The 144,179-nt window shown below is 44.3% G+C and overlaps 5 protein-coding genes, 1 long non-coding RNA gene and 2 pseudogenes across 6 annotated transcripts; 4 read left to right on the forward strand and 4 right to left on the reverse strand.

Annotated features, from left to right (window-relative positions):
* Positions 1 to 905: 905 nt before the first annotated feature.
* Positions 906 to 1,700, reverse strand: LOC127336162 (auxin-responsive protein SAUR71). Its single transcript, XM_051362945.2, has one exon. It carries the CDS (start codon positions 1,607 to 1,609, stop codon positions 1,262 to 1,264), a length of 348 nt encoding a protein of 115 aa, XP_051218905.1. The 5' UTR covers positions 1,610 to 1,700; the 3' UTR covers positions 906 to 1,261.
* A 16,367-nt stretch (positions 1,701 to 18,067) lies between these two features.
* LOC127329433 (BTB/POZ and MATH domain-containing protein 2-like) lies at positions 18,068 to 19,219 on the forward strand. The gene has a single exon (XM_051355951.1). It carries the CDS (start codon positions 18,068 to 18,070, stop codon positions 19,217 to 19,219), a length of 1,152 nt encoding a protein of 383 aa, XP_051211911.1.
* A 3,855-nt stretch (positions 19,220 to 23,074) lies between these two features.
* On the forward strand, positions 23,075 to 24,228 carry LOC127329432 (uncharacterized; annotated as a pseudogene).
* A 311-nt stretch (positions 24,229 to 24,539) lies between these two features.
* On the forward strand, positions 24,540 to 26,000 carry LOC127330675 (uncharacterized). Its single transcript, XM_051356809.2, has 3 exons — positions 24,540 to 24,555; positions 24,756 to 25,662; positions 25,729 to 26,000. The coding sequence occupies exons 1-3, from the start codon at positions 24,540 to 24,542 to the stop codon at positions 25,913 to 25,915; spliced, it is 1,110 nt and encodes a 369-aa protein (XP_051212769.2). The 3' UTR covers positions 25,916 to 26,000.
* Positions 26,001 to 28,041: 2,041 nt separating this feature from the next.
* On the forward strand, positions 28,042 to 38,833 carry LOC127336160 (4-hydroxyphenylacetaldehyde oxime monooxygenase-like; annotated as a pseudogene).
* A 13,191-nt stretch (positions 38,834 to 52,024) lies between these two features.
* On the reverse strand, positions 52,025 to 52,628 carry LOC127329431 (uncharacterized). The gene is made up of 4 exons (XR_011751141.1): positions 52,533 to 52,628; positions 52,412 to 52,437; positions 52,258 to 52,299; positions 52,025 to 52,096 (listed from the first exon to the last, which is right to left on the reverse strand). It is a non-coding gene; the product is annotated as an uncharacterized lncRNA (long non-coding RNA).
* A 690-nt stretch (positions 52,629 to 53,318) lies between these two features.
* Positions 53,319 to 54,306, reverse strand: LOC139830030 (uncharacterized). Its single transcript, XM_071825722.1, has 3 exons — positions 54,003 to 54,306; positions 53,582 to 53,896; positions 53,319 to 53,499 (listed from the first exon to the last, which is right to left on the reverse strand). Exons 1-3 carry the CDS (start codon positions 54,146 to 54,148, stop codon positions 53,319 to 53,321), a joined length of 642 nt encoding a protein of 213 aa, XP_071681823.1. The 5' UTR covers positions 54,149 to 54,306.
* A 6,333-nt stretch (positions 54,307 to 60,639) lies between these two features.
* Positions 60,640 to 61,768, reverse strand: LOC127329430 (BTB/POZ and MATH domain-containing protein 2-like). Its single transcript, XM_051355949.1, has one exon. The coding sequence runs from the start codon at positions 61,741 to 61,743 to the stop codon at positions 60,640 to 60,642; it is 1,104 nt and encodes a 367-aa protein (XP_051211909.1). The 5' UTR covers positions 61,744 to 61,768.
* Positions 61,769 to 144,179: the final 82,411 nt, after the last annotated feature.

Here is a 144,179-nt window from a genome sequence, read left to right on the forward strand (position 1 = left end):
TCCATTCCATTCCTATACTATCCAACCGTTAGTGAATTCCAATCTTATCACCTCCACTCGCACGCTGTTCCTTTTTATTTGGGTGTTCCCCCGCACACTTTTGGATTTTTTTGTGTGGACAGATCAGCTATGTTCTTCAGATAATGTCTACACTTTTCTCTTGCTTAAGGCCTTTAAATTATCTGGGTGAGCATCGAATTTTCTCGTACGAGGAAAAAGCAGAGGTTTTGATTTCTATGTTTGACTAGAAAAATGGAGTACGTGCATAATAAACAAAACAATTTCCTCTTTCCTTTGTCCTTGGGTCTTGGGGAGTAGCTGAGACTTGAGATAGGCAGCAGGTGATTCAGATAGACTGACGGGACAGAAAATATCTCGCAAATGGCCAAGAGGAAACCAACTATCATCAGAAAAAGTCTTCATTTTTCGACATATTCTTTTTTACAGATTTAATTTGAAAAAAAGCACACCACAGACACATGTGTCAAGGTTGAAGGCAAATAAATACCTAGAGTTGGCAAGTAAGACCAACCTACAGATTGATGACAAGCTTGTTTCGGCCATACATATCATCTGGACTGCATCTGATCTAAGTGTATGGCAGAATAAATGGCAGCAACTACTTGCATGACCAAATTTCCTACATAGTATATTAGTGTGAGGCTATTAAGGAGTAAGCGGAAATTACGAGTCCTATATCCGTTCGCTTGGCTTCAGAAAAGAAGAGTGAACTAATCAGTTAACTGAAAACAGCAGTCTCATACCGGAAGAACACAATGGGCAAGTTGTGCGCACTATTAATATAGTGGGGCGAAATACCGTTTCGAAGAAGATGTTCGCACTGGCTTCTTCACAGAGTTCTTAAGCATCTCATAGATCTGGATGTACAAATTTATACATACGCGTTACTGGGAAAAAAGAAAGAACCGTATGTATTATTACATCCACTCCAAGAAAGAACACGAGCGCAAAGATGTGCAACTCCGCAGAGTTCATAAGCATCATCTCATAGATCTGGATGAACAAATTTATACATGAATATTATGAAGAACAAAAAAGAAGAGAGGGAAAGGAAAAAAGAAGGAGAAGCAAAATGAAATCTAGCTAGAAAGCCTCTCGATGGGGTCCTCGACCACAAACGCGTGTACGTACACAGCCCTGCACAGCCACCCCTCAAAGAAACGAACGGACCGACGGAGACGCTGGAATTAAGCTCTACGAGACGAGACAAGCTCATCGATTGACGATTGACCATTAGAATCTAAACGACGACGGCGTAGTAGGGCAGCGCGAGCGCCCTGCAGTCCCTCCCGGCGAGCGCGCTGAGGAGGCGCCTGAAGGCGGCGGCGGGGCAGGGGATGCGGAGCGGGCCGCGGCGCGCGTAGCCGTACTCCTGCGCGGCGGTGCGTAGCAGCTCGGCGATGGCGGGGCGGCCGAGCAGCTCGGCCGGCACGAGGAAGCGCTCCGTCTCCTCGCCCTCCGCGCCGACCACGACGGGGACGTGGCCCGCCGGCACCTTCCCTGTCGGCGAGGACGGGGAGGCGACGGCCCCCGGCGCCACCCTGCAGGCGCCCGTGGACACGCACCCCAGCAGGCCCCCCTTCTTCATCGCCTGCTCGGTAGGACGAAGGGGCGGAGGTTGGTTGGAGATGAGGTACTAGCGCCGGTCGAGTGAATGGGCTCGCAGTGGAGGCAGACATCGCTATATAGCCGGGCGGGTAGCGCGGGCGGTCGCTTGGCCGACGCGGACAGGCGGGCCAGGGCGGGCCAGGGCCCGCGTGGAGGTGAGAGGGACGGGGGAGGCGTACGGCTAGGACCACGGAGAAGTACCACTCGCCGTGCGAGGTGGGAGAGAGGGAGAGTGGGTCTTGCACTGGAGCTGCGAGTGGGACGGGAATCCGGATCGGGATCGGGTGCGCGCTCGCGTGTACGGCGGCGGTGCGGCCGGCCGTGGCGAGCACGGCTCGACACGTCGACCTGACATGCTGGGGCCGGCAGTTATCATACTACCGGAAGATCGATGGGTAGAATTCATTCATGGCGGAACAGGAAGCTCAGGTGGCGTCAGCGGCGTCGCGCGCCAGTTGTGGGCAGGCGAAGGATCGAGCGGGCCGGAGGTTGGCGTCGCCGGGTCGCCGGAATGGGATCGGAAAGGGCGACGGCACGTGAAGCGCGGGCCCCGCCTTTGTCGCCCCTTCCGTACCTGCCCCTGTACGGTTCCGTAACCGAGGGATGGGGAGGGCGACGCGGCACGTGGTGGGCCGCCATGCCGTACGGTACCCGTCGCTGTCGATGTGTCTGCTACGATACACGAGCAAACCGATCGCCGGGAAAACCGCGCGCTGCCTTGGCTGCGAGTTCTTCTTCATCTTCTTCCGGGTGGAGCACGGCAGGGTACAGTACCGTACGGAGCCCAGACATGGCGCGCGCACAAACCTTGCCGACACCGCACCAAGCTCTGCTTCCAGCCTTCCAACCTCTCCGTATTCTAGATGGAAAAACCTGAGAATTTGTTCCGCCTAACCTCTGTCCGACAATGGCGACCGAGGCTCCCTGATTTATCGGTGATGCCGCGGAAGAAATAAATTACTATCTCGATTTTAAAAAATTAATTAAAATGAAGGTATCGAGTTTTTTTTTTTTTTTTTTTTGCATATAGATACGTTTAGATTTGGGCAACTCTTTTTTCTGAGTGTCCACCAAGAGAAGCACAAAGGCTCAGGTTGGACCGACATTGGATGTGGCTATTCATAAGGAGCCAACATAAGAATTTGACCTTGGACGGAGCAAAATTGCGCCAGACAAAAGCATGACCCTCAAGAGCACTCTACCAAAGGTGCAGAGCTTGTAGAGAGCGGATGTTTGAGCCGACTGTTGTCCCTGGAGCAGAGAGGGAGGGAGCATTCGTCCATGGAGATTGCGAGGCGCATAAAGGACAACGATTGCAGGAGCTTGTATCGTTGACGCGAGGCCACCGAGGATGGAAGCTAGGCCGTGGTTGAAAACTTGGTGGACCGATGTGCTCTGGAGCATGCTATGATAGAACAACTCCGGCAGGGTAACAACGAGAGGCCATGTGGCCATCCACCAGTCGCGAAGGTAGCACACCTCCCGTCCCCGAGGTTCACGCGTGAGATGCTTTTGTAGAGCGGGAGGAGGCACTGGAGGAAGGACCAGGGAGTGCCGCACAGCGCCGATCATGTCTAGCGGCATGCCGGCTTGTGACTCCCAAACCCAACGGGGCCAGGACTCACCCGAGGCGCAATGGAGGCAGTGTAGGAGCTTTACAAGGAGAGAAGTGTTCTTCTCGGTGATGGAGGGAACGTCGAGGCCACCTTCTTCTTTGGGGCGACACACGCGGTCCCAGGCCATGAGGCACCTCGCGCGCGATAATTTGTCCATGGTGGCTGAGAGAAAGGCGTGGCACAACCTGTCTAGAGCGGCGAGCACCCCAGGTGGGAGCTCAATGGCTCCCGTTTGGGCAATTATTTTGAATTGTAAGAAGTACGAAGTTCGCTATAGATGAGCTCTAAAAATCCCTTAAAAAGTCTTGAAATTACATGGGTTAGATAAGTCAAACACTAAACTTCACGTCCCGATAATCGGCACTCTCAGTTATGCCATCGGAGTCTACTTTCAACCCTGAACTAAGTCTCTATTTTTTTCCAAATAATCTAAGTCTTAGCTCTCATTGACCAACTTGTCTCACACATCAGGCATGTCTTCAACCTCCATTCTCTCCCTTCCCAATCTCTTTCGTCCACCACATTTCAATTTTTCCCACAACATGTATGATTGGGCCGTCTTGGAGCGGTGCTAGGGCTAGTCCCTTCCTTAATCAATGTAACTCGTGATGCCATTGGCCCTACTTTGTTCGCATGACCTCGTCGCCAAACCTAACGACCTATGCGGCTACCGCACACCCTATAGCTAGAGTTGGAGGTTGCGGCCGCGTGTAGGGTGGGAGGAGTAGCAGGGTACGTCCAAGCGACGACTCATGTTGCAGACCTCTGAGCGACGGGGCAACAACATCCCACCATACCGGCTCGGGATGGATATGATAGGTGGGCCCGTATTGTCAATGTGAGTAACATATTATCTTTGGATTATTGCTTTGTTGGTGCGCCAAATCGACCTTAGTTTCACCGGCGGGTGTGTGTGTGTGTGTGTGGGGGGGGGGGGGGGGGGGGCAATTACCGCGATTGAAAGTTTGAGGTTTGATTTACCCCTACAAGTTCAAGTGTTCTTTTGTAATTCTTCCCACACGAAAGGGAGTGCGTGACACCTTACTTTTTTTCGATAAAGAAAATATATTAATATCAAAAGATACCAATTACACCCAGCCTCTGCAACAACGCATCACCATAATAGCACTACAGATGCACACAACCAAAAAATAGAAAAAAAAACTAAGAACCAAAAGTCCCACTACAGCGTGACACCTTACTAGGCAATACTCCCAAACCAAAACCGGATCATGACTCGAACAACGTCTACACACCTGGCACGCCCCGGCGTCGTGGTACATTTTTTTCGATAAAGGGAATATATTAATATAAAAAAGATACCAATTACACCCAGCCTCTGCAACAACGCACCACCCTAATGGCACTACGGATGCACATAGCCAAAAGAAGGAAAAGAAAACTAAGAAACAAAAGTCCCGCTACAGTATCTCGGGCCTAACAACAACAATACATCCACCGCCAAGACAACACCTGAAATACAGACTCTCCAAAAACGACGCCTCCAAGAAGGGAACAATGCTCTAACACCGTCGTCGCCCGATCAACGATCTTAGGTTTTCACCCTGAAGATAGTCCCCACTCTCAAAACAATGCCTCCAACAAGGTCATTGCCAGGCACAACCAGTTAAGGCCAGACCTTGGGTTTTCACCCTGAAAGGTAGGACTCTGAACTTCACCTGTGTTGTCACCCCCACTATCATACCGCTGTTGTGAAGCCCGGAACACCAAGCAAGTCCCTCAACAGCGCGGAGACTTGAACCTCCCTTAGCTAGTCCTCCCCTCCGGCCTTCATGAACTTCTCTTCTTCCGACTTTCATCATGGATCCATAGTCACTTGATGTCAACACAGAAAAAGAGCTTCGCGCCGCTCCCTCCAGAACCAATCGGTTGGAATAAAAGCATGGGTGCGCACGACCAAACACCACCGATCCAGCAAACTCCAGGCACAAAGCACTGTTACATTCGCCGGCGGCGCCTTCCGGAACTCAACACTCCGGCTAGATCACGAGTTCAGGCCTCCGGTAGGTCTTCCTCTTCACGCAAGAGAGACCCTAGGACCACATCCTTTATTCAGGTCGGACCCCCACGTCGGCGACCATCCCGGGATGGCCACTCCAACCCTCCACCGGCGACTCCGTCGCCGGCTTCCAAGCATCCCCATCTCGCCGCCGGAACGCGGTGATAGATCGATAGATCCACCACCACCAACCGCAGGATGACCCTCTCCGGCGAAGAAGAGGGCCACCTCCACCGTCGTACCCAAGGCTGCTGCCCCGGGCGACCTCGTGTCGCGGGTGAAGCCCAAGATCGCCTCCACTCACCGGCGAGAGGCGGGGGGAAATTGGCGCAGGCCATGGGCCTGGCCGCTGCCCACCACCAGCCCCTGCCGGAGTGCTACGGAGAGCCGACGGGAGGAGGGAGCGCAGCGCAGGCCGCCGCCGCCCATCCCAACCGCACCGGCCGATCCACCATGGGAGAGCCAACGGGAGAAGGCGGCGTAGCGCATGCCGCCGCCACCCATCCCATCTGCGCGTCCGCCATGCTCGAGGAGGGGAGATCCGGCCGCCGTCCACCATGCGTCGACGAGGAAGGGCCCCCGCCGCCGCCACGCCCCGTGGGTCTTTGCCCCGGAGGCGCTACCGGCGGCGGCGGCGGCGGCGGTTAGGGCTGGGAGGCTGGGCGGCTGGGCGTCGTGGTACATTCCGTACAGGAAAAACGTACCCGATCGTGGCACGGCACCCTTTTCCCTTGGAGCCCGACGGACCGGGACAGCATACGGGGACGAAAGCATGCGACTGGAGCCTGACGTGCACCCGGCCGGCTGTCCGATCGAAACGCAAAGGCGGTGTGGCCCAGCAGACAGGGACGGGGCCAAGTTGCGTGCGACCCGCGAACAGCACGCGTTTTTGGATCTGAGGTTAAAAAGGGTGTTAGGTCAGCTTCTTAATCCGTGCACCGTACAACGCCCAGCTATGCGCACCTGCTGCCGTACGGTACGGCGATTCAGGTTAGTTAAGGTTCCTACATCCTCGATGTATGCCTCTCTGTTTGGACGTTGTTGCTAGGTTGGACACTGCAGCGGTATGTCGGGCCAACCAGCTAATTAAGACGATCCAACTGTCATGCTCGTGGGTCGACCGTACGTATGGGTCGTGCCTAATGTTTAGTGTTTTTTTTGCTTCTTATTATGAAGAGTCCGTACACATTTCTTTTGTTGAGGAAACAAATAGGCAGGTGAAATGTTGCTTGGTGTAGTGGGTGGCTAGCTGATAAGACCAACGTGCTACCCAACTCGAGATAATAAGGTGAGCGTGCGCAAAACGGGGAACTTTGGTGGTACTAGATGGGGCCGAACCCGTAGTGGCTATTGCCAGCTTTGGAGACCACATGTTAAAACCATCTCTAGAAGGTTCCATAAAAATGGTTAAATTCTTAAAATAATTGTTCTAAGGTTTTGGTAAAAAAAAAAAAGTTCAACGTAGATCCTGTGAAACCAGTCAACTTTACCAGAGAGGGGAGCCTCGGCTCGGAATAGTGCTCTTCCACCGCCAGACCTATGGCTAGTCCGTGGGAATCTGGCCAAAATTCAGCTCGACCTCTCCTGCTGCGCATCGCGCGCCGCAGCCGCCTCCCTTGCCACCTCTCGCGCCGGTGGGGAACGAAATCCCACGCGTCGTGGCTGGCCACCGTCGCGAGCGGCGGGCGGCGCACAACAAGCTAGGGGTGGAGTCATTCGAGGCAGTATTGGGTTCGGGTCATGTCTTCCCATACCTATTCATAAGCGCGGGCACGATCTTAATTTCAGTGTAGGTCCACCGTCCGTACAGCCCTGTATAGGCCCGTATGGCCCGCGTTGTGTTGTACCTCGGTTTGTACGTATCTATGGTCAAGTGCATGTGCCGAAATAGAAAGGTTTTATAAATATCTTGCTCACGTGATCTCTTTTTTTTTTCTTACGTGACGTATACATACCATATCAATATAGACAGGTATACATGGGCTAGATATCGATTTCGGCGGACCCAACACACGAAAAAGAAACCAACTATAACCCTTCAACTTTGTTTAGGGGGGGAGCACCGGAGCAGCCCTCTATCTCACGAGGAAGATGGATGGAACGGAGTGAGAAAATAAAAAAAATACTAATATAAAACAAGAAAAATGTAGGAGATAGGTGGGCCCTGCAGTGGAATTTGTGTCTATATATTGCAATTTAGAGTGTGCATGTTCTGTCCGGATCCATTTCATACCGTGTAAACTATTTTAGGTGCCTTTTACACCAAAAAGTGATTTTGACTCTCAAGATCCAGTGCTCTCACTATTTAAAAAATATTAAAAGCATTTTTACAAGTAATTAAAAAAACTGAAAATAATTTAGGAGATGTGAGCGATACATGTCACAATCATCCAAAATGTCAACCCGAATTTTATTTTTATTTTGTCGTAGACAAAAATGATAATGTATGATATGTTTTGATGATTTGAAAATAACTACTCACATCTACACTTTTGTTATTTTTGTGTATCTCAGAATATAAAGTATTCGAAATTGATATTTCACACGATAAGAGCGCTTGAGCTCGAGATGAGTGGGATGTGAATCGGGATCGCGTGTGTGTCGCGCAGTCACTCATGTATGTGGCCAGCTCGGTCGACACGTCCACGCCCACCGAGTGCCCATGAGCCCTTAATTGTACTACTTGCCGTGGCAGACGGGACCCTCACGAAGTAAAAGCAATGGCAATGCTCGTTTCTTGTCACTCCATGTGACGCTGCTGCTTGCACTATGGCTAGCTCGATCAACTACGGTGAATGTCCGTTTGTAATTTGCAAATGGCAAGACAGGAGGACGGGCACGCACGCACGCGGCCAGGCAACAGCAGTGCGAGCTGACGGGCGAAGGGTACCCGTCGCCGGAATGGGAGCGGCGACGGCGACGGCACGTGAATGGGCGGGACCTCGCACTGTCGCCCTTCCGTACAGGCCCTTGTACGGTTCCGTAAACCACGGAGGAATGGAGGAGGTGGAGGAGCACATGGCGTAGCGTAGGGTACCCGTCGCTGTCCATCCGTCCGCTCCGCTGCGCTAGTCTGCCGGCGGGTCCAGAGGTTGCGGCATCGTCCCGGCGGGTACAGTGTGCATCGCAGACAACAATCTAGAACACATACTCTACTATTTATGGCCTCCAATATTGCTCAAAATCACTTTATATTGTGAAGTTTTAACCAATCTAGTACTAAAAATAGAGATGCCGAAAATAATAGTAATTACAGATAGGTCTTTCTACCACCTAGCAACGACGACTACAAACAGTAGCGCGAGCCAAAGGCGCGCCACCGCCCTCGCCCCTCCATCACCAGAGCCGGCAAACCTTGTCGTAATATTGCTTGTCGTAACAAACAGACGGGATGTCGTCGAGCTAAGGCCATGAAGGACTAGCGCACGAGAGGAGCAACCATCACCATTGATGAGAATGGTAGATTGGAAGAGCCTGACCTGAAAACACACCAACGAGCACGAAAATCGACCAGATCCCGTAGGATCTACCGGACACACGACTCCACTTGCCCTTAGACGGCATTAGATGCATCACCGGAGCGAGGATTGAAGCGGGGAGGACCTTATTCCTACTTCATGACATAGTCGTCGCCTCAACACCCCAAAGAAGACACTAAAAAATAGGCTAAACAAAGAACAGAAAACATCTCGCCGGCGAGAGACCGTGGTCCGCCAAACCAACAAGGCCCAAGGCCACCGGAGGCAGAGCGGACCTCCGGTGTTGCCAGCGAGAGGCACTAAACCCTAGATGAGTTTTGGTTGTCGCCTCTTCTCCTTACCTTTTGTGCAAAATCATTTTTGTTTGATTATAACATATGAGTAGGAAAACATTTGTTATCACCCGGGAAACGCGTCCGCTCCCTCCCTGTCAATGGGTCGCACGCTTGGTCTGTCTGTGGTGGAGGAAGACGGGCACGTCGGCTCATACTTGGCCCCGCGAACATTCCGGTAGAATGTTTGAACTTCCCAAGATAAGCATGTATAATTCAAGTCCATATGATTTATGAAGCAAACTTGAGCTATTATGACCCAACTGTCTAACATTTATTCATATACATGCAGTCACTTCAACCCTTGCATTTCTAAACTTCTATTAAGAAAAAAAGTTATAAGTTTGCAAAAAAGAAGCGTATATTGACTAGATTTTTCTAAAAAAATCATTATATATCCTTCATGGGTATTTTTTTCAAGTTGAGATTAATTGGTTATGAGCTTGTTTTGCTTGCAGGAAAAGAACTTGCGCACATATCATCTTTGGTACTCTAGGGGACCGACCAGCACAATTGGAAGGCACACGCCAAGAGGAGGCCATGTTGCCTGGACTATAGGTAATTCAGCTCTCTATGGTGCCAAAAGAGTTTTTTTTTTATAGCAAGTGCCTAGAGACTTGATGGAGCGTATAATCCCTCGATTCTAAAATAAGTGCTACAACTTTACAACTTTATATATGGATGTATCTAAACACCTATCTAGGTAAGTTGCAACGCTTATCCTAAAATATAGGGATTACAAAGAGCATCTCCAATGAAGGAGAGCAAACAAATGAGTGGTGTTCAGGTAAGTTGCAACGCTTATCCTAAAATATAGGGATTACAAAGAGCATCTCCAATGAAGGAGAGCAAACAAATGAGTGGTGTTCGTTGCTATCCGTGCGGCCTAACAACGAGACCTAACAGCGAACCGCAAACGGATAATTGTCCTTTCTAGTCCGCACCACCGTATTTTTGGATATATTAGGTCTGAATTTGTGGGTCGACAGACAACACGGATGTGCCCTTTTGTTTGCCTGTCACACGCATGTAGACCAATAATTAACCATGAGAGAGAAGTAGTCTCTGCTCACTAATTGATCCGCGGAAGGTGGCCCATCAAATTGATTCTAAACATTTTTTTTTACATATTTTTATTTTGTTGCGTTAAAAAAATAAGTTATTCTGCGTTGTAAATTTGCACGGGATCCAAAATGGGGGACCCTGCTTGAGATACCTTAGTAGAGGTTTCACGTGCGGCACGCCTACACACCGAGCATAGCATGGCAAGGCAACTACTAAATTGTTTGGTGAAGGTAAACAAAATATAAAGTGGACACAGTAGGTGAGCTAGCACACATAAGCTGTCGCGAGCAACTATGCACGAACTACCCGCAAAAAAAATGGACGAACTGTACGGCGGAATCTGCCTGCCAAAACCACAAGGATCATCCTGACGGCGGTTCCGCACACGTACACGCCGTCAGTCCTCCTAGTATCAGCCGTACGTTCCGTACACGGGAAATGTACCTGGCCGTGGCACGTACGGCTCCTTTCCTTCCAGCTACTCACGCGAAGATCAGGATGGAGACAGCACGCAGGAGGGCTGACGCGCACCTTCGCTGCCCGATCCAATTGCTCGAAACGCAAAGGCTGTGTGTGTGGCCAGCACACCATATCGACCTGATAGCTTCGTTTTCTGCTAGCTTCGAGAGTGCTGGTGATAAAAAAAATAAACAAGGTTAGGGCATCTCCAGCGGCGCGACGCAAACGGACGACCGTTTTCGTCCGCCGTGACCGGAAATGCGTCTGGGGCCTGTTCCAGCGGTGCGACGCAAAGTGATCGGGTCGTCCGCGGAGACGCAAACCTGGCCCAAATATGAGCCTCGGATGCGTCTCCGCGGACGTCCGAAAACGTCCGCTCGTGTCTGGCGGACGTTTCGGCTGGCCCGCCTGGCAGCGACCCTGCGTCGATGCGTCTTCTCAAACGCGCCAGCGACTGCAAAGCTGCGTCGCTTCGACACTCTGTGCCACGTTAATGGCGACGATGCCTCGGCTGCCGAGCGGCCGCCCACCTCCGCCAACCACATTAATGGCGACGCCACGCGTCCCGCGGCCACCGCATGCCGCCGGCCTATATAAAGGGGGCGCGCCTTCTTCTTCCGCATCCAGACCTCCAAAGAAACCCTAGCCGCCACAAAGCTCGAGCGTAGCGCCGCCTAGGTGTTCCTGCGACGCAGCCAAGCCCGCGAGGAAGTCCATGGCCGGTCCTGGTGGCCGGCGAGGCGGTCGAGGCCGCGGCCCTGGGCGCCCCCGTGGCCGGGGCAGGGGCCGCCGTGGTGGAGCAGCTACGGCCCGACGCTCGCCGTCGCTGCGCCCTCCTCGTCCTCGCGGAGGAGCGGCGCTCGAGTTCCTCCTCCGCATCGACGACGACCCACTCGCCATCAAGCGGCTACCGGACAAGTTCGCCGAGTTCGTGGACGGCGTCGAGCCGGCGCACTTGCGGCTACGGGAGGCCGCTGCAACACGCGCCGCCGGACCGTGGAGGTCTGTTCGACGGGCAGGGCAAGATGTACCTGCACACGGGGTGGGACAAGTTCGCCCGCGACCTCGCGCTCGAGCCCGGCTGCCAGCTCACCTTCCTCTACGAGGGGGACGGCGAGATGATCGTCAAGGTGTTCGACGACACAGCCTGCCGCAGGCACTACCACAACGACGACTCCGGCTCCGACACCGATAGTTAGAACGTCGAGTGTTCTTTCTTTGCAGTGAATCTGGCTACGGGCTAGACGAAGCCAGTAGTCGAGGTTTCTGTCTGTTCGCCTCATCGGTAGAACCAACAAGGGCACCATCTCCTCCCGCTGGATTTTCCAGTTTGGGTGATTGGGTGCCCTTGAATGTTCTTTCTTGGCAGCGAACATACGGAAATCAACACAACTGGCTTCTATTTTTAAATTTTTTATATTTGTGTCGACCATGGTTCAAACTATGTGTTAGTTTGTGTAAACCATGTTCCTAACTATGTGTTAGTTTGTGTAAAATCATGTTTCAAAATGTAATAATATTTTGAAATTATGTTTAATTGAGAAAAGGGAAAAAAAGAAAAAAAAAATGCGTCGCCCCGCTGGAGCAGACCCCAGACGCAAACGGACGCGTGGACAAAAACGGTCATTTTAGCGTCCGCAGCGCGACGCAAACGGACGCTCGCGGACATTAAAATGCGTCGCGCCGCTGGAGATGCCCTTAGGTTGGTTTCTTAATCCGCTGGAACGTACGGCACGTGCGCCCTCTGCTGCCGTCCGTACGGTACGGCGCTGCCTGGTGGTTAGTTACGCCTCGCCGATCGATCGGACAGTGTGGTGGGTGCGTGTCGGGACCCAGACAAGCCGTCACGTTCGTCCATCGACCCTAAGGAGGGGTCATCGTACCGAATGTAATGCTGCTTGTTTGCTCACGTTGAAACTTGTCTAGTAAGTACTGTTGTTTGGTTGAGGAAGCAAACGCAGGTGGTGGAACGTTGCCGGAGTTTGTGGTTCCTACATTGTCCTCGTTTCCTAGAAATACATTGATGTGCAATGACCAACATAAATGTCGGAAACCATACTCACATATACAAAGTAATGGCACACCAAATGGCATGTGATGTTTGGTGCTGCATTGATGTCTAGATCACACACTGTTCAGCCATGACCTTCCATAAATAACAGGCTACATACCCCATGTTGTAGAATCAGCCTTATGACAAATTGCGGAGGAAGAGAAACAATTACAAGCACACTGAATAACACTGGGTTCGCGTAGAGTTATCTAACCAAGGAATGTGCTGCATTGGGAATTTGAGTAGGAGTCCACGAAAAAGATTATGTAGGTAATATTGCAGATTTGGCACAATTCAGGATTTCAGGTCTATTCTATCAAGTCGGCTTAGTCTGCTCAATAGACTATCGAAACAATATTTACATCGCGTGAGTGGAAATACAAATTGTCCTTGTGAGGGTGGGATGTAGATCAACATGACCAACTCTTGTCTCTGCTGCATCTATAAGCTTGGCTGAATGTAGGAGTTGGGACACATCAAGCAAGCTATATTTCAGTTGGGACACATGTGTCAAAAAGAACATTGGAAGTGGAACTTTTCTTGCATTCTATGATAACTATAAGCCTTCTAGGTATGGTGAAAATCTCAATTTTCCTACTCACATCCCTCGGATAAAAATTTAGTAGAAAGCTGAAACAAAAACAAGACATATATATTGCGCCTCCTCACGGTATAACCAAACGGTTAGGGCTGTAAAAAAATGGCCTCATCAAACTTGTCGAGTTTGATACATTTTAGACTCGAATCGAGATGAGCTAATCTAGCAAAGCGCAAGGCTAGGCGACTGGCATCAAGCTCCCAAGCCTCACATTTCAACTTCGAAAAGTTCAATAATGCTTGATTGAATATTTATTTGCATGTCCATCTAGGGTTCCGCCCCTTTGCCAGCAAAACCCATCTAGGGTTCCGCCCCTTTGCCAGCGACGCCGCTGGTCCGTTCTACCTTGTGGGCCGGCCCAAGTTACCCTCTTCTCGAGATTGTGTTTTTCTTTTTTATTTGAAAAAAATTATTTTTAGCAAAAAAAATGTTCAGACTTGAAAAATGTTTAAACAAAAAAATTTCAAAAAAAATTGCTCAAAGACTTTTTTTTTCAAAAAAACTTGTGCTTAAAAGTTTTTTTGCAATTTTTTCTTCAAAAGAAAATTTTGTTAAGAAACAAAAATGTTCAAAATATATTTGTTCAAAAAAAATCCACATACAAATGCGAAGATGTAGTGGTTTGCAGGAATTTAATCTTCTCTGTCCGAAATGTATGTTTGAACTTTGTAGTTTGTTATGTTATTACCCATTATATTTGCATCATATTAGTAGATATTACAAAAGTTCTTCATGATTTATAGGTTGTTCTTACTCATTTATAAACACTAATAGTTTGTAAACTGATACAAAGATGTCCATTATGATACAATAAAAATGTATTTGCATGGAAAACGAAAAGTTTCAGCGATCAACTTTACACTTCCATCAGCCATCCGTGCAGGGCATGTACATTCTCTCCAGCAATGATATTTTATGTTCACTTATGTAGGAATCCTTCCTCTCCCTCCCCCTCCCCCTCCCCCCTCTCTCTCTCTTTGTGTGAACAATCGTACGAATAAAGATATGGCCTGCTCCCGTGGATTTCATAGATACCTGCCTCTATTACTATGATTTGGCTTCTAGGGATGGAGAAAAGTTAATTTTTTTCTAGTCACGTCCCTCAGACAAAAAGTTGGTTGAGAATAAGACATACATAGTGAGCCTTCTCACAGTATAGCACTGGTAGAAAAATGGCCTTTAGTCGCGGTTCGCAACTGCCATTAGTCGCAATTACCTCCTCATTTCCATAGCCCTTGGCGATGCTTCCTTCTGGCCTAGCACGGTTACGAACATATTTCTTTAATATTCCCATGAACCTCTCGAATGGGAATATATTGTGTAGAAATACAGGACCGAGAATGGAAATCTCATCGACTAGGTGAACCAGGAGGTGCGTCATAATATTGAAGAAGGATGGCGGGAACACCAACTCGAAACTGACAAGACATTGGATCACATCGTTCTGTAACCGTGGTAGAACTTCTGGATTGATTACCTTCTGAGAGATTGCATTGAGGAATGCACATAGCTTCACAATGGAGGAGCCCCCTCAAAGCAATCGGAAGCAATTGCGTCATAATCACGTGGCAGTCGTGAGACTTCAGGTTTTGGAACTTTTTCTCCGCCATGTTTATTATTCCCTTTATATTGGACGAGAATCCAGACGGGACCTTCATACTGCTCAGGCATTCAAAAAAGATGACCTTCTCTTCTTTGGTCAGAGCGTAGCTGGCACGACCTTGAAACCGTTCCGGATGCCGGTCATCAGGGTCTTTCAAACTTTGTTGGTCCTGCCGTGCTTCCTTTGTATCATTTGACTTCCCATACACGCCCAAGAAGCTTAGGAGGTTCACGCAAATATTCTTCGTAACGTGCATCACGTCGATTGCAGAGCGGACTTCTAGGACTTTCCAATATTCTAGCTCCCAGAATATAGATTTCTTCTTCCACATGGCTGCATGCCCGTCAGCTCCCTTCGGAACTGATTGTCCGCCAGGACCCTTTCCAAAGATGACTTTCAAATCCTTGACCATATCAAATACCTCAGCACCAGTGTGTTCCACAGGCTTCGGCCGGTGATCTGCCTTGCCGTTGTAATGCTTGCCTTTCTTTCTTACTGGATGACCTTTCGGAAGAAATCGACGATGCCCAAGGTACACGTTCTTCTTTCAATTTGGCAAATGTACACTTTCAGTCTCATGTAAGCAGTGCGTGCATGCATTGTATCCCTTATTTGACAGTCCCGAAAGGTTACTAAGAGCAGGCCAATCGTTGATGGTTACGAAAAGCAACGCTCGTAGGTCAAATTCCTCTTCTTTGTGCTCATCCCACACACGGACACCAGGTCTGCCCCACAGCTGTAAAAGTTCATCAACTAATGGCCTTAGGTACACATCGATGTCGTTGCCGGGTTGCTTCGGACCTTGGATGAGCACTGGCATCATAATGAACTTCCGCTTCATGCACAACCAAGGAGGAAGGTTGTAGATGCATAGAGTCACGGGCCAGGTGCTATGGCTGGAGCTCTGCTCGCCAAAAGGATTCATGCCATCCGTACTTAGACCAAATCTTATGTTCCTTGCGTCAGCTGCAAAATCTTTGAACTCTCTGTCGATCTTTCTCCATTGCGTTCCATCTGCGGGTGTCTCAACTCCCGTCCGACTTACGGTCCTCTTTGTGCCATCGCAACAACATGGCATGCTCTTTGTTCTGAACAGACGTTTCAACCGTGGTATTATAGGAGCATACCACATCACCTTGGCGGGAACCCTCTTCTGGGTTTACGGCCCTCAACATCGTCACCGGGGTCATCGCCTCGATCTTATAACGCAATGCGGTGCATACCGGGCATTCATTCAAATTCTCGTATTCACCGCGGTAGAGGATGCGATCGTTGATGCATGCATGTATCTTCGAACCTCTAAACCTAGAGGGCAGACAACCTTCTTTGCTTCGTACGCATCAAGGGCAACTCGTTATTCTTTGGAAACATATTCTTCAACATTTTCAGCAAGTTTTCAAATGCCGAGTCAGCTACACCTGCCTGTGCCTTCCATTTCAGCAAATCCAGTGTGCAGCCCAGCTTTTTCAGACCATCATCGCATCCGGGGTACAGCGCCTTTCTGTGATCCTCTAACATGCGATCCAAATTCTCCCTCTCCTTTTCAGTTTCGCAGCGTCTTCGTGCATCAGCAATGGTCCGACCAAGATCATCAACGGGCTCATCACGTGCCTCTTCTTCACCTTCCCCTTCACCTTCCCCTTCACCTTCAGCATCCTCCATGAAAGTATCACCGAAATGAGCAAGATAGCTTTCATCGATGAAATCATCCCCTTCTTCATCTTCTTCCATTATAACCCCTCTTTCTCCATGCTTGGTCCAACAATTATAGCTTGGCATGAAACCGTGCCGAAGCAGGTGCATGTGAACATCTCTTGAGGAAGAGTAACCCTTCTGATTCTTACAGTTAACACATGGACAGATAACAAAACCCCCCTGCTTGTTCGCATTAGCCACTACAAGGAAATCTTTCAAACCCGTAGTGAACTCGCCGGAGAGTCGGTTACCGTACATCCATTGCCGATTCATCTGCATTATTATAATATAAAATATATAATTAACCATCATGCATTTGTTAAACTAACTAGCAACAAACAATATAAATTAAACAATGAACTACACACATGCATATTTTATCAATGACACATCAAAGGTTCAAGTTGCTAACCGCGATCGAGGAGGAAAAAATAAATGAGAAAGCTCAAGTGTGGCTCCAACACTTCATATCATGTTTGTTTCATGCTCTTAGGGCATTTCATCAAACACCTTATGTGCATAAGAGGAACCAAAAGCAAACCTAACACCCACTTGTGAAGTTTGTGAAGGGAATGGCTCCAAATGGCTAAGTGTTGGCTGCTGGATGGGTATATATAGGGGAGGGGCTTTAGTCCCGGTTGGCCTGGCCAACCGCGACTAAAGGCCTTCGGGCACCTTTAGTCGCGGTTGGCCTGGCCAACCGCGACTAAAGCCCCCCACGTGCACCAGCTGGCCACCGAGCGCCCTGGGACCAGGCCTTTGGTCGCGGTTCGCCTCCCGAACCGCGACTAAAGGTCCCATTAGTCGCGGTTCCTATAGTTTCGCGACTTATGGGGCTGGACGGAAGCCTGTTTTTCTACCAGTGTAGCCAAACAGTTAGGGTTGTCAAAAAAATTCAGCCTCAACAAACTCTTCATTTTAAGTTTAATAAGTTGAATAATAATTTGATTGAATATGTATTTATACCAAAAAAAAAGCAGAAACCTTAAATTTTAAGTGTGTTTTTTAAACTCTTCTGATGTTCCGACACATCATTTTTCTAACTTGAACAAACAAATCTAATGGATGCTCTAAGGAAAATTCTCAAACAATTAACGTTTCAAAAGATGAAATCTGGCTATGCATATTTGGAAGACAAGAGTCTGAAGTTGATTTCCTTTCGTTGTTTCTCATGAGATACATGACTATGCAAATCTCTGTCTCGTTTTCTATCAGTCATTCAATTTCCCTTTTCCACTTCTAAAAAAAACTATTTTTCAGTGGTAACGTGGGTTGTTGGGCTGATGATACATTAATGGGCCTGAATTGTTTGATGGAGAACGGACTGAACCGAGTTCGGCTGTTTATTTCCTGTTGGGCTAGGAAAAACAAGAACAATTTGGAATTCTGATCTTTCCGATCGCACCGGCCGTCCTACAAAGACCCTCAATCTCGCCCCCTCTTCCGCTTCACCCAAAGAAACCCTAGCGAGACAGGTCATGGCGTCGGCATCGGTCAGAAAAGCCTAAGGGATTGGCAATGAGAGGCAAGAGGTCCAGGCCCGGTGCCGCGAATACGGCGAAGAGCTCCGGCATGATCCCAAAGACGGCGCAGCGGTCACACTTTGGAGCAAATACAGTGCGTACTGGCTCGCACGTGTTCGAGATCTCAGGGTACAGCATGCACAGAGATCACGAAGTACGCGGCCTACTATCTGCGGCCTTCAACATCGGCGGCCACGACTGGATGATTCAATTCTTCCCTGGAGGAGTCAACGAGCCTTTCAAGGACTACGTGTCCGTGTATGTCCATCTACATAGCAAGAACAATACCGAAACCAGGGTGAGGGCATCCTTTCAGCTGAGTCTCGTGGACGTCACCGGATCCACACCGCCGTATACGAAGGCAACCACAAAGGAGTTCGGTCCCGGCAGTAACAAGTGTGTCGGCCTTGCCGAGTTCAAGAAAAGGAGCGAGCTGGAGGAGTCGCCTTACCTTCGCGATGACCGCCTTACCATCAAGTGCAACGCCTTCATCACTCTTGTCAATCACGTGACATTGCTTGATGAGGTGCCCCCTTCCGACATCGCGGAGCATCTCGGAAAGCTGCTGCAAGAGAAAGAGGGCACCGACGTGGTTTTCGTGGTTGAAGGAAAGGAGTTTCCCGCCCACAAGATGGTGCTCGCGATGCGGTCTCTGGTCTTCAAAGCGGAGCTGTATGGCGGGATGAGAGAGACGGGCATGGGTCGTATCACCATAGGTGACATGCAACCCGCCGTATTTGAGGCGCTGCTACATTTTATATACACCGATTCGCTGCCCGTAATGGATGATCTTGACCGTGAGAACTACAAAGAAATCATCAGGCATTTGCTCGTCGCCGCTGACCGGTATGCCATGGAAAGGCTCAAGATAATGTGTGAAAGCATCCTTTGTAACAACATTGATGTGAAGACCATGGTAACTACGCTGGTTTTGGCTGAGCAACATGACTGCGCTAGGCTACATGATGCTTGCGTTTGGTTTATTACCTCTTTGAGTAGAATGGAAATGGATGGTGTAATGGCAAGCCAAGGGTACGCCGAGCTCAAAGCAACATCTCCCCTCGCTTTGGTTGCAATGTGGGAGAAAACATGTAAGGTGGGAAGAGCATCAAAGTCTTCAGTTCACGCTGGTAGTTTAGGCGTATAAATACTTCGATCGTTACTATACTGTTGACGAACGATCGCTAAGAGAAAAATATATGATGATTTAGGAAGATACATGATTTTCTCCAATGTACCAACGATTTTATTTTGTCAATGTTTTTGATTACTAATTAGCCTAATGACTAGGAGTTATCCTCCCGGAGGATCTCCTACGATTTGGTTGGTGTTTATTGTGAGATGCTCTATTCTACCGGCGATGAGCGGCAGTGTGGGCGACGAGAGTGTTCTGGAACTTGCGTTTTTCCTTTTTCTTCTTTCCCCATATACATATGGTTTTCCGTACAGTTTAGCAACTTTACATACATATATATTCTAACCAAGTTCCTACAATACTCCCCCTCAAGATGGGGTAAAAATATTTAAGAGCCCCATCTTGCTACATATTCGCAAAAAGGATACAACAGCAACACCTTTAGTTAATATATCTGCGCGTTGCTCTCCAGTTTTCACAAAGTCCACCTGTAGCGCACCTTCATCGATTTTCTCCTTGATGAAATGCCTATCGATCTCTACGTGTTTCGTCCTCTCATGTTGAACATGATTTCTCACAATATTGATTGTTGCTTGATTATCACAGTAGAGCCTCAATGGCTCATCCTTAAGCAATCGTACTTCAGTTAATAATAGTCGAAGCCATAAGATCTCACATAACCCTGAAGCCATGGATCTTAATAGCCTCTGCTGTTGACCTGGCAACTACGCTTTGCTTCTTACTCCTCCAGCTAACAATATTTCCTCCAACAAGGATGCAATAACCGGAAATCGATCTCCTGTCATCTAAACTCCAAGCCCAATCAGCATCTGTGAATCCATCCACTTTCAAATGCCCATAGTTCGAAAAAAGAATACCTTTCCCTGGATAGCCTTTTAAATACCTTAGTATTCAATTTACTACATCGAGATGGCCTATCCGAGGATCATGCATGTATCCTCTTACCAGACTCACTGCATATGCAATATCTGGTCGAGTGTGAGAGAGGTAGATTGCGTCCCACTGACCTTTGATATCTCCCCCTATCAACGGGTTCTCCTAAACTAGCAGCAATCTTAAGGTTCGGTTCAACCGGTGTGGTGGCCAGTTTAGTTTCTTGCATCCTAGTTTCCTCAAGGAGATCAAGCACATATTTTCGTTGGGATAGGTAAATACCTTGAGCTCCATATGCTACCTCAATTCCCAGGAGTTAGTGGAGGAAGCCAAGGTCCTTGACTTCTAAAGACTTCGCCAACATCTTCTTCAAGCTCCTTATTTCTTCATCGTCATTCCCTGTCACAACAATATCATCAACATATACAACTAATATGACAATTTTAGTTTGGTGATGCCTAAAGAAGAGGGTGTGGTCAGCATTGCTTTGTTGGAATTCCAGTGAACAAACTTCTTTCCGGAATCTTCCAAACCAGGCTCTTGGTGACTGCTTGAGTCCATAGAGTGCTTTGTTTAGTCTACACACTTTGCCTTCGGTTTCAGATCCGCTAAATCCTGGTGGAATCTCCATATACACTTCCTCTTGTAAGTTCGCATGGAGAAATGCATTCTTTACATCGGGTGTATTCTCCACACTTAGGGCCCTAGAAGAATTTTCAACCACTGATGTAGTATTTGCCCTCCATGGTGGCCTCGTACCCCTTGCTTGACCACCTCCACGACCATCCATCATGCTTCCCCGGCCTCTTCCTCGCCAATCTTGGCCTCTACCACGTCCTCCACCAAACAACTCTGGACATGAGGCTCTCGAGTGTCCTGGCTGTCCACACTCGAAACAATTTTTGTCGTGTGGATTTAATCCAACCTTTTGATAATTACTACTTTCAAAGCAGCGCTCATTTGAGAGGCGGTCTGACCCGCTAATCCTGTTGTTTCAAGCCTCTAGTGAGTTTCTTCGCTGATAGTTGCAGATATAGCCTGTTTTAGATTTGGCAGCTTCCCACTTCCATAGAGTGTGGCTCTCCTGTTCTCAAATTTTGGGTGAAGACCATTTAGGAAGTCTCTCACACGCTTCCTTTCTGAAAGCTGATTGTATTTCTCTAAACACTTCCCACACTCCATCTCCACAGGGTCATAGTAGTCAAGGTCACTCCACATCCTTTTAAGTTCCGATACATATTCTACCACGGACTTTTCCCCTTGACTAAGCTCCTGAAGTTCCTTCTGGATTCTACATGCCAACATTTCATTCCCAACACCTGAGTATGTACCTTTCAACAACCTCCAAATTTCAGATGCCTCTTTAATTCTTTCTACTTGTTTAACAATCTCAGGCGAGATTGAACTAAGAAGCCATACCCTGACCACTGCATTGGTAACCTTCCACCTATGCCCATCCTTGGAGTCTTCATCCGATGACTTCTCAATTGTCCATATTACATATCCTTCTAGCTTCATGGAGAAAAGTATGGTCTCAGCATGCTCTGCCCAGCTAGTATAGGTCTCTGAACATTCTAGTTTGACATGAGGCATATGGAGAGGATGAACATCCTCCTTCCCTTCAGCTTCAGATCTAGAATTTCCAAATTGTTTGTTGATTGCATCAAATAGACTCATGTACTTTTCATCTATCACTTGTAAAACTGAAACCAGCTCTCATGCGCTGCTGCACCCTCCTTGTCTCCCATCTCACAGATCACACCTCTTCTAATCCTCCTTACAACATGACCTGGACTTCACCCCCAATCAGGCGACCACATGCCCCCTCCACTCGCCGCACCTGCAGTCCCCTTGCTTGTCTCGAGAGGAAACCTTCTCTCAAGACCACCAAAACAGCAACTAACTGGATCTAGGAGCAGAAGACCTCGTCGCCGACCACAGGGCTCGATCTGGCCGCCACCACCACTAGCAGCCCCCAACTCCTCCTCCTCTGCCCGAAGAGACTTCGTGCCGCTAGCACACGCGCCGATGCAGCGATTCGTCGTCGTGCTCTGATACCATGTTGTGAGATGCTCTATTCTACCGGCGATGAGCGGCAATGTGGGCGACGAGAGTGTTCTGGAACTTGAGTTTTTCCTCTATCTTCTTTCCCCATATACATATGGTTTTCCATACACTTTAGCCCCTTTACATACATATATATTCTAACCAAGTCCCTACAATAGTGTTTGTGTTAGTGTGTGGGGTTGCAAGCTTACCTCTTTCGATCTATGGTTGCCATATTTGGTGATGGGTTGCTGCTCTATTGTGCTTGTTCTTTATGGACTTAGTACGATAACTTTCTGCAACTAGCTGAAGCTCAGCCTCAATTTGAAGTTTCAATATCCCCGTGTATGTTTTTGCTATATTTATGCTCAATTTCTTTGTTCTCTTTCCTTACGCCGCCAGTTACAGTATGATGACATGCAGTTGTTACTTGCTTCTTGCAAAAATAATCACACTTGCAACTTGCAGTTGGTCATGTACACACATCTCAAATTGGATCCATACCATTAAAAGATCCAATCTTTAGAAAAATACCACTCAAAGTTTGTGAGCTAGAAAAATAACAGTGAAAGTTTGCTCCATTATTGCCTTTTGCCAACTCTGTTAACTGCACGTGAAAGACACGAATCGATCAGTAGACCTGAATAAACGCACACACAGGCATCAGCCAGACCACACGAACAGGCACCCACCCAGGCCGAACGAAGAACACCAGGCGACACGTCTCCCTCGCGGTCGTGGCCACTTGCCGGTGGCGTGCCTCCCGGCAGCGGCGGCGGCTCCTCCTCCGAGCGCTCCTCCATGGTACATGTTGTATCCATCCCTTTTCCCTCTCAATCCCTCTGCTTCACGTGCTCTTGAGTAGGGTCTGAACCCTAGATTTTGGGACTCTGCAGTGTTGAGACAAGGGCGTGAAATTGAGCGAGGATGGACGTTGCTAAAGTCCCAGATGGGTAATCTTTTCTGAATCTCTCTATATTCCTCCAATCTGTGTATATTTTGCTTGTATTTGGGTGTGGCACATGCTTCGTGAGAATAGGAGGTCCTCATGTTTTTTTCTCTCCTCGTGTCTCTGTATTGCATATTGCAGGATTGATCCCAAATTTGCTTGTAGAATAGAGATGATTGTCAACTCCTACTTCAGTATTATAGATGGCAAAAAGGTGTACAATAAGGGCAGGACTGTAACCTGGGTTGTTGATTCTGAAGAGTATACTGTCAATGATTTACAGAACGATATTGCTCCGTACTTCACATGGGCCAGCAACCAAAAGCCAAATTTTTGGGTTGTTGATTCAAGGTTGAATATGACATGCAGGTTAGCTACTGATAGTCAACTTCTTGATTTGCTAAGGGAATCTCGAGTGGTCAAATAGTTCATGACAATTGGTACACATGAGGAGGGGCATGTGATGCATGTTGCATCTAATGTGGTTGGAGAGGGCACAAACGTTGAACCAAACGTGGTTGAAGGGGGAGCAACTGTTGCACCAAACATGGTTGACGAGGCAACATATGCTGCAGCGAACGGGGTTGAGAAGGAGATCAAAATTGAGGGATTTGCATGGGCAGATGTACCTGAAATTGGATTAACAACTGCAGGGCCACCAATGGCTGAAGAGGAAGAGAAGGAACACTTCATGACTTTTGGGTGTGATCCTCATGGAGATGAGCCAGCTGGAGCAAATGAAGAGTGGAGGTACTTCAAAAAGGTTGATGATCCAGTCCATGATGAAAGGCCGGTGACAAATAGTGAAATAAAGGTGCAGAAACGAAAGAGGACAAGGCCTACTGTAGAGTTTGATCCTGAATGTGTTCCCGATGATGAGGCTAGTATGATAGGAGATTATTTTGGGCCTCACACAACACATGATCCAGAGAATCCAATCATAAAGGAAAATGACACATTTGGGGACAAGGAAGAGTTTATGCAGATTATGAGAACATATGCCATTAAAAATGAGTATGAGACTAAGGTTGAACACAGTGACACAGAGAGGTACATGGCAAGGTGCGCGGCTGAAAATTGCGAGTGGAAAGTTTATGCAAAGAAACTTCTTGGTGGCAACACATTTATGTAACTATTCTTCTATGTTATTTGCAGCAAATTTTTTGATTATGCTATTTGCACATATTTGTCAAAGAAATACCTAACCTTTTCAATAATATTTTTTTGTAGGTGGTCAAGATATCTTCATTGGATGATCACACTTGTGCTGGTTCAGCCACATTGAAGGGACATCAGGCTTCCACGTCTTGGATATCTCGAAGAGCCAAAGATATCATTAAAGAGGATCCCACTCTTAGTGCAAAAAAGTTACAGAAAAGATTGGAGAAACAATTCAACATTGAGTTGTCTTATTTTAAAGTGTGGGCAGGGAAGAAGTCCGCAATGAATGAGCTTCATGGTATATGGGAAGAGAGCTTCTCAATGTTATGGAGATTCAAAGCAGCCCTAGAAGAAACTTGCCCAGGAAGCATTGTTGAGATTGATTGCAAAAAGATCAATGGACAAATGAATTTTTCAAGGATGTTTGTGTGCATCAAAGCATGTGCTGATGGCTTCTTGGCTGGGTGTAGACCGTATGTTGGTTTTGAGCACCGTGAGTGGCTTTCGGAGCTGATGTAGAGCACCGTGAGTGTTTTAGACACCTAATGGCCAATTTTCGGAAGAAGTTCAAGGGTGAGGTGCTGAAGTATATGTGGCCTTGTGCATGGGAATGTACATCCCGCAGGCATGATGCATTGATGGAGAAAATTGCAAGTGATTGTCCTAAAGCAATTCCCTTTTTAGATAAGCATCACAATCTGATATGGAGTAGATCCCAATTCTCCAAAGTCCGCAAAGTTGATTATGTGAACAACAACATATTAGAATGCTTCAACAATTGGATTAAGGATTACAAGGACCTTCCCGTTGATTATTTGATGGACAAGATTAGGATCATGATCTTGGAGAATATGTACACAAGGGGAGAGATAGCCAATAGACTTGAAGGCCTCATTCTCCCAAGTGTGTTGCACGAGTTGAACATGAAGAGCCGAGGGCTGCACTATGATATCCAGAAAAGTGGTCCCATGGCAGCCGAAATATCAGGAACAACAAAAGAAGGGAAGACTTGGCGATATGCAGTTGACCTTGAGAAAAGAGAATGTGGTTGTGGACAATGGGAGGTTTCCGGAAAACCATGCCCTCATGCTATATACCTAATTGGCAAAGTTAGACAACTAAAGACCGAGGACTTTGTGCATGACTACTATTCGGTTGAGAGGTTCAAGATGGCTTATCAAATTCAGATCAATCCAATGAATGATAGGTCTGAATGGCCAAAGGTTGATGTTGGTAGGCCAAGGAAACAAAGAATTAAGGCTAGTGGAGAGCTTGGAAAAAGAGGACCAAATCAATGCAAAAGGTGCTATCAGTTTGTACATATAGAGAAGGGGTGCAATGCTACTCAACCTGAATTAGAACAAGAGCTTCCACCTCCTCGTCCAAAGAAAGCGAAAAAGTCAAGGTACTGTACTATTGTTTTTTCTTATTTGTGTTGTAGTTTTCCTTCCCCTAACCCAATGCCTCATAGGAAAACTAAATCGGAAGATGTTGAAGCCTCCACAACAGTTGTTGAACCCTCTCCAATGCCTCATTCAAGCCCAGCTGTAACAACTAGAAGGATGGCTTCTCTTTCTCCAACTAGCCCAGGTGTAACTACTAGAAGGATGGTTGCAATCTCACCAGGAGGAATCAGTCGTAGGATCATCATTGAGTAGATAAATTAGGTGCCTTAGTCTCTTATTAGTATGAACAAGGTGTAGTACAAAAGATGGATTATGTTATGGCTTTTGCTGTGAACTCCGCTTTGTATTGGTACATCTGCAGGTGTGCTAGCTTGTTATGAATACTAATATGTACTGAAGTTGTGTTCTCTGTTGTTGAAAGTGTCCACTTATATGATGAAATTTTTGGCTGAAAGAAGTGCTATATACCACCTTATACTGTTGAGTTCATGATGAAAATTCGTTTCAGATTTTATGTTATATGCTGCCATAATATTACTTGAGAAGCCAATGAGTTGTAGCTTGAATGCTGCTGGAGATGCCGTTGAGGTGCAGCCTGGAGAGGGAGTTGAGGTGGAGCCTAATTGTTGCTTGATGGGCATACAAGTACTGGTTTTTTCTTTTAAATCCCCAGATCTGTTAGAGATAACGGTGATGGTACAAAGTAGACAACGGAGCAAGATTTGAGTGGCATTTTTCTATCTCAAAAACTTTCAGTGGTATTTTTCTAAAGTTTGGATCTTTTAGTGGTATGGATCAAATTTTCCCTCTCAAATTACACAATGAATATGTGAATTCAAAGCACAACACGCTCACTTGCATAAGGTTTGGTGATCTATATCAGGAGAATATTCAATTTCTGGTTCCTGGGTGTGGCGCGACGGAACATGCATCGTACAATTTCAGAAACCATGGGTTGAATGAAAACTTTCACTTTTTCAAATTGATATTTCTCTGCCACATATCAAAACTTTATTGCTCTAAATTACCGTGCCATATTAGGTTTCTAAGGTTTTGGACCATAGTATGGCGCTGACAATTCTGGACGCGATCCAGCGGTAAGCCGGTAACTCACCACCTGGCAAGTTGAATATTTGAAATTGCCATCCGCAATAGTAGTACGGAAAGCTTTCCAAATCCTTCTCTTTTCAAATTGAAGGCCTTCCAAATCCTAATCCAGATATTCTAGGTGTGGCAGGGATCAAGGAAGATCATACCAAATCAATCTCCACAATTTGCCTTTTCAGTTCGTGATCAGTATACCATAGCCCACAGGGCCCTCCACGGAGGGTGACACGCCTTCGCTGCAGATCAATCCGTAGTACTTTCTTCCATAAAGTTCTTGTGACTGAAATGTTGGAACAATGGAACGTGGCAGTGGTCGAAAGATACACGCGCATGATCAGCGGCGTAATGGAAAGAAGTCTACATCACCCCCACAAGTATTAGAGTTGGGACGGAACACCCCCTCATGTTTAAAGTAGCACACTTAACCCCCCTATGTTTACGAAACCGGGCAATTAACCCCTGTCTTCTGAAAAGCTGTTTTGCGGGCTGGTTTTACCACGTGTTACCATGTGATTCGTCCAACATGAAGTGGTTTGCAAAGAATAAAATTCAACGACGCGGCATGCCCAAACACCCTGCTCCATCCGCAAATCAGCCATGCCACTCCCTGCCAATCCCCACCGGCCTCGGAGCTCGAAGAGGTCCCGTGTTTGAGCACCTCGACTACTCCTTCCCAACGCTGCATCCATGGCCACAACTCTGGTACGACCTCATCACCTTGGGCTAAGCCTCCTCCTCGCCCCAGCCCTGGCCCCTGGACCGGACCGTGCACACTCCAAGCTCCAGGCGCCGCCAACCACGTTGAGATCCAGGCACCGCCGACCGCATCAAGCTCCAGGCGCCGCTGATCGCGCGCGAGCTGCAAGATCTAGGCACAGACGACCGTGTCGAGCTCCAGGTGGGACGACCACGCGCGCGTGCCGAGCTCATGCTCACGCGCCGACTCGTTCGTCCACGGCCTGCACCTTGAGTTCCAAGATGTGTTCCGCCGCCGCGGCTCCTTAGACGATCAGCATGCCGTTGCAGTCTAACGAGTTCCACAACGACCTGTCGGGTCCCCTGCAGCAACATTCTCCGTCGATCGCGTGGGATGGACTACGTGAGCCGCTCAGACCAATGCCTGGTTTTGGCTAGTGTCACGTCCCCAAAATAACTATGCAAAACAGCTTTTCAGAAGACAGGGGGTTAATTGCCCGGTTTGGTAAACATGGGGGTTAAGTGTGCAACTTTAAACATGAGAGGTGTTCTGTCCCAACTCTAATACTTGTGGGGGTGATGTAGACTTCTTTCCGGCGTAACGAAGCACGCTTCCCCTTCAGTAGTTCCCCCCTGTTAGCTGTCGTCCGCGCAGCGCATATCACCTCCATGGCTGCTCCTGCTCTTCCCAACCCGTGGCCATGGCCTCTCATCACACTCATATCTTCAATCTTTATCTTTCCTCTTCTCTACCTGTTCTTCAGGAGCGGCAGGCAGAGAGCGAGAAACGCTCCTGGCCCTCCGAAGCAGCTCCCCGTGCTGGGCAACCTCCTGCAGCTCGGCAGCCGGCCGCACCGCTACTTCCAGGCGGTCGCCAGGAAGTACGGGCCGGTGGTGCAGGTCCAGCTCGGCCGCGTGCGGATGGTGGTGGTCGCCTCGCCGGAGGCGGCCAAGGAGGTTCTCCGGACCAACGACCTGCACTGCTGCAGCCGGCCAAATTCACCAGGCAAGTGCGTCTTAGTTTCTCTGAAACGCTACAATCTTACTTTGATTTATTTTTCAATGATCCGAACGTAGTGATGATTATATTATTTGATCTCATTTTTAGAGAAGATTGTATGACGTATTGATCTTGGGTTTCTTTGAAAGGAATGAATCAAAATTCTTATTCGCTTCCGGCTATTATGATGATGTGACAACCTGCCAAAACTTGTAATGATAGCCTACTACCACCACCCGAAAATGCTAGAGTAGAACAGATAAGATAAGAAAAACTATTCAAGAAAACAACGTATGCAATGGGGGCGACAGCTTGTGCAGCATGGTAGTCAGAAAATGTCATTTTCCATACAAATTTGCATGTGCACATACAACACGGTTCGTGTAGCTGACTGAGTTGCCGGGTACCGGTTTGCCCAATTCTTTTTTTTTTTTCAAAATGTGGGTGTAGCCCGTCTTCTACTTCATGATGATGCATACGGCCATTTATTAAAAAGCGATCAGATCGAGTATGTGTTACAACTCAAGCATCGCCAAGAATTGATACAAAAATTAACCGGCGAAAAGAGCAAAACATATTATAACTACACATTAACATAGTCTCCTAGTATGTCGCCAGCCAGTCTGGCACAAGATATCCTGAGCGATCATTGGAGCCGTGTGCATCCATAAACCATGGCATTTCGCTGTCCCTCCAGCGAAAGGAGATCCCAATGCTGAACCCAATGTGCCACCATATGAATAACCTGCAAGAAGTGAATTTTTTTTTTGTTAAAGATAATGTCGTTTTGAACCCTCCATATAGACCAACATAAGGAGGAAATCCCAATCCGAACAAAAGCCTTAGATTATCTATCTACTCCATTCAACCAATTACCAAACATATTAGTAATATTGGTTTTAGGTGGAAGATCATAAGTGAAATTAACTGTACGATTTTTTTTACCTAAATGACTTTTCAATAAAAAGGTGTTGAATAGTCTCCTCCCCGCATAACACACATTTCGAACACCCATTCCAGTAACGTTTAGCTAATTTGTCTTTAGTAAACATAATTTTGTTACTCAAGAACCACATGAAAATCTTTATTTTAAGGGAAATTTTCACCTTTCAGATATATTTTCGCAAAAAAGGTATATGGTCATTCATAATACCTCATACATAGATTTAACCGTAAACAGACAATGGGATGTCAGATCCCAGACAAAACGATCACTCTTCATTCAAGTTTACCAACATCAGCTTTCGACATAATTGTAATCATGAAATCCATTTGTTACCGCTCAACACCCATCAGAAAGTAATATGGGGTTTGGAATAAAACATGTGCTACTATTACATTTTTGTGATGTACAATATTATATAAGGACGGATACTGTTGAGCTAACAAAGTATTTTCTAGCCAAGTATCTTCCCAGAAACAGGTACTCATCCCATTACCCACTTTGAAGTAGCCTCTAGAAAAAAACTCCTCCTTGATTCCCATTAACCCCTTCCAGAAAGGGGAATCAGTAGCTTTAGCATGCATCTCAGATAATTTCTTATGTCTTAGGTACTTATTGTGTAGCAATTATTGCCATACCCTTCTTCATTAATAAGTTTAAACAGTCATTTACTCAATAGATATTTGTTTTTTATTTCGAGAACCTCAATCCTCAAACCCCCTTGATCTTTAGGACGACAAATGATATTCCACTTTGTGAGCCGATATTTTTTTATTTTCATCAGACTGCCAAAAGAACCCAGATCTATAGAAGTCCAGTATTTTCCTTACCCCAACGGGTATCTGCAGGAAGGACAACATAAACATAGATAGGCTAGTCAAGAATGAATTGATAAGGACTTTCCAGCAACTCAATTTACTCTCAAATCGGGTCTCCACCGGATACCAATCAGAATTCCTGAGCTTTCTGTAATGGATAGGAATACCCAAGTATCTAAATGGAAGTGAACCAGCATCACATCCAATGATCTGTTTGTACTGGTCCTCCTCCTCTTTGGCTTTTCCAAAACAAAAAATCTCACTTTTGTGGAAATTAATCTAAAGTCCTGATAGCTCTTCAAAAAGACATCGAATTAATTTCATATTAACCGCTTTCTGGAGGTCATGTTCTAAAAAAAGAATTGTATCATCTGCATATTGTAATATAGAGAGACCACCCTCAACAAGATGGGGGATAAGTCCTCTGATTTGGCCATCCTGTTTTGCACGTTCAAGTAAGATGACAAGCATGTCAACTACAATATTAAAAAGCATTGGGGAAAGAGGGTCCCCTTGGCACAATCCTTTTTTTGTCTGGAAATAATGATCAATATCATCATTAACCTTGACCCCCACACTCCCCCCCTGAACAAACTGTTGAACTTATCTACCCTATTCTGGAGCGAAGCCCTTCATTCGCAAAGTCTGTTGCAAAAAATGCCACTTCACTTTATCATAAGCCTTTTTAAAATTGATTTTAAACAACACCCCATCCATTTTCTTGGTATGGAGCTCATGAATTGTTTCATGAAGAATGACCACTCCTTCTAAAATGTTTTTACTGGCATAAATCATATTGAGTTGGTTTTATAACCTTTGGGTCAATCACGGATATGCGATTTGTACCAACTTTAGTAAATATTTTAAAACATACATTTAACAAACAAATAAATCTATATTGTTGCATCTGGGTCGCATCTTCTTTCTTGGGTAGTAATGTAATGACTCCAAAATTCAGTTTCTAGAGGGGCAATTCCCCTTGACTAAATTGAAAGAATGGCACCACCAAATCATCTTTTATTACTTCCCAATTTTTTTGATAGAACTCCGCCGGAAAACCATCTGGTCAAGACGCTTTATTAAGTTCCATCTAGGAGATTGCCTCAAAGACCTCTTCTTCTATAAAAGGCGTCGTCAAAGTCTCATTTTCAACCGAAGAAATTTGCGGGATATATCATGTACCGCCTCTTCTATTAGAGAAATATTACTTGGTGTCGGTGCCCCAAACAATTTCTTATAAAATTTAGTGATATAGACCTTCAAATTATCTTCCCCAACAATAGTGCATTCTCGTTGCTCTAATTGTAAGATTTTCTTTTTCCTATGTTTACCATTTGCAATCAAATCAAAGTATCTCGTATTATTCCCACCCTCTTGAATATGTTTAACTTTCGCTCTTTGAGCGCATTTAGATTCTTCATCCCTTCTTAATTTATTTAAACTATCATTTGTCTTTTTTATTTCTTCCCTTTCACTCCCACTCAAATATTCGTTTCCGCTTTCAAATCCAATTGATCAATGATATACAACAGTCTCTCTTTTTCTTTTTATACTTTCCACTTTGATTCTTCGCCCATGCTTTGAGAAATCTCCTTCTTTGTCGTAGCTTATTAAGCCAAACCTCCATGGGGTTCGCTCCTACCGAAACTGATTTCCACTCCTTTACTATCATGTCAAAAAAGCCTTATTGTCGCAACCAATGTAGCTCAAAATTGAATTTTCACTTGGTACCCAGATGTGCTTTCACATCTGAATCAATAAGTATCGGAGTACGATCAGAATCAAATCTAGTCAATGCTTGTACAGTTACTAATGGAATTTCTGTTCCCAAGAGATGGATGCTAGTGCTCTATCTAGTTTCTCGTATGTAGGTTCGTCTCGATGACTTTCCCACGTATATTGTCTACCAGTTAGTGCAATTTCACGTAGATTCAAACGCTCAATGATTGCATTAAAAACAAAAGGCCAACGTGTTTTGAAATTATCATTATTTTTCTTCCCTCTTCCGTATAATATTGAAATCACACCCTACCAACATAGGTAGTGCTTTAGATTCACAAGTTCTTACTAATTCTGCTAAAAATTCTGCTTTATGCGAGTCGTGGGCAGCCCCATAGACCGGCACAAGAATCCATTCGAAACCATCTCTCTTGCATTTAATATGAAGCTTTACACAAAAATATAACACCTGGAGTGTATCTGAGTTTATTCCCACTAGAATACTCCCAGACCGACCATGTGGTGGTAAACAAAACCAAGAGAAGTTATAACCCGGAGCAAGTTGGTTTAAAAAGGGTATAGAGAAGTTAGATCTTCCAGTCTCCGACAAGGCTATGACATCTACTTTATGCTCTCTAATTGCCTCCTTGACAAACAAATGCTTAGGTATATCACCAAAACCTCCCGGATTCCAATTTATTCCTTTTATGTTCTGCATTAAGAAAATTGCTTTTTAATTCGTTTTCTAGAGCTGTTGTGAACATTGTTAGTATCATATACTTTCCTCTGCCTAGTTTTCTTTCCCCTAACAACCGGCTTTAGAAGCTCCACATGCTCATCCACCCCAATGTGATATCATACACCTCTACCAAATCCTCATATAAGGTAGAAACTTTCGACATCACAAGATTGGACAAACCCTCATCTTCATTCAAATTCTCACTCAATGTTTTTTGCAAAATTGTTAGAATACGTCCCTCTTCTAACAATTTGATTCCCTTAATTGATTTTGCCACATCCTCCTCCGATACACCTAAACGATCCGCTCTATGACATATTTCATTATTCGGGATATTAACAATTGAAAATTCTGGAACTAAAGAAATACCTGAACTGCAAGAAGTATCACGCATCTGTGCATTTCTCATTGCCTTCTCCATCTGAGGCATATCCACATCGGGCCGATTTTCCAATCTTGCATCGGATCTCACTCCATTTGATGCCTTTGGTATTCCCCCAAAAGCAATGATCTCATCCCAAGTAGGTTGAGCTGGTATATTTGGTGAACTCTCCATTAGGGAAATTGAGAATGTGGGCATAGCAGTGTTAGATGAATCCAAAAAAGATAAAAATGACTCAGCAATAGTCTTCATAGACGAGGCATTCCCCATTATACCTTGAAGACCAACTGTAGCCTTCTCCCCTTCCTTGGCCAAAAAATAATTTCTCGTAGCATCATTCTTAGGTTGTTTCAACGAGCCAACCAAATTGGAGTGCAAAAACGAACCTGCATCATATGTATCGCTCCCATGAGATACTGAATTAGAGATAGTATTTGACATACACGACTCACAATCAACATAAACATTATTAAAAATTGAAATATCATAATTCATACCCTTTCCCCTAACAAACTTGTGCACAGAAGATCCCAAACCATCTGAAGATTCTGCCCCCATCATGAGCTCATGATTGGCAATCATTGCCAAATGATTACTGCCGTCCTCCCTGGCAGACCCACGAGCAACAGCATTGCCAGGCTGGATCTTGTGCGGCCATCGGACCACGCCCATCGCCGTTGGTTCGGCGTGCACAGCCACACCAGATCCTGCCTTGGAACCTGCCCCTACGCGGCTGCACATGTCGCCAGGCACACGGTCCCCTCTCTGCTGGCAGCCTCCCCGATGATCTGCCCTCTGCACGCCACTGATTGGCCGAGGTTGTAGCTGTCGGCCACTAGGGACGCTGCGATAGGTGGCACACGCTGCACCATGCATTCACCCGTCCTGCTCCCTTCCACGCGCCCGACCAGGTGGTCAGACCTCTGCACGCCAATGATTGGCCTTGGCATAAGGCTATCGGCCACTGGGTGCAACGCAGCTTTCGGCGCATGCAGCAGCACCCTGCCAGCCGCACCACTCCCCGCCACGCGTCCGATCAAGGGTGATCCCGAGGTGGATACGCTGAGCTGGCCATCTACATCAGAATTAGTGCAAAAACTGTCATTTGGTACCAGATTTTTAACATGTGATATAGGCTTGAAAAATAGGCTTTTTTTATCAAAATTTTGGGCAACATGGGGGATACCTGTAGGGCTAATTTGCACATTGGTCACAATCTGAATCTCATCATTGTGATTAACTTGCACTTGCATTCCATCCACCCCATTATTCTCAAATGAACCATCTTGTCCATTATTAGATGTATTTCCTTCATCTAAACCTTTGGGATCCATATCCCTATACCACCACCATTTTTTCCTTCTCCTTGGTGTGCATCATCACTCCCATCATTACCATTATTTGCTTCTGCCATGTTCACCTCTTGTGATCCTAGTGTTGTCTCCACTTCAAAATGTAACTTAAAAAAACCCCTTCTAATGAAAACATCACTATCTGTCGGAATAAGATTACGATCTAAACATCCAATCTTGGTCCTCAGCACTTTATTATTACGAGTATATGTCATGTCAACATCTAGAGTCTTTCCAAAAAGAGTTCCTACTCCCCATAAGGATAGGTAATCTGATCTGATATCTGATGGCAAACTTGAACACGAACCCAAACTTCTAGAGTCAAATGTCAAGCAGGATTCCCTATTTGTGCATATATAAGTGCCAAAATTCTTCAACCTCTGAACTTCCTGTTTGCTTGGGAGTTTAACTCTAAGTAGATTATCTCTGAAATGGAACACTTCCCAATTAAACTTCTCAGATGGTACAATCTTCTTGAGTTGTTTAATTATTTCTGGTATAGTCATAGCATCTCCATCTACAGTAACTTTGGCCAACTTTGGATTTTTAGTTTTGGCCTTAAATGCACCACATGGAAGTTCAAAAAGCATAAGTGCCTCATTTGCATAACCATGGATAGTTGTTGTGGGCTTTGGAGCATTCAAAAGGTAACAAGCTGGGATTGCATGGTGGATGGACTCACAAATATCACAGAAAGGCGTAGGACAATCATCAATATAGTGTCCATGTTTCTTACAACGGAAACATCCCGCTTTATCCTCCTTCTTCTTCGGAGGAGAACCCTGGCCCTCATTATCCTTTCCTTTCGCACCAGCTTCCTGAATATCCTGAGCCCCCTGACCTGTCACAGTTTGCTGTTGGAGAATAGCATTTGGTGCCGCAACTAACATGCCCACCTGCTGATCCGTAGCCATACCCAAATTATCATCAACTTGAGGTACCCTTACTGCCGGCGGTTCATTAGCTTTTGTAACAGCTGTCACCGCCGCCACCACCACCTGCACCGTCTGCTGCAATAGATCGGCGTCAATGCCATTCCATGCAGCTGCATCCGCCCCATTAACACGAGGGCGATTCAGATAACCACCACCACGCCCCGTGTTCCATCTCTGCTGATTACCACCATGTACAAACCTATTGTTATTGCTGTAATTGGTACCTCTCTGGAAGTTGTTATTCGGACCACCCCAATTGTCATCGTGGTGACCAGCACCCGTGCCTGCCGCGCTGCTAGACTCGCCATGGAAGAAATTTCGGCCCCCTCCAAAACCCGTATTAGCACTGTTACCTTGGTAGCCGCGGCCTGGTCCGTATACATAGCCGCTACGAGCGCCCCCTGGTTGTGGTGTCCCCGTGCAACAAAGGCTCCCCGGGCATTGCCGTATCCACCTCGACCTTGGCCAATGCTGCCGCGACTCGGGTTGAAACCCCCCTGGCCACCATCGCCATTCATCGAGACGTCGGAGCACCGTCGCAGAACAGCAGGAGCACCAGTCTCGCACCGCTTCCAGGCTAACCCTAACAGGTTCCAAAACGCATGTGCAGCGATAGCGCTCCCGATCTTTACGAGTTGTGGACCCTGATTGCCGTTCGATCGAGAGAAACAGGAGCCTCTCTGTCGCTCAAGATTTGGGCTAGAACACTTCGTACTGCCTCGCAACCTGACAAGTCCCACAACAGGTTTTTTCGAATTCTCCTTCTTTCTCGGATCTCGAGTTTTCGCACTGAACGCCGGTGACCAACGCCTCCGGCGAACGACGGTCCAATCCTCATCGTTATCATCGAAGAGCACAATAGGTTCTAGGACTGGCATTGCCTTGAAATTAGTTGAACCATGGTTTTTCCCCAACGGCAGAGAAAGCGACGAGTTCATACCTTCCGTCGTAGAGAACAGCATCGCCGCTCTGGTGGCCATCCATTGATCATCGCGCCGTTTGATCCTCTCGAGATGCCTCCGCGTCAGCTCCGCTGAGTCCTCAAGGAGATCAACATCACTTACCGGCGACGGTGATCGAAAGAAACACCTTGCCGATATGGCACTGTCCTCTTCCCCGTCTTCTTCCCCGTCGCCTTCGTCATCAGAGAGCTGCAACATCCAAAAGCAGCTCCCGCCGAGCCACTCCGGTGAGCAGACTCCCTCACTGGCCGTCAGAGCCCTCGCCAGCGTTGGGGCGGCGAGATCGCCACCCGTATCGCCAGGTGAAGTCCCAACGGTCATATCACCATTGTGGCACATTTGTTAACATATCGCATGGCTAAAAACAAAAGAACTGATACAGTCTTTTGAACATCGGTCATAGCATTAGCATGGTTATATTTCAGGCAAAAGTGACAAATTTTCCGGCCAACAAATGTGCACGAAATTTTAATGGTATCTGAAAAGACAAAATCAAAGTGCATTTCGGCAAACGTCGTTGAACTGTAGCAATTTTTCACAAGGTCACGAAAAACAGCATATTTCATAGATTTTTTAAAAAAGGGTGTGCCTATGTCTCAGTTGACTGAGATTTTTTTAAATCTCAGTCAACTCAGAAAAGTGCAACTGCAGTTCAAAGAAAAGTGCAACTGGGTTCAGTTGCACATTTGTATCAGAAAAGTGCAATTGCACTTTTTAACAGAAATGTGCAACTCAAAGCACATTTTTGTAATTGACTTGGACTTAAGAAAATCTCAGTTGACTGAGACATAGCAAAACCGTTTAAAAAAACAGGTTAGCCCTTTTTCATTACTGCATAGCGGAAATACAAAGGCCAAATGTGCAACACACAGAGAGACACGGGGACAATCACCAGGATATCCGCTGACAAATGTTCGATGTCATACAAATTTGGGTGTGCACATACAACACTGTTCATGTATGATGTTTTTTTCCAGATTTTTTGACATTTCTGATGTCATTTTTTCCGCATAGATGCAGTTGGGCTCCTCTATGAATTTTCCACCTATAGCAAAACTTTGTTGCGATTTTCAGTTCAAACTTTCGCTTTCTCAACGCGCAGGTGCACGGATGCTGAGCTACAACTTCCTGGACGTGGCATTCGGCCCCTACAGTGACTACTGGCGCGAGATGCGGAAGCTCCTGGTGGTGGAGCTGCTGAGCACGAGGCGCGTCCAGTCCTTCGCCTACGCTCGAGCAGCCGAGGTCGACCGGCTCGTGGACTCCCTCGCAGCCACCCCTCCGGCCATCCCCGTCAACCTCAGCGAGAAGCTGTACGCGCTGTCGGACGGCATCATCGGCACGGTGGCGTTCGGGAAGATGTACGGGTCGGCGTCGTTCGAGCGGAGCAGCTTCCAGCAGATGATGGACGAGACGCTGCGGGTGCTCGGCAGCTTCACCTTCGAGGACTTCTTCCCGTCGTCGGCGCTCGCGCGGTGGGCGGACGTCCTGACCGGCGCGGCGCCACGGATCGGAGGCGGAGGGTGTTCCGAAAGATCGACGCCTTCTTCGATGCGGTCATCGACAAACACCTCGAACCTGAGAGGCTGGCGGCGGGGGTGCAGGAGGACATGGTCGACGCGCTGGTGAAGATGTGGAGAGATGGTGATGGTCAAGAGGGGCCTCTGGCATTGACGCGTGAGAACATCAAGGGGATCCTCATGGTACACGTCGTTGTTTCTACATTTATTTTCGAATAATATATTCGACACTTATGGGTGTGTTTGGAAGAGCTCCACTTTACTCCACTCAACTCTAAAATGGATGTCACAAAATTCACAATGTTGACAGGATACGTTCACCGGTGGAATTGACACCTGTGCCGTCACTACAATCTGGATCATGTCTGAGCTCATGAGGAACCCAAGGGTGATGCAGAAAGCACAATCCGAGGTGCGGGCCGCGGTGACAAACAAGCCTAGAGTGGGGGAAGAAGACGTGCATCACCTCAAGTACCTGAAGATGATACTCAAGGAGAACTTCAGGCTGCACCCGCCGGGGACTCTACTGATTCCGAGAGAAACTATGCAGAGCTGCAAGATCGCTGGTTACAGCGTGCCTGCGGGCACCAGGATACACGTGAACGTTTGGGCGATGGGGAGAGACCCGGACATATGGGACACACCAGAGGACTTCTACCCTGAGCGGTTCCAGGACACGGACGTCGATTTCAGGGGATCTCACTTCGAGCTCCTGCCGTTTGGGTCCGGGCGAAGGGCTTGCCCTGCCATCGCCATGGGCGTGGCTAATGTCGAGCTTGTGCTCGCAAATCTGCTGTATTGCTTCGACTGGGAACTCCCCGAAGGGATGAAGGAGCAGGACATCGATATGGAGGAAACAGGGCAACTTGTTTTTCGCAAGAAGGTGCCTCTATCGCTCGTGCCAGTTAAGCATTAGCTGACACAAATAAACTAACGTTCAATTGTAATAACTATGTACTTACTTATTATTGTACATGCCTGTTCCTCCATCTTAGAACTGGGGCACAATCGTAGCCAATCTCTACTATTAAGAGCAAACTGGTGAATGCCTGGTGTCACATTTTCAGGATGGACAATAATACCCCCCCACGTCCAAAAATTACAAACGACATGCCACCCCGCACTCCCTCCAATCCTCTCCTAAAAACGCTCTCACCTCGTTGTAATCCCAACCGCATACCATAATCCTAAAAACGCTCTAACCTTGCACGCCCTTTGTTTTAGCTCATATACAACAAACGATCTAACCATACGCGCCCTTTCCTCCCTGACCAACGAATTGGCTAACAAACTTGGCATATCCAACAGAGTCGGCACTTCTTCCCATCGACCTCCGAGTATATCAACATGATCAATCTTAGGGAGTGACTATACACCAGCTGACTGTTTTTCAATTGGGAAACAGACACTTTTTTTGACCAACCAAATAATGACATTTGTACTACTCCAGTGAAACAGACACATTTATACAGCCCATGTTTTTTTTTTGCGGGGAATACAGCCCATGTTGAATTCAGTGTTTTCATTTCTTCAGTACGTACTGACCTTTTTAGCCCTGTCCAGAAAAGAATACAAAACACCTGTTCAACCTTATCGACCAAAGCAATAACATGCATCCGTGTAAGATCCAAAACACCTGTTCAACCTTATCCACCAAAGCAAAACAGCTGACGTCCTACTCCAACCACTCCTTCCTCCATGCGAAAATCCCTAGCGTAGCCGTGGCGACATTTAAACAAACTTTGCGCATGTAGACGAGAAGCGCTCTTAGTAAATTATCGGAGTCTTGGGATGAGGTGTTTCTGATCCCGAGCACAAATGAGCTCTTTTTGTGGACCTTTCATTGCTTGTTGGGATGTGTGCAGCCAGACCAGTTAAGAATAGATACAATGTTCACAAAAAGGGTGAAACAGGATAATACGGGTAGCGTACGACTGGCTACAGTCGCGGCCGTGAGAAGGGCGCAATAGGGAGCGGCGCTTCCGCCTCCGCCGGTCCATCCCGAAGCTCGTCGGTACTCACCGCGTAGATCTAAAGCTGGCCACTGCCGCTTTCCAGGACTACCTTGCAGATCAGCTGGCATGCCATGGGAAGCTCGCGGCCATATAGGCGCGCACGTACTGCCGGACGCGATGAAGAAGAAACACACAGGAGATGAAGACCTGAGCGCACTTGTTTAAGCTTCATGAGGCGATCCTGCAGGAAAAAAAAACCCTCTGGATGCTCGCGCCATCGGGAGCGGAGGCGGACTCGCGGCAGATTCCCACTGACCGCCCGACCAAGGAGCAGGACAGTTTCCTTCCCAGCGCCCTGTCATGGCCGCCGCTGTTGTTGCTTTCTTCTTTTCTCTTGAGCTTGGAGGGAGCTCCATTGATGCACTGGAGACGCTCCTGAGCGCATTAATGATCTGCAGTGTGCTGGGGCCATACACTGTCCAAAATAAGAGAATACACGAGGGAATACACTGACAAGCCAGGAAGGTGGCGACGGTGATTGGTCTAGAAACAGAGAGCATCTGAGCTCGAGATCAGATATGAGTTTTCGGGAGTCTTGTAGGTACTCTGATCTTGTTTCCGAGGCAGAAAGACAACCTTCTTTATTCATATTTTCTTTTTTGATATCTCGGAGATTTTGTGCGCAGAGACTGCCAGGCTGAAGTTGGATGAAAGATTGGCTGATGAAGCGGAATAAAGAGAGTGCCAAAGCATAAGCAAAAAAGATAAGAAACTGAAGAATGCATAGCTGAAATAATGTTAGAATGCATTACTTAGATACTAAAAGTATGAGATGACCCTCTTACATTATTCAGCATTTTCTACATGTCGATCTGCGAAGCAACTTGGGAATTTTCAGCATTGAGAAGACAGAAAAGTGCTATAAGACACACACCGGTTCGCTCCCTCGCGTCGCCCCCTCCAGGCGACCGAGGGGCGAAACCCTAGCCCGCCGCCGCCGCTCCCTCCCCCTCATCCTCCCTTCCTCGCCGCCTCTGGAGGCGCCGCCGGTCAAAGACCACGACGCCGGTGAAGGGGGCGGTGGGGATCTGGGCCCCTGGCTCCCCGGTGCGGCGATCGGTGGAGGAACACCGCTCGGGGCTTGCCGGTGCTGGTTCGGGCGCGCGGTAGGCGACCTTGGCTCCGATCTGCTCCTGCCGGAGTGGCGTCGGGCCTGGGCTGTGTCGACCGGCGCTCTCCCCGGTGGGGGCCGGAGATCTGAGGCGGCGGCCTCTGCAAGGTGAGGGCGGCGCGGTCCCGGACGGCGGGGGCGTTGGCCGGTGCTGATGACCGCCTCCTCGGTCGCGGGGGCGGCGTGGAGGCGGTGGAGGTTGCTCGCGTCGCGGTGGTCGCCCCGTCGACCTCCGAGTCTGTTCTGAAGACGGCGGCCTGCTCCACGTAGTACCCATCCCAAGGGCATCTTGACGTTCTCGTCTGGGTGATGTGTTGGGGTGGCAGGGTCCAGGGCTCTGGCCGGGAGAGATCTTTGGCCGGCGGTGGCGGCCACGGCGTCGGCGACATTTCGGACGCCGTCTTCCTCCTTGGAGGCGACGCTGAGGTACATCCCCTTCCCTCCTTCCTCTGCGCCCGGGTGAAAACCCAAAATCTCTTGATTGGGCGGCGACGGCGTTCGAGCGTCGTGTTCTCCTTGGAGGCGCTGCCTTGGGACGGCGGAAGGTGGTTGTGCTGCGTGTGTTTCCAGGCCCGCAGGTGGCGGCGTTTCCGGTGGCGAAGTGTGGTGGTGCTCGGCTGGTGCGGTGGCTTGTCGGCGGGTCGGCGCCCTCGGCCTGGGCGAAAGGGGAAAGATGTCCCCTTTCCGGCAGCTATGGGTGCACCGGACGTTCACGGCGACACGGATGCCCTTTTCTTGCCGTGTCTTCTTCGGCGAGCGATGTCCTGAAGCTGAAGTCTTTTGGGTGGTCGGTGCGTTGGCCGGCGGTGATGCCCGTGGTGTCTCGCGTGCGGTGCTTGTGCTTGGGGATGGTCCTTGGAACGTCGCGGGGTGTATATGCGCTCTGGGGAGAGCTGCTCTGCCTTTCGATGGTTCGGCGCCCTACGAACCAGGGTGAGAAGGTTGGGGCCTTCTTCGAAGGCGGAGGCGGATGGCATGCTGGTGGCGACGCGCCAGGTCTTGATCATGGCATGAGTCCGGTGGTGAGCTTCACGGCGTATCCGCTCCTCCGCTCTGTCCATTCCGTTGGATGATGGCTTTGAAGACCAAGCTGTTCTATGTTTGCTTGTTCCTTGATGCTTGTAAGCTGTTCGTTCAGCACCTTGTAACTCTGCCGTTTGTGGCTTTATTAATTTAAAGCTGGGCCTCTGGGCCTTACCTCTAAAAAGAAAAGTGCTATAAATTGAAGGAACTCAGGTAAAACAAGAAAATACAACAAAATGAAAAAAATGCAAACGAAAAGGTCGTTTACCATTAAACATAGTTGTATGTTGGTACGAACGAACCGATTCAAGAGGGGCCCGATGCACTTGTCAGTTGTCATCATACAAGAAGTGGACACACTGATTGCTAGACGACACTACACTAGATGTCTAATCAACACATGATAGTAGTTCTACAAGATCGACCCGGCCCTACATACCCAAGTGATGGTTATAACTTATTTGGTGTAGATGGGTAAGGGCCATGAGAAGTACTCTTATACGCAATTTTGGAAAAAAAAACGATGGTGTGCTCTGCTTTCATATAATGATATAATGAAGGTTATGCTCCACCAGGATGTGGAAAGATATATGATAGGTAGATGACCTAGGGATGGTGCAACAAAGATAAGGAAATGCATAAATCTCCCCTTGCACCAAGAAGTGCAGGGGACAGTACATAGATTCCGCGTGTTTATGTAGACTTCAAGAAGCAAAAGAAAGAAAATGAAGAAAACTCCTAAAACAGAAGAAAAGGAAGATAGAGCATCTGAACTCTGAATTAAACTAAAGAATAAAATGTGAAAAGTAAGGATTGAGGTCCCTATAGAATGAAAACTAAAGACTAAATGCAAAGAAGGGATGTTATTGGGAAAGAAATGAAAAGAGGGGGATGAAGAGTGACAAAAATATGCTCATGATTAAGAATAACAAAGAAACTTGATGACTAAATCAAAAAGAGGTGAATGATGAACTGAATACTCAACTCAAGACATTCAAAGCAAAGAAATAAGAAGTGAATTTTGAAATGTCGAGAAATGAGTGAATGAAAAAGTGCAAGACTAATCTATATTTTAAAGCACCGAGAAATCACTGAAAAAGAACTCAGAGACATAAGAAACAAACTGAGCAAAAAAACCAACTAAATTACTAAGATACTGAGTGAAATTCCAAGAAAATATGTGACTGGTACAATGGGAGACATAGGAAAATTAAATGAGAAAATGAATAAATAGAATAAACATAGAGGAACTGAGAACTAATAAACAGAGGCTAACCGAGAAACTAATTGAGGACTGAACAATAACATATACACACTGAGATGACTAACTGAGAAAGAATTAACTGAAGGGCACCACTAAAATAAATGAAGAATAACATGGACTGACTAAGATGACTAAGATTGAAATAACTGAAGAAAGATTAAGAATCACAATAATAAGAGAAGAAAATGAGACACAGAAAATGAGGGAACATGGACACACTGAGATTACTAAGAAAGAATGAATAAACTGAAGAGCATGACTGAAAGAAATAATGAACAAAAATATGATCTATGAGTTGACTCATTGATGAAGTCTGAAGCTAATACAATTTTCAAAAAACTGAGATAACTCTGAAAATATGTGATACAACTGAAGAAATAAGTCTAGGCAAATATTTTAAAATGATGAAGACTACAGTGAGATAAAAAAAATTAAAAAAAGAGATAAACGTGCATGCTCTACTAGAATGAGAGAATAATATGACTATGCTAGAACCGATGCCGCCTTAGTCAAACAGTATTCTATTCAGGGCTCGCTGATTTTGTTCTTACTAGAATGAGAGAATAATATGACTACTAGGTGCAAACAGTATTCTATTCCAAAGGACTGATGGTATTTGGTGTCAGGAATTCTATGCGAACATTGAACACTTGTATGGATATCTTGGTAGTCTTTCAACCATCTGCAAGTACTCAAAGAAGACTTCCAGCTCAAAAGTTCTCACTCGTAATCATGGTGGAGCCATTTGTACTCGGAGTGGCAAGACTACAACTGATCCTCTTCTGCCAACGCCACTGTTGTATGTACCACCTGCCTTCCAACCTAGCCAGTCAATGGCTTCTCCACCGGACAGCAGGGTGAAGAATGGGATTATGATGAGATACCAAAAATAAGAACAAAATCAGCGAGCCCTGGATAATCCGCGAACCTAAAATCACACTGAACACTAAAATTTCAATGTTTCCTGCCATCCTTGATTACGTTCTGCTTGCTGTTGCACAAAATCCCTCCAATTCTGGTAATTGACCGTGGACAAGGAGAACATTATGCAGGCCTAGCGACGATAGCTCAGAGAATGCCCCAAACCAGAACTAAACGCAGATGAGCTAATACAAAATCAAATCGGAGCACACATGGGATAGAGGAAGAATTCAGGTGAGTACCTCACCCAAAAAGGCGGCCATGTCTTCCACGCAGGTTAACCGCCGGCCGTCTCTCCTCCGCGGGTCGAGCAGGCTCGCGGTCCACGGATCTCTCTGACGTCGCTCGTACCGGCTGCGGGGTGACTGCTATCTTCATCGGCGGTGGCGCCCGAACCCGAAACACCGCTCCCTCCATATCCAGTGGCGCTGTCTGCGGGGTCGGTGCCGAGTGACGACCTCTCCGCCATGGCAGCCTCTGCCCCTCCTCCCCTGAGCGAAATGAGACAGCCCACACAGAAACAGAAATGATAAGGGATGAGATAGCGCTGAGATTGGTGAATCAAGAATCAGATCGGACGGCTAAAAAAGTGACTGTTCACCAATTGTAAAACAGCTAGCTGTTACTTAGGAAAAGTGCAATCTTAATAGAGGCGCTATCTTCCTCCCTGTACTAGCGCCACAACTCACGGGGTTATTGTTTCCCTTTTCTGGAGATGAAGTTAGGTAAATCCTCATGGAGGCGATGGGGCCGGTGGCCGGTGGAATAAAATCGGGAGAACTGGAAGCGCGCGGCAGAGCATCAGGCCATCAAAGCCAATGACGAGCAGCGCCATCCTCGCCGGTCCTGGCTGTCTTTTTTCTCATACAGTCTCTCTACTGACTGTCCCGCCGCTGGCCGCTTCAATGTCAATTCCCAAGGGAAGCCGCTGCGCAGCTTCGTTTCTGGAATTAGCGGGTTGGGGTTCATGGAGGAATGGTACGACGGGAGCTCATGGTGGAGGCCAAAGAAGATGGTGGTGGGCAGAGAAGATGGTGCCACACCTCATCGACCACACCCCGAGGCGAATCACCTTGCCTGATTGGCCACAATGGAGGAAGGTTGAGAGAAAGACTGTTGGTGTCAATAGTGAGACACGAGTGAACCTTCATTTTGTTTTCTTCCAATCTGATTTTTCTGCATCTTCTTTTTTAGAACTTCGCTCTTCGCCTCATCCTAAATAGTGAAAAAAACGTGTGCTCATGGTTTTACTTGGAGAGTGGGGAGAGATGTCTTGCACCGCCCGTCGGATCCTCTCGCTGAAGGATTAGGCACTCGAAGCCTCATGTCCACTTATATACTTACGAAAAAGCTTGGCGGCGACCAGCTTGCGGGTGACGAGCGAACGAGGTGCAGTGTGTAAGTGCACTAAATTAAAATTTTCTTGTTGTTTAACAATTTCACATTCGTTTCTCCAGCTCTCTATCTACATGGATATGCTCTGAAATGCTTGTTCCTGTTGTACATTGTTATTTCGTCAATGACCACAAGCAGGTAAATTTCATGTTACACTATGCTAATTTTTCTCTCTTTCACTCATATTTTTTATGACTATGGCTACTATACCAAGATCTCTCGGCCATATTTTTGGTCTTTTTTAACTTATACACAACAGATGCTGACTGCTGAGATTCTATAGAATGGCTTGCCAATGATCATATTACCTAGAGAAAATGGCAACCAGAGTAACTGATTCCCTCTGTTTAGGGACTGGGCTAGCAGATGAGATGATTTTTAGCTGGTAAGTATCGACTAGAACCTGTCCCACGGGAAGCCCCTTGTTGCAAGAATTCAAGAACAGAAGTGTGTGATTGTTTATTTACACCTATGAAGTTCTGATAACACATGTAGGCTTTTACATACTCTTAGAGGAAGTTTTCACCTCTTTGCAAGAATTCAGGAACAGAAGATTGTATTCATCCCTTCGACACAGAGAACGGGGTTTCCACCTCCTTTAAAAAAACAATGACAGATTTTTTGTTCATTTACAAGATCAGCCTGGAAACTAATGATGTTGTTGCATGCAACATACAGAGGTATTCACCTGAAATTGGTGGTACTGAAATGATAAATTTCACCAATCAAAAGCTATGACCTTTATGTGATTCTGAAAGGTAAGCATGCATGTGCATTGCCAGATGTTGGTGATATGTTCAGTCTAGATAGTTAACGAAAGTACGATGAGGTTGAAGTATTAGCCAGTATATTAGTATATTAGGAGTACATATATTATCCACAAAGAAGTTGCTTTTATGGCCAGGGGTGTGAATGGTGCTTCGATGTCTTCCTAGCTGGCTCTGCCCATAGCAGGCTCAACGAGCCGCGTCCATGGCAAACTCTACGAGCGAGTGGGAGGGCGCGAGAAAGTTCCCCTGCACGCGAGGGGTTTCCCGCAGGCGAAACGGTAGCTCGGCGCACTCTCACCCTTTTGTTTCCGTAAGTGGAATATGAAGGGGTGGTTTCAGTTTTTTGCTCATTGTATTGTCATACATATGTTTTGTTTGAGTAAGTAATTCAGATGAATTAACTGTTCATGTGCATTGTGTTTCTTTGGTGTGTTGTTCTATGTGTTACCGGGAGTAGTGTTAACAACTCTGAACTCATCAAACCAGGTACTCTTGTTAAAAGAAACAGATACCTCTAAATACTATTTTTATGCCAAGAAATTCCACCTTCTTATGTAATATTGTCAATGTTGTGTCATTTACGTTAGTAGTTAGTATTGTTTGTAACTTTGAAGTCGTCACCTATGTCTCAGGAATTTTGCACTATTTTGCATATCGTTGGCAGTAGAAGAAACTTACAACTTTGATTTATTTCTCAAAACGTGCATCTTGGACCTCGAAAAGTTTGCTGCATTCATCCACAAGCTGGCCGCCGAATCACTATGCACAATCTGCTTCAAGCTGTATATTAAGATATGTTCATAGTTAAACCTATTACCCGGCCATTGATTCATTCTTTTTGAAAGTTGGGTGAGCGTTCGACTATTGTGGAGCAAGGTGATGTACTAGGCGTTGCTCCTAAAGCGTCTTGGGAAGTTCCAAGGAAAATCTGCGATGTAAATCTCTTTCAGAATTGAGCACCCTTTTTGTTCGATTTTTTGATTAAGGGATGGCTCTGAAGTGACATAAAATTTCTCTTCTTGGACATGTTCACAAAGATGTATTATTTCATCATATGTTGTAGTTTATCAAATCTTAGTGTATGAGCAACTACTCAGTGTTTCAGTTTTAAGTTGATTTTAAATGAATGGTACAGGCCTTCACGTAGGTTTAAATCTCTTCTCAAACCAGATGGGTTGTTAGAATTTGTAGTTCATTGTATATCAGTTAAATGTGTTAAATCTCACTACCCGAGTTTTCATAGTTTAACTACACTGAAGCGATGTAAATTGGGTATCATGTGATCAGTTCAAGTCCACCTATATATCGGGTCCATTAAATGATATTGTCAAGTTCACTGTACCTGAATATATTTTGGCAGTATTCCAATTTCTGTAGTACTTTGTGTCAATTAATTGACATATATATTATCTACTCAAGTTTAGATGGTTTTTATGCAGCCGTGAGCCTGGATGAAGGGATCTATTTTCTTTATAGCAATGCGCGAGCATTCAACTAATATTATTAAAATATCAAATGCGCGCATGCAGCGAGTAGATCTTAGTTAATAAGAGATCAATACTTTTGCCTATGGCGTCCACTTATATCTTTTATCAAAGTACACTTGTTGGACAGTTGAATCTCAATGTTTCTACAATACTATGTGGCTATCAATCATTTATATAATATTTAGATGTGTGGAAAAAATGTCACTTGATGGACCGTAGTGACATGGGCATTTAACTAGACCCGCGATTTCATTTTTGTCGTAGCAACATACGAACTATGTGAAAAATGCATAGAGAGGACGGGATCCATGGAACCCTTTTTATTTTTATTGAAATTGACTTTTTAAGTTTCAAAAAAAATCCAAAGAGAAATTCTGGATGTTTATAATGATGTATTCTATGGTTTTGCCAAATCGTAAGGCGAAATAGTTTGTATTTCATTCTACACAAAAATGACAAAATACTTGCAGATCTAGGAGTTTTGAATTTTACACTGTTCATTACATAGGAAATTTATCATTTTTTACGCCGCCCTGAATACTTAATAATCAGCATTGGTATTTGCACACATGTAGAAATCATCATTATGTATATCTAAGATTTATTTTCAGAATTTTTTACAACTTTAAAATATTGATTTCAATATTTTTTTTGAAAAACAGGCTCCATGGAGCCCTCCTCCATATTGACGCTCTTGTCGGGCTATAAGAAGCCTATGTTTTCATATCTTATATAAACTGTTGGGCTATTTTTAGTAGTTAAATGAACTGCCGTTTTCCTCTTTTATATGAACTGTCGTGTTACAGCAGGTCATATAAACTATTGGGCATCTTCATTTTCATCGTCGGGCTATAACATGCCTGCGTTTTCATTTTCGATGAGCCGCCACATAAAGCTATGCATTAAGCACAATAATAATTGATTTTCAACGTAGTATAAATATTGTGTTTTAGAATTATGTCTTTTAGTACCATAGATATGAATTTTACCAATTAAATAAATTTTTAAGCCGTGGCGAAGCACGGGCATTCAACTAGTATTAGAATAAGATATCAGTCGTATCTCAGAACAGGGGTGCAATCGTAGCAAAAATTGGTGCGCTGGAAGGTGTTCAACTGTCATGCAGATATAGGTTGGAAAAATTGAGTAGTTAACTTTTGGCTAAATAACCAACTCTCACTTTACGCTAATCAGCAAATGATAGTTGGTCGGCCGTAAGCTTTTAGGTTTTGGGTATGAAGCTGAATAATAAGAGTAAACCAGAATGACTAAAGAACCTACTACTCAATTTTGGCTACGATTGTGCTTATTTGCTTATTTTTTTAGTACTAGTAGTATTTGTTAAGCAGGAAACATAAATGGCCGCAGCAGCTGAACAACTCCAACAGTATCCGGGTCTCTTATGCGTCATGTGCAATGCAATGGCAGCTTCCAACACTCAGCTAGCCGCTCCATTACAAGGCCGCGACTAAGCTTTCATTCATAACTCCGTCAGTTTATTCCGTTACTGCTTCGATGCATGCAAAGTTGCAAACCCACACAACCGCAATATTAGGGTGTGTTGCAAGCATCACTTAGGACCTTAATTACTCTTTCTAGGCTCAAGGGCAGAATGTTGGAATAGAATTGATGTCATACAAAATGGCGTTGTAGGAACACTGTGGAGAGAGCAGGGACAAGAAAACTAAGAAATACCGACATTCACTAACAGAAGGAGTACATAGCACAAATCTGATCGGTTTACGGTAGCATAGGGGATAGTAGTAATCTTAACACAAGCAGCAATATTTTGGTAACAGTCTAACAGAGTTGCATGATAAAGAAACATTATTAAAAGTTCCAGCAGGCTTGCAAGCCTCAAGCTGAAGCAGCGGGTAACATGATCAGCACCACCAGCAGAAAAGGAGACAGCCGAACACTCCAACAGATGGCTACTTCATGGACCGGCCGTTCCTTCACCTGGAAGATACATTACTCAGGTTGGCGTCCGAGTTCATCATAGCACCAGGCCCCCACACAAACTGCACCATGAGAAGTATGTTAATTAACACTATCAGACAGCACCTTCATGCTTCGGGATTTTCTCTATATATTTGTAAATAAAATCTACTAAGCAAAAAAAATTCAACTAGTATTATTATTGTTATAATTAATCAAATTAGAACAACTACCACATCAAGGACACCGGTACTGAACCAGTTATCTTACCGGAGTTGCTTTGCCCAATGACGCCATTAACCGTTGCCGTTTCAGATCACGTTCTATCTTACAAACTATCGACTCCTCGTAAGCAGTGTTGGTGTGACAACCTGCTTCAACCACGTGCTGATTTGTGCCTTCACAAGAATCAATATTAGTTAAGTATTATGACGGCATAATGTTCTCTAGCAGTGAATATTTTAGGTGAACATTTACTTTGACTAATTCTTGACAAGATACATGATTTTGTGTCAAGACCAGTACAGTGTAAGAATGAACGCTTACAAATCATTTATTGTCTTATTATGCCATCAAGTAGAAACAACTGCACCGCATGGTCCCTATATACAAGGATCGGAGGATGCACTAGAGTTCTCGGAGGAAAATATAAAGTCCAAGAACTACGGGAGGCCATAAACAAGGAAATGAGCTAACAAATGCATGATTTTGAAAAGGATATTTACAGAATTATTTATATGATACATATATAGTGGTAAAAAGACAGCAGAAAGCGGCATGGCCAGTTATATAACTGAAAGAAGGAAACGGTAAGCTTGCATTTCATGTAATACTGTCAGGTACCGTACGGACAACTGACAATACAATTGATGTTCACTAAGAAGTAACAATATCAGGGATCATCTGTTTCTAAGAACTAGCAATATCAGAGATCAACCAAACAGAGGTTCAACTAATTTACCTGCATTTGCCAATGTCCCAGAGGACTTAGCTTCTGTGGAAGTACCAAACATGGGTTGGCAGAATTGAGCACTTGGGACGAGCTTTGTAGTTAGAATCAGCGGCTGTAGTTCTTATGAACTAGCATGACAAGTTTGGAAGTTTGAAACGGCATTTACAGCTATAAGCTATCATGCAAAGATCAGGACACTCCATGTGAAGCAAACCAGCCCAAAATGACGACAGACCGAGGGCATGAGAAAAGGACATTCCACAATATATCTTCTAAACAAAAATTACACAAAAGGAGTGCACAATGTGCCTAGGAACCAAAAGCATGGAAATGTATTACCGGCAAATAGGCCACAAGGCATCCATGACATCTACATACATCCGGTATATTTCTAGCAACAGGCTTAAGATTAAACCACAACTTTGATCATGAATTTTGGAAATGTATAATTTTTAGCATAGAATTATTACTATGAAATATGAACAGCATTGTTTGTCAGACGAAAATTCAACAGGGCACCCACACAGTTTGATGGCTAACCTTAATCAATGTTATGTTATTATAAAGTAGAATATAAACTACAACTTTGACCTTGGATTTTGTTGCAATGATTTGTAGCATAGATTTAGTAATATCAAATTTAAACATTACTGTTTGTCAGAAGAAAATTCAACAGCACACCAACATATTTTGATGGTTAACCTTACTCAATGTTATGTAAGTTATAATAAAGTTAAATTTTGTGCGGATGTGGCCCAAAAACTCAAGATTCCATAAAACATCCTAATGGCCTGCTTGGATGAGGAGTATTCCTAGGTAGATGTCTGCTACTTAATCCAAATTTGACTTCAGTGCCAATATTTACCAAGAAATATCATTTTTCAGTTTGATACTATTTGAGAGACCCCACTTGCTTATTGCAATTCAGAGTTGAATTAATCTTACGGTTAATGTACTTGCAATTCGGTTGAGTTAATTATAATTCTATACTATATCGTAGGTGCTAAGAAAATTCAACACCAGGCCTGCATAGTCTCGGGGCTATTGGCTAACCTTAATTATTGGCCATGTAAGTTCTCAGAAAGTAGAATATTGTGTGTATGTGGCCCAAAAATACTCAATAAGTAAGCATTCAGTACCCATCTTGACGGCTGTTCCTAAACCCTAATTTTTTTTGGTGAAGATCGAATTTGACTTCAATACCAAAACTTTACCCCAAGAATGTCATTTACCCCCCTGATTAGTAAGTTAAGGCAGTGGTAAAATGACCAAGCTAAAGATTGGATGAACAAAACATGCGAGGTTTTACCTTCATTCGTACCTGACTGAAGTGAATGGTTTAAACCGCTGGTGCTCAATTGCACGCCATATCGTAAAGATTCATCTGAACATAACACAAATTCATCAGTTCCCATAGGTAAATAATTCGTAGCTGGTATGTTCAGACAGTAGAACAATATAAGTAGATCACATCTATTCTATTCTGGATGCTTTCGAGTTACCAGGTCCTAATGAACAGAAGAACATGAATAGACTAGTTTTTACCAAGGACATCCGCCAACAATTCCTTTGCTTCCTCAAGAGACCCTACCCATTAATTGGAGCACATGGTTACTAATTGTTGCAGATGTGTAAAAATTTAAGACCTATGCTGCTTAATAATGCTATGTAAGATCTGTAAGTAGCGGGCATATCGTACCAATTCTTGGAACCGTAAGTTGCTGGCTGCAAAAAGCAAGGAATGTGGATATGTTCAAATGTCACCAAAAGCCATTAAGAGCGGATTGAGGAGAGGGATAGTAGTGAAGATGTACAATTACCTCTTCATGGCCCTGACGATAGCTTCTGGTCGTCCTGTTTGTTTCCTCTTCACATAGCGCCTCCGACTCCATAAACTAGCGGAGATCAAATACAAGACAAGCAAAATTAACTGAGAATTACTACTACCGAAGCAATGAATCATGTACTGGCGATTGTACGCTGTTCAGCCTTTAGATCTATGCTCAGCACAGCTAGAAGCAAGAATATTTTCTTGAGCAAACAGCGCAGGGAAAAATCACCCACTACATAACCATTGATTGATTTCTTCTGATGAAAAAGATGCATATCAATGACCAAGATTATTCAGATCACTCAACTGTTTACACACATATTACCCGCAAAAAAAACTGTTTAATCATATTAAAAAACAACTTGTTTAGTTCCATGAATGGATCAGTTTTCAACAATATCATATTTTGGGGATGACCAAATATTCTCTTTGCTAACATATAATTTATTTTTCTTGTAAACGAAACTGTAACCACTATTTAGGCTATTCAAATTTTTCACTGTTTACGGAAAAAAGGATGGAGCAGTATGAAGCACAAAAATGTGATCTAGAGAATCAAGATCTGAGCAAATCTACATTATCAAGAGTTAAAATCAACAAAAATATATCAAGATCAACGGAAATATCTTGGCACAAAGAAGTGGAGAACACATGAATTCAGATCTAGAGAGCCTACTAAGACTCCACGATCTACTCCCTGTCTTACTAAAATCGTTTCAACTGGCTTCGAGATTTATTCTGTGCACTTTACTCAACATTTCAAATCGTTCCCCATTTATTCTGTGCACTTTTGCTGAGTTTGGATTTCGTACCCGGAAGCAATTGGGAGTACATGGTGCGGCCTAATGCTGGTGGCCGGCAGCGCGATGCAGCCTCGCAGCTCTGGAGTAGAAGGAGCCAACCTGTTGACAACAGTCCATGCCCTTTCCCGCACCCTCTCCCAGTTCATGTTGGCCCTGCGTTCCATTCGTGCAAACGTTTATGACTCCGCACGAATCTAAAGTTGGCCGCGCGCGCGCGGATACAGAAATTACGTACCTGAGTTCGTCGACGGTGAGTAGTATAGAGAAGGCGATGGATTGGAGCCTGAGATCGGCGTGGCTGATGGCTCTGCCGTTGTTCAGTTGGAGGTAGTGCCTGGGCAGGGTCTTATCGACGATGCCGTCGACGGCGTCGGCGAAGCGGTGGTGCGTCACGAGGAAGTTACGGAGGACCTTGGCGTGGTAGCTCCTCGGAATGGTGGGCGGCGGCAGGTACCTGTCTAGGTATTCGACGGCAGCCAACCACCGGCCCCGCTCGACGAGGCCGCGCAGGTGCCGCAGGCTCATGTGCGCGCGCGTCCTGTTCGTCAACCTGCATTGCATTCGATCGAGCGAGCGGCGCCGGCGCGCTCGTTAGGAAACAGGCTAGGGAGCCATTGATATGGATTTGGAAGTGAAGCGCATGCATGTATGCGTACTCGTTGTAGGAGTCGTGGAATCCTTGGTCCCGGAGGAACGCGATGAGGCGCCGGTGACGAAGACGCGTTACGCACGGGTACTCCGCCTCGCCGACGGAGACGCTCATGTGATCCGCCAGGCCGGAGCGCTTCTCGGCGGCATCCATCGCTGCTCTCTGGTGATTGGGATGGGTATGGAACTATGGACTGCTCTCGGACTGAACACGCAGGCAGAGAGAGAGAGGATTGGGGGGAAAACACATCTTATATCGAGAGCGGCGGGATAGGCGGCCTACTCTCTCTCGCTCGTCCTCCTCTTATTTTCTCTCTCTGGCCAGGCCCGGCCCTGGGGCAGGGCGGGAGGGGCGGCCGCCCCGGGCCCTCAGAACCAAGGGGGCCCAAATCTAAAATAGCTAAGGTATATGCAGTGCAGCAGTGGCGGCGGAGCTTCTATGGCGGCGCCACAGCAGGTCGTGTATATTTCTCGTACAATAGGAATTATAGGATGGACACAGGAGGACGAAGCGTTATGCTTAGACAGGAACTTGGGCCTTTTTATCCTTTGGCTTGGGCCTTTTCTTTACTGGTTCAGCTAATCAGCTATTAAACGATTGGTCCTAGAATAAACGTTAAAGCATTAAGTGGACCTAATTCGCTGCCGCTGACGTAGGTCAATGGCCAATGGGACATAATATATATGTACCTCACACATGCGATCGATATAAGAACTTCATAATTTCAAAATATCACAATTATAGACATGAGAAGCGAGAGACAAATAAAAAAGCACACACGTTTTTCTTGAAGCTCCCGCCGTAGGTCGCCATATTTGGGATCATGTAATGTTATTCAGAAGTTACTTCAGTAGTGGCAAATTGGCAATTAACCTGCAAAATGTGGGGTGGAACCGGTTGGCTCGACCATGTCCAAGATATTGACATAGGAAATGTCGCATGCAAATATACTATCGACTTACAATACTTTTTTTCTTATCGCGCGTTGATCTCTTTTGTCTGTTACAAGCACAGAAGTTCAAGACAATGGTTAGATACGAGTCTAAGAGTCCATATAATGTTCATCATATGTATCACCGTTTGACCGTTCCTTGACATGAGCTAGAGTCGACCCATCGCCAACTCCGAGATAACATGCCGAGAGGCGAGAAGCCAAGTTGTCAAAAAGAGGTCGTACTATGCCCACGAAAACCACGACAACATGGTTCTAGGAGTTATAATCAATATGATTTATATTAGCATATCATCATGTCCGACTTTACATCTAGAAATGTTAGAAATAATAATTCAATATGTATATTACTTCATATCAATATGGTTTATGTATGCACCTTAAGTACTTACTAATTTACTAGTGATACCAATATATAATATATATTTTACAGTTTTGGTGCTTCTAGGGCCCTAAATTCAAGTCTCGCCCCGGGCCCTTCAAATGTCAGGGCCGGCCCTGTCTCTGGCTCGTCGTCCTCTGGTTTTCTCTCTCGCGCACGCGCTCGTTGTCGTCGTCGCCCTTTTTTTCGGTAGGGTCATCGTCTTCTCGCTCATCTTCTCGCTGGTTTTCTCTCTCTTGCTTTACTCTTTTTTTTTCTCTGATTTGGACACTATTGGTTGCTGGATCGGTTGGGCCAGTAGAGAACGGAGAATGGGCTCGTCCAACTCCTGCTACCCTCGGTTTATTTTCCTTTTTTTTTTTTGAGATAACCCGCTATACTATTATTAATGAAGCATAATATTTATATGGATAATGGGCTCGTCCAACTCCTGCTACCCTCGGTTTATTTTCCTTTTTTTTTTTGAGATAACCCGCTATACTATTATTAATGAAGCATAATATTTATATGGATAACTTGAAAAAGGTGCGGTTAGCCATAGGTGACGCCCAACACCAAAAGATAAAGCATGTCTAGTTAGGCTGTGTGCTTCAAAATTTGAAGCCCTTCCTTCATGAATGAAGTTACAATCAACCACTGTTCAAAAAATCGGCCGAGATACCGATTTATCGGCCGATTTATCGTGAATCGGGTGGTAACCGATAAGATTTTAGCATCTCAGTTAATTTACCGCTACACCGATATTTTGGCCGATTTTCAGTCCGATGACCGATATTTTGGCCGATTTTCAATGAAATTTGGCTGAAATTCGGTCTAGCAGTCGTTATTTTTGTTCTATTGTCTTGTAGAACTATACATTAGCTCAAATTTTTCATTTTTGTTGATTCAAATGCAAGAAATCAAGGTAATACTTCTGTTCAATGCTTCAATATTATCTATGCATAGCATATTATATAAAATTTAGTGCTGAAAATTAGAATTTACAAAAAAATTAGCCGATAAATGGCCGACCGATAAAATCGATTAATCGTCCGATAAGCGATTAATCTCCATTTTAAGGCTGACCGATAAGTTAGCGATTCACGATTTCTTGAACATTGCAATCAACTAGATTTGCAGCCCAAGATCTAATCTCTGATATGATTGATCATATTATTCCCAAACTTCTCTCTTTGATATCAGACACCATCGTGGAGCAATCAAAGGCGCCATGTATTCTTGCTAAATCAAGATCTTCAGCTAGGGCAAGTGATAGTCGGATCTGTAATACCCTTTTAAACAATTGTTGAAGCACTAAGGTAATTTCCATTATGGTCTCTAAAAAAACAGCCAACTCGGGCAACATCAATATTGGTCTTTGTGGGAGCCGACGGCGGAATAATCCACTTAGGATGTTCTATAGGTTTTCATTGAACGGTAGCCCATCTCACTTGCTAAATTCAAAGAAGTTTTACATAATAATTACGTTTCGAAATAACATAGTTAACACATAGTTTCAAATTTAAATAACCCGGCGCCAGGCATGAAAGTACCAAAATATAGTTCATACTTCCTTCGTCCCAAAAAAAGATGTTTCAGATTTATCTAAATCTGAATGTATCTATACACTAAATGGTATCTAGCTACATCAAAATTTAGACAAATTCCATACATTATTTTCAGAATAGAGGGAGTACAACATATATATGTTCAATCTTGGCCAGAAATAATCATTTGTTTTTTCTTCTCCCACCAAGCCCTAGTCGCATCATCCATGAGGCTTTAGATCGGCCGTTATCAATTATACCTCGTCTGCGAAAACATTGGGTTCAGTTTATTTGGCTCGTTGTGCTGACAATCCGGTTAAACAAGCTCGCGAGTGGCACTTTGGCTCACCATTTTTTAGCTTGCCTTGGGCTGACTCGCTATCTTGACAAGCCGGTATAACGAGCTCGGCTCAAGCATGAAAGAAACACGGTCTGGTTTGGGTTGGCTCGCGAGCCAGGCACCGTTAGTCACTGCCAGGTAGGATGCATGGTTGAGCAGCATGGATGACCAAGCGGCAATGGACACACTCGCTGGCGGCATCGGCGAAGCTAGCTGCCTATATATGGACGAGAGAATCGGCAAGATGCGGTGCAGCGACTAGCTAGCTACGTGCCGTCGGCGAGAGGAAATTAAGGGGCAATGGGCGGTGTTGGATGTTGCCTGCAGTGGAATATGTCGCATTAAGGTGTGATAGGAGGTGCATGCGTCAACGTGGGCGACCGGCGGCCAAATCCCGGGGAGGTGAATCCGGCAGCTTGCCAGCCGCGTGTTATTTTTGCCTACCAGTTGTGGGCCCTGGTCCGCTACTGATACCCCGCCAGTTGTAAGGTCCTATGGGTCACGTGCGTAGCCTACACACGACTAGTATGCCAGGTACTAGTCGCGTGTGCATCCGGCACGCTGCCAATAAATTATTAGTTGTGTGCTCTCATCCGGTCCGTTACCATTTTTTTGCAATTTAAAAAAAAGCTGGGACTTCTATCCGTGGTTTTACACAAAACACCCTAAAAAGAAAACAAAGCAATCGAGTCGATGTCGCCTCTTTGTGGCGCTGATGAGATCTAAGGGAGGATCGGTCGCTAGCGCAGGGTATTGGCGGTGGCGGAGCAGGGCGTCGGAGGTGGTCCCCGTCGCCTGAGAGGAGCAGGTCGTCGATGGTGGGCGTCGGAGAGGAGGTGGTTGCCGTTGTCAGAGAGGAGGTCGTCGCCATTCATTGTCGGAGAGGAGGTGGTCGGCGGAGGTGGTGGTCATCTTTGGGTAGAGGGGAGGGAAAGAATGTGAAGAAAAGGAGGGAAAGAAGGGAAAGAGGAGGAGAGGAGATGGTGAAGGAGAGAACAAGGAGATGAGAAGGGATAAGGTGGAGAATGAGTAGAGGGGGAGGGGAGAAGGTGGAGAGTGCGGAATTTTTGGAAAATTTTCATATTTCGATTTTTCAGCAAAATCTAAAACCTGAAAAAACTCTATTTTCCTTTTCGATTCTTTGGAATCTAAAAAATCGCTAAACGCCCGGAGGGAGTTCAAATTGGATGTAAAATTTTGCATAGATACATTTTCATATTAAAAGGATCTTCGCCCAATAGGCGCCATATTTTTGATTGGCGCCAGTGATCGCGTCGATGATCACCGTCTTACAGGAGTCGCAAAGGCATTGATCGTCAAGAAACTTACAATGGGGCCCTCGCGTGCCCGGTGTTGCCTTCTTTTTCTTCTTCGTGTCGGCTTGCCATCTGCCTCGACACCGCCATCTTCCTTGACTCCATCTTCCTCGTCTTCCTCTTCGTATTCCTCCTCTTCATCGCCCTCGTCCTCCTCCTCTTCACCGAACTCTGCTTCCTTGCCTCCCTCGGCTTCCGCCCCCTCTTCCCCGCGCTCAACATTCCATCGAATGGGGCGCCGATGCTTGCCTCTAACTCGATCAGGCCCATGCGCCCTCCAAAGGCAACACCGCAGTCACCATGTCCTTGTTGACGGTGATCGTCGTACTTCGGGGGAGAAGATGGCATTCGGGAACCCGTTGTGCGGCGCGATATCGACATAATGCGGTGAGAACTGTGTCTTCGAGCTCACGGGGTCGTTGAGAAACCTGGCGTCGATGGAGAGGCCGCTCTCGGAATGCTCGATGAGCGACTCCACGGGCTAGCGGTCACAGCGGCGGTAAGCGCATCGGTGTTCATCGCATTGGCAACTTTCTCTTTCTTCGCAGTTGCCGCAAGGTGCCAATCTCTCTGCTCCGCCATCGCAAAATTATGTTGGATGCAGTCCTGCTCCCACTCCTCTGGGTGCACCCCTCCGGCTTCATCTTCGGCGGCGGTGCCTTCCGCGGCTACATGAAGGGCACCTTCGCCCCCTTCTAGGCGAGCTCCTTGGCCGGTGGATTAGCTGCCGCCTTGACGGCCACCTCTTTCTTGTTCTTGGGGTTTTTTCGGTCGTATGTCTATGACCGGCGGCAATGGTCTGGGTGGGAGAGATCGGCGGCGGGATGGAGAAATGAATCGACCGGCGGGAGGGAGAAATGAAAGAAGCGGCGGGAGGGGAAAATGAGTAGTCACGCAGCGAGAGGGAATGGCGGGAGGGACAGAATTATTTTCTGCCGTTGATGATGTTGGCCCGCCACTCGTGATGTGGGTTTTCGTTCTGTCTAGAGCCCCTATCTAGAGCCCCGAAACGTCCCCTGTGTAGCGGGTATTGGCTCATGGCGCCGGACACTGTATTTGGCCGCACCAGATGAAAATAGGCTATGGGGTGCGCAAATTGGGAGGCCAAACATCCGGTGCACCCCAAATCCCTTTGGGCTGGGGGGGGGGGGGGGGTGGGGGCAGTTTGGTGGATGCGGCTCAAGAGGCTCTAATGTCTTGAAAATTCCCATGGTTTTTCTTGTGCCAAAATATATTCTCAAACATATAGACTGGATTGTTGCTAAATTCAAAATAATTGTCAAAATTTGTGAGCAATAATGTAAAAATCCACACTTTTTTTCTGGTTTCAAGGACCAAAATATTGATTTATATATGCCCATGCTTCAAAAAAAATTTGGAGCTTACAAACTATTTTTCCCGAGCCTTGCCATACACGACAATGATATTCTATTATACATGCATGTAGCACCTGATGATGTAATCTTAGATCCACCACTCCTGATGCCCGCAGACAATGTTATGTGCCACCTTCTTCACTATTCAGTAGCTATCGAAGGAGAACCCCAAGCTAGAAACAGGTGGGGCATCGCGGGCCTGAGTTGCGGGTCACAAGAGGCGATGACAACGTCGAGAGTATGCATGGGCATATAGAAGGGAAGCGCCGGTGGGCGGGAATTGCCGGTAAATTGGATATAGGGTTTTCACTATGTTGTAAATTATGGGATGACCAAGATCGTTCGGAGAACGAAATTGGACGATAAAAACTCCATAGGCTAGCACCACTCCACCACTAAACTTCTTAGATGTAACATTGCATTACCTCATTCACAACGCAGCAAAAATAACATTGGCTTTCTACTACTCCATCAAAACACCACGACTGAAAGAAACAACAAACTCTAGCCTCAACATGAAGTATGGTAATAAACACCGATTATTTGTTTTTGGAATTAACAGCTTATGATCGAGTTATGATTATGGTCAACTGATCATATATAGAGTATATAGCTCAACGAGATAACATTTGTATGCTGGTGTAAAAAGGCTAAGTAAGCACCATCTTGACAAAAGATCGCAGGTAAAATAAAACTATTTTTCTTATTGAAGTATATAAAAAATTGTAGAATTCTCCTAAGCGAGGCACTCACTAAAGAAGTAATGCAACTGAACTACCAATGTTTAACGAAGACTTTGAATTGTGAAACCTATATGTCTTTTCCCACAGTGCCACTATGGCCGAAGGACATGTTTCTTTGAGCTCAGCGTACCCTCGGCTCGCCATCACATCATCCATTTCCACCGTAGACAAAGACGCAATAAACTGAATGCAAGCATCATCCAATCTGCTGCAACGACGCTGATCAGCCAAAACCAGTGTGGTCACCACGGTCTTCACATTAATGTTGCTACGGAGGATGTCTTCACATATCATCTTGAGCCTTTCCATGGCATACCGATCCGCGGCGACAAGCAGATGCATGATTGTCTCTTTGTGCTCATCGTGACCAAGATCATCCGGGGTGGACAGGGAATCAGTGTATATGAAGTGGAGCAGGATCTCAAAGACAGCGGGTTGCATGTCACTGATGGTAATGCGACTCATGTCCTTTTCTCTCATCGGGCCATACAGCTCTGCTTTGAAGACCGGTGACCGCATGGCGAGCACCGTTCTGTGGGCAGGAAAAACCTCTCCTTGAACCTCGAAAATCACGTCGGTGCCCTCTTTCGCCTGCAGCAGTTTCTGAAGATGAACTATGATATCGGATGGCGGCAGTGACACTTCGACAGAAGATTGGATCAGCGATTCCTTGTCAAGAGTGATGATGCACTCAATGGTGAGGCGGTCGTCACGAAGGTAAGGCGATCCCTCCAGCTCGCTCCTTTTCTTGAACTGCTGAATGCCACAAAAAGAATTGCAGCCGGAGCTGCAATCGATTTCCGTTGTCATCGTATGCGGCGGCGAAGATCTGGTGACGTCCACCAGACTTAACTGAACGGATGCCCTCACCCTGGTGACGACGTTCTTGCTCACTAGATAGACATAGACCGACAGGTAGTCTTTGTAATACTCGAAGATTCCTCCAGGGTAGACTGCAATCTGCCATTGGTAACCGCCGACGCGGAAGACAGCCGATGGTACATTGGCGTAAGCACAGAGCACGTCCCGGTGCAGGCTGTACCCTGAGATCTCGAACACGTGGGAGCCCTGCACCGACCTGGCGGCGCGGTGCATCCACGTCGCGGTTCCCATGGCGGCTTCCCTCGTCTTCCTCGGATCAGGGTTTGTCTGCGGAAAGACGAAGCGGAACAACACGGCCCAAGGCCCAGAGTATTTGTTGGAGTCGACCCGCACTCGGGCTGCTTCGATTCCCTATCATGCGGATCATATTGAGCTCTTTTTCTGGCAAGATTTTTGTCTAAAGTCCAAAACCACAATTTGTCCAGCATGACTTTTTTTGTATGATATGGATGGTTTTATACCTTCTAAAGAGATTAATGCCACAATACATGGGATAAGAAAACCGAAGGTGCTCAGCCAATGATGCATCATGCACGTAGTGCACAATATAATTTGATGTCACCACAAAATTCCCATGTGAGTCAACTGGCCCTCGTCAAGCCTGTATTATTAACATTTAGTTTGGAAAATTCAGAGGGAGGACGGGTCCGTTGGCGTCGTTTCATTTTCCAGTTCTTCTTGTAGGCTTTTCCCTCGTGAGATAAAGGCATTACTCGACATCACCAAGTGATCATCTGCTAGTTGAACAGATTCACCATTAAAGCATTTTCTCCGTTTCCACCATATATACCATTCCATAACAGATGTTGTCTCTTTCAAACCTCGTGGCCATAACAGTGGGGAATTTCTTCTTCATGAACATAAGAGCATCTCCAGCCGTCTTCTCGGGAAGGCTCCCATGACGCCTTTTTTTCATCTGGATAGAAAAAACGGCTCAGTCGCGCCCCCAGACCCTCGGATTTGGGCTTTCATCCATCCAGGGAGTCCAGGTCATCCCCATCCCCCTGGGGAGCGCTCGGGGAGTCCGGACGAAACGAAAGCGCGGGAAACGCCGAGAAAACTTCCGGCACGGCTGGTGGCCCCGACTTGTCGGCGAGAATGGCCGATCATCATCCTCATTGCATCGTCTTCCGCGCGCTGTAAAAGCCTGACGCCGGTCAGTCTTCGCCGAACGCGTAGCTTCCACACGGCGAGTTAATGTCGTCGCCTCGGTTTCACGCGCGTCGCCCTCTATTTATCATGGAACTACCGCGTCTGGCCGCATTCACCACGATGTCTCCCTATTCACCTCCTCTCTTCCCCAATCTCATCGAGCGAGCTAGCGATCAATGGCGAACGATGGTGCGGCGAACAACAGCTTCGACCGCCGCTCTCTCCATCAAATGGAGGGGAGGCTCCTGCATGCGGCGGGCTACCCCGCGCCGCCCTACTTCCGCGCACCCGGAGGCTGACGACTAAGTGCGGGCGGCGTACCGATCCTGCCGCCGCCGATCGGTCGCGCCGCCCTCGAGGCGGAGATCGACGTGGTGCTCGTCACTCTCAGTGATGAGCAGCGCGCGGAGAAGAGGTTCTTCCCCGACAACTACGAGGCATGGACGCAATTCTTCCGGCAGAGGTACGAGCGCGAACTCATCGCCTACGACGGCCCTCCCCCTCCTCCCGCGCGAAACAACGCCGCCGACCGCCGCCGATGGTGGAGCGGGCCTGGCCGCACCCTCTAGAACGAGCTCGCGCACATCGAGGATTGCAATTCCCCCGTTCTGGGAATGCCGCCGCCGGTGGCGCCTACCGTGTCACGCCGGCACGGTAGCTCCTGGACGCCACGAAGGATGGCGTCGTCCTCCTCGTCGTCTGGGTCGAGGTCAGCGTCGAGGTCCGACGGATCGACTCCTCCACCTGCGACGCCGACCATCGTCAAGAAGGAGCCGGCCTCTCCACCGCCAACCAGAGGGAATAGCAGCGGCGCCCTCGTCATCTGCAACCAGCCGTCATCTCCCTCGCGCGGCCGCAAGAGGAAGACCTCGAAGAAGGAGGCCGCAGCGGCCGCTGCCACGTCCCAGCTCGCCGAGGAGGAGGCCAAGCATGCCGAGGATGCCGCAGTGGCGGAGGCGATCGCCAGGTCGCTCAATGACCTCGTCCCCGCTGATACGCGTACAACACGCGTCCGTTGGGAACCCCAAGAGGAAGGTGTGATGCGTACAGCAGCAAGTTTTCTCTCAGTAAGAAACCAAGGTTTATCGAACCTGTAGGAGCCAAGAAGCACGTTGAAGGTTGATGGCGGCGGAGTGTAGTGCGGCGCAACACCAGGGATTCCGGCGCCAACGTGGAACCTGCACAACACAACCAAGATACTTTGTCCCAACGTGACAGTGAGGTTGTCAATCTCACCGGCTTGTTGTAACAAAGGATTAGATGTATAGTGTGGATGATGATTGTTTGCAGAGAACAGTAGAACGAGTATTGCAGTTGATTGTATTCGATTTAAAAGAATGGACCGGGGTCCACAGTTCACTAGAGGTGTCTCTCCCATAAGAATAAGCATGTTGGGTGAACAAATTACAGTTGGGCAATTGACAAATAAAGAGGGCATGACCATGCACATACATATTATGATGAGTATAGTGAGATTTAATTGGGCATTACGACAAAGTACATAGACCGCTATCCAGCATGCATCTATGCCTAAAAAGTCCACCTTCAGGTTATCATCCGAACCCCCTCCAGTATTAAGTTGCAAACAATAGACAATTGCATTAAGTATGGTGCGTAATGTAATCAAAATATATCCATAGACATAGAATTGATGTTTTATCCCTAGTGGCAACAACACATCCACAACCTTAGAGGTTTCTGTCACTCCCCCAGATTTAATGGAGACATGAACCCACTATCGAGCATAAATACTCCCTCTTGGAGTTACAAACAAAAACTTGGCCAGAGCCTCTACTAGCAACGGAGAGCATGCAAGATCATAAACAACACATAATAGATTGATAATCAACATAGCATAGTATTCCATATTCATCAGATCCCAACAAACACAACATGTAGCATTACAAATAGATGATCTTGATCATGTTAGGCAGCTCACAAGATCCAACAATGATAGCACAATTAGGAGAAGACGACCATCTAGCTACTGCTATGGACCCATAGTCCAGGGGTGAACTACTCACTCATCACTCCGGAGGCGACCATGGCGGTGAAGAGTCCTCCGGGAGATGATTCCCCTCTCCGGCAGGGTGCCGGAGGCGATCTCCTGAATCCCCCGAGATGGGATTGGCGGCGGCGGCGTCTCTGGAAGGTTTTCCGTATCGTGGCTCTCGGTACTGGAGTTATTATCGACGAAGGCTTAAGTAGGCGGAAGAGGTAGGTCAGGGGTGATACGTCTCCAACGTATCGATAATTTCTTATGTTCCATGCCACATTATTGATGATATCTACATGTTTTATGCACACTTTATGTCATATTCGTGCATTTTCTGGAACTAACCTATTAACAAGATGCCGTAGGGCCAGTTGCTGTTTTCTGCTGTTTTTGGTTTCAGAAATCCTAGTAAGGAAATATTCTCGGAATTGGACGAAATCAACGCCCAGGGTCCTATTTTGCCACGAAGCTTCCAGAAGACCGAAGAGTCAACGAAGTGGGGCCACGAGGTGGCCAAACCACAGGGCGGCGCGGCCCAAGCCCTGGCCGCGCCGACCTATAGTGTGGGCCCCTCGTGACGCCCCTTGACCTGCCCTTCCGCCTACAAATAGCCTTCGTCGCGAAACCCCCAGTACCGAGAGCCACGATACGGAAAACCTTCCAGAGACGCCGCCGCCGCCAATCCCATCTCGGGGGATTCAGGAGATCGCCTCCGGCACCCTGCCGGAGAGGGGAATCATCTCCCGGAGGACTCTACGCCGCCATGGTCGCCTCCGGAGTGATGTGTGAGTAGTCTACCCCTGGACTATGGGTCCATAGCAGTAGCTAGATGGTTGTCTTCTCCCCATTGTGCTTAATTGTCGGGTCTTGTGAGCTGCCGAACATGATCAAGATCATCTATCTGTAATTCTATATGTTGTGTTTGTTGGGATCCGATGAATAGAGAATACCATGTTATGTTGATTATCAATTTATATCTATGTGTTGTTTATGATCTTGCATGCTCTCCGTTACTAGTAGATGCTCTGGCCAAGTAGATGCTTGTAACTCCAAGAGGGAGTATTTATGCTCGATAGTGGGTTCATGTCTCCGTGAATCTGGGGAAGTGACAGAAATCTCTAAGATTATGGATGTGTTGTTGCCACTAGGGATAAAACATTGGTGCTATGTTCGAGGATGTAGTTACTGATTACATTACGCGCAATACTTAATACAATTGTCTATTGTTAGCAACTTAATACTGGAGGGGGTTCGGATGATAACCTGAAGGTGGACTTTTTAGGCATAGATGCATGCTGGATAGCGGTCTATGTACTTTGTCGTAATGCCCAATTAAATCTCACTATACTCATCATAATATATATGTGCATGGTCATGCCCTCTTTATTTGTCAATTGCCCAACTGTAATTTGTTCACCCAACATGCTATTTATCTTGTGGGAGAGACACCTCTAGTGAACTGTGGACCCCGGTCCAATCCTCTATACTGAAATACAATCTACTGCAATTGTTCTACTGTTTTCTGCAAACAATCATCATCCACACTATACATCTAATTCTTTGTTACAGCAAGCCGGTGAGATTGACAACCTCGCTGTTTCGTTGGGGCAAAGTACTTGGTTTGTGTTGTGCAGGTTCCACGTTGGCGCCGGAATCCCTGGTGTTGCGCCGCACTACATCTCGCCGCCATCAACCTTCAACGTGCTTCTTGGCTCCTACTGGTTCGATAAACCTTGGTTTCATACTGAGGGAAAACTTGCCGCTGTACGCATCACACCTTCCTCTTGGGGTTCCCAACGGACGCCTGAAGAATTAGTCTTCACTTTTAAACAAGGGGATGAGGAGAGTTTTAAGGATGCTTGGTCTAGAATTTTTACTTCTTATCATAAAACTGAACCTCAAATGACTCTAAGTTTGCTCCTTAGTAACTTTTATTTTGGTCTTATGATTCGCTATAGATATGCTTTGGATGCTTTAGTGGGAGGAGATTTCCTTCATTGCAATGGGGATCAAGCTTTTAATGCCATAAAGAAGTTGGTTGCATCACATGATTCAGCTAATAACTTTGATTCAGCCCTTATTAGCATTTATAATAGATTAAACAATCTCGAGATAAGTACATCTCGCTTGGATGACAACTATCGCTATGTTCGTAATCGTCTTGAACAAGTTTTAGTGAACTCTGAACCTTCATTATGGGATCCTACTGTTAAAATTGTTATCGGTGATCAAACTCTTCATGCCAATTGTGATATTATGTCTGAATTTTGCCTTATACCTGAGAGCATTTATAAATTTTTGAAACTTTGGGGAGTTGATGAAGGAGGAGAAGAAATAACTCTCATTGATAACTCTGTTATAATTCCTAAGGGAATAGCCGCAGGTGTGCATACAACCATTCTTGGAAGAACAATATCCATTGATTATCTTGTTATTGAATGTGTAGGGACAGGAAAAATCACACTCGGAAGATCCCTGCTAAAACTATTGGGAGCAATCATAGATGTGGGAGAAGGCACCCTGGAATTCACCTCTACACCGGGGGGAAATCATATATTTCCTAAAACAAAGATAAAGAAAAAGAACAATAAAGGTAAGGGTAAAGCCCAAGGTAAGGTTGATGCACCATCCTCCGATAATACTTGATACACACTTTCCGTGTCTTGGAAGTTGTTTACTGATACGTCTCCGACGTATCGATAATTTCTTGTGTTCCATGCCACATTATTGATGTTATCTACATATTTTATGCACACTTTATGTCATATTCGTGCATTTTCTGGAACTAACCTATTAACAAGATGCCGAAGAGCCGATTCTTTGTTTTCTGCTGTTTTTGGTTTCAGAAATCCTAGTAACGAAATATTCTCGGAATTGGACGCAATCAACGCCCAGGGTCCTATTTTGCCACGAAGCTTCCAGAAGACCGAAGAGGAGACGAAGTGGGGCCACGAGGTGGCCAAACCACAGGGCGGCGCGGCCGAGGCCCTGGCCGCGCCGACCTATAGTGTGGGCCCCTCGTGTGGCCCCCTGACCTGCCCTTCCGCCTACTTAAAGCCTCCATCGCGAAACCCCCAGTACCGAGAGCCACGATACAGAAAACCTTCCAGAGACGCCGCCGCCGCCAATCCCATCTGGGGGATTCAGGAGATTGCCTCCGGCACCCTGCCGGAGAGGGGAATCATCTCCCGGAGGACTCTACGCCGCCATGGTCGCCTCCGGAGTGATGAGTGAGTAGTCTACCCCTGGACTATGGGTCCATAGCAGTAGCTAGATGGTTGTCTTCTCCCCATTGTGCTTAATTGTCGGGTCTTGTGAGCTTCCTAACATGATCAAGATCATCTATCTGTAATTCTATATGTTGCGTTTGTTGGGATCCGATGAATAGAGAATACTTGTTATGTTGATTATCAAAGTTATGTCTATGTGTTGTTTATGATCTTGCATGCTCTCCGTTACTAGTAGATGCTCTGGCCAAGTAGATGCTTGTAACTCCAAGAGGGAGTATTTATGCTCGATAGTGGGTTCATGTCTCCGTGAATCTGGGGAAGTGACAGAAATCTCTAAGATTATGGATGTGTTGTTGCCACTAGGGATAAAACATTGGTGCTATGTTCAAGGATGTAGTTACTGATTACATTACGCGCAATACTTAATGCACTTGTCTGTTGTTAGCAACTTAATACTGGAGGGGGTTCGGATGATAACCTGAAGGTGGACTTTTTAGGCATAGATGCATGCTGGATAGCGGTCTATGTACTTTGTCGTAATGCCCAATTAAATCTCACTATACTCATCATAATATGTATGTGCATGGTCATGCCCTCTTTATTTGTCAATTGCCCAACTGTAATTTGTTCACCCAACATGCTGTTTATCTTGTGGGAGAGACACCTCTAGTGAACTGTGGACCCCGGTCCAATCCTCTATACTGAAATACAATCTACTGCAATTGTTCTACTGTTTTCTGCAAACAATCATCATCCACACTATACATCTAATCCTTTGTTACAGCAAGCCGGTGAGATTGACAACCTCACTGTTTCGTTGGGGCAAAGTACTTTGGTTGTGTTGTGCAGGTTCCACGTTGGCGCCGGAATCTCTGGTGTTGCGCCGCACTACATCCCGCCGCCATCAACCTTCAACGTGCTTCTTGACTCCTACTGGTTCGATTAAACCTTGGTTTCTTACTGAGGGAAACTTGCCGCTGTGCGCATCACACCTTCCTCTTGGGGTTCCCAACGGACGTGTCAACCACACGCATCAAGCAAATTTCTGGCGCCGTTGCCGGGGACCTGAAGAAAAGTTACATCACAAGGATCTCTAACTCCCACGTCAACTTTGCGCCAGCAACAAATTTCTGGCGCCGTTGCCGGGGAGATCAAGACACGCTGCAAGGGGAGTCTCCACTTCCCAATCTCTTTACTTTGTTTTTGTCTTGCTTAGTTTTATTTACTACTTTGTTTGCTGCACTAAATCAAAATACAAAAAAATTAGTTGCTAGTTTTACTTTATTTGCTATCTTGTTTGCTATATCAAAAACACACAAAAAATTAGTTACTCGCATTTACTTTATCTAGTTTGCTTTATTTACTGTTGCTAAAATGGGTACTCCTGAAAATACTAAGTTGTGTGACTTCACAACCACAAATAATAATGATTTCTTATGCACACCTATTGTTCCACCTGCTACTACAGCAGAATTCTTTGAAATTAAACCTGCTTTACTGAATCTTGTTATGCGAGAGCAATTTTCTGGTGTTAGTTCTGATGATGCTGCTGCCCATCTTAATAATTTTGTTGAACTATGTGAAATGCAAAAATATAAAGATGTAGATGGTGACATTATAAAATTAAAATTGTTCCCTTTCTCATTAAGAGGAAGAGCTAAAGATTGGTTGCTATCTCTGCCTAAGAATAGTATTGATTCATGGACTAAATGCAAGGATGCTTTTATTGGTAGATATTATCCCCCTGCTAAAATTATATCTTTGAGAAGTAGCATAATGAATTTTAAACAATTGGATAATGAACATGTTGCTCAAGCTTGGGAAAGAATGAAATCTTTGGTTAAAAATTGCCCAACACATGGACTGACTACTTGGATGATCATCCAAACCTTCTATGCAGGACTAAATTTTTCTTCACGGAATTTATTGGATTCAGCTGCTGGAGGTACCTTTATGTCCATCACTCTTGGTGAAGCAACAAAGCTTCTTGATAATATGATGATCAATTACTCTGAATGGCACACGGAAAGAGCTCCACAAGGTAAGAAGGTAAATTCTGTCGAAGAAACCTCTTCCTTGAGTGATAAGATTGATGCTATTATGTCTATGCTTGAGAATGGTAGGACTAATGTCGATCCTAATAATGTTCCGATAGCTTCATTGGTTGCACAAGAAGAACATGTTGATGTCAACTTCATTAAAAATAATAATGCTTACCGGAACAATTCTAGTAATAACTATAGGCCATATCCTTATAATAATGGTAACGGTTATGCTAATTCTTATGGGAATTCTTACAATAATAATAGGAACACACCCCCTGGACTTGAAGCCATGCTTAAAGAATTTATTAGTACGCAAACTGCTTTTAACAAATCTGTTGAAGAAAAGCTTGGGAAAATTGATATACTTGCTTCTAAAGTCGATAGTCTTGCTGCTGATGTTGATCTTTTGAAATCGAAAGTTATGCCTAATAGGGATATTGAAAATAAAATTGTTACTACAGCAAATGCCATCCAAGTTAGAATTAATGAGAATATAAGATTGATGGCTGAATTGCGTGCTAGGTGGGATAGAGAAGAAAATGAAAAACTAGCTAAAGAGAAAAATGTAGCTAAAGTTTGGACTATTACCACGACTAGTAATGCTAATGCTACACATGTTGCTGCACCTCCTACTATTAATAATAAAAGAATTTGTGTTAGCAATGTTTCCACTTCTAATGCAAAGCGCGAGAAGCTGCCCGAATCTGCTAAAACTGCTGAAACTGCCTGTGATAAAACTGCTGAAATTTTTTCCAACATTGGGGATGATGATCCCATTGATTTAGATTATAATGGTTTGAATTTTGATGATTGCCACATCTCTGAAGTTATAAAGTTCTTGCAAAAACTTGCTAAAAGTCCTAATGCTAGTGCTATAAATTTGGCTTTCACGCAACATATTACAAATGCTCTCATAAAAGCTAGAGAAGAGAAACTAGAGCGCGAAGCCTCTATTCCTAGAAAGCTAGAGGATGGTTGGGAGCCCATCATTAAGATGAAGGTTAAAGATTTTGATTGTAATGCTTTATGTGATCTTGGTGCAAGTATTTCCGTTATGCCTAAGAAAATCTATAATATGGTTGACTTGCCACCGCTGAAAAATTGTTATTTGGATGTTAATCTTGCTGATCATTCTACAAAGAAACCTTTGGGGAAAGTTGATAATGTTCGCATTACCGTTAACAATAACCTTGTCCCCGTTGATTTTGTTGTCTTGGATATTGAATGCAATGCATCTTGTCCCATCATATTGGGAAGACCTTTTCTTCGAACTGTTGGTGCTATCATTGATATGAAGGAAGGTAATATAAAATATCAATTTCCTCTCAAGAAAGGTATGGAACACTTCCCTAGAAAGAGAATGAAGTTACCTTTTGATTCTATTATTAGAACAAATTATGATGTTGACACTTGGTCTCTTGATAATAGTTGATACACACTTTCTGCGCCTAGCTGAAAGGCGTTAAAGAAAAGCGCTTATGGGAGACAACCCATGTTTTTACTACAGTACTTTGTTTTTATTTTGTGTCTTGGAAGTTTTTTACTACTGTAGCAACCTCTCCTTATCTTAGTTTAGTGTTTTATTGTGCCAAGTAAAGTCTTTGATAGTAAAGTTCATACTAGATTTGGATTACTGCGCAGAAACAGATTTCTTTGCTGTCACGAATCTGGGCTGTTTTCTCTGTAGGTAACTCAGAAAATTATGTCAATTTACGTGATTGATCCTCAGATATGTACACAACTTTCATTCAATTTGAGCATTTTCATTTGAGCAAGTCTGGTGCCTCGATAAAATTCGTCAATACAAACTGTTCTGTTTTGACAGATTCTGCCTTTTATTTCGCATTGCCTCTTTTGCTATGTTGGATGAATTTCTTTGATCCATTAATGTCCAGTAGCTTTGTGCAATGTCCAGAAGTGTTAAAAATGATTGTGTCACCTCTGAACATGTTAAATTTTATTGTCCACTAACCCTCTAATGAGTTGTTCTAAGTTTGGTGTGGAGGAAGTTTTCAAGGATCAAGAGAGGAGTATGATGCAACATGATCAAGGAGAGTGAAAGCTCTAAGCTTGGGGATGCCCCGGTGGTTCACCCCTGCATATTCTAAGAAGACTCAAGCGTCTAAGCTTGGGGATGCCCAAGGCATCCCCTTCTTCATCGACAACATTATCAGGTTCCTCCCCTGAAACTATATTTTTATTCCATCACATCTTATGTGCTTTTCTTGGAGCGTCGGTTTGTTTTTGTTTTTGTTTTGTTTGAATAAAATGGATCCTAGCATTCACTGTATGGGAGAGAGACACGCTCCGCTGTAGCATATGGACAAGTATGTCCTTAGGCTCTACTCATAGTATTCATGGCGAAGTTTCTTCTTCGTTAAATTGTTATATGGTTGGAATTGGAAAATGATACATGTAGTAAATTGCTATGATGTCTTGGATAATGTGATACTTGGCAATTGTTGTGCTCATGTTTAAGCTCTTGCATCATATACTTTGCACCCATTAATGAAGAAATACATAGAGCATGCTAAAATTTGGTTTGCATATTTGGTCTCTCTAAGGTCTAGATAATTTCTAGTATTGAGTTTGAACAACAAGGAAGACGGTGTAGAGTCTTATAATGTTTTCAATATGTCTTTTATGTGAGTTTTGCTGCGCCATTCATCCTTGTGTTTGTTTCAAATAACCTTGCTAGCCTAAACCTTGTATCGAGAGGGAATACTTCTCATGCATCCAAAATCCTTGAGCCAACCACTATGCCATTTGTGTCCACCATATCTACCTACTACATGGTATTTCTCCGCCATTCCAAAGTAAATTGCTTGAGTGCTACCTTTAAATTTCCATTCTTCACCTTTGCAATATATAGCTCATGGGACAAATAGCTTAAAAACTATTGTGTTATTGAATATGTACTTATGCACTTTATCTCTTATTAAGTTGCTTGTTGTGCGATAACCATGTTCACTGGGGACGCCATCAACTACTCTTTGTTGAATTTCATGTGAGTTGCTATGCATGTTCGTCTTGTCTGAAGTAAGAGCGATCTACCACCTTATGGTTAAGCATGCATATTGTTAGAGAAGAACATTGGGCCGCTAACTAAAGCCATGATCCATGGTGGAAGTTTCAGTTTTGGACAATATCCTCAATCTCATATGAGAAAAATAATTGTTGCCACATGCTTATACATTAAAGAGGAGTCCATTATCTGTTGTCTATGTTGTCCCGGTATGGATGTCTAAGTTGAGATTAATCAATAGCGAGAAATCCGATGCGAGCTTTCTCCTTAGACCTTTGTACAGGCGGCATAGAGGTACCCCATTGTGACACTTGGTTAAAACATGTGTATTGCGATGATCCGGTAGTCCAAGCTAATTAGGACAAGGTGCGGGCACTATTAGTATACTATGCATGAGGCTTGCAACTTGTAAGATATAATTTACATGATACATATGCTTTATTACTACCGTTGACAAAATTGTTTCTTGTTTTCAAAATCAAAGCTCTAGCACAAATATAGCAATCGATGCTTTTCCTTTATGGAGGACCATTCTTTTACTTTTATGTCGAGTCAGTTCACCTATTTCTCTCCACCTCAAGAAGCAAACACTTGTGTGAACTGTGCATTGATTCCTACATACTTGCATATTGCACTTATTATATTACTCTATGTTGACAATATCCATGAGATATACATGTTACAAGTTGAAAGCAACCGCTGAAACTTAATCTTCCTTTGTGTTGCTTCAATACCTTTACTTTGATTTATTGCTTTATCAGTTAACTCTTATGCAAGACTTATTGATGCTTGTCTTGAAGTACTATTCATGAAAAGTCTTTGCTATATGATTCACTTGTTTACTCATGTCATATACATTGTTTTGATCGCTGCATTCACTACATATGCTTTACAAATAGTATGATCAAGGTTATGATGGCATGTCACTCCAGAAATTATCTTTGTTATCGTTTTACTCGCCGGGACGAGCGTAACTAAGCTTGGGGATGCTGATACGTCTCCGACGTATCGATAATTTCTTGTGTTCCATGCCACATTATTGATGTTATCTACATGTTTTATGCACACTTTATGTCATATTCGTGCATTTTCTGGAACTAACCTATTAACAAGATGCCGAAGAGCCGATTCTTGTTTTCTGCTGTTTTTGGTTTTAGAAATCCTAGTAACGAAATATTCTCGGAATTGGACGAAATCAACGCCCAGGGTCCTATTTTGCCACGAAGCTTCCAGAAGACCGAAGAGGAGACGAAGTGGGGCCACGAGGTGGCCAAACCACAGGGCGGCGCGGCCCAGGCCCTGGCCGCGCCGACCTATAGTTTGGGCCCCTCGTGTGGCCCCCTGACCTGCCCTTCCGCCTACTTAAAGCCTCCGTCGCGAAACCCCCAGTACCGAGAGCCACGATACGGAAAACCTTCCAGAGACGCCGCCGCCGCCAATCCCATCTCGGGGATTCGGAGATCGCCTCCGGCACCCTGCCGGAGAGGGGAATCATCTCCCGGAGGACTCTACGCCGCCATGGTCGCCTCCGGAGTGATGAGTGAGTAGTCTACCCCTGGACTATGGGTCCATAGCAGTAGCTAGATGGTTGTCTTCTCCCCATTGTGCTTAATTGTCGGGTCTTGTGAGCTGCCTAACATGATCAAGATCATCTATCTGTAATTCTATATGGTGCGTTTGTTGGGATCCGATGAATAGAGAATACTTGTTATGTTGATTATCAAAGTTATGTCTATGTGTTGTTTATGATCTTGCATGCTCTCCGTTACTAGTAGATGCTCTGGCCAAGTAGATGCTTGTAACTCCAAGAGGGAGTATTTATGCTCGATAGTGGGTTCATGTCTCCGTGAATCTGGGGAAGTGACAGAAATCTCTAAGATTATGGATGTGCTGTTGCCACTAGGGATAAAACATTGGTGCTATGTTCAAGGATGTAGTTACTGATTACATTACGCGCAATACTTAATGCAATTGTCTGTTGTTAGCAACTTAATACTGGAGGGGGTTCGGATGATAACCTGAAGGTGGACTTTTTAGGCATAGATGCATGCTGGATAGCGGTCTATGTACTTTGTCGTAATGCCCAATTAAATCTCACTATACTCATCATAATATGTATGTGCATGGTCATGCCCTCTTTATTTGTCAATTGCCCAACTGTAATTTGTTCACCCAACATGTTGTTTATCTTATGGGAGAGACACCTCTAGTGAACTGTGGACCCCGGTCCAATTCTCTATACTGAAATACAATCTACTGCAATACTGTTTTACTATTTTCTACAAACAATCATCTTCCACACAATACGGTTAATCCTTTGTTACAGCAAGCCGGTGAGATTGACAACCTCACTGTTTCGTTGGGGCAAAGTACTTTGGTTGTGTTGTGCAGGTTCCACGTTGGCGCCAGAATCTCTGGTGTTGCACCGCACTACATCCCGCCGCCATCAACCTTCAACGTGCTTCTTGACTCCTACTGGTTCGATTAAACCTTGGTTTCTTACTGAGGGAAACTTGCCGCTGTGCGCATCACACCTTCCTCTTGGGGTTCCCAACGGACGTGTCAACCACACGCATCATTTACTACTGTAGCAACCTCTCCTTATCTTAGTTTACTGTTTTGTTGTGCCAAGTAAAGTTGTTGATAGAAAAGTTCATACTAGATTTGGATTACTGCGCAGAAACAGATTTCTTTGCTGTCACGAATCTGGGAAAAATTCTCTGTAGGTAACTCAGAAAATTATGCCAATTTACGTGAGTGATCCTCAGATATGTACGCAACTTTCATTAAATTTGAGCATTTTCATTTGAGCAAGTCTGGTGCCTCAATAAACTTCGTCAATATGAACTGTTCTGTTTTGACAGATTCTGCCTTTTATTTCGCATTGCCTGTTTTGTTATGTTCGATGGATATTTCGATTCCATTGACTTTCAGTAGCTTTGTGCAATGTCCAGAAGTGTTAAGAATGATTATGTCACCTCTGAACATGTATATTTTGATTGTGCACTAACCCTCTAATGAGTTATTCTAAGTTTGGTGTGGAGGAAGTTTTCAAGGATCAAGAGAGGGAGATGATACAACATGATCAAGGAGAGTGAAAGCTCTAAGCTTGGGGATGCCCCGGTGGTCCACCCCTGCATATATCAAGAAGACTCAAGCGTCTAAGCTTGGGGATGCCCAAGGCATCCCCTTCTTCATCGACAACATTATCAGGTTCCTCCCCTGAAACTATATTTTTATTCCATCACATCTTATGTGCTTTGCTTGGAGCGTCGGTTTGTTTTTGTTTTTGTTTTGTTTGAATAAAATGGATCCTAGCATTCATTGTATGGGAGAGAGACACGCTCCGCTGTAGCATATGGACAAGTATGTCCTTAGGCTTTACTCATAATATTCATGGCAAAGTTTCTTCTTCGTTAAATTGTTGTATGGTTGGAAACGGGAAATGTTGCATGTGGTAATATATGATAAAATACTTGTAGGACATTTGAGCTTTGATAACTTGATTCTTTGCAAATGTTTTGAGATATTTAGATGGTAAGGCTTGCTGGATAAATAAGTTAAAATTAGTAGTGGATTGTTGTCTTTAAGCTTGTGCCGTACTACAAACTCTATTTAAATAGTTGAAGGCGTAGTTGGACTTGATAGCTTTCCATGTCTGAGAGTTCATCGTAATAACTAAGTTGTGCTGAAGGTCGAGAGAGCTAGCGGGGTACTTGTGCCACCGTGAACGGCCCTCCTTGGAGTAAAATTTTAATCATGCTCTTAATGATGAACCTGCTAGTTGTTTGCAATAAGCTTGTGAGTTCTTTTTGACTAATGTTAAGCTACGGTTTTTGGCACTTCCACCATCCAAATTTGCTAGCCTCTTGATCTTGTGCATTGCCTTTTGCTCACATTGAGAATTGTGCATACTTCGCCGGTACATCCAAACCCGTGGGAGAACTTTCTCTTGTTCTCCTACACATAAGCCCATACATCTCCTCAAAACAGCCACCATACCTACCTACCACAGCATTTCCATAGCTGTTCCGAGATATATTGCCATGCAACATCCATTTTTACATTACATGCCATGTTGTCATTTATTATTTATATATTGCTTTGCATGATCATATACAGCTGATGTGTGGTTTACCCATGTTACGCTAGATCATTGCACATCCTGCTACACTGGCAGAGGCATACAGTTTCATACATCATGTTTCATTCATTATGAGTTATTTGTACCAAAAAGTGTGTTGTCATATTAGGATGTTGCCCCTAAAAATGAAAAGAGCCGTGGAGGCCATCAAAAAGAAAAAAAAAAGAGAAGAAAGAAAAAAATGAAAAGAAAGAAAAAAAAGGGAAAAGAAAAAGAAAAAAAGAGAGAATAAAGAAAAAGGGGGCAGCATTACTATCTTTTATCCACACTTGTGCTCATGTTTTAGCACCCGCATTATTCATAGTCATCATTTGTGCTCATGTTTAGCACCTACATTCATATGAGAGAGTTTTCATGTTTTACTAGTATAACTATGTGGGGAATTTACACTATAGAACTTGGGTTGTATATTCCAATGATGACCCTCCTCAAAAAGTGCTCTAGGTCTTCGTGAGCAACCAAGTTGGATGCACCCCCACTAGTTCCATTGGAGAGCTTTCATACACATATAGCTCTATGTGCATCCGTTGCATGGCAATCACTACTCCTTGCATAGCTTCGATCATAAGGCTTCCTCTTGTCTAATTGTCATTTACAGCTTTGCAAGCCTTTCTTCCATTTGGCCTTCCAAACCCCCATTAACGTTCTTTATGCCATAACATCCTGGTGCTAATACAAAATGCTTGCGCTCACCGGTTGAGTAGACTTCGAAACAGTTGATTCATGACGTTCATGTTTATGTTTACTTGACTGAATCCTTCTTATGTTGTGAAGATTTACTTGATGTGTTGGGGGGATAACCCCCGGTATGCCAAAGGCATGCCAAACCGGATGGTTTGAGCCATCAGGATACCGGTTTAATGTTCTTACCGGAAGCCTAGTAGGAATCCGGGAGAGCAAGGCTAAGCCGGTATCCCCAAAGGGGTATGCCGGAACCCGGTACAGAAGATACCGGAAAGGAGAGCCTGTCTGCAGGACTGGTCAAAGATTCTCTTCAGAGCAAGAAGACAAGGATGAGCTAAGCAAAGTAACTTTATTCAGAGCCCTGGCGCCAAAGAGAGAGGTGACGGAGAAAGAAGCCGGAGGACGTCAGCTTCTATGATAAAAGAAGGCCCCGGTGTCACCTATGATTAAAGTAGCTTTGTACAGTAACTCTGTAAAGTAGTTTGTCCAGTCAAAGATGCTATTAGGGTTTCTTGCTCTGTAAGCCACCCTCTCCCCTATATAAGGAGAGGGGGCAGCCCTCCTTGCGGGCACGGCACGATACGAGAGGTTACGTTAGAAGAGACGCATGTATGCATGTAGGCAGAGCCTGTAACTTGTGTGAATCTATGAACATGGTGATCTAGAGGGAGTTCTTCCTTGTGCCTTTCTTCTTCAACCTCTGGCCTTGGCCAAGTTCTTGAGGAAACCATCCGGAATCTCTTCCCACCTGATCGCAAACCCTCCCCCGAATCCTCTTGCGTCCATTCGGCCCCAATCTAAGCCATCCTATGGCATCTGCTCGTTCACCACGACGACAGTTGGCGCCCACCGTGGGGCATGAAGTGGCGCTTGATGGAGTTCACATTCGGGCGGGCGTCCTCGAGATCTCCGGCGAGCGTACGGTGTCCGCGTTGGTGCAGCGCATCTACGCCATGGACTTCATCAACGACAACGCGGGCTGCTTCGCCAACGGCGGCATCTTCCCCAAGAACGGCCGCATCGTCGAGTTCGGCAGCCACCGCGTCTACTTCGGCACCGTCCCCGTGCGCCAGCGCCTCTCGCCGGTGCTGGTGGCACCGGACCCGCCAAGATGGCTCTGTGCTGGTCGCGCCGCCGGCAGCGTTGAGGTAATGATGACCGGTGTGGCTGGTGCAGGAAAGGAGGTTGCGGCTGAAGGTGCCGGTCGCGCGGTTTCGACCCGTGCGGCTAAGCCACCGCTGGAGCGCGGCGCAGGCGCAGCGGGAGCATCATCCGCGCCACCGGAGACACCGCTCCAGGCAGCGATGAACGTCCTCGCCACCCCCATCGCGCAGAACATCGACCCGGCAGCGGCTTAGGCGGAGCTGGAGGCGCAGCGCCAGAAGATGCTGGAGAGCGGCAAGGACATCGTCAGGGCGCAGCGCGAGCTGAACCTAACCGTACGTGAGTATAACGCTGCCCATGGCTTTGTTTCTGTTAGCGCGCATGCTGCTAGGATGCCGGAAAACCGGCTAAAAGCTCGCAACCTAGATCAAGATTTGCGCAAAGAGATTCTTACCGGCAAGAGCGCCTCTGCATCTGTTAGCATCGTGGAAAAGCCTAAGTATAGCAGCCCGGATAAAACTATAAAAGCTGCTAAGGCTGCAGTAGAGCTATGTGAGTCGCTTTCCGGAGAGGCTTTGGTAAAGCAGCAAGAGCGCGTCAGAGAGCTGCTGGAAACCATAGAGCAGCAAAATGCTGAGCAGCTGGCTAAGCTGAACAAGGCAGCGGCCTCAAAATCCGCGCGTTCAACAAAGAATGCCGGTAGCAAGTCCCATGGGCAGGCTTCATCCCCCCATCCGGATAGAAAAAGAGAAAAAGATGTGAATGCGCAGCAGATGACTGTGTACGATCCGGTTCTTGCCGGAAAGCAACAAGCCGGGCAACATGATGCCGGAAGAAAAAGCCAAGGGGCAGAGCGAGGCTACGCCAGAGGCTATGCCGGAAACAATCATGCCGGTAGATATGAGACCGGGCAAAACTATCGAGCTGCAAGGGCAGCGTACGATGAGGAGGAAATAGATCCCCTAGGTACCGGCAGGCAAGGGCCGCGGTGCCGGAATGTTACGATGAAGCCGATTCCACCAGACCGGCAGCATACCGGAACCCATTGGGAGAACGCCTGGGAGAGAGATACTTACCGGAACGGGATGCGAGGCACCGTCTGGATAGAGTGTACTTGTCAGAAATGATCGAGGAGGAAGGTCCTCCAGGTCCAAAGTGCTTTGGCCCAAGGATCATGAAAGAAAAACCACCAGTTCGCAACTTTATGTTGCCCCGTGACACAAAAACATATGATGGCACCACAAAGCCGGAAGACTGGCTCGCGGATTACGTGACCGCGGTATACGTTGCAGGCGGTGGAGGAACCGTAGCAGGAGGAGGAAACCGGCGTTGGGCCGTGAGGATCATACCATCGTTTTGGTTGGACCGGCAAGAATCTGGCTAAACAACTTGCCGGCAGGAAGCATAAATGGCTGGCTGGATTTTGAGGAGGCCTTTGTGAGCAATTTCAGCAGCACCTATCAGAGGCCAAACAGGCCGCAGCAACTTGCTCTGTGTGTGCAGCGTCCGAACGAAACAGACCGGGATTATCTGGCCCGGTGGAACACCACAAGGAACTCCTGTGAAGGGGTAATCGAGGCACAAGCCATTGCTTGGTTTAGCCGTGGATGCAGAAAGAGGTTCACCGTTGTGGCAAAAGTTGCAGCGCAACATGCCGACAACGTTGGCAGAGATGATACGTGTGGCGGATAGCTATGCGTTGGGAGACCCAACGCAGCCGGCAGTGCAACCGGAGCCGGAACAGCTGCGCCACGAACAACACCGGGACAACCGGAATAACAAAAGAAGAGAAGATTTTCCGGATCGAAGGTACGGTCCGCAGCAAGTTGCTGCTGTGCAGGAAAATTTCGAGGCCAGCGACAGCCAGAGGCAAAAAACCGGATCGCAGCCATGGGCAGGTCCTAAGAAACAATGGGTGGAAAAGAAACCCTGGGCCCGTAAAAGAAAGCGGCAAGAACCCGCAAAATACACCATGGAAGCTGCCATGGATCAACCTTGCCGGTGGCACACGCCGAATCCGGCACACCCGTCAAACCATCTGACAAAGGATTGCACCTGGACCAAGTACTTGATGCAAAAAGGAACAGTGAAAGATGCGCGGCCACCACAAGACATGCCGCAGCAGCAGCAACAGCTACCGCCACCACCACCACTTACCGGGGCAAACGCCTTACCGGTGCAGCCAAACCGGCAGCAGTACCAGCAAGTTAACCGGGTGGAGCAAAATGATAACCAGCCACCTCCACCGGCACCTTTAGGCCGGAATGTTTACGAAGATCCGCATCTGTGCTGTGTTGTCTTTGTCACTGAGCCAACAGACCGGCAAAGTGTACACCGGCGCTCCATGGAGGTCAATGCTGTGATGCCGGCAGTTCCCAAGTACATGATGTGGTCCAATCAGGAAATTACCTGGTCATCCAAGGATCACCCAAAGATCATGCCGAATCCGGGTGGATATGCTCTTGTTGTGGATCCAATCATGAAAGGGCCGCAAACTCGAGTGAAGTTCAGCAAGGTGCTGATAGACAATGGCAGTAGCATCAACATCATGTACAAGCACACCATGCATACGCTGGGCATAACAGAAAACATGCTTCAGCCAACGCGCACAACGTTCCACGGGATTGTTCCTGGTTTGTCCTGTGCCCCGATAGGAAAAGTTCGGGTGGACGTGGCATTTGGAGGACGTGACAATTGCCGGGTAGAAAATCTGGAGTTTGAGGTGGTGGATCTAGACAGTCCCTACCATGCATTGCTGGGGAGACCGGCATTGGCAGCCTTCATGGCCACAACTCATACAGCTTACCTCAAGATGAAGATGACGGCACCTCGTGGACCACTGACTGTGGTGGGAAACTATAAGATCTCACTGGAAACTGCATCTGCCGGATCGAATCTAGCGGAATCGCTGGTGATCGCGGAGGAAAAGAAAAGAATGCAAACAGCTGTTGCGCTGGCTCAATCCTCACAAATGAGCTTAGCGGCAATGAGTGAAAACATGGGCTCACCGGCATTCAAGCCAACGAATGAAACAAAGGACATCGTGCTGGATCCGGCTTACCCAGAGCGCACCGTTCGTATCGGTGCCGGTCTCGACCAAGCATAGGAAAGCGCGCTCGTCAGCTTCCTCCGTGAGAATCGGAATATCTTTGCCTGGTCAACTGATGATTTGGTAGGTGTTCCGAGGGAGCTGGCTGAGCACTCTCTAAACGTCCGGAAAGATGCCAAGCCGCACGGCAACCATCGCGCCGGTTCGCTGAAGACAGAAGAAAGATCATAGGAGAAGAGGTAACCAAACCGCTTGTTGCCGGATTCATTGTGGAGGTCACGCACACGAGTGGCTGGCCAATCCGGTAATGGTTGAAAAGAAGAAAGATGAGAACCTGGAGGCCAAAGCTCCGAAGGTGTGGCGCATGTGCATCGACTACACCAACCTGAACAAGGCTTGCCCAAGAGATCCTTTTCCTTTGCCACGAATCGATCAAGTGATTGATTCAACTGCTGGGTGTGAGTTGTTGTCCTTCCTGGATGCCTATTCCGGTTTCCACCAAATTCCCTTGAAAAAGGAAGATCAAATAAAAACTGCGTTCATTACCCCGCACGGGGCTTATTGCTATGTCACTATGCCTTTTGGTTTGCGCAACGCTGGTGCAACATACCAGCGCTGTATGCAAAAATGCTTGTTTGATCAAATCGGAAAAAACGTGCAAGTCTATGTGGATGACATCGTGATAAAAACTAAGGTAAAGAACACCTTAATCGATGACATCCGGCAAACGTTCGATAACCTGAGACGGTTCCGGATGAAACTCAATCCGGCAAAATGCACCTTTGGTGTCCCTGCCGGCAAGCTGCTCGGTTTCCTGGTATCAAGCCGGGGCATAGAGGTTAATCCGGTAAAGATCCGAGCAATAGAAAGAATGGCTATCCCTCGAGAGTTAAAAGATGTGCAGAAGTTTACCGGAAGCTTGGCATCGCTGAGCCGGTTCGTGAGCAGGTTGGGAGAAAAAGCTCTGCCACTCTATGCTCTGATGAAAAAATCTGACACGTTCGTCTGGACCCCTCAGGCAGACGCAGCGTTTAAAGAGCTAAAAACAATGCTAGCCACAGCACCTATACTGGCTTCACCTCTAGAAAGAGAGCCTATGCTGTTATACATAGCAGCAACAAACCGGGTTGTGAGTGTAGTGGTTGTAGTTGAAAGAGAAGAGGAAGAAAAAACCGTCCAGAGGCCGGTATACTACTTGAGCGAGGTGCTCTCCCTATCAAAACAAAACTACCCTCACTTCCAGAAAATGACTTATGGCGTGTACATGGCCGCCACAAAACTCAAGCATTACTTTGAGGAGCACCCCATGAAGGTGGTAAGTGAAGCACCAATTTCCGACATCATGTGCAACAAAGACGCCAGCGGCCGGATTGCGAAATGGGCAATCCAGATATCACCATACGTGCCGGTGTATGAAAGAAGAGATGCCATAAAATCACAGGCTTTGGCTGATTTCCTTGTTGATTGGGCGGAGATGCAGTACAAACCGCCAGATCAGAGGATAGAATACTGGAAGATGCACTTTGATGGATCCAAGCTCAAGGAAGGTCTAGGTGCCGGTGTGGTGCTCACTTCCCCAAAAGGAGATCACCTCCGGTATGTTTTGCAAGTGCATTTCAGGGCATCAAACAATGTCGCTGAATATGAAGCTTTGATCCATGGGCTTAAGGTCGCAAAAGAAATCGGTGCACACCGGATCATTTGCTATGGCGATTCAGATCTTGTGGTACAGCAGTGTTCAGGAGATTGGGATGCAAAAGATGCCAACATGGCCTTGTACCGGTTTCACGTGCAAAAGATTGCCGGATTCTGCGACGGGGGTGCGTTCCACCATGTGCCACGCGCAGAAAATGAAGCCGCAGATGCTTTGTCCAAGCTGGGCTCATCTAGGCAAGAAATTCCTCCCGGAATAGCTTTGGCTCACCTAAGAGTGCCATCGATCAAACCGAGCCCGGAGTCAGAATCAATTTTTGTACCGGAGTCACACGTAGTACCCATGGATATCGATGAAGGGAACCCGGGGACTGCTCCGGCAAGCTCGGGGACTGCTCCGATAAGCTCGGGGACTGCTGTACTCATACCGGAAGAAATGATGCTGGTGGATAGCATGGAGATAGATGCGCCGGTGTTTTTGGTTCGAGAGATACCGTCATGGGTTAAACCTATTAAGGAATTCCTGATCAACGGCACCTCGCCGGCTGACGAAAATGAATCAAGGAGGATACAAAGAAGGTCCAAAGCTTACACATTCATCAATGGTGAGGTGTACAAGAGAAGCGTTACCGGTGTCCTTCAAAGATGTGTGGAACCGGAGGAAGGGAAAGAAATGCTTGAGGAAATTCACCAAGGAGAATGTGGGCATCATGCTTCGTCAAGGGCGCTAGTAGCAAAAGTATTCCGGCATGGGTTCTATTGGCCCACTGCTTTGGAGGACGCTGAGGATTTGGTAAGAAAATGCAACGGCTGCCAGAGGTACGCCAAGCAAAACCATACCCCAGCATCCGGTTTAAAGACAATACCACTAACATGGCCATTCGCCGTTTGGTGCCTTGACATGGTTGGGCCATTCAAAACTGCAAGAAGCAGCATGACTCACATCTTGGTGATGGTGGATAAGTTCACCAAGTGGCTAGAAGTAAAACCTATCGCAAAGTGTGATGGGCATACAGCGGTGAAATTCCTAAAAGATGTCATTTTGCGGTATGGATACCCGCACAAAGATCATCAACGATAATGGAACCAACTTTGCTCAAGGTGAGTTCAAAAGGTTACGTGAAGAAAAGAACATCCGGTTGGATTTGTGCTCGATGGCACACCCACAAGGCAATGGCCAAGTGGAAAGAATGAATGCCTTGGTGCTTTCCGGTATCAAGCCTAGACTCATTGATGCGGTGGAAAAGTCACCGGGATGTTGGCTCGATGAACTGCCATCAGTACTGTGGAGTATAAGAACAACCCCAAACCGGTCTACCGGATACACTCCCTTCTTCATGGTTTATGGAGCAGAGCGGTGATACCAACCGACATCATTCATGATTCACCAAGGGTACAGCTCTATACTGAGCAAGAGGTCAAAGAGGCCAGAGAAAATGATGTGGACTTGCTGGAAGAAGCAAGAGAGCTAGCTTTGGCAAGAACAGCCATTTACCAGCAAAACCTCAGACGCTATCATAACCGGAAGGTTAACCCAAGAGTTTTCCGGGAAGGAGATCTTGTACTTCGCCTGGTGCAGCAGATCAAGGCCGGCATAAGCTCTTGCCACCATGGGAAGGTCCCTTCATTGTAAGCAAGGTGCTTCACAATGATGCATACTACTTGATCGATGCACAGGAGTGGAAGAAAGGAAAGGCGGACAGGTCCGGAGAGGAGAGCAAACGTCCATGGAACGTAGCTCTGTTGCGTCCCTTCTACTCTTGAAGTGATGGTGTAAGAAGTTCCTTTTTGTACCTTATAAGCTATGAATAAAAGTTGCCGGAATCTTGAATGAATCTCGGGGACTACCCCAACTAAAGTTGCATGTAACTTGTCTATTTTTTCAGTTTACCGGTTGCTTATTGAATGTTTTTTCGTTCCGGTTTAGTAGTGTGCTAAATCCTACCGGAGTCTTCGACTCTGCTGCTGTCCGCAAACCGGCTTCATGGCAAGCAAGATAAACCGGTAGGAGATAAGCACATGAACTGCGAAAAGGGAGAGCAGGAAAGAACAATCCGGAAAATTTAACTAACCCCGGTTAAACCGGTTTTTTGCAAAATTTCAAAGTTATTTCTAAGTTCAAGAAGATGCTTGTTTGGTGAAAGAACCTTGCGCTCATACGCCAAAGAACGCCCAGAGAAGGCAGGCAGAGCCAAGGCAAAAGAACCAAGTATGCATCAAATTGGATGCGGAAGCAATTGAGAAATCTTTGCAGTACAGGATAAAAGCAGAACCAAAGGCAATTATGCTAAGACAAACTCATAAATACTTAGCTACCGGTATAAATTACCGGCAGGAAATGTTGTATCACAACCACAGGCAAACTTAAAGTCTTACATCATAGACCCCGGCATTCCGGGGCAGAATTTAACGAACATCGTTTCAAAGATAAGCAGGACCAACAAACAGATAGCAGGCAAACACTTCAAAGAGAATAATCACGCAGCAGGGGCGTCCGGAGGAGCAGCACCGGCATCAGCATCGTCCAGGACCTCTTCTTCGGCTTCACCCTCCTCCTCGTCGAGAGAGTCCGTGACGCCAGGAGGGGAGGGATGAAGGTGCGCATGTCGGCATACTCCGCGATCCGGTACGCGCGATCCTGCCGCCTGGCGGAGAGGATCGGGTCCAGATCCGTTTCGGCGTCTTCACGCACGCCGGTAAGGGCGTCCAGATCGAGCTCCGGGTACCAGGAGCAGGCGACGCGGAGGGCGGAGTCCGCTCCAGCGCGGGCAGCAGAGCACTGCCACTCGCGGATCCTCTTGCCGGCACCCTTGAGGCGATCGCTGATGAGGGTGAAGGTGTCCGGCACCTCCTCACCAGGCCATAAAGTCCTGTATAGCTGGGTAGCTACATCAGGGATGTCCGAAAGATTGCGGTCTATGCAGCGCATATGGGACACCCGCGCGTTAAGCGCGACCAGATGGTCCTTGGGCGTCCATGGCACGGTAAGATCCGCTTGGCCTTTGTCCTTGCGTTGCGCGTCGACCTTCTTGACGGCGTACCTCTGCGAGTCCGGAAAGAGGCCTATGCAAAGAAAGAAAGAGTTTAAGGAAAAGAGTCCGGAAGAAAAAGAGACCGGAGAGAAAAGAATCCGGAAGAAGAGAGACCGGACGGAAAGATAGCGGAAAGAAAATGGGGTCGAAGGAAGAAAGGCTTGTGTGCAGTAATCAAAGTGTAAAAGAAAAGAACTTACGGAGGGCGAGTGTGTCGGTCTGCAGGATCAGCTGATCGCACTCCTTATGCTCCTCCTCCAGCCGCGCGGCCTTCTCCTCGGCACCCTTCCGGGCCTTGGCCATCTCCTCCAGCTCTGCCCGCAACACCACAGTGGCATTGCAAGCATCCTCCAGAGCCTCGTCCAACTTGGCCGCTGCGGTCACTTCAGCGGCTTTGAGGGCCTTGGCGTGGTCAAGCCCCAGCTGAATCAGCTGAGACTTGAGCTCCTGGTAGCTGGTCTTGAGGGCGTTCAGCTCCTCCTGGTGCTGCCGGTTGAGCTGGTCCTTCTCCCCTGTAACCGGAAAAAAGAGTGTTAACAAGGTTACACTAGTAAAAATGAAAAGAAACCAAGTTCAAAGGAGAAAGGAAAAAATAGTACGTTGGGCCGTGGCGAGCTGCTCTTTCAGAGCATCGATGGAAGCTTCCGGGATCACTGTTGAACAGAAATTGTAAATATCACAAGGAAAAAAGGTTTCCGGTAGCAAAGATGCCGGTGGAACAAAAACTTACCTTGGCACTTGTCATGTGCCTCAGCGAGCTCCCGGTGCTCCCACAAAAGCTCCTCGAAAAGGGCCTTCCGAGCATCAGCGGTGACCTGTTCAAGAAAAAGAAGAAATGAGTTAAGTTTTGCGCTAAGAACAAAGTTCTTAACCCGCAACTCGGGGACTGGCAGTGCCGGTTTTGCGCGTTTCTAAGGTAAATTATGTGTTAAGGAGAAGATGTTTAACCCGAAACTCGGGGACTGGCAGTGCCGGTTTCACGCTAAAATCTTAAGTTAAGTTTTGCGCTAAGAGCTGCGCTCTCACCACAAAACTCGGGGACTGGGAAGATAGACAAGAGAGAAACCGGCATGAAACTAAGGAAAAGGTAAAACAGAGCCGGAAACGAAGAAACCGGCAAAGATTGAAAGTTAGTAGAACATACCGTCAGATTGTTCGTGGAATCGTACCACGCGCTGTCAAGCTCTTTTACGGCAGCCCGGAGCCGCATGAAGTGCTCCTCAGAACACCGATCCCCGACAGGATCAGGTGCCGGCAGCCGATCCTTGCCCATTCCGCGGGTTGCCGGAGTGATGTCCGCGGCGTTCCACTTTTGAGCATAGGGCAGGAGGTGCCCCAGGTCCCGGCCTTGGCACTGGAACTCCGTGATGCGGCCGAGGAGGCCGGTGGCCTTCATGCTGGCACCTTTGGCAGCCTTGGAGACGTGCAGCACCAAGGGCTGCTGGCCGCCCGAAGGGGCGCTGGAGGCCATCGCCTTCCCCTTAATGAGCTTGGAAGGCTTGGGCGGTGGCGCGGTAGAGGAGGCCCCGGAGGTCTTGGCCGGCGGCGCGCTAGGAGCGGCTTTGGAGGGCTGGGCGCGAGGAGCCTCTGGCGGAGGCATGAGGATGGTGCGTGGAGAAGGGGGAGCGCCAGGAGCGTCACCCGTGTTGGAGCCTTCCGGCGCGGAAGGTTCCGGCGCGGAAGTTGTCTTTTCAAGGACGGGAGGAGCAGAAGGCTCCGCCCGCCCGGCAGCTTCTTCTTCTCCGGCGCCGATGTTGCTGGCACCGGTGTCTTGGTGTTCCGGGAGGAAGGAAAGATCCTCCTCCGTGCGGTGATCTGACAGTGAAGGGGCCGCACGCCCCGAATTTGTTGTGCCCCCTGAAAGGGAGCGGAGGAGTTGCCGGCACCAGATGGTGCCGGGCTTGAGCGAGGAGGAGGGGTTGAGGTCCTTGCGGATCCCTCAGAGCCCGATGGCCTTGGGCCAAGCCTGAGAGCGGGGCTGAGAAAAAGAGAAAAGACCATTGGTTGAGAAAAAGCAACCGGAAAAAGAACTTGGCAAAAAAGAGGCAAGCCGGAAAAGAAAATTACCCGGAAGCGGTTGGCATCGCTTTGCGCCCGTAGCGGCGCACGCCCACTTCCTTCTCCCCCACGGGCTCCGTCCGGAAGCGCTTGGAGGGAGGAGCATGGCTGGAGCCGGCAGTAGATGCCGGCTGCTTGTTCTTCTGGCCCTGGGCCATGAGTTTGTCCACAAACTCAGAGCCGGCCTCGGCGCGCAGGGGCGGCACGCGCTCGTGGATCTGTGAGTTGGATATGGCTAAGAAGCAATTCGCAAGAAAGCAATAGTGGCAAAGTATAGGAAGCCGGAAAAGAAAGTACCTCGAGCACAACCAGGTCCTCGGGGTTTCCGGTGGGCTCCGGCGGGTCCCGGCCAAGGCGCGCAGCCGGAGTCTTCCCCATCTTCAGATCCTTCCAAGAAATGTAGGGATCCGGGTCGAAGGAGTCAAAGGCGCGCTTCCGGAGAGTTCTTCGCGGCTCTGCCCGGATGAGAGGGAAGCGGTCCCCGGCTTTGAAACAAGATAAAAAGGAAGGTTAACAAAAGCAGAAGTTACCGGCAGAAGACAACCCTAAATTGCGCAATCTCTTACTTCCTGAGTCGGAGGGTTAGAGGAACTGAGGGGAAGGAGGCCCCATTCCCACGCAAAAGGCATAGCAGTTTGACAAATCTGCTTAGCCTTGCGAACAACGTCTTTCTTGCTGAGAGCACGGCCTGTGATCTTGGTAGGATCGCCTGGGCCATTGATACGTCTCCGACGTATCGATAATTTCTTATGTTCCATGCCACATTATTGATGTTATCTACATGTTTTATGCACACTTTATGTCATATTCGTGCATTTTCTGGAACTAACCTATTAACAAGATGCCGAAGTGCCGATTCTTTGTTCTGCTGTTTTTGGTTTCAGAACTCCTAGTACGGAAATATTCTCGGAATTGGACGAAATCAAAGCCCAGGGGCCTATTTTTCCACGGAGCTTCCAGAAGACCGAAGAACACACGAAGTGGGGCCACGAGGTGGCGACACCACGTGGCGGCGCGGCCCCGGGGGGGGCCGCGCCGCCCGATGGTGTGGCCCCCTCGTCTGGCCCCCGACTCTGCCCTTCCGCCTACAAATAGCCTCCGTGACGAAAACCCCAGTACCGAGAACCACGATACGGAAAACCTTCCAGAGACGCCGCCGCCGCCGATCCCATCTCGGGGGATCCAGGAGATCGCCTCCGGCACCCTGCCGGAGAGGGGAATCATCTCCCGGAGGACTCTACGCCGCCATGGTCGCCTCCGGTGTGATGTGTGAGTAGTCTACCCCTGGACTATGGGTCCATAGCAGTAGCTAGATGGTTGTCTTCTCCCCATTGTGCTATCATTGTCGGATCTTGTGAGCTGCCTAACATGATCAAGATCATCTATCTGTAATTCTATATGTTGCGTTTGTTGGGATCCGATGAATAGAGAATACTTGTTATGTTGATTATCAAAGTTATGCTTATGTGTTGTTTATGATCTTGCATGCTCTCCGTTACTAGTAGATGCTCTGGCCAAGTAGATGCTTGTAACTCCAAGAGGGAGTACTTATGCTCGATAGTGGGTTCATGCCTGCATTGACACCTGGGACAGTGACAGAAAGTTCTAAGGTTGTGTTGTGCTGTTGCCACTAGGGATAAAACATTGATGCTATGTCTAAGGATGTAGTTGTTGATTACATTACGCACCATACTTAATGCAATTGTCTGTTGCTTGCAACTTAATACTGGAGGGGGTTCGGATGATAACCTGAAGGTGGACTTTTTAGGCATAGATGCAGTTGGATGGCGGTCTATGTACTTTGTCGTAATGCCCAATTAAATCTCACTATACTCATCATGATATGTATGTGCATTGTCATGCTCTCTTTATTTGTCAATTGCCCAACTGTAATTTGTTCACCCAACATGCTGTTCGTCTTATGGGAGAGACACCTCTAGTGAACTGTGGACCCCGGTCCAATTCTCTATACTGAAATACAATCTACTGCAATACTTGTTCTACTGTTTTCTGCAAACAATCATCATCCACACTATACATCTAATCCTTTGTTACAGCAAGCCGGTGAGATTGACAACCTCACTGTTTCGTTGGGGCAAAGTACTTTGGTTGTGTTGTGCAGGTTCCACGTTGGCGCCGGAATCCCTGGTGTTGCGCCGCACTACATCTCGCCGCCATCAACCTTCAACGTGCTTCTTGGCTCCTCCTGGTTCGATAAACCTTGGTTTCTTTCTGAGGGAAAACTTGCTGCTGTGCGCATCATACCTTCCTCTTGGGGTTGCCCAACGAACGTGTGAAATACACGCCATCAAGCTCTTTTTCTGGCGCCGTTGCCGGGGAGATCAAGACACGCTGCAAGGGGAGTCTCCACTTCTCAATCTCTTTACTTTGTTTTTGTCTTGCTTAGTTTTATTTACTACTTTGTTTGCTGCACTAAATCAAAATACAAAAAAAATTAGTTGCTAGTTTTACTTTATTTGTTATCTTGTTTGCTATATCAAAAACACAAAAAAATTAGTTTACTTGCATTTACTTTATCTAGTTTGCTTTATTTACTACTACTAAAATGAGTAATCCTGAAGTTGAAGTTCGTACGTTTAAGCAACGAGGGGGAGAATGTTTGAGAGATGCTTGGTATAGAATTAGCGATGCTCATAATAGATGCACTAAGAAGCACTCCACTATTATTTTACTCAGGAATTTTTATGTTGGTATCTCTAGTTGGAATAGATATGTTCTTGATAGTCTCGCAAAAGGTGACTTCTTAAGTACCCCTGCATTAGAAGCTAGTTGCATTATTGAGAGTTTATTTGGAATACCCTCTGTTGATAAAGTTAAAACTGAAATCTCTCTTGAAGATGTTATGAAAAAATTGGAAACCATAGAGAAAATTTTTCCAAGTATTGAAGCTAAATTGGAAATATTACTTGATAAAACTGATGAACTTGATAAATCCTTAGGAGGAATTGATGAAAGAATTAGTGTCCTAGGAACTAATGCTTTCCATGATGATCAAATCAATAGGATTGACGAACTTGAAAAAGCTATGGGAACCTTGGGTTCAACATTTTCTTCTCTTAAATATAAGGAGAAAGCTTATGTGGGTAAGGAGCAAAAGTTTATGTATGTCTCTAAAGTGCCTAGACCAAAGAAGTATTATTATAGGCCTAAAATTGACAAAGCCCTTAGTACCACTATGGATGGGGAGCTCATGATAACGATGCACCACCCTTTGATAATACTTGATGCACACTTTACGCGCCTAGCTGAAAGGCGTTAAAGAAAAGCGCTTATGGGAGACAACCCATGTTTTTACCTACAGTACTTTGTTTTTATTTTGTGTCTTGGAAGTTGTTTACTACTGTAGCAACCTCTCCTTATCTTAGTTTTGTGTTTTGTTGTGCCAAGTTAAGCCGTTGATAGAAAAGTAAGTACTAGATTTGGATTACTGCACAGTTCCAGATTTCTTTGCTGTCACGAATCTGGGTCCACCTCCCTGTAGGTAGCTCAGAAAATTAAGCCAATTTACGTGCATGATCCTCAGATATGTATGCAACTTTCATTCAATTTGAGCATTTTCATTTGAGCAAGTCTGGTGCCTTTTTAAAATTCGTCAATACGAACTGTTCTGTTTTGACAGATTCTGCCTTTTATTTCGCATTGCCTCTTTCGCTATGTTGGATGAATTTCTTTGATCCACTAATGTCCAGTAGCATTATGCAATGTCCAGAAGTGTTAAGAATGATTGTGTCACCTCTGAATATGTCAATTTATAATGTGCACTAACCCTCTAATGAGTTGTTTCGAGTTTGGTGTGGAGGAAGTTTTCAAGGATCAAGAGAGGAGTATGATGCAACATGATCAAGGAGAGTGAAAGCTCTAAGCTTGGGGATGCACCCGGTGGTTCACCCCTGCATATATCAAGAAGACTCAAGCGTCTAAGCTTGGGGATGCCCAAGGCATCCCCTTCTTCATCGACAACATTATCAGGTTCCTCCCTGAAACTATATTTTTATTCCATCACATCTTATGTGCTTTTTCTTGGAGCGTCGGTTTGTTTTTATTTTTGTTTTGTTTGAATAAAATGGATCCTAGCATTCACTTTATGGGAGAGAGACACGCTCCGCTGTAGCATATGGACAAGTATGTCCTTGGTTTCTACTCATAGTATTCATGGCGAAGTTTCTCCTTCGTTAAATTGTTATATGGTTGGAATTGGAAAATGATACATGTAGTAATTGCTATAAATGTCTTGGGTAATGTGATACTTGGCAATTGTTGTGCTCATGATTAAGCTCTTGCATCATATGCTTTACACCCATTAATGAAGAAATACATAGAGCATGCTAAAATTTGGTTTGCATATTTGATTTCTCTAAGGTCTAGATAATTTCTAGTATTGAGTTTGAACAACAAGGAAGACGGTGTAGAGTCTTATAATGTTTTCAATATGTCTTTTATGTGAGTTTTGCTGCACCGGTTCATCCTTGTGTTTGTTTCAAATAAGCCTTGCTAGCCTAAACCTTGTATCGAGAGGGAATACTTCTCATGCATCCAAAATACTTGAGCCAACCACTATGCCATTTGTGTCCACCATACCTACCTATACTACATGGTATTTTCCGCCATTCCAAAGTAAATTGCTTGAGTGCTACCTTTAAAATTCCATCATTCACCTTTGCAATATATAGCTCATGGGACAAATAGCTTAAAAACTATTGTGGTATTGAATATGTAATTATGCACTTTATCTCTTATTAAGTTGCTTGTTGTGCGATAACCATGTTTACTGGGGAACGCCATCAACTCATTGTTGAATTTCATGTGAGTTGCTATGCATGTTCGTCTTGTCTGAAGTAAGGGCGATCTACTCTGAGTTGAATGGTTTGAGCATGCATATTGTGAGAGAAGAACATTGGGCCGCTAACCGAAGCCATGTTCCATGGTGGAAGTTTCAGTTTTGGACAAACATCCTCAAATCTCTAATGAGAAAAGAATTAATTGTTGTTGAATGCTTTAAGCATTAAAAGAGGAGTCCATTATCTGTTGTCTATGTTGTCCCGGTATGGATGTCTAAGTTGAGAATAATCAAAAGCGAGAAATCCAAATGCGAGCTTTCTCCTTAGACCTTTGTACAGGCGGCATAGAGGTACCCCTTTGTGATACTTGGTTAAAGCATATGTATTGCGGTGATAATCCAGGTAGTCCAAGCTAATTAGGACAAGGTGCGGGCACTATTAGTACACTATGCATGAGGCTTGCAACTTATAAGATATAATTTACATGATGCATATGCTTTATTACTACCGTTGACAAAATTGTTTCATGTTTTCAAAATCAAAGCTCTAGCACAAATATAGCAATCGATGCTTTTCCTCTATGAGGACCATTCTTTTACTTTCAATGTTGAGTCAGTTCACCTATTTCTCTCCACCTCAAGAAGCAAACACTTGTGTGAACTGTGCATTGATTCCTACATACTTTCTTATTGCACTTATTATATTACTCTATGTTGACAATATCCATGAGATATACATGTTACAAGTTGAAAGCAACCGCTGAAACTTAATCTTTGTTTGTGTTGCTTCAATGCCTTTACTTTGAATTATTGCTTTATGAGTTAACTCTTATGCAAGACTTATTGATGCTTGTCTTGAAGTGCTATTCATGAAAAGTCTTTGCTATATGATTCACTTGTTTACTCATGTCATACACATTGTTTTGATCGCTGCATTCACTACATATGCTTTACAAATAGTATGATCAGGATTATGATGGCATGTCACTCCAGAAATTATCTGTGTTATCGTTTTACCTGCTCGGGACGAGCAGAACTAAGCTTGGGGATGCTGATACGTCTCCGACGTATCGATAATTTCTTATGTTCCATGCCACATTATTGATGTTATCTACATGTTTTATGCACACTTTATGTCATATTCGTGCATTTTCTGGAACTAACCTATTAACAAGATGCCGAAGTGCCGATTCTTTGTTTTCTGCTGTTTTTGGTTTCAGAAATCCTAGTAAGGAAATATTCTCGGAATTGGACGAAATCAAAGCCCAGGGGCCTATTTTTCCACGGAGCTTCCAGAAGACCGAAGAACACACGAAGTGGGGCCACGAGGTGGCGACACCACGTGGCGGCGCGGCCCGAGGGGGCCCGCGCCGCCCTATGGTGTGGCCCCCTCGTCTGGCTCCCGACTACGCCCTTCCGCCTACAAATAGCCTCCGTGACGAAAACCCCAGTACCGAGAACCACGATACGGAAAACCTTCCAGAGACGCCGCCGCCGCCGATCCCATCTCGGGGGATCCAGGAGATCGCCTCCGGCACCCTGCCGGAGAGGGGAATCATCTCCCGGAGGACTCTACGCCGCCATGGTCGCCTCCGGTGTGATGTGTGAGTAGTCTACCCCTGGACTATGGGTCCATAGCAGTAGCTAGATGGTTGTCTTCTCCCCATTGTGCTATCATTGTCGGATCTTGTGAGCTGCCTAACATGATCAAGATCATCTATCTGTAATTCTATATGTTGCGTTTGTTGGGATCCGATGAATAGAGAATACTTGTTATGTTGATTATCAAAGTTATGCTTATGTGTTGTTTATGATCTTGCATGCTCTCCGTTACTAGTAGATGCTCTGGCCAAGTAGATGCTTGTAACTCCAAGAGGGAGTACTTATGCTCGATAGTGGGTTCATGCCTGCATTGACACAGGACGATGTGAGAAAGTTCTAAGGTTGTGTTGTCTGTTGCCACTAGCGATAAAACATTGATGCTATGTCTAAGGATGTAGTTGTTGATTACATTACGCACCATACTTAATGCAATTGTCTGTTGCTTGCAACTTAATACTGGAGGGGGTTCGGATGATAACCTGAAGGTGGACTTTTTAGGCATAGATGCAGTTGGATGGCGGTCTATGTACTTTGTCGTAATGCCCAATTAAATCTCACTATACTCATCATGATATGTATGTGCATTGTCATGCTCTCTTTATTTGTCAATTGCCCAACTGTAATTTGTTCACCCAACATGCTGTTCGTCTTATGGGAGAGACACCTCTAGTGAACTGTGGACCCCGGTCCAATTCTCTATACTGAAATACAATCTACTGCAATACTTGTTCTACTGTTTTCTGCAAACAATCATCATCCACACTATACATCTAATCCTTTGTTACAGCAAGCCGGTGAGATTGACAACCTCACTGTTTCGTTGGGGCAAAGTACTTTGGTTGTGTTGTGCAGGTTCCACGTTGGCGCCGGAATCCCTGGTGTTGCGCCGCACTACATCTCGCCGCCATCAACCTTCAACGTGCTTCTTGGCTCCTCCTGGTTCGATAAACCTTGGTTTCTTTCTGAGGGAAAACTTGCTGCTGTGCGCATCATACCTTCCTCTTGGGGTTGCCCAACGAACGTGTGAAATACACGCCATCAGCCATACATCTCGCTCATCCTATGTGCGCGGCGCTTAAGAGGAAGCACCCGGCGCGATATGAAAGTCCGAATGATATCATCAGAGCAGATGTTGGTCTCCTTCTTCAAAGAGGCCAAGAAGCGCACTACCCGGTTGGTTTCGGCGTGTTCCGTCCTCGGGTTGTAGCTCCAGTTGGTTCTGCTGGGGGGCCCCTCTTGGTATGGAGGAAGATTGATGAGATCGGCGCGGCCGGTGTTCTTCACATAGAAGAAAGTTCCTTGCCAGGCGCGGCAAGACTCGAGGCCGGAAAACTTAAGAAAAGTGCTCCCCTGGCGGGAGCCGACGATGCAAGAGCCGCACTGCACGGGCGGCTTGGGCTTAGGGATTTCCTTGCCCTGGACGGAGTTGATCCGCAAGTTGAAGAAGCGGGCAAACGTCTCACGAGTGGGACGAATGCCGATGTAAGCCTCCATGAAGGTGGCATAGCAAGAAAGATAGAAAATGGCGTTGCCAGGAAGGTGGTGAGGTTGGAGTTCGTAGAAATCTAGGAACTCCCGGAAAAAAGTAGAGGCAGGGAGGCCGAAGCCACGCTCAAAGTGAGCGAGAAAAACAACATACTCGTCGTCTTTCGGATCCGGTTCGATCTCGTCATCCGGAATCCGGCAGGAAACTCCTTCCGGAATCCTCCGAGACCGGTACAACCAATCGATCTCAAACTCAGTAACGTTGGAGCCCATCCAGGCTCCGCGGGTGGTTGGGGAAGGCTCCTCGCCGGAAGATTGGCTGGAGCTGCTAGAGGCTTGGCCAGAGCTGCTGGCCTCTTGGCTACCGGAAGCTTGGCTAAAGCTACCGGATTCTAGGTGGCCGCCGGACTCTTGGAGGCTACCAGATTCCTGCTGATTGCCGGAATCGGTTTCCATCGGATCTGAGGCCGTAGATTCACCGGGAGAGGGTCTACGGCGCTTGAGAGAAAGGGAAGAAGAAGATGCGGAGGAAGATTCCTCGTCAGACATTGCGAGGGTAGGCGGAGAAACAGAAATCCCAAACTTGAACCCCTCGTGAAGATCTACGAGTAAGAATAAAACCAAAGAAAAAGAGCAAATAAGAACACCAAAGGCTCAAGATCTGGAAAGCAAGCGAACGGCGAGTAAAGTGAAATTGGTACCAACCTTGAGCGGCGCGGTCGCTGAAGGAAGCGTTCGCTGACGGTGAAGCGGGTCTGCGGTCGCCGGCGAGCTCCGTCGACGGCGAGGCGGAGAAGCTCGCGAAGAAGCACAAATGCGGCGGACGCGAGGAAGTTGCTGCCGAAGAACTCCGCACAGCGAAGTCCGGCGGAGGCGCGGCGTGAGTTCGCCGGGCGCCGGAGCTTGAACGAGCGACGGCGGACGGAGAACGGCGGTGGCGCAAAGGCGTGGAGCTCTGTGCGCGAAGGAGGAGAATGCGAAGAAGATGAAGAGGAACGGGCAGTTGTGTTTATAAAGGAGAGAGAAGGTGGGGATGGAACCGCTGGGCCGCGGCGGTTCGCCTCGCGGCCCGCGACGGTTCGCACCTTGGGCCGCCACGTGGCGAACGGATACACGCGAGAGAGGGAGGCCACACCAAGGCGCACACAGGATCCCGAAGAAGTAGTGGGATCCGCAGAGATGCATTAACTGCGCGCGCGGGAGTCGAAGCGATGTGACAACGGACACTGGCGCGTCAGTTACAGTGCGCATGTCTCTGACAGGCGCGGGGGCCCGAGATATTCTCGACTTCGCCGAGGAAGTAGTAAAGACACGTGGTGCCGGAAAAAAGAGACGCCGGAACAAGCCTTGCAGAGAGAAGAAAAGGAACAAGGGTAAAAGTGCCGGAACTAAGCTCAAGACATGAGTGATTAAACCGGTATCTTAAAAAGATGAAAACCTGGCATGGTCTGTAGGATAGAATCCTCCAGGCTATACCAGCTTCGGGGACTAATGTTGGGGGGATAACCCCCGGTATGCCAAAGGCATGCCAAACCGGATGGTTTGAGCCATCAGGATACCGGTTTAATGTTCTTACCGGAAGCCTAGTAGGAATCCGGGAGAGCAAGGCTAAGCCGGTATCCCCAAAGGGGTATCTTGGGAACCCGGTACAGAAGATACCGGAAAGGAGAGCCTGTCGGCAGGACTGGTCAAAGATTCTCTTCAGAGCAAGAAGACAAGGATGAGCTAAGCAAAGTAACTTTATTCAGAGCCCTGGCGCCAAAGAGAGAGGTGACGGAGAAAGAAGCCGGAGGACGTCAGCTTCTATGATAAAAGAAGGCCCCGGTGTCACCTATGATTAAAGTAGCTTTGTACAGTAACTCTGTAAAGTAGTTTGTCCAGTCAAAGATGCTATTAGGGTTTCTTGCTCTGTAAGCCACCCTCTCCCCTATATAAGGAGAGGGGGCAGCCCTCCTTGCGGGCACGGCACGATACGAGAGGTTACGTTAGAAGAGACGCATGTATGCATGTAGGCAGAGCCTGTAACTTGTGTGAATCTATGAACATGGTGATCTAGAGGGAGTTCTTCCTTGTGCCTTTCTTCTTCAACCTCTGGCCTTGGCCAAGTTCTTGAGGAAACCATCCGGAATCTCTTCCCACCTGATCGCAAACCCTCCCCCGAATCCTCTTGCGTCCATTCGGCCCCAATCTAAGCCATCCTATGGCATCTGCTCGTTCACTACGACGACATGATGCTTGGAATGAAGGATAGAACTTCTATGCTGAATACTTAATACATCTTTAATGAACTTTGTACGGTTGCATGTCTTTAAAGCAATGGTTCATGAAAACTTCTAGCTTGTCTAACTCTTGCATTATCACCTCTTATATCAATATAGATACTTGCTTTGAATGATTTGATCTCAGCTCATATGCTTTACAATAGTATGATCAAGGTTATGATGGCATGTCACTCCAGAAATTATCTTTGTTTATCGTTTACCTGCTCGGGACGAGCAGGAACTAAGCTTGGGGATGCTGATACGTCTCCGACGTATCGATAATTTCTTATGTTCCATGCCACATTATTGATGATATCTACATGTTTTATGCACACTTTATGTCATATTCGTGCATTTTCTGGAACTAACCTATTAACAAGATGCCGTAGTGCCGATTCTTTGTTTTTCTGCTGTTTTTGGTTTCAGAAATCCTAGTAAGGAAATATTCTCGGAATTGGACGAAATCAACGCCCAGGGTCCTATTTTGCCACGAAGCTTCCAGAAGACCGAAGAGTCAACGAAGTGGGGCCACGAGGTGGCCAAACCACAGGGCGGCGTGGCCCAAGCCCTGGCCGCACCGACCTATAGTGTGGGCCCCTCGTGACGCCCCTTGACCTGCCCTTCCGCCTACAAATATTCTTCGTCGCGAAACCCCCAGTACCGAGAGCCACGATACGGAAAACCTTCCAGAGACGCCGCCGCCGCCAATCCCATCTCGGGGGGATTCAGGAGATCGCCTCCGGCACCCTGCCGGAGAGGGGAATCATCTCCCGGAGGACTCTACGCCGCCATGGTCGCCTCCGGAGTGATGTGTGAGTAGTCTACCCCTGGACTATGGGTCCATAGCAGTAGCTAGATGGTTGCCTTCTCCCCATTGTGCTTAATTGTCGGGTCTTGTGAGCTGCCGAACATGATCAAGATCATCTATCTGTAATTCTATATGTTGTGTTTGTTGGGATCCGATGAATAGAGAATACCATGTTATGTTGATTATCAATTTATATCTATGTGTTGTTTATGATCTTGCATGCTCTCCGTTACTAGTAGATGTTCTAGCCAAGTAGATGCTTGTAACTCCAAGAGGGAGTATTTATGCTCGATAGTGGGTTCATGTCTCCGTGAATCTGGGGAAGTGACAGAAATCTCTAAGATTATGGATGTGCTGTTGCCACTAGGGATAAAACATTGGTGCTATGTTCGAGGATGTAGTTATTGATTACATTACACGCAATACTTAATGCAATTGTCTGTTGTTAGCAACTTAATACTGGAGGGGGGTTCGGATGATAACCTGAAGGTGGACTTTTTAGGCATAGATGCATGCTGGATAGCGGTCTATGTACTTTGTCGTAATGCCCAATTAAATCTCACTATACTCATCATAATATGTATGTGCATGGTCATGCCCTCTTTATTTGTCAATTGCCCAACTGTAATTTGTTCACCCAACATGCTGTTTATCTTGTGGGAGAGACACCTCTAGTGAACTGTGGACCCCGGTCCAATCCTCTATACTGAAATACAATCTCTGCAATTGTTCTCTTGTTTCTGCAAACAATCATCATCCACACTATACATCTAATCCTTTGTTACAGCAAGCCGGTGAGATTGACAACCTCGCTGTTTCGTTGGGGCAAAGTACTTGGTTTGTGTTGTGCAGGTTCCACGTTGGCGCCGGAATCCCTGGTGTTGCGCCGCACTACATCTCTCTGCCATCAACCTTCAACGTGCTTCTTGGCTCCTACTGGTTCGATAAACCTTGGTTTCATACTGAGGGAAAACTTGCCGCTGTACGCATCACACCTTCCTCTTGGGGTTCCCAACGGACGCGTGCTGTACGCGTATCAAGGGGGCGCCACGATGGGCCCACACCACAGGCCGGCGCGGCCAGGGCCTGGGCCACGTCGCCCTGGTGTGGCGTCGCCTCGTCGCCCCACTTCTTATCTCCCCCGGTGTTCTGGAAGCTTCGTGGAAAAATAAGATCCTGGGCGTTGATTTCGTCCAATTCCGAGAATATTTCCTTACTAGGATTTCTAAAACCAAAAACAGCAGAAAACAGCAACTGGCTCTTCGGCATCTTGTTAATAGGTTAGTGCCGGAAAATGCATAAATATGACATAAAGTATGCATAAAACATGTAGGTATCATCAATAAAGTATCATGGAACATAAGAAATTATCGATACGTTGGAGACGTATGAGCATCCCCAAGCTTAGTTCCTACTCGTCCCGAGTAGGTAAACGATAACAAAGATAATTTTTGAAGTGACATGCCATCATAATCTTGATCATACTATTGTAAGCACATGTAATGAATGCAGCGATTCGAAGCAATGTAAATGCAATGAGTAAACAATTGAATCATATAGCAAAGACTTTTCATGAATAGTACTTTCAAGACAAGCATCAATGAGTCTTGCATAAGAGTTAACTCATAAAGCAATAAATTCAAAGTAAAGGTATTGAAGCAACACAAAGGAAGATTAAGTTTCAGCGGTTGCTTTCAACTTATAACATGTATATCTCATGGATATTGTCAATGTAAAGTAATATAATAAGTGCAATATGCAAGTATGTAGGAATCAATGCACAGTTAACACAAGTGTTTGCTTCTTGAGATGGAGAGAAATAGGTGAACTGACTCAACATAAAAGTAGAAGAAAGGCCCTTCGCAGTGGGAAGCATTGATTGCTATATTTGTGCTAGAGCTTTGGTTTTGAAAACAAGAAACAATTTTGTCAACGGTAGTAATAAAGCATATGTATCATGTAAATTATATACTACAAGTTGCAAGCCTCATGCATAGTATACCAATAGTGCCCGCACCTTGTCCTAATTAGCTCGGATTACCTGGATTATCATCGCAATACATATGTTTTAACCAAGTGTCACAAAGGGGTACCTTTATGCCGCCTGTACAAAGGTCTAAGGAGAAAGCTCGCATTGGATTTCTCGCTTTTGATTATTCTCAACTTAGACATCCATACCGGGACAACATAGACAACAAATAATCGACTCCTCTTTAATGCATAAGCATTTAACAACAATTAATATTCTCATATGAGGTTGAGGATAGTTGTCCAAAACTGAAACTTCCACCATGAATCATGGCTTTAGTTAGCGGCCCAATGTTCTTCTCTAACAATATGCATGCTCTAACCATTCAACTCATGGTAAATCGCCCTTACTTCAGACAAGACGGACATGCATAGCAACTCACATGATATTCAACAAAGTGTAGTTGATGGCGTCCCCAGGAACATGGTTATCGCACAACAAGCAACTTAATAAGAGATAAAGTGCATAAGTACATATTCAATACCACAATAGTTTTTAGGCTATTTGTCCCATGAGCTATATATTGCAAAGATAAAGGATGGAAATTTTAAAGGTAGCACTCAAGCAATTTACTTTGGAATGGCGGAGAAATACCATGTAGTAGGTAGGTATGGTGGACACAAGTGGCATAGTGTTTGGCTCAAGGATTTTGGATGCATGAGAAGTATTCCCTCTCGATACAAGGCTTAGGCTAGCAAGGTTATTTGAAACAAACACAAGTATGAACCGGTGCAGCAAAACTCACATAAAAGACATATTGTAAGCATTATAAGACTCTACACCGTCTTCCTTGTTGTTCGACCCTTACTAGAAATTATCTAGACCTTAGAGAGACCAATTATGCAAACCAAATTTTAGCAAGCTCTATGTATTTCTTCATTAATAGGTGCAAAGTATATGATGCAAGAGCTTAAACATGAGCACAACAATTGCCAAGTATCACATTATCCAAGACATTTTACCAATTACCACATGTAGCATTTCCCGTTTCCAACCATATAACAATTAACGAAGTAGATTCAACCTTCGCCATGAATATTATGAGTAAAGCCTAAGGACATATTTGTCCATATGCAACAGCGGAGCGTGTCTCTCTCCCACACAATGAATGCTAGGATCCAACTTTATTCAAACAAAACAAAAACAAAAGCATACAGACGCTCCAAGCAAAGTGCATAAGATGTGATGGAATAAAAATATAGTTTCACTAGAGGAACCTGATAATGTTGTCGATGAAGAAGGGGATGCCTTGGGCATCCACAAGCTTAGATGCTTGAGTCTTCTTGAAATATGCAGGGGTGAACCACCGGGGCATCCCCAAGCTTAGAGCTTTCACTCTCCTTGATCATATTGTATCATCCTCCTCTCTTGATCCTTGAAAACTTCCTCCACACCAAACTCAAAACAACTCATTAGAGGGTTAGTGCATAATCAAAATTCACATTTTCAGAGGTGACATAATAATTCTTAACACTTCTGGACATTGCACAAAGCTACTGAAAGTTAATGGAATAGAAAAATCCATCAAGCATAGCAAAACAGGCAATGCGAAATAAAAGGCAGAATCTGTCAAAACAGAACAGTTCGTAAAGATGAATTTCTAAGAGGCACCAGACTTGCTCAAATGAAAATTCTCAAATTGAATGAAAGTTGCTTACATATCTGAGGATCACTCACGTAAATTTTCAGAATTTTCTGAGTTTCCTACAGAGAATTCTGCCCAGATTCGTGACAGCAAAGAAATCTGTTTCTGCGCAGTAATCCAAATCTAGTATGAACATTACTATCAAAGACTTTACTTGGCACAACAATGTGAAGGAGATATGCCCAAGAGGCAATAATAAAAGTGGTTATTATATATCTTTATGTTTATGATAAATATTTTTATACCATGCTATAATTGTATTAACCGAAACATTGATACATGTGTGATATGTAAACAACAAAGAGTCCCTAGTATGCCTCTTAACTAGCTTGTTGATTAATGGATGATTAGTTTTCATAATCATGAACATTGGATGTTATTAATAACAAGGTTATATCATTATATGAAAGGTGTAATGGACACACCCAATTAAGCGTAGCATAAGATCACATCATTAAGTTATTTGCTATAAGCTTTCGATACATAGTTACCTAGTCCTTGTGACCATGAGATCATGTAAATCACTTATATCGGAAAGGTACTTTGATTACATCAAACACCACTGCGTAAATGGGTGGTTATAAAGGTGGGATTAAGTATCCGGAAAGTATGAGTTGAGGCATATGGATCAACAGTGGGATTTGTCCATCCCGGTGACGGATAGATATACTCTGGGCCCTCTCGGTAGAATGTCGTCTAAATGTCTTGCAAGCATATGAATAAGTTCATAAGAGACCACATACCACGGTACGAGTAAAGAGTACTTGTCAGGAGACGAGGTTGAACAAGGTATAGAGTGATACCGTTGATCAAACCTCGGACAAGTAAAATATCGTGTGACAAAGGGAATTGGTATCGTATGTGAATGGTTCATTCGATCACTAAAGTCATCGTTGAATATGTGGGAGCCATTATGGATCTCCAGATCCCGCTATTGGTTATTGGTTGGAGAGAGTACTCAACCATGTCCGCATAGTTCACGAACCGTAGGGTGACACACTTAAGGTTTGATGTTGAAATGGTAGAACTTGAATATGGAATGGAGTTCAAAGTTTTGTTCGAAGTCCCGGATAAGATCCCGGACATCACGAGGAGTTCCAGAATGGTCCGGAGAATAAGATTCATATATAGGAAGTCATTTTATAAGATTTAAAATGATCCAGAAGGTTCTACGGAAGGTTCTAGAAGGTTCTACAAAAGTCCGGAAGAAATCACTAAGGAAGGCGGAGTCCCGGAAGGACTCCACCGCCCATGGCCGGCCAACCCTAGGAGGGGGGAGTCCACCTTGGGCTCCACCAAGGTGGCCGGCCACCCCCTCCCAAGGGAAGGTGGGAATCCCACCTCTAGTGGGAGTCCTAGCTTGGGTAGGTTTCATGTGATATGGAAGGTTTTGGTTTGGGGTCTTATTCGAAGACTTGTAGACCAACTCTTGGGTGTTCCACCTATATAATGAGGGCCAAGGGGAGGGAGCCGGACACCCAAACACCACAAGGTGGCCGCACCCCTCAAGTGGCCGGCGCCCCCCTCTCCCCAAACCCTAGCCGCCCCACTCCTCCTTCTTCCCCGCACGCTTAGCGAAGCTCCGCCGGGATTCTCCACCACCACCGACACCACACCGTCGTGCTGCCGGATTCAAGAGGAGCTACTACTTCCACTGCCCGCTAGAACGGGGAGGTGGACGTCGACTTCATCAACACCGAACGTGTGACCGAGTACGGAGATGCTGTAGGGATTCGTTGCATAGAAAACAAAAAATTTCCTACCGCGAACACGCAATCCAAGCCAAGATGCAATCTAGAAGACGGTAGCAACGAGGGGATTATCGAGACTCACCCTTGAAGAGATTCCAAAGCCTACAAGATGAGGCTCTTGTTGCTGCAGTAGACGTTCACTTGCCGCTTGCAAAAGCGCGTAGAAGATCTTGATCACGGCGCCACGAACGGGCAGCACCTCCGTACTCGGTCACACGTTCGGTTGTTGATGAAGACGACGTCCTTCTCCCCGTTCCAGCGGGCAGCGGAAGTAGTAGCTCCTCCTTGAATCCGGCAGCACGACGGCGTGGTGGCGGTGGCGATGGAGAACTCCGGCGGAGCTTCGCTAAGCGTTGCGGGAGAGGTGGAGGAGAGGGGCTAGGGTTTGGGGAGAGGGGGCGCCAGCTAGGGCAGCCTTGAGGGGTGCGGCCAACTCATGGCTTGATGTGGCCAGCCCCCTCCCCTATGCCCCTCATTATATAGGTGGAAGCCCCAAGTGTTGGACTACAAGTCTCCGAATAAGACCCGAACCCAAAACCTTCCATGTGATAGGGAAACCTACCCAAGGTGGGAATCCCACTTGGGGTGGGATTCCCCCCTTCCTTGTGGGGGGGTGGCCGGCCCCCATAGGGGGAGTCCACTTGGGACTCCTCCCCCTCTAGGGTTGGCCGGCCATGGAGGTGGAGTCCCTTTGGGACTCCGCCTTCCATAGTGGTTTCTTCCGGACTTTTCTAGAACCTTCTAGAACCTTCCATAGAACCTTCCGGATCATTTTAAATCTCATAAAGTGACTTCCTATATATGAATCTTATTCTCCGGACCATTCCGGAACTCCTCGTGATGTCCGGGATCCCATCCGGGACTTCGAACAAAACTTCGAACTCCATTCCATTTTCAAGTTCTACCATTTCAACATCAAACCTTAAGTGTGTCACCCTACGGTTCGCGAACTATGTGGACATGGTTGAGTACTCTCTCCGACCAATAACCAATAGCGGGATCTGGAGATCCATAATGGCTCCCACATATTCAACGATGACTTTAGTGATCGAATGAACCATTCACATACGATACCAATTCCCTTTGTCACGCGATATTTTACTTGTCCGAGGTTTGATCATCGGTATCACTCTATACCTTGTTCAACCTCGTCTCCTGACAAGTACTCTTTACTTGTACCGTGGTATGTGGTCTCTTATGAACTTATTCATATGCTTGCAAGACATTAGACGACATTCCACCGAGAGGGCCTAGAGTATATCTATCCGCCATCGGGATGGACAAATCCCACTGTTGATCCATATGCCTCAACTCATACTTTTCGGATACTTAATCCCACCTTTATAACCACCCATTTACGCAGTGGCATTTGGTGTAATCAAAGTACCTTTCCGGTATAAGTGATTTACATGATCTCATGGTCATAAGGACTAGGTAACTATGTATCGAAAGCTTATAGCAAATAACTTAATGACGTGATCTTATGCTACGCTTAATTGGGTGTGTCCATTACATCATTCATATAATGACATAACCTTGTTATTAATAACATCCAATGTTCATGATTATGAAACTAATCATCCATTAATCAACAAGCTAGTTAAGAGGCATACTAGGGACTCTTTGTTGTTTACATATCACACATGTACTAATGTTTCGGTTAATACAATTATAGCATGACATATAAACATTTATCATAAACATAAAGATATATAATAACCACTTTTATTATTGCCTCTTGGGCATATCTCCTTCAGGTGCTGCCCGTTCGTGGCGCCGTGATAAAGATCTTCTACGCGCTTTTGCAAGCGGCAAGTGAATGTCTACCGCAGCAACAAGAGCCTCATCTTGTAGGCTTTGGAACTCTTCAAGGGTGAGTCTCGATCATCCCCTCGTTGCTACCGTCTTCTAGATTGCATCTTGGCTTGGATTGCGTGTTCGCGGTAGGAAATTTTTTGTTTTCTATGCAACGAATCCCTACAGTGGTATCAGAGCCGTGTCTATGCATAGATGGTTGCACGAGTAGAACACAATGGTTTGTGGGCGTTGATGCTTATGTTATCTTTAGTTTGAGTACTTTGCATCTTTGTGGCATAGTGGGATGAAGCGGCTCCGGCTAACTTTACATGACCGCGTTCATGAGACTTGCTCCTCGTTCGACATGCAACTTGTATTGCATAAGAGGCTTTGCAGGTGTCTGTCTCTCCTACTATAGTGAAGATTCAATTTACTCTTCTATTGACAACACTAGTATCACCGTTGTGGTTCATGTTCGTAGGTAGATTAGATCTTACTCGAAAACCCTAAACCGCGTAAAATATGCAAACCAAATTAGAGACGTCTAACTTGTTTTTGCAGGGTTTGGTGATGTGATATGGCCATGATGTGATGATGAATATGTATGAGATGATCATTATTGTATTGTGGCAACCGGCAGGAGCCTTATGGTTGTCTTTAAATTTCATGTTGAGTAGTATTTCAAAGTAGTTGTAATAGTTGCTACATGAGGTGAACAACCATGAAGACGGCGCCATGAACCTTGACGCTACGCCGACGATGATGGAGATCATGCCCGTTGATGATGGAGATCATGTTCGTGCTTTGGAGATGAAGATCGAAGGCACAAAGACTAAAGGGCCATATCATATCACATATGAATTGCATGTGATGTTAATCCTTTATGCATCTTATTTTGCTTAGAACGCGATGGTAGCATTATAAGATGATCCCTCACATTAATATCAAGATAATAAAGTGTTCTCCCCTCGTATGCACCGTTGATATAGTTCGTCGTTTCGAAGCATCTCGTGATGATCGGATGTGATAGACTCAACGTTCACATACAACGGGTGTAAGCCATGTTGCACATGCGAAATACTTGGGTTTGCTTGACGAGCCTAGCATGTACAGACATGGCCTCGGGACAACGGAAACCGAAAGGTTGAACACGAGTCATATGGATGATATGATCAACATGTTGATGTTCACCATTGAAGCTACATCATCTCACGTGATGATCGGTTTTGGTGTAGTGGATTTGGATCGTGTACCACTTAACAACTATGAGGGATGTTGTATTAAGTGGGAGTTCATTAGTAATTAGATTAAAACATGAACTAATTATCATAAACATAGTCTGAGTAGTATTTTGAATTAATTTTGTAGTATTGGCATCCGTTTTCTACCATGCGCTAGTCTTGTTATTGAGATAGAAATACTGTTAGAATCTGACAAGAAACTTTACGGATTGGTACCGTATTGTTAAAGAATCAAGAATTGATTAAGTCCTATTGCAAACTTTTAGTAAACCTCACATTGTTGATTCAAAGAGCTATGGTTTCAATTAGTACCTAAAGTTATCTTGTCTCCGTGAAACTTGAAGTTCAAATCTGTTTGAAAAGTAAGGAGCTGAAAATTTAGTTTTCAGAAATAATCAAGGTATGAGATATATGTGATATCTAAGACCTTATTGCAAGATGATAGAATACATTTTGGTGAGACTACATAAACTCATAAGTTTTATGGGAATGTATGAAGGTTGAAGACGCAAGGCGTCCCAATCCTCCAACTATTGGGGCACTAACAATATTCGCATATCCATGAAGTTATCATCCTTAGTATGCACCGTTGCTAAGACTCGTCGTATCGAAGCATCACGTGATGATCGGGTGTTATAGATTCTACGTGTGCATACAACGGGTGCAAGCCAGATTTGCACATGCAAATACCAAGGTTAAAACTTTATGAGCCTAGCATGTACAGACATGGTTTCAGAAAGTCATCATGATACAATGGATAAAATTATGAGTGAAATTGTTCATCATATTACAAGGTTACTAATAGTGAAATCTGAAACACTTGGCATATGATGATCAACTTAAAAGTAAGAACCTCAAGGTTATTGGTATTTGACCAACAAACCTAGAAGTTAATGATGTTAAAGTGTTTTTCTGAATAATGAGGAAAGCTAAAAGAGAAACTGCAAAAGATATTTTGGCAGAAAGAAAAGAAAAGACTAGAAAGTCTAGCTCATGTGTATATAAATGATATACATGTTATGGTTCTATTTCTAGTTAAGTCACACTATGAAATTCTTGGGTATTAGTACTATAATGGTTGGTATGAAGTGTCATACAAAACAACGCAATACAAGAATACAATGGCCTAAGTGACTGACAAGGAATATGATAGGAATGCACGTCTGGAACAAAATAAAGTGTTATTATGTTCGTCGTTAGCATTCTATCTACCCCTTAGAATTTATAATAAAGAACTTAATAATTGTTATTTTGCTCTGGTCAAATGAAAACAATGAGTTGTTCAAATTATGACATTACTCCATGTACGATGGATAAGTTATTATAAATCTTAATGGTGAAACACACATACATAACACTGACGCTAAAATGCCATAAGGCAAATGATTTGAATTCCACTTATTTGTGGAACCGCCATTTAGGTCATGTTAGAAAGGAACGCATGAAGGAACTCCATGCAAATGGATTTTTGGAGTCATTTGATTTTTGAATCATTTGGCGCTTGCAAATCTTTTCTAAAGAGAATGATTAAAATACCGTTCATAGGCCAAGAGTTGAACGGGCAACAAACTTAGTTGAAAAATACATGATGATGTATGTGGTTCACTAAGCATAGTTGTGTGCGGGAGATTCTTCTACTTCATGAAAACTTCCAACAATGAATTGAGTATATATATGTGGATATATTCGATAAGGAAGAAGTTTGAAACATTTGAATGGATTCAAATAAATTTCAGCATGAAGTGGAAATCATCGTAAAATCAAATATCTATGATTGGATCATGGTTGAAACATTTGAATTACGAGTTTTAGCGAACATCTAAGAGAGTTGTGAAATTTTTCTACAACTCACATTTCTTGGAGTATCATAGTGATGATGAAGTATCCAAGAGATGTATCCAAACCTTGTTGGGTCAATGATAAAATATTGATGCCATTATATTTTTGTAGATTATGCTTTAGGGACTACCGCTTTTACACTGAATAGAGCATCATCATGATCCGTTGAAATGACACCATACAAGTTATGGTATGGGTATAAACCCTAATAGTCTTTTCTTTAAATTTTGGTCTAAGAGTTTACAACCAAAATCGGATGAATGTCTTTGTTGGTTATCCCAGAGATTTAATTGGGAATTCTTCCCACGAGACAAAGACAAAAGTGTTTGTCAATGTTTCTTATTTCCGAGAAATTGTTTCTAGTGAAGTATTTGAGTGATAGGACAATATAATTTGATAAGGTTTATGAACCTGAGCATAATGATCAGAGTAGCGCAGCATCGGAATTGGTTTCGGAAGCGGCCACGACGATCATGGCTCCCATGACTACAAAGTGTTTTAGCCATGGAGATCGAAGTACATATTGAACCTTGTAGGTATGGTTTACTTTGTGATCAAATAAATGATTTGTGGACAAAGGATTGATTTTGAACAATGATAAACCAACTACAAACAAAGAAGTTATGATGGGCCACGACTCGTTAAAATGGCTATACGCCATGAAATCCAAGATAGATGAATACTTTTTGAAAGTAAATGGATCTATGAAATTGATGGACTTGGATGAAATATCCTTGAAGAAGCTCAACTTGTCGAAAAGTTGTTTACGACAAAGTTCAAAGAGTTAACTATGATAAGATTGGATCTTCCGTACTAATGCTTATAGTCTATGTGGATTATTCTAGTAATCACTACATATTTCTTTTATGAGATATGCTAGTAGGATGGCAAAATACACTACTTAATAGAAGTGTGTATTAAAGGTGTATACAAGATACAACCTATTGTTTTGCTAGTCCGTAGAATACTAGATAGGTATACGAACTTCAATTGGATGAAGTGAGTATCACGGAGTTGGAATCTTCACCAGATGAAATAATCAAAGAGTTTTTGATTTCATCAGAAACGTTGAAGAGGCTTGCATTTGCAAGAAATTAAGTGGGAGTGCTGAGACATATTTATAATACTTTATGTAGATGACATATAGTTGGTTATAAATGATGTAATTATATACTTGATTAAAAAGGTTTCATTGAGAAATTAACTTCAATGAAAAGATATGGACTGAAACAAATTTAGTGTCAAGATCTATGAAGATAGATTGAAACACATAATAAGTTTAAGTCAAAGTACATAGAATGGATATTGAAGTAGTTCAATATAGAAATATTAAGAAAATGTTCTTTTCATGTGAAGTTTTTTTTTCAAAATTTGAGTGTATCTGACACTCAATGAGTAAAAACACATGAGTGATTATAGATCACAAATAATATGTACATAATCAGATGTCACGTACTCTTAAAATGTTATGAGCATGTACCAGAATGATTCATGTGATGATCATTGAAAAACAGTAAGAATATTCTTGAGTACTTAAGAAAGAACCAAGGATATATATAGTTTTGTATGGAGAAATGACAAACAAATCGCTGTAAGGTGTTGCACCGATATTTGTTTTTGTCACATATGAAAATAAAATTTCAATCTCAAATTAGACTAAGTGTTGTTTAAAAGGTAGCAGAATGAGCTAGAAATTGTCTATGCTAGATTTAGAAGAGTTCTAAATATTATGATGGATTCTACAAAAGAAGGCAGAGTATGTCATTGTTTTGACAATGACAAAGGATGTTAAAGTCAAGAGGTTCTTTGAGAACTTGGTGTAGTTCCGACAGAGTCAGAACTTTGAAGCTATATTGCGTGTGACAATATTAGTGACATATTTCAGACCGCGGAATTAAGGTTCCACCAGAAGACCAAACATATTTAATGCCGACTCATTTGGAAATGAGTGATGCGTTGAGACGCAAATGAATTACAAAATACATAGGTTTCTGAGCGTGTCAGATCCGTTGACTAAAACCTCTCCCGTGAGCGAAACATGATAAAACACCGGAAGGCCAAGGTGTTATATCTTTAAAAATGTAAACTAGATTATTGACTCTAGTGCAAGTGGGAGACTGAAGGAGATATGCCCAAGAGGCAATAATAAAAGTGGTTATTATATATCTTTATGTTTATGATAAATGTTTATATACCATGCTATAATTGTATTAACCGAAACATTGATACATGTGTGATATGTAAACAACAAAGAGTCCCTAGTATGCCTCTTAACTAGCTTGTTGATTAATGGATGATTAGTTTCATAATCATGAACATTGGATGTTATTAATAACAAGGTTATATCATTATATGAATGGTGTAATGGACACACCCAATTAAGCGTAGCATAAGATCACGTCATTAAGTTATTTGCTATAAGCTTTCGATACATAGTTACCTAGTCCTTATGACCATGAGATCATGTAAATCACTTATATCGGAAAGGTACTTTGATTACATCAAACACCACTGCGTAAATGGGTGGTTGTAAAGGTGGGATTAAGTATCCGGAATGTATGAGTTGAGGCATATGGATCAACAGTGGGATTTGTCCATCCCGATGACGGATAGATATACTCTGGGCCCTCTCGGTGGAATGTCGTCTAAATGTCTTGCAAGCATATGAATAAGTACATAAGAGACCACATACCACGGTACGAGTAAAGAGTACTTGTCAGGAGACGAGGTTGAACAAGGTATAGAGTGATACCGATGATCAAACCTCGGACAAGTAAAATATCGTGTGACAAAGGGAATTGGTATCGTATGTGAATGGTTCATTCGATCACTAAAGTCATCGTTGAATATGTGGGAGCCATTATGGATCTCTGATGACCCACAAGTATAGGGGATCGCAGCAGTCTTCGCGGGTAGTATAACCCAATTTATTGATTCGACACAAGGGGAGACAAAGAACACTTGGAAGCCTTAACAGCGGAGTTGTCAATTCAGCTGCACCTGGAAACAGACTTGCTCGCAAGGGTTTATCAGTAGCAACAGTTTTATAGCAGTAGCAGTAGTGAAATAACAGCAGCAGAGTAACAGAGACAGCAGTAGTGATTTTAGTAAACAGCAGGATTAAAATACTGTAGGCACGGGGACGGATGATGGGCGTTGCATGGATGAGAGAAACTCATGTAACAATCATAGCAGGGCATTTGCAGATAATAATAATACGGTGTCCAAGTACAAAGCAATCAATAGGCATGTGTTCCAATTATAGTCGTACGTGCTCGCAATGAGAAACTTGCACAACATCTTTTGTCCTACCAGCCGGTGGCAGCCGGGCCTCAAGGGAAACTACTGGATATTAAGGTACTCCTTTTAATAGAGTACCGGAGCAAAGCATTAACACTCCGTGAACACATGTGATCCTCACATCACTACCATCCCCTCCGGTTGTCCCGATTCTTGTCACTTCGGGGCCATTGGTTCCGGACAGCGACATGTGTATACAACTTGCAGGTAAGACCATAAACAATGAATATCATGATGAAATAATAACATGTTCAGATCTGAGATCATGGCACTCGGGCCCTAGTGACAAGCATTAAGCATAGCAAGTTGCAACAATATCATCAAAGTACCAATTACGGACACTAGGCACTATGCCCTGACAATCTTATGCTATTACATGACCAATCTCATCCAATCCCTACCATCCCCTTCGGCCTACAGCGGGGGAATTACTCACACATGGATGGGGGAAGCATGGCTGGTTGATGGAGAGGCGTTGGCGGTGATGATGGCGATGATCTCCTCCAATTCCCCGTCCCGGCGGAGTGCCAGAACGGAGACTTCTGGCTCCCGCGACGGAGTTTCGTGATGTGGCGGCGTTCTGGAGGCTTTCTGGCGACTTCGACTTCTCCCCCGTGCGTTTTTAGGTCGAAGGCAATATATAGTCCGAAGGAGGGCGTCGGAGGCCGGCCGAGGGGGCCACACCATAGGGCCGCGCGGGCCCCCCCTAGGCCGCGCCGCCTTATGGTGTGGGGCCCTCGGGCCTCCACCTTACTTGTCCTTTTGGCTCCGTCAGTATTCTGGGAAAATAGGACCTTCTGCATAAATTCCGAGGATTTTCCCGAAAGTTGGATTTCTGCACAAAAACGAGACACCAGAACAGTTCTGCTGAAAACAGCGTTAGTCCGTGTTAGATGCATCCAAAATACACAAATTAGAGGCAAAACAATAGCAAAAGTGTTCGGGAAAGTAGATACGTTTTGGCCGTATCAACTCCCCCCAAGCTTAGCTTATTGCTTGTCCTCAAGCAATTCAGTTAACAATTGAGCGATAAAAGAACTTTCACGAACACATTTGCTCATATGATGTATATATTCTCATGATATGGCTAATACTTAAGCAGTTCATAATAAGATACATGCAAATAAGATCATCTAACAGCTATGTCAATCATGAAGAGGTACCAACAATTAATAATAAGCATCATGAATCATGTATATAAGCAGGATTGCAATGTTCATAAGAGAGTATGATAGAGTGGTATCTCGCTTGCCCGTATTTGATCGGCAAAACATAAATGCCCAAGCACCTCTGGAGTTCATAGAAAGACTAGAAGTAGTGATTGTCAAAGATAAAAGCATCAAAGTTATACCACAATCAATCATATTTTGAGACAAGCATATTATACTAAGAATGACAGTTGTGCTCCCAAGATAGTGCTCAAAGAAATAATGGAGACACAACATAAAAGTAAAAGATTGACCCTTCGCAGAGGGAAGCAGGGATTAACATGCGCTAGAGCTTTTCATTTTCGAAATCAGGAGTAAAATTATTTTGAGAGGTGTTTGTTGTTGTCAACGAATGGTAATGGGTACACTAACTACCTCGCCAACCGGACTCCCAAGAGCGGCTCCCATGAATTATTTGCATATTTATGTGGCACTCCTTCCAGCCTTTCTTACACAAACCATGGCTAACCGAATCCTCGGGTGCCTGCCAACAATCACATACCATGAAGGAGTGCCTTTTTATTTTAGTTTTATTATGATGATGACACTCCCCCCAACCTTTGCTTACACAAGCCATGGCTAACCGAATCCTTCGGGTGCCGTCCATCAATCACAAACCATGGAGGAGTGTCTATTTAAGTTAATTAATTCAGGACTGGGAATCCCATTGCCAGCTCTTTTTGCAAAATTATTGGATAAGCGGATGTGCCACTAGTCCATATGAGAGTCCGTCAAAAGTAAATGACAAGGTTGAAAGCTAAACACCACATACTTCCTCATGAGCTATGAAACATAAACACAAATTGAGAAGCATTTTGAAGGTTTTAAAGGTAGCGCATGAGAATTTACTTGGAATGGTTTGAAATGCCATGCATAGGTATTTATGGTGGACACTTTTGGAACAACTTGGTTTTCAGGTGTTTGGAAGTACGAGCAGCGTTCCCGCTCAGTACAAGTGAAGGCTAGCAATAGACTAGGGAGCGACAAATCAAGAGAGCAGTAACTGTCATAATCATGCTTGCGGCAAAATAAATTAACGGAGGCATAAAAGTGATACAAGAACTCTGAAGCAATATAGATCATCGAGGCTTAATTGACTTTTGTTCAGTCATATGCATGCGTGAGCATGTGCCAAGTCGATATAAATAAATTATTCAGAGGAGGATACCACAATGCCATACTTACTTATGAATAAAACAATGCAAGCAAACATCCATGACATGCTACTCATATTAATAGATTGGAGCTAAACATGAGAGATCATAAACTACTAGACTTTCTCAAATAACATATACCTCACATGAACCAACTAAGCATGCTCACATGGATGAGTATATGTACAAAAATGAAAACAAATAGAGTTCATACCAGCCTCTCACCACAATCCAATTGTCGTAGATCGTCATTATTGCCTTTCACTTGTGTACCTTGGATAATATGAAATGAAAACCACGCTCCAGCCACCGAAGACCATTGAACTCAAGATGAACTTTACAAACCAAATAAGAACAGCAAATATTTTTGGTGTTTTCGAATTTGGAAACAAGAACAAAAGGAAACAAGCGAACAAAGCAAAATCTTTTTGGGTTTTCTTATAGCAAACTAGCAATAGCAAATAAAGCGAAACAAATGCAAGAAACCAAAGCAAACAAATTATGAAGAGAAACAACAGAAATATTTTTGGTCTTTTTGTGTTTTGGGAAGGAAACAAGGCGAAAACAAGAAACGGTAAACTAGAAAACTCACATAAACGCAAAGCAGCAGAAATTCGTCAAACTTGACAGCAGTACAGTACCCGATTTTTATTAAATTCTTCCACTGCTCAAATCGAAAAGTGTTCAACTAATGAAAGTTAGATAACAACCTGGGGAACATGCACAAAAATTGGCTTCGCAAAATACTGTTCTGGCTATTTTTGAGAATTTTTTCGGTAACAGTCCAGAATCTGTTTTCAGGCAGCACTTCCCCAAATGTCATCTTCCTCTCATTAGAAAACCACTCAAACAAACAAAACAAGTATATACAAGTATCCAGCAACCATAATATGCAAAGAATGAGTGATGCCGGTATACCTCCCCCCAAGCTTAGGCTTTTGGCCTAAGTGGAGTTCAATCCCATCGAGCCCATGAGGTAGTATCTCCGTAGTACGACGAAGATGGATCATATTCCGGGTATGTGCTAGAAGAAGCACCCGGATACGTGACGGTGTAGTCGTAGGAGGGCCCGGCGTCCTCGGAGTCATGCTGCTGGTGGAAGTCTTGTATCTTCATATGTTCATCCACCTCCTCCTTAGTGCGCGACCATGGTTCCCTGTCAATACTGAACAAACCCGGCTGGGGAAGAGGGATTTCCTTCTCATCCCCGTCAGCAAACAACATTCTATAGACCATGTTATCTAAAGTGGAATCAGTGGTAACAAAATGATGGCTTTTCATAGCAGCAATATCAAGCCTCCTAGGGGTTAATGGCACATCATTAGGATCAAGAGGAAGTCTTAAATGTGTTAAAACGCGTAGTGCAATAGTTCCTCCAAAAATAGGCCCCCCTATTAGACAGGCGGCGAGCAATAAGAGAACCAAGATGATAAGATGTCCGACCAGTAAGTGCAATATTCAAGAAAGCAAGATGGTAACTAGAAATATTGCTAGTGTTCTCCCTACCAAGAATGCTAGTAGCAATGTAATATGCAAAATATTTAATGGCGGGGAGTTGAATGTTCCTTATCTTGCCACGCTGAATGGTGCGACAATCATCATCGGTGATCCCTCGATAGAGCTCCAACAGGTCCCGGGGGTTGTCATCAATCCTCCTTGCTGTACCTACAGGGGCAATATCCAATGCACGACAAAAATCTTCCAATTCCATAGTAACAGGATTATCATAGATCTTGAATGCAACTGTCGGCTCATATTGCTTGTTGTTGAACTTGAAGCTCTCGACGAAAATTTTGGTGAGCATGTAGTATTGCTCCCTTTCGTCTCCCACGTAGGTGGTTAAGCCCGCCCTATTGACAAGGGTGAAGAAATCATCCAATATCCCTGCATTTCTCAGAAAATCATAGCATGGAAAAGACGAAGCATTAGGAGCCCCGTTGTCCTCTTCGGGCGCGAAGCTAGGCGCGATGATATCCTCATTGTACGATCGCCTAAGCTGGGTGGCGGCCCTAGAAGGCCTCCCGGTGCTGGTTGTTCCTCTCTTGAACAATTCTCCAAAGTTGAACTTCTTCATCTTTCTTTTCTGAATTTTTTCAACAAGTGATATAAAACTTGATTTGGTGACATATAATCAAGGGGAACTACTATAAGAACTTGCTAGAGTACTAATCATGCATCAAAACTAGTTTATACAACTTAGAACAAGCATGCAAGCTCACTAAACATGTTACCTACAGCAGTAAAATATTCAAGATATACTCAACCAAACAAAATTCTACTTGGATAGGCGGAGGAGTCACATACCGGAGAGCAAATGTGCCAAATTTCAGACAGAAATCTGGGCTGAGCAAAGAGATCGAAAAATCCTGAGCTCTTGAGCAAAAACGCGAGTGAGAGAAAGCTGGTTCGAGTTTTTTCGGGAGAGAGAAGATGCTGGGAGAAAGAGATGAAGTAGTGGGGCAAGGAGGGGCCCACACCACAGGGTGGCGCGCCCCCCTCCTTGGCCGCGCTGGCTGGTGGTGTGGCACCCTGGGGTGCCCCACAGGTCATCCTCTGGTGCTCCCAGGTGCCTCTTCGAAAAATAGGACCAACGGTATAATTTTTGTGAATTTTTGAAAACTTTGAAAAATGCACATTTCTGGGTATTAAGTTTATTATTACTGGCCAGGAAATATTTTGAAAACTCTAATTAACTAAGGAACTCTGCAAATCAAAAGTGCTACAGCAAGTAAGACAAGTGGAGGAAGAAAGAGATGTTGTTTACCTCCTCTATGCATATAAAAAGTATTCGTTAACAAGGTTGATCAAGTCTTGCCACCGAATAATTTTTACATAACATAAGAAGAAATAAACCTCAAATCAATCATGTTACCTTGAATTGTATTGATATGGATCCAATCATAAGATTTTTATAACCTTCTTTAGGTTCATATATAGGACAATCGATAGTTCCAACTTTGATAGTTCTCACATTAGAAATAGTATTGACTCCACATACTTTATCAATCTTCTTGGGGAAATAGACCGTATGCTCTTTATCATCAACATTGAAAGTAACCTTTCCTTTATTGCAATCAATAACAGCCCCTGCGGTGTTAAGAAAAGGTCTCCCAAGAATAATAGACATATTATCATCTTCAGGCATTTCCAACACAACAAAATCAGTTAATATCAAGCAGTTAGTAGTAACTTGAACAGGAACATTCTCAGATATACCAACAGGAATAGCAGTAGATTTATCAGCCATTTGCAAAGATATATCAGTAGGTATCAACTTATCTAGATAAAATCTCTTATAAAGAGAAAAAGGCATAACACTAACACAGGCTCCCAAGTCACATAGAGCAGTTTTAACATAATTATTCTTGATAGAACAAGGAATAGTAGGAATACCTGGGTCGCCCAATTTCTTCGGAACCTTGCCATTGAAAGAGTAATTAGCAAGCATAGTGGAAATTTCCTCATTGGGGATTTTCCTCTTGTTAGTAATAATATCTTTCATATACTTTGAATAAGGAGGCAATTTAATAGCATCAGTCAAAGGGATTTGCAAGAATAAAGGTTTCATCCAATCGCAAAATTTATTATAGTGTTCTTCTTCCTTTGATTTTAATTTCTTAGCAGGAAAAGGCATTTGCTTTTGCACCCAAGGTTCTCTTTCATTACCATGTTTCTTAGCAATAAAATCTTCTTTAGTATACTTTTTATTTTTAGCATGCTTTTCAGGTTCATCTTCTACCTCTTCTTTATCAGAAGCATCATTCTTATCATTATCATTATCATTATCATGTTCATTACCACTTTCAGTTTCAGCATCGGAAATAGAAATACTATTAGGATCATTAACAGGTTCAGAGGATTCTACAACATTTTTATGTTTCTTCTTCTTTTTCTTCTTAGAATGAGCACTAGGTTCAATGCGTTGAGAATCTTGTTCAATTCTTTTGGGATGCCCTTCAGGATATAGAGGATCCTGGGTAGAGACACCACCTCTAGTTGTTACTTCATAAGCATGTTTCTCTTTAGAATTATTATTTAGCAAATCATTTTGCACTTTAGTGAGTTGATCAATTTGAGTTTGAATCATTTGAAAATGTTTAACAAGCACCTTAACATCATTGGAGGTTCTCTCCACAATATCATGCAAATTGCTAATAGCTTGGGAATTTTCCATTAGATGATTCTCTACTCTCATATTAAAATTTTCTTGCTTAACAATATAATTATCAAACTCATCTAAGCATTGCGCAGGAGGTTTTGAATACGGAATATCTTCCCGAGTAAAGCATTGAAGGGAGTTTACCTCAATCATGGGTGAAGGGGGAATTATCTCACATATATCTTCTATAGGAGGTAGATTCTTCACGTCTTCGGATTTAATACCTTTCTCCTTGAGAGACTTCTTAGCTTCCCGCATATCTTCATCATTCAATTCAATTAAGCCCCTCTTCTTCAATATTGGCGTTGGAGTTGGTTCAGGTGTTTCCCAATCATCATGATTCCGGCTTATTCTAGCCAATAAATCTTCAGCTTCATCTGGAGTCCTTTTCCTGAAAACACAACCAGCACAACTATCCAAATATGCTCTAGATTCAATAGTTAGTCCACTATAAAATATATCAAGTGGATCATTCTTTTCCAAATCATGTCCAGGTCTAGCTCTGATAAGAGAACAAAATCTTGCCCATGCCACAGGCAATTTCTCTTCATCTCCCTGATCAAATCTGTAAATTCTCTGTAAAGCAGCATGTTGAGCACTAGCAGGAAAGTATTTTCGAAAGAAAACATCACGCAAATCAGATGGACTTTTAATAGAACCAGGAGGCAAATTATTATACCAAGTTTTAGCATCATCCTTTAATGAGAAAGGAAAAAATTTTAATGACAAAGTAAGTACGCATCTTGATATCATCAGAAAACAAGCTACTCATAGAAGAAAGTTCATTCATGTGTTCTACAGCACTTTCTTTTTCAGTGCCACAAAAGGGTGCTTTCTCTACAATAGCTATATGAGATAGATCAAGAGAAAAATCATAATCTTTATCCTTAATGCATATAGGAGATGTGGCAAATTCAGGATCAGGAGATAGCTTATGTCTAACAGTATATTGTGCGAGAAACTTTTTAATTTTACTTGCATCAGTAATAGAATTGCATTTATCAATAAAATCATCATTAAGCTCCACATAATCTTCATCAGGATCATCACTAGAATAATCAAGTTCAGGTGAACTAACAGGTGTAGTGGCATTTTCATCAGGAGTTTCAGCATTTTCAATTTGTCTAGACCTAGCAATTGTAGCATCTAGAAAGGATCCCAACGAACCACTATCATCAAGCACAGCAGAAACATTATCAATATTATGAGAGTTTTCAGATTCAGCAGACGTACCAGCTTGTGGCGGTGAAACAAGTTGACTTATCACAGATGGTGAATCAAGTGTAGCAGAGGTACTCAGAGTTGTACCTTTTCTTGTAGTAGATGGTAATATGGCGACTTTAGAATCGCGAGCTTTACCCATGATGGAGAATTTGCAGCGAACAATATCAATCCAAGTGAACTTCCAAATAAAGCTATGCTCCCCGGCAACGGCGCCAGAAAACAGTCTTGATGAACCACAAGTATAGGGGATCGCGGCAGTCTTCGCGGGTAGTATAACCCAATTTATTGATTCGACACAAGGGGAGACAAAGAACACTTGGAAGCCTTAGCAGCGGAGTTGTCAATTCAGCTGCACCTGGAAACAGACTTGCTCGCAAGGGTTTATCAGTAGCAACAGTTTTATAGCAGTAGCAGTAGTGAAATAACGAGAGTAATGAGAGACAGCAGTAGTGATTTTAGTAAACAGCAGGATTAAAATACTGTAGGCACGGGGACGGATGACGGGCGTTGCATGGATGAGAGAAACTCATGTAACAATCATAGCAGGGCATTTGCAGATAATAATAATACGGTGTCCAAGTACAAAGCAATCAATAGGCATGTGTTCCAATTATAGTCGTACGTGCTCGCAATGAGAAACTTGCACAACATCTTTTGTCCTACCAGCCGGTGGCAGCCGGGCCTCAAGGGAAACTACTGGATATTAAGGTACTCCTTTTAATAGAGTACCGGAGCAAAGCATTAACACTCCGTGAACACATGTGATCCTCACATCACTACCATCCCCTCCGGTTGTCCCGATTCTTGTCACTTCGGGGCCATTGGTTCCGGACAGCGACATGTGTATACAACTTGCAGGTAAGACCATAAACAATGAATATCATGATGAAATAATAACATGTTCAGATCTGAGATCATGGCACTCGGGCCCTAGTGACAAGCATTAAGCATAGCAAGTTGCAACAATATCATCAAAGTACCAATTACGGACACTAGGCACTATGCCCTAACAATCTTATGCTATTACATGACCAATCTCATCCAATCCCTACCATCCTCTTCGGCCTACAGCGGGGGAATTACTCACACATGGATGGGGGAAGCATGGCTGTTGATGGAGAGGTGTTGGCGGTGATGATGGCGATGATCTCCTCCAATTCCCCGTCCCGGCGGAGTGCCAGAACGGAGACTTCTGGCTCCCGCGACGGAGTTTCGCGATGTGGCGGCGTTCTGGAGGCTTTCTGGCGACTTCGACTTCTCCCCGGTGCGTTTTTAGGTCGAAGGCAATATATAGTCCGAAGGAGGGTGTAATATTCCAGATAATGGGGTTACAAAAATAGAGGAAACAGTTGTGTGCATTGCATTCATGCATAGAAAATCTGGGGAATTTTCGCGCTTTAAAGTAAAACAGTCACAGTAACTGAAGTTTCACTTGACCTTGGTGGAATTGAAGTAGCTCATCAAGTCAAGCGCTATAAACCTCAATGTGACTTTGTTAAAACTTTGTTTTGGGTAGAGATAATTTGATCTAAGGGGTTAGATCAAATGGAACTAATAATCAACACAACAACACTTTACTCAATGATCAACTACCTGATCTTATTAAATATCACAACATGATATTCCTAGCCATAACATGTGAACATCCATGTAATTGGAAATCAAGTAACAATAATTGAAGAAACTATTCTCCACTTATCTTCTCCATGTCTCAAACTAATCCATGATCCTACCATGAATCTCATGGTATTTATTTCACTTCATTCTTGGAAGCAAGACAAGGAGATAAACTCTAGAAATATATAATCCTCTCTACTACATATTAATATACATCAAACCTAGAGAAGTGAGAGTTCTATTATAATTATTAGAGGATCAATGATAAACCTTGAACTAAACCTTGAATATACATCCATGTATTCAAATCATCATCTCAGAGAAACCCTAGGATATTATTGAAGACATTTCCTAGAGAGAGAACCCATTTATGTTAACCATAGATATTGGTGACCACATCATTATCTTTGGAGAATAACCTTAGGTTAGCATTGAAGTCCTTTCCAAATGAGAGAGTCCATTCATATCAATCCTAGCTTTACCTAATTAAGAATAAAGGACAACCTGTGAACTAAAAGTATTAGGAGATTAACCATTACATCTTGGAGTGGTGAGACAACCTAGTATCACATGAAATAATAACATATCCATGAATTGATAAAGTAAGGAGGAGATTAATTCAACCAAGATAGCCAAGTGGAGTTTAGACTAGATACCTATTGAGCTATGGTGAGTACACCATAAACTCTAGGATAAACCATTCCTTTATAAGAAAGCCCCAAGCTATGGTGTTACACTTAAGTAGTTAAGGAAACAATTGAATATGAGGGAGATAACTATCCATACACTTGATGATTATATCATCATTGATTAAGTAGAACCTTAACATAATATCTTAGACATTCTCCTGGGATATAAACTTTAGAGGCAACCATAGTAGTCCCATTCAAGAAGGTAAATTAGAAGTATTATACCCTAGTTGATCAAGACAATGCTTGATCATGGAAGTGAGAAACCTATTTAATGAGAGATAACTTAGAAGCCAAACCTTGATCATTATAAATTGAGTAATGATCATAAACCCTAAGAACTTGAGATAAGGATATTAAGAACAAGTGGATCAAGCCTAATCCATGACCATACTTTGGAGAAATAGGAGAATAATCCAAATGCTAACACTTATATGACTAGTAGATCTTATTCACCACATGAAATCATAGGGGGATCACTAGTAAGCAAATCCAGACTTATATCTCAATCCCAACTTGTGGATCACTAGGTGATCATAAGTAGGACTATAACACATCTATAATCCATTTATTCCTCAATTAAAGGACCTAAGAAAACTTTAGAGTAAAACTCCATACTTTATATGGTGAGAAATCATTAGTCCATATAACCAAAGTTAACTATAAAAAGAACCATAATCATTCTAGTTACTTTATTGATAAGTTGGGGAAAATAATAGAAGTTAATTGGTAGGAGATAAAACCAATTCTCAAATTCTTAGTAATTAGAGAAGCACATAAGGTATTAAGCAAGTAACCTTATCATAGATAGGGAGATTAAACTTTAGCCAATGCAATATGGGTCACCTCATTCATACAAACTAAAATTATATCTCAACCCTAGTTATGGTATCACTATGGTGATTACCATATAAACCTAGACCATAATTGAGAATTAAATCAATGGCCATTAGGTAAATATCACTAGAACCCTAGTGTGGCATATTAATAAAATCTTATGCTTCAATTATTAAACCTGAGAAAAACCATTGTGATACATCTTATAATTAAAACCATAAGTGTAATTATAAACCACTTATCTATTTAATTAAGAACCAACCTTGAGGAGAGTAATATCTACTCTAGGTATTTAAAAATGTTAATAGACCATAACACAAATGCTAATGAATATGGGTTATCATCCAACCTGCAAAACCCTAATAAAATATTGCTCACATGAAATAATATGCAAGTATTAAATCCTAAAAGGGAAACCAATACATTATAGCCATCTCTGAAATATCTGGAGATGAAAGTATCAACTGTCATAATTCTAAACAGAATTGATTACATAATAAAAAGTGAATTAAAGTAAAAATATAAGTTTATGTCCAAATGTTACTTTGAATAAGTTCACAAATATGCAAGTAGTTTAATATCTATTATGAATTCCAAATAAAATAGTGAAACAATTGTTAGTATTCTAAATCTTGGGTGAATTAACATATTTACTGATTATTAACAAACAGTACTGAATTCAAATATGAATTCAAATGGTAAATACAAAATAGAAAATCAAACAGAAAAAGAAAAGAGGAGAAAAAGACTTACCAGGCTTACCTGGCCGTGCAGCCCGTAGAGAAGCCCACCATCTCAGCCAGCAGCAGCCCATGGCCCAGCGGCACTTCGTAGCCCAACACACCCACGTACCCCTTCGTGTGGATATAGACGAGAAGACGTCGTCGTCTTCGTCTCCGTCTCTGGACGCGCGGGAGGTCGACACGGCGACGAATTGAGCCACGTCCCGGCCGCCGTTGTGGACCGCACGACCGTCGACGACCGCCCTGGACCCTATAAATACCCGGCCGAAGCCTCCATCGCTCGTGTTCTTCCTTTTTCCCCAATTTCGCAAACCCTAGCTCGCCCGGCCACCATCTACCGCCGTCGATTGGGGCATCCCCGAGCCATGCCGAGGACACCATCAGCACCACCGACCTCGACTTGCTCAGCTGGAGCAGGGAATCGAGCTGGAGCCGTCTGCAGCACCCTGACGAGCTCATCGTCTCCGACGCCGGTGACGGCCCAATTCCGGCGACCTGGACCTTCCCCGACCTCACCATCAAGCTCATCTGAATCAAGGTGAGCTAGAGGATCTTCAGAGCTTCCTATTTCATCCTATCGTCGGCCGTAGCTTGCTAGCACCATGTGCCCGTCCCCGCCGTCGCAGCACCTCACCGCCGGTCTAGCTCCGATGACCAATAGCGAGCGGCGCCGCCACCGTTAGGTTCCTCACCGTGTCGTGGTTCGATTGGGCTTCGTCAATCGTCCTGGGGAGCAGCCTAGCTCCGGCGCCGTCGCCGGCAACCCGCCGGCCAGGAGTTCCCCGGCCACGTCTCCGATTTTGACCAGTCAACCACTAACGTGGCAGCTGATGTGGCCACAGGCCCACCAGTCAGTGGCCTGGGTTAGTTATAAACCGGGTACACTCAGTCATTCTGTTTCAATTTAATTCCAGAAAATTGATGCAACTTCAAATAAATTTAGAAAATCCAATTTAACTCAGAAAAATAAAAATAATACATCAAAATTCTTATAAAAGTAAATTCTATCCAATAAAAATATAATATGAAATTTTTATTTTTAATAAAAATTCAATTATTTAATACTTGTTGATTAAGCATTTTCCATTAATTCTTAATACAATTAAAATTCAGAAATTAGGAAAACTACCCAAATTAAATAAAAAAAAACCAATAAATAAATAAAGAAAAACATAAAATCTAATTTTCTTTATTTATTATTGTTAAATCTTTATTAGAGAGATTTAAACCCTAATTAATAATTACCTAATTATTAATTATTTAAAAAGAATAAAATGCCAATTTCAATATTATTTTTATTTCCCAAGTTACTTATAACTTCAACTTTACCATGAAGTTATTAATCATAGAACCCTAGGGTAAATAGCAAACCCTAATTCATTATGAAATGATGTGACAACCTTATCATTTCATGTGAAATCCTAAAACCCTAATGCCATTTAGACCTTAGCTCCATTACTTCATGTGAAACCTAATTTACTTCTAACCTAAACCCTAGGTTAGAACATGTGATCATGATATTTTGATAGAACCATAGTAGTTTCTAAATGTTTACCTGATCACATAAAATGTAGCAACAATCATTACTAAATTAGTATTCCATGTATTCATCTTAATCAAACCTAGATGATCAAATAGAACCAACCTAGTTCCTACACTTAGAGGCAACAACTTTAAATATCCATATTTATCATCACACCAATGTGATGAACCTTAGGAGCAATCATACCAAATCTTGAGCATTCCATAACCATACTCCACTAAATCTTATTAGTGCTCGATACTTATCCACCATCCTACTTAGGAGCAATTATTCATTACTTAAACAAAACCAATAGTAAAACCCAAACCACCTCAACCCTAATTGCTATACTTCTTATTATTTAAGAAGTATGTTCTTCAAAAGTTATTCTTTTGAAGAAAATAAGGAATCATCACCAACCTTGCTTATAAGAACCTATCAACCCTAGCTAGCAATCACCAGCCAGATGAATCAACCTTGATAGCAACCATGTATAAATACTTTCTTAGGATGCCTAGGCTTAACCCAGCCTTACCAGCCTTAGGTATTGATGAATCCAACAATGTTGTGATCCATCTACTACTTACTCCAGCAATCAATTAGAACCCTAGAAAACCATAGAACCCCACACACCTAATTATCATACTTGTTCTTTATTTAAGAACATGTTCTTCAAAAGTTATTCTTTTAAATTATATAATAAGTAATCATTAACCATGCCATATAATACTAAAACTGACCACTATTCTTAACTTGTTAACATTATTCCAATTATCATTCTTTGTGTGCTTAATTGATTACTATGTTTTATTATCTACCTGTTTATGATACCATGTAACCACACCTGAATAAGAACCTTGTATGAGAATCATTCTAAAAGTGCAACACACCCTAAACTAATCATTACCACTCACTCATTCTAAATCATCGGGGTTAGGACACGTTTAGAACGATTGCATCTCATACTTATGCATTATTGCATCCTTGCCAATCTTTTAAACATCGTCCTTACCGGACGATGATGCTATTTCAGAATTTGGAGTTATTGCGTATCGAAGACCTTGCCTGCATAATCTTGCAGTCAAGAAAGGCAAGTTCATCACTTGCTCATGTCATTTGATTATTTCTATCAAATTACTTGCAAAGTATTATGGTTATCACTATTGCATAAAAATCAAAACCACTACTTTCATAACTATGAATATGACTATGTGGTGGGCAATGGAACCATGGATTGTGTTGATATGGTGGAGGTTCCATTGCACGGGCTTATATCCATCTAGGATTAAACAACAAATGTCGCCAGTGATTCTTGTGCCGTAATATCCGTGTTAACCATAAGATCCGGAGTGGGACAGAGTAGTCAAAAGTGTTTCCACCTCTCGTTCATCAACGGATGCGCTTTACCGTAGACACTTGTATCTGTCAGGGCAAGCGGTGGGCTGGGGAAGCCTTAAGTCCCCACGGCATAGACCGTAGACACTTGTCGCTCGAAGTGCAAGCGGTGGGCTGGGGAAGCCTAAAGTCCCCACGGTATTGCGGTCTATGATGGGTTGCAGCTACCGGCGAAGGAGTTTGGTTCGATCCCAAACTGTCGTCGTGGTCGGGGTCCACCCGTGAGTGGGAATAATGGGACCGGCGAGGACCCAGGGTCGGGGCATGCAACAAAGGGTGGGTGTTCGAGGTAGCGGAGGAACATGATTGGCTAGACCTTATACCGGGCCTCACACCAAAGGAAGTGTGGACGGGAACATATGCCCGGTTGGCACCAAGGTTAAGATCTCTTATGGGTAAAGCAACACACCTCTGCAGAGTGTAAAGAACCGTGACCTGACACTCCCTGTTCCGGGATATGGAACTGCGAACGCTGCCGGAAAGGAACTCCATGAAGTTCTAGTAAACCGGTGAAGGCTGACGGACATAGTTCTTCTGAATAAAAGCAACCTTTTGAAGAAATGGTTATGAAAACCTGCATTGGTATTAGACTTTCTGGTCTAATGCCGTAGCTAGTGCATTAAACACCTCTTTCCTATAATGAACTTGTTGAGTACGCTCGTACTCATCCCACTCTTAAATCCCCTGCTTAGATATGGAAGCATCGAAGGAGGATCTACAGTGCAACTCGAAGACCGAGGAGTCAACAACTACTTCAAGAGACAGGACCCTGTCAGAGGAGTCAGTTACACATCCTTCAAAGGAGAAAACCTAGTTTAGCCATAGAAGGGAACTAGCTTCCTATACCTAGCTCCTACTTAGCTAGAATCTATTCATAGCCTCTATAGCTAGTCAAATACTCTACAAATAGAGTTCGTGATAGGATTAGACTACGAGTCGTTCTTCTGGAGTTTATTTGCAGATTTACCTCATTGTAAAGTAGGAGGCTGTGATGATCTTATGTAACAGAGTCAATGTTGTAATTCTATAGACATACCTTGGACCCGCATATGTTTCTGTTGTACCACTCTGAGCGATATAATACTAGTGGAACGGTGTTTCATTGGTGTTATATCAGACTTGCATACTACACCATGCAGTGGTATGCCGGGTCACCACAGTTGGTATCAGAGCAAATGCTTTGACCCTAGGATTAAAACCCTTTAAAGGAGACCTATAGGATTGGTAGTGTCTATAGGAAGTTGTCCTAGGTAAACCAAATAGTTCTTATGACTTGAGATGGGTATTCACTTGAGAATAATCCTGACACACTTGAGTCAACCTTTTCAACCTATCTTTTCTAAGTAAAGATAGTTAGCTAATCCCAAGTATGTAGCACATCAACAAGACTTTAAAACAATAGATGAGTAGATCACAGTTGGTATACAATACATGGTAGTCCAAAGAGAGGATACGACCATAAGGAAGATATCCTATTGGAAGATGTGTACCAACACATGTTATGATTAAATAAAATTATCCAGACCTGTAATAGGAGTAATATCAAGTGATGAAGATAATTAAGATATCCTAATAAAAGATGTAGACAAGTTAAGTAATGAGTAAGTAAATTATCCAAACTTGTAAAACAATTGATAGTAAGTTATAAAAAATAAGTATATTAGTTATATGAGGTAGTATAGACCATGATGAGTCAATCATGGGAGGTAAGGAAGAGAGATAGGAATAAAATATGCCTACTTACATGGTAGAAATAGAAATCATATATGATTCACCTGAGAATCATTATGTGATGGATTAGAACATCAAAAATATTTAGGAGAAGTACAATAAGAAGTCAAGTGCTAAACAATAGTGCAAGAATTGTGTTCCAAAACCATGGGAAGTGTGCCAAGCACATCATGACCATATGTTCATGGGAGAAACACTTGGAAGTATCGGAGATATATTCCAATAGTTATGTATTTAGATTAGCTATGTTAGAATCTAGATATACCATATGAAGTAGTCCTCGAAATAATGGAAGCTAAGTTAGTACTTCCAAAGAAAATTAGGTTAATTTTAACTATCCTAGACCACTTTGTTTCAAGTTTATCTCATTGCAATTGTGCAATTCAGGTAAATGTCAAGACAAATAGCAGAATCTCATATATTCGTGCTAAGTATCACGATATAAACCTATCTTATGTGGTGTTACATACTACACATCTCAGCCTGATGTTTAGAGACGTCTTACTCAACTATCATATTCAGGCTTATGATGGTGTGTATTATATGCACAAAGTTGAATCTTCTTGGATTTTAATGGATTTTCATTGTTTGACTAGATCCATACATGAAGTTTGACTTTGATATGCAAATGCATGTTGCAATATCAAGTTCTTACTTGATGCTATAGATCTAGAGGGTAATGGTATTCGTGTGAGGAAGTGACGAATTCTGAAGATTCTGAAGACAAGATGAAGGTGCATCAGAAAAAGGAAGTAAAGTTGTGGGAAGTAACCACAATACTCCGAAGAAAATATCAACCAAAACTCTTGCTTTGCCTCAACAGAGGAGTACTTTAGTACATAAGAAGCATGAAGGTGAGAAATCTTGTGATTATGGTGAAGCTGAAGCAGATCCATAGTGAACATAGAAGAGGGAATGCATGGGAAATCACTTAAGATACTATATTCATAGTGTCAGCTAGTGGTTTTCTTGCACCAATGAACCCTCGAAGAAAGGAAGATGACCTATGAACCCATAGCAGATATAAGAAGACCATAGTTGATATCAGAATACCACAATTAGTATAGGATCAATACTGGAAGATAGAGTAGAAGATGTCTCGTCCAGTTGATCAAAACCTATAATAGAGTACCCTTTTAGATAACAAATAGCCACAATTGGTATCAAGTAGTCCATCATTGGATCATTTGTACCAAGAAGTTGTGAACAAGTAAAATTTTGTTAGCCAAATAACAATGATCTATAATCATTTAGTCAGAGGATTCACATTGGATGTCCACAATTGAGTGGATACACCACAAGGTTTCTTCACGAGACCTTAGAAGAATATAAACCATAAGCTACACCTAGACCAATATTCTAACCATCAACCCAATGGTTGGAAGTAAAGGAGTTGAAGAACATAAGTAAACTCTAAGGGGTAGAGTAAAGATTGAGTTGGATGTATAATAACTCAATATTTTGAGCAAGATAGAAGAAGAAGGTCTGAACTGAGAGGAAGTTCAATCTTATTTTCATAAGATTGTTGAACAAAACTTTCAGAAGGATGTCAGACCAGAAGCCGAGGTTCATACCTCGAGGAAGTAATAATTGGACCATAACTTGAGAAAGTGAGTAATAGTTACTCAGAAGTACGGAAGCTCAAGTAAACTAAGGTTAATAAAGTTGAATGAAGGAAACACCATAGACCAAATACAGTTCAAAAAGGCCAAAGACCGAAGAAGATTGAACATACCAATACCAAAGACTAATAGAATGATTCCTTTCATGGAACCTAAATAACCCAAAATAGTTATAGGTATCAATTTTAAACCATGATTGGATGGACTAAATGAGTCTAATCCATTCTTAGAGGAATAAACCACCATGATCAATTCCATAGTAAGTACCTTACCAAGTACCATTATTGCAGTTTTGGTAGTAAGGGAAAACAAAGACCTATTTTATCAAATAGGAGAATGTTATCCAATTAGTCTTCAATTAAGACTGTCAGGACAAGAAGAAGTCCCAATCATTGAATATTCAATGAGAAAGGAAAACAAGCTTATAATATTGGAGGAAATCATGGAAGTAAAGGAAGTAATAGTTGTTTGATGTCAAACACTAATGGATTCCAGGAAGAATCTGGACAAGGGATATATTCAATTATATCTAGTGAGATCAATACGGAGTTCGAGAAAAGATATAGTCTGCATAAGTCAGAACCACACTTCGGAAACGTGAGAGAGATCAAACTTCGAGGACGAAGTTTAGTTTAAGGGGTAGAGACTGTAATATTCCAGATAATGGGGTTACAAAAATAGAGGAAACAGTTGTGTGCATTGCATTCATGCATAGAAAATCTGAGGAATTTTCGCGCTTTAAAGTAAAACAGTCACAGTAACTGAAGTTTCACTTGACCTTGGTGGAATTGAAGTAGCTCATCAAGTCAAGCGCTATAAACCTCAATGTGACTTTGTTAAAACTTTGTTTTGGGTAGAGATAATTTGATCTAAGGGGTTAGATCAAATGGAACTAATAATCAACACAACAACACTTTACTCAATGATCAACTACCTGATCTTATTAAATATCACAACATGATATTCCTAGCCATAACATGTGAACATCCATGTAATTGGAAATCAAGTAACAATAATTGAAGAAACTATTCTCCACTTATCTTCTCCATGTCTCAAACTAATCCATGATCCTACCATGAATCTCATGGTATTTATTTCACTTCATTCTTGGAAGCAAGACAAGGAGATAAACTCTAGAAATATATAATCCTCTCTACTACATATTAATATACATCAAACCTAGAGAAGTGAGAGTTCTATTATAATTATTAGAGGATCAATGATAAACCTTGAACTAAACCTTGAATATACATCCATGTATTCAAATCATCATCTCAGAGAAACCCTAGGATATTATTGAAGACATTTCCTAGAGAGAGAACCCATTTATGTTAACCATAGATATTGGTGACCACATCATTATCTTTGGAGAATAACCTTAGGTTAGCATTGAAGTCCTTTCCAAATGAGAGAGTCCATTCATATCAATCCTAGCTTTACCTAATTAAGAATAAAGGACAACCTGTGAACTAAAAGTATTAGGAGATTAACCATTACATCTTGGAGTGGTGAGACAACCTAGTATCACATGAAATAATAACATATCCATGAATTGATAAAGTAAGGAGGAGATTAATTCAACCAAGATAGCCAAGTGGAGTTTAGACTAGATACCTATTGAGCTATGGTGAGTACACCATAAACTCTAGGATAAACCATTCCTTTATAAGAAAGCCCCAAGCTATGGTGTTACACTTAAGTAGTTAAGGAAACAATTGAATATGAGGAGATAACTATCCATACACTTGATGATTATATCATCATTGATTAAGTAGAACCTTAACATAATATCTCAGACATTCTCCTGGGATATAAACTTTAGAGGCAACCATAGTAGTCCCATTCAAGAAGGTAAATTAGAAGTATTATACCCTAGTTGATCAAGACAATGCTTGATCATGGAAGTGAGAAACCTATTTAATGAGAGATAACTTAGAAGCCAAACCTTGATCATTATAAATTGAGTAATGATCATAAACCCTAAGAACTTGAGATAAGGATATTAAGAACAAGTGGATCAAGCCTAATCCATGACCATACTTTGGAGAAATAGGAGAATAATCCAAATGCTAACACTTATATGACTAGTAGATCTTATTCACCACATGAAATCATAGGGGGATCACTAGTAAGCAAATCCAGACTTATATCTCAATCCCAACTTGTGGATCACTAGGTGATCATAAGTAGGACTATAACACATCTATAATCCATTTATTCCTCAATTAAAGGACCTAAGAAAACTTTAGAGTAAAACTCCATACTTTATATGGTGAGAAATCATTAGTCCATATAACCAAAGTTAACTATAAAAAGAACCATAATCATTCTAGTTACTTTATTGATAAGTTGGGGAAAATAATAGAAGTTAATTGGTAGGAGATAAAACCAATTCTCAAATTCTTAGTAATTAGAGAAGCACATAAGGTATTAAGCAAGTAACCTTATCATAGATAGGGAGATTAAACTTTAGCCAATGCAATATGGGTCACCTCATTCATACAAACTAAAATTATATCTCAACCCTAGTTATGGTATCACTATGGTGATTACCATATAAACCTAGACCATAATTGAGAATTAAATCAATGGCCATTAGGTAAATATCACTAGAACCCTAGTGTGGCATATTAATAAAATCTTATGCTTCAATTATTAAACCTGAGAAAAACCATTGTGATACATCTTATAATTAAAACCATAAGTGTAATTATAAACCACTTATCTATTTAATTAAGAACCAACCTTGAGGAGAGTAATATCTACTCTAGGTATTTAAAAATGTTAATAGACCATAACACAAATGCTAATGAATATGGGTTATCATCCAACCTGCAAAACCCTAATAAAATATTGCTCACATGAAATAATATGCAAGTATTAAATCCTAAAAGGGAAACCAATACATTATAGCCATCTCTGAAATATCTGGAGATGAAAGTATCAACTGTCATAATTCTAAACAGAATTGATTACATAATAAAAAGTGAATTAAAGTAAAAATATAAGTTTATGTCCAAATGTTACTTTGAATAAGTTCACAAATATGCAAGTAGTTTAATATCTATTATGAATTCCAAATAAAATAGTGAAACAATTGTTAGTATTCTAAATCTTGGGTGAATTAACATATTTACTGATTATTAACAAACAGTACTGAATTCAAATATGAATTCAAATGGTAAATACAAAATAGAAAATCAAACAGAAAAAGAAAAGAGGAGAAAAAGACTTACCAGGCTTACACGGCCGTGCGACCCGTAGAGAAGCCCACCATCTCAGCCAATGACAGCCCATGGCCCAGCGGCACTTCGTAGCCCAACACACCCACGTACCCCTTCGTGTGGATATAGACGAGAAGACGTCGTCGTCTTCGTCTCCGTCTCTCGGACGCGGGAGGTCGACACGGCGACGAATTGAGCCACGTCCCGGCCGCCGTTGTGGACCGCACGACCGTCGACGACCGCCCTGGACCCTATAAATACCCGGCCGAAGCCTCCATCGCTCGTGTTCTTCCTTTTTCCCCAATTTCGCAAACCCTAGCTCGCCCGGCCACCATCTACCGCCGTCGATTGGGGCATCCCCGAGCCATGCCGAGGACACCATCAGCACCACCGACCTCGACTTGCTCAGCTGGAGCAGGGAATCGAGCTGGAGCCGTCTGCAGCACCCTGACGAGCTCATCATCTCCGACGCCGGTGACGGCCCAATTCCGGCGACCTGGACCTTCCCCGACCTCACCATCAAGCTCATCTGAATCAAGGTGAGCTAGAGGATCTTCAGAGCTTCCTATTTCATCCTATCGTCGGCCGTAGCTTGCTAGCACCATGTGCCCGTCCCCGCCGTCGCAGCACCTCACCGCCGGTCTAGCTCCGATGACCAATAGCGAGCGGCGCCGCCACCGTTAGGTTCCTCACCGTGTCGTGGTTCGATTGGGCTTCGTCAATCGTCCTGGGGAGCAGCCTAGCTCCGGCGCCGTCGCCGGCAACCCGCCGGCCAGGAGTTCCCCGGCCACGTCTCCGATTTTGACCAGTCAACCACTAACGTGGCAGCTGATGTGGCCACAGGCCCACCAGTCAGTGGCCTGGGTTAGTTATAAACCGGGTACACTCAGTCATTCTGTTTCAATTTAATTCCAGAAAATTGATGCAACTTCAAATAAATTTAGAAAATCCAATTTAACTCAGAAAAATAAAAATAATACATCAAAATTCTTATAAAAGTAAATTCTATCCAATAAAAATATAATATGAAATTTTTATTTTTAATAAAAATTCAATTATTTAATACTTGTTGATTAAGCATTTTCCATTAATTCTTAATACAATTAAAATTCAGAAATTAGGAAAACTACCCAAATTAAATAAAAAAAAAACCAATAAATAAATAAAGAAAAACATAAAATCTAATTTTCTTTATTTATTATTGTTAAATCTTTATTAGAGAGATTTAAACCCTAATTAATAATTACCTAATTATTAATTATTTAAAAAGAATAAAATGCCAATTTCAATATTATTTTTATTTCCCAAGTTACTTATAACTTCAACTTTACCATGAAGTTATTAATCATAGAACCCTAGGGTAAATAGCAAACCCTAATTCATTATGAAATGATGTGACAACCTTATCATTTCATGTGAAATCCTAAAACCCTAATGCCATTTAGACCTTAGCTCCATTACTTCATGTGAAACCTAATTTACTTCTAACCTAAACCCTAGGTTAGAACATGTGATCATGATATTTTGATAGAACCATAGTAGTTTCTAAATGTTTACCTGATCACATAAAATGTAGCAACAATCATTACTAAATTAGTATTCCATGTATTCATCTTAATCAAACCTAGATGATCAAATAGAACCAACCTAGTTCCTACACTTAGAGGCAACAACTTTAAATATCCATATTTATCATCACACCAATGTGATGAACCTTAGGAGCAATCATACCAAATCTTGAGCATTCCATAACCATACTCCACTAAATCTTATTAGTGCTCGATACTTATCCACCATCCTACTTAGGAGCAATTATTCATTACTTAAACAAAACCAATAGTAAAACCCAAACCACCTCAACCCTAATTGCTATACTTCTTATTATTTAAGAAGTATGTTCTTCAAAAGTTATTCTTTTGAAGAAAATAAGGAATCATCACCAACCTTGCTTATAAGAACCTATCAACCCTAGCTAGCAATCACCAGCCAGATGAATCAACCTTGATAGCAACCATGTATAAATACTTTCTTAGGATGCCTAGGCTTAACCCAGCCTTACCAGCCTTAGGTATTGATGAATCCAACAATGTTGTGATCCATCTACTACTTACTCCAGCAATCAATTAGAACCCTAGAAAACCATAGAACCCCACACACCTAATTATCATACTTGTTCTTTATTTAAGAACATGTTCTTCAAAAGTTATTCTTTTAAATTATATAATAAGTAATCATTAACCATGCCATATAATACTAAAACTGACCACTATTCTTAACTTGTTAACATTATTCCAATTATCATTCTTTGTGTGCTTAATTGATTACTATGTTTTATTATCTACCTGTTTATGATACCATGTAACCACACCTGAATAAGAACCTTGTATGAGAATCATTCTAAAAGTGCAACACACCCTAAACTAATCATTACCACTCACTCATTCTAAATCATCGGGGTTAGGACACGTTTAGAACGATTGCATCTCATACTTATGCATTATTGCATCCTTGCCAATCTTTTAAACATCGTCCTTACCGGACGATGATGCTATTTCAGAATTTGGAGTTATTGCGTATCGAAGACCTTGCCTGCATAATCTTGCAGTCAAGAAAGGCAAGTTCATCACTTGCTCATGTCATTTGATTATTTCTATCAAATTACTTGCAAAGTATTATGGTTATCACTATTGCATAAAAATCAAAACCACTACTTTCATAACTATGAATATGACTATGTGGTGGGCAATGGAACCATGGATTGTGTTGATATGGTGGAGGTTCCATTGCACGGGCTTATATCCATCTAGGATTAAACAACAAATGTCGCTTGATGATTCTTGTGCCGTAATATCCGTGTTAACCATAAGATCCGGAGTGGGACAGAGTAGTCAAAAGTGTTTCCACCTCTCGTTCATCAACGGATGCGCTTTACCGTAGACACTTGTATCTGTCAGGGCAAGCGGTGGGCTGGGGAAGCCTTAAGTCCCCACGGCATAGACCGTAGACACTTGTCGCTCGAAGTGCAAGCGGTGGGCTGGGGAAGCCTAAAGTCCCCACGGTATTGCGGTCTATGATGGGTTGCAGCTACCGGCGAAGGAGTTTGGTTCGATCCCAAACTGTCGTCGTGGTCGGGGTCCACCCGTGAGTGGGAATAATGGGACCGGCGAGGACCCAGGGTCGGGGCATGCAACAAAGGGTGGGTGTTCGAGGTAGCGGAGGAACATGATTGGCTAGACCTTATACCGGGCCTCACACCAAAGGAAGTGTGGACGGGAACATATGCCCGGTTGGCACCAAGGTTAAGATCTCTTATGGGTAAAGCAACACACCTCTGCAGAGTGTAAAGAACCGTGACGACACTCCTGTTCGGGATATGGAACTGCGAACGCTGCCGGAAAGGAACTCCATGAAGTTCTAGTAAACCGGTGAAGGCTGACGGACATAGTTCTTCTGAATAAAAGCAACCTTTTGAAGAAATGGTTATGAAAACCTGCATTGGTATTAGACTTTCTGGTCTAATGCCGTAGCTAGTGCATTAAACACCTCTTTCCTATAATGAACTTGTTGAGTACGCTCGTACTCATCCCACTCTTAAATCCCCTGCTTAGATATGGAAGCATCGAAGGAGGATCTACAGTGCAACTCGAAGACCGAGGAGTCAACAACTACTTCAAGAGACAGGACCCTGTCAGAGGAGTCAGTTACACATCCTTCAAAGGAGAAAACCTAGTTTAGCCATAGAAGGGAACTAGCTTCCTATACCTAGCTCCTACTTAGCTAGAATCTATTCATAGCCTCTATAGCTAGTCAAATACTCTACAAATAGAGTTCGTGATAGGATTAGACTACGAGTCGTTCTTCTGGAGTTTATTTGCAGATTTACCTCATTGTAAAGTAGGAGGCTGTGATGATCTTATGTAATAGAGTCAATGTTGTAATTCTATAGACATACCTTGGACCCGCATATGTTTCTGTTGTACCACTCTGAGCGATATAATACTAGTGGAACGGTGTTTCATTGGTGTTATATCAGACTTGCATACTACACCATGCAGTGGTATGCCGGGTCACCACAGAGGGCGTCGGAGGCCGGCCGAGGGGGCCACACCATAGGGCCGCGCGGGCCCCCCTAGGCCGCGCCGCCTTATGGTGTGGGGCCCTCGGGCCTCCACCTTACTTGTCCTTCTGGCTCCGTCAGTATTCTGGGAAAATAGGACCTTCTGCATAAATTCCGAGGATTTTCCCGAAAGTTGGATTTCTGCACAAAAACGAGACACCAGAACAGTTCTGCTGAAAACAGCGTTAGTCCGTGTTAGATGCATCCAAAATACACAAATTAGAGGCAAAACAATAGCAAAAGTGTTCGGGAAAGTAGATACGTTTTGGACGTATCAATCTCCAGATCCCGCTATTGGTTATTGGTTGGAGAGAGTACTCAACCATGTCCGCATAGTTCACGAACCGTAGGGTGACACACTTAAGGTTTGATGTTTAAATGGTAGAACTTGAATATGGAATGGAGTTCGAAGTTTTGTTCGAAGTCCCGGATAAGATCCCGGACATCACGAGGAGTTCCGGAATGGTCCGGAGAATAAGATTCATATATAGGAAGTCATTTTATAAGATTTAAAATAATCCGGAAGGTTCTACGGAAGGTTCTAGAAGGTTCTAGAAAAGTCCGGAAGAAATCACTAAGGAAGGCGGAGTCCCGGAAGGACTCCACCGCCCATGGCCGGCCAACCCTAGGAGGGGGAGTCCACCTTGGGCTCCACCAAGGTGGCCGGCCACCCCCTCCCAAAGGAAGGTGGGAATCCCACCTCTAGTGGGAGTCCTAGCTTGGGTAGGTTTCATGTGATATGGAAGGTTTTGGTTTGGGGTCTTATTCGAAGACTTGTAGACCAACTCTTGGGTGTTCCACCTATATAATGAGGGCCAAGGGGAGGGGGCCGGCCACCCAAACACCACAAGGTGGCCGCACCCCTCAAGTGGCCGGCGCCCCCCTCTCCCCAAACCCTAGCCGCCCCACTCCTCCTTCTTCCCCGCACGCTTAGCGAAGCTCCGCCGGGATTCTCCACCACCACCAACACCACGCCGTCGTGCTGCCGGATTCAAGAGGAGCTACTACTTCCAATGCCCGCTGGAACGGGGAGGTGGACGTCAACTTCATCAACACCGAACGTGTGACCGAGTACGGAGGTGCTGCCCGTTCGTGGCGCCGTGATCAAGATCTTCTATGCGCTTTTGCAAGCGGCAAGTGAACGTCTACCGCAGCAACAAGAGCCTCATCTTGTAGGCTTTGGAACTCTTCAAGGGTGAGTCTCGATCATCCCCTCGTTGCTACCGTCTTCTAGATTGCATCTTGGCTTGGATTGCGTGTTCGCGGTAGGAAAATTTTTGTTTTCTATGCAACGAATCCCTACACAATGCAACAAAAATAAGATAAGAAGAGGTTGCTACAGTAGTAACAACTTCCAAGACTCAAATATAAAATAAAAGTACTGTAGTAAAATCATGGGTTGTCTCCCATAAGCGCTTTTCTTTAACGCCTTTCAGCTAGGCGCAGAAAGTGTGTATCAAGTATTATCAAGAGATGAAGCATCAACATCATAATTTGTTATAATAATAGAATCAAAAGGTAACTTCATTCTCTTTCTAGGGAAGTGTTCCATACCTTTCTTGAGAGGAAATTGATATTTAATATTACCTTCCTTCATGTCAATAATAGCACCAACAGTTCGAAGAAAAGGTCTTCCCAATATAATGGGACAAGATGCATTGCATTCAATATCCAAGACAACAAAATCAACGGGGACAAGGTTATTGTTAACGGTAATGCGAACATTATCAACTCTCCCCAAAGGTTTCTTTGTAGAGTTATCAGCAAGATTAACATCCAAATAACAATTTTTCAATGGTGACAAGTCAAGCATATTATAGATTTTTCTAGGCATAACGGAAATACTTGCACCAAGATCACACAAAGCATTACAATCAAAGTCATTGACCTTCATCTTAATGATGGGCTCCCAACCATCCTCTAGCTTCCTAGGAATAGAAGCTTCGCGATTTAATTTCTCTTCTCTAGCTTTTATGAGAGCATTTGTAATATGTTTTGTAAAGGCCAAATTTATAGCACTAGCATTAGGACTTTTAGCAAGTTTTTGTAAGAACTTTATAACTTCAGAGATGTGGCAATCATCAAAATCTAAACCATTATAATCTAAAGCAATGGGATCATTGTCCCCAATGTTGGAAAAAATTTCAGCAGTTTTATCACAGGCAGTTTCAGCAGTTTTAGCAATTTCAGGCAGTTTTGCAGGCTTTGCATTAGAAGTGGAAACATTGCCAACACCAATTATTTTACCATTAATAGTAGGAGGTGCAGCAACATGTGGAGCATTAGCATTACTAGTGGTGGTAATAGTCCAAACTTTAGCTATATTATCTTTTTTAGCATTTTCTTCTTTTTCCCACCTAGCACGCAATTCGGCCTTCAATCTTATATTCTCATTAATTCTAACTTGGATGGCGTTTGCTGTAGTAAGAATTTTATTACCAATATCCTCAGGTTTAGCAGCCATTTTATTAATTAAGGAAGATTGTGACGCAGACATGTATGAGATTCGGTTTTCAGCATTTGCAAGTTTAGTTTGCAACCCAGAGATATCCATATTCAGATTTTCAAGTTGATTTCCTATATTTTTCAACAAGGTAGATTGTTCATTCATAGTTTTAGTAAACAATTTATTTTGCTCATATTGTGATTGCATAAAGCTCTTGGTAGATCTTTCAATTTCTAACATCTTTTCCTCATTAGGTGAAACATATCTACCATAAGAGTTACCATTAGCAGGATATGACCTAGAATTATTGTAATTGTTATTTTTAATGAAATTCACATCAACATGTTCTTCTTGGGCAACCAATGAAGCTAACGGAACATTATTAGGATCAACATTAGTCCTACCATTCACAAGCATAGACATAATAGCATCAATCTTATCACTCAAGGAAGAGGTTTCTTCAACAGAATTTACCTTCTTACCTTGTCGAGCTCTTTCTGTGTGCCATTCAGAGTAATTAATCATCATATTATCAAGAATCTTTGTTGCATCGCCTAGAGTGATGGACATAAAGGTACCTCCAGCAGCTGAATCCAATAAGTTCCGTGAAGAAAAATTCAGTCCTGCATAAAAGGTTTGGATGATCATCCAAGTAGTCAGTCCATGGGTTGGGCAATTTTTAACCAAAGATTTCATTCTTTCCCATGCTTGTGCTACATGCTCAGTATCCAATTGTTTAAAATTCATTATGCTACTTCTCAAAGATATAATTTTAGCAGGAGGATAATATCTACCAATAAAAGCATCCTTGCATTTAGTCCATAAATCAATACTATTCTTAGGCAGAGATAGCAACCAATTTTTAGCTCTTCTTCTTAATGAGAAAGGAAACAATTTTAATTTTATAATGTCACCATGTACATCCTTATACTTTTGCATTTCACATAATTCAACAAAATTATTAAGATGGGCAGCAGCATCATCAGAACTAACACCAGAAAATTGCTCTCGCATAACAAGATTCAGTAAAGCAGGTTTAATTTCAAAGAATTCTGCTGTAGTAGCAGGTGGAGCAATAGGTGTGCATAAGAAATCATTATTATTTGTGGTTGTGAAGTCACACAACTTAGTATTTTCAGGAGTACCCATTTTAGCAATAGTAAATAAAAGCAAACTAGATAAAGTAAATGCAAGTAACTAATTTTTTTTGTGTTTTTAATATGGAGAACAAGATAGTAAATAAAGTAAAGCTAGCAACTAATTTTTTTGTGTTTTGATATAATGCAGCAAACAAAGTAGTAAATAAAATAAAGCAAGATAAAAACAAAGTAAAGAGATTGGAGGTGGAGACTCCCCTTGCAGCGTGTCTTAATCTCCCCGGCAACGGCACCAGAAAACAGTCTTGATACGCGTACAGCACGCGTCCGTTGGGAACCCCAAGAGGAAGGTGTGATGCGTACAGCAGCAAGTTTTCCCTCAGTAAGAAACCAAGGATTATCGAACCAGTAGGAGCCAAGAAGCACGTTGAAGGTTGATGGCGACGGAGTGTAGTGCGGCGCAACACCAGGGATTCCGGCGCCAACGTGGAACCTGCACAACACAACCAAGATACTTTGTCCCAACGTGACAGTGAGGTTGTCAATCTCACCGGCTTGCTGTAACAAAGGATTAGATGTATAGTGTGGATGATGATTGTTTGCAGAGAACAGTAGAACGAGTATTGCAGTTGATTGTATTCGATTTAAAAGAATGGACCGGGATCCACAGTTCACTAGAGGTGTCTCTCCCATAAGAATAAGCATGTTGGGTGAACAAATTACAGTTGGGCAATTGACAAATAAAGAGGGCATGCCCATGCACATACATGTTATGATGAGTATTGTGAGATTTAATTGGGCATTACGACAAAGTACATAGACCGCTATCCAGCATGCATCTATGCCTAAAAAGTCCACCTTCAGGTTATCATCCGAACCCCCTCCAGTATTAAGTTGCAAACAACAGACAATTGCATTAAGTATGGTGCGTAATGTAATCAACAAATATATCCTTAGACATAGCATTGATGTTTTATCCCTAGTGGCAACAGCACATCCACAACCTTAGAGGTTTCTGTCACTCCCCCAGATTTAATGGAGACATGAACCCACTATCGAGCATAAATACTCCCTCTTGGAGTTACAAGCAAAAACTTGGCCAGAGCCTCTACTAGCAACGGAGAGCATGCAAGATCCTAAACAACACATAATAGATTGATAATCAACATAGCATAGTATTCCATATTCATCATATCCCAACAAACACAACATGTAGCATTACAGATAGATGATCTTGATCATGTTAGGCAGCTCACAAGATCCAACAATGATAGCACAATTAGGAGAAGACGACCATCTAGCTACTGCTATGGACCCATAGTCCAGGGGTGAACTACTCACTCATCACTCCGGAGGCGACCATGGCGGTGAAGAGTCCTCCGGGAGATGATTCCCCTCTCCGGCAGGGTGCCGGAGGCGATCTCCTGAATCCCCCAAGATGGGATTAGCGGCGGCGGCGTCTCTGGAAGGTTTTCCGTATCGTGGCTCTCGGTACTGGAGTTATTATCGACGAAGGCTTAAGTAGGCGGAAGAGGTAGGTCAGGGGGCGCCACGAGGGGCCCACACCACAGGCCGGCGCGGCCAGGGCCTGGGCCGCGCCGCCCTGGTGTGGCGTCGCCTCGTCGCCCCCGCCGTATCTCCCGGTGTTACGGAAGCTTCGTGGAAAAATAAGATCACTGGCGTTGATTTCGTCCAATTCCGAGAATATTTCCTTACTAGGATTTCTGAAACCAAAAATAGCAGAAAACTTGACAAGCGGCTCTTCGGCATCTTGTTAATAGGTTAGTGCCGGAAAATGCATAAATATGACATAAAGTATGCATAAAACATGTAGGTATCATCAATAAAGTAGCATGGAACATAAGAAATTATCGATACGTTGGAGACGTATCACCCGCCGACAACGCGCTCCCCATGGACGCCGCGCTCGACTGGTCCAGGCGGGACTGGGAGCGGCAGGAGGCAGAGCAGCAGAGGCGACTGCTGGACTTGGCTGCCGCGTGGCAACGCGCCGTCCGCGCCGCTGGACCGACCGTCGCGCCCGTTCCCGTGCCACTCTTCAAGCTCGAGGAGAGCATCGATGACGAGCTCTACCGGCCGACGCCGCCACGTGGCGACCCTGGTGCTGGATCAAGCCGTTGGTACGAGGCGCCG

Source organism: Lolium perenne, chromosome 2, assembly GCF_019359855.2.
Source record: "Lolium perenne isolate Kyuss_39 chromosome 2, Kyuss_2.0, whole genome shotgun sequence".
Taxonomy (NCBI): domain Eukaryota; kingdom Viridiplantae; phylum Streptophyta; class Magnoliopsida; order Poales; family Poaceae; genus Lolium; species Lolium perenne.

Coding starts and splice junctions, on each gene's coding strand:
- LOC127336162 (XM_051362945.2), bottom strand. CDS start 1,609: ATGAAGAAGGGGGGCCTGCTGGGGTGCGTGTCCACGGGCGCCTGCAGG.
- LOC127329433 (XM_051355951.1), top strand. CDS start 18,068: ATGAGAGGCAAGAGGTCCAGGCCCGGTGCCGCGAATACGGCGAAGAGC.
- LOC127330675 (XM_051356809.2), top strand. Junction 25,663..25,728: donor AAGAAAGCGAAAAAGTCAAG/GTACTGTACTAT, acceptor AATGCCTCATAG/GAAAACTAAATCGGAAGATG.
- LOC139830030 (XM_071825722.1), bottom strand. CDS start 54,148: ATGGATGCCGCCGAGAAGCGCTCCGGCCTGGCGGATCACATGAGCGTC. Junction 53,897..54,002: donor TTCCACGACTCCTACAACGA/GTACGCATACAT, acceptor AATGCAATGCAG/GTTGACGAACAGGACGCGCG. Junction 53,500..53,581: donor CTCACCGTCGACGAACTCAG/GTACGTAATTTC, acceptor AATGGAACGCAG/GGCCAACATGAACTGGGAGA.
- LOC127329430 (XM_051355949.1), bottom strand. CDS start 61,743: ATGGGAACCGCGACGTGGATGCACCGCGCCGCCAGGTCGGTGCAGGGC.